We start from the raw sequence: 144,179 nt of genomic DNA, 5'->3' as shown, positions 1-144,179 counted from the left end.
GGTAAAGTGGATAAACTTTGTCAGGCCTATTTCCCTACTTTCTAAATTCCTTTCCTCATTCAGCACCTGCCTACGCCTTAGTCCATCTTTCTATAGATTAACTAATGAATCCTTGCCTAGAGGCAGATTGGAAGGTGGTTTTTTCTGTTACCCTTCCCGGAAAGCTGTATTTTCAACTGTACTCTTTTTTTTTTAACCAGTCAGAAGTGTTTTATTTTTAAAAAACAGAGTGAAACAAACAAAGAAAAAACCTTTTAATCAGAAAGTCTGATTAAATTCAGTATTAACTCAAGCTCTCAAAAACCGATTAGGGAAAGCCAACAGGTGCATGAGAGAAAAGCAGGCAGCAGTTGACAGTTCTTTGATGGAAAAGCAAGTTGCATACTTACATAAGCTGCCTTAATGATTATCAAGCCCAAGTTTTGTTTTTCAAAAATAGGTTTTGAGACTCAAAGAATAATTAACTTTAATGTGGAATGACAGGGGATACTTTGATATTTGTGGGGAAGGGTCCCTGATTAGCACTCCTTCAGAGCTGACCTAGACAAATCCTAGAGAAGAGACTGCCAGTTCAAGTGGCTCGTCTTATAGGGAATATCTGATGCTGCTTAACTCCCCATGCCTCCTTGAAATCAAATCTTTAAGATAATCAATCTTTAAGATATGCCAAATATTGAAAAGGAAAGAATTTTCCCCCAAAGAATATTGGTTGGCAACTTCACCCTTGCTTGCTCTGGACAGGAGTGATGTGGAAGGTAGGGACATTGTTGAGCTCTCAGTGAGTCAAGGGATAAACAGGTGGAGTTAGATTGGATTAGACAGAATTGTTCCAATTAATCACGCTGAATTTAGAGACAAAAGATGTTAGGTTCTGTTCCAGGTTTGGCCATTTACGTTCTATGTGACTTTGGGCAAGCTATTTCACAACTTTAGTTTGTCTCTTCACAAATGAAATGAAACAACGGGACAAAATGATCTCTGTGTTTCCTTCTGATTCTAAAAACTGTGTCCAAAATTGTTTCAGGTGAGCTTGAAAAATAGATAGTTTTTAAGCTGCTGGTTTTTACACTGGCTGGTCATCAAAATCACTTTGGAGAGCTTTTCAAATATACAGATCTTCTACCCTGTTCTGATCATCAGTGTATGCAGCCTTGGAAACTGTTTTCATTAAGTTGTCCAGGTAAAGTCTGTCAATCATATAAGTTTGGGAATCACTTAACCAAGCCACAAGGCGGCGCCTGGGGGATGCTGATTTCCATCTCAAAGATTTTAAACTATTTTGAATATTAAAATGCAAGTAAAATTGATTTTCCATTTCTGTATCTAATTTTACTTCATATAATTTGAAATGAATTTGTAGTTGAAAGCGTCTCTTACTTTTGGTATTTTGGGTGTAGTTTTCTTTTATGTGAGCTAAAGCTATGTTAATATAATACGACTGTAATTTCCAGCATTACAGACATAAAATTAATGTAATCTTTACTATTCAAGTTAAGATTGGAGGTTTAGAGAGTGGCAAACTATCTCCTGATGTGAATGAAGGATAAATGTTCCAAATTTTCTAAGATAATCCCTTGACCCATGGCCCCTACATTTCTTCTGCCCCTTTTTTTTCTTTTGTTTTTTTAAATTGTAGTTGATTTACAATATTGTGTTAGTTCTAGGTGTACAGCAGAGTTATTCAGTTATATATATATGTATTTTTAAAGATCATTTTCCATTATAGGTCATTATAATATATTACATTTCATTCCCTGTGTTATTCAGTAAATCCTTGTTGCTTATTTATTTTATGTATACTAATTTTTATCTGTTAGTCACATACTCCTAATTTGTCCCTACCCATCCCTTTCCTTTTTAGTAACCATAAATTTGTTTTCTATAAATGTGTCTGTTTTTGTTTTGTATGTAGTTTCATTTGTATTATTTTTTAGATTTCACATACAAGTGATATCATACAATATTTGTCTTTCTCTGTCTGACTTACTTCACTTAGTATAATATTCATTAGATCCATCCATGTTGCTGCAAATGGCAGTATTTCATTTTCTATTGGGAAGTAGTATTTAGTTGTATATATACCACATCTTTATCCATTCATCCGTCAGTGGACATCTAGATTGCTTCCATGTCTTGGCTATTATAAATAGTGCTGCTGTGAACACTAGGATGCATGTATCTTTTTGAATTGGCATTTTGTTTTTTCAGATATATACCCAGGAGTGGAATTGCTGGGTCATATGGTAGTTATATGTTTAGTTTTTTGAGAAACCTCCATACTGTTTACATTCCTACCAACAGTGTATATAAGGATTCCCTTTTTTCCACACCCTCTCCAACATTTATTATATGTAGACTTTTTGATGATGGACATTCTGACTGGTGTGAAGTAATACCTCACTGTAGTTTTGCTTTGCATTTCTCTAGTAATTAGCAATGTTGAGCATCTTTTCATATGCTTGTTGGCCATCTTTATGTCTTCTTTGGAAAAATGTCTTTAAATCTTGTGCCCACTTTCTAATTGGGTTAGTTGGTTTTTTGTTATTGAGTTGTATGAGCTATTTGTATATTTTAGAAATTAACCCCTTTTTGGTTGCATTGTTTGCAAATATGTTCTCCTGTTCCATGGGTTGTCTTTTTGTTTTGTTGATAGTTTCCTTTGCTGTGCAAAAACTTTCAAGTTTGATTAAGTCCCATGTGTTTATTTTTCTTTTGTTTCTTTTGCCTTGGGAGACTGAAGTAAGAAAATATTGCTGATTTATGTCCAAAAATGTTTTGCCTGTGTTCTTTTCTGGGAGTTTTATGATGTCATGTCTTATATTTAGGTCTTTAAACCATTTTGACTTTATTTTGTATATGGTGTAAGGGAGTGTTCTAATTTCACTGACTTACATGAGGCTGTCCAGCTTTCCCAACACCACTTGCTGAAGAGACTTTTTTCTCCATTATATATTCTTACATCCTTTGTCTTAGATCAATTGACCATAAGTGTGTGAGTTTATTTCTGGGTTCTCTATTCTGTTCCATTGATCAATATGTCTATTTTTGTGCCAGTACTACTATGTTTTGATTACTATAGCTTTGTAATATTGTCTGAAATCTGGAAGGGTTATGCCTCCAGTTTTGTTCTTTTTCCTCAGGATTGCTTTGGCAATTCTGGGCCTTTTGTGTTTCCATATAAATTTTAGTATTATTTGTTCTAGTTTTGTGAAAAGTGTTCTGGGTAATTTGATACAGATCACATGAAACATGTAGATTGCTTCGGATAGTATGGCCAGTTAACAGTATTAATTCTTCCAGTCCAAAAGCAAGGAATATCTCTCCATTTCTTTGTGTCATCTTCAATTTCCTTTAGCAATGTTTTATAGTTTTCAGCATATAGGTCTTTCACCTCCTTGCTTAGGTTTATTCCTAGGGTTTTTTGTTTTTTTTTTATGTGACTTTAAACAGGATTGTTCTTTTACTTTCTTTTCTGATATTTCATTGTTCATATAAAGACATACAACAGATTTCTGTATAATAATCTTGTATCCTGCTATCTTGCTGAATTCGTTTATCAGCTCTAGTGGTTTTTGTGTGGATTCTTTAGGTTTTTCTATATATAGTATCATGTCATCTGCATACAATGACTGTTTTACCTCTTCCCTTCCAGTTTAGATCCCTTTTATTTCTTTTAATTGTCTGATTGTTGTGGCTAGGACTTCCAACACCATGGTGAATAGAAGTGATGAGAGTGAGCATCCTTGTCTTGTTCCAGAATTTAGCAGGAAGGCTTTCATCTTTTCATCATTGAGAATTATATTGGCTGTGAGTTTGTCATAAATATCTCTTGCCATGTTTTTGGAAGTTTCTAGAATCTGTAGGTTTTGCTTACTCTCTCAAAAACTAAAACTCCATCATTTCCCCTCAAAATATCCCCTCATCTGTAAAATAAATAAGAGAACTCAACCTCATAAGGTTGTTGTGATGATTAAATGAGTTAATATATCTAAAGCATTTAGAGCCGTGCTTTGCATGTAATTAGCAGAAAGAATATGTTAGTTATTCATATTTTTGTTGTATGGTTATCATTACTGTCTATCTTGGCAAGGCTTCCACCACTCAGTTACCCAGTCGCACAACCTGGGTTCCACTCTTCCCTGTCCTTCAGAGAGGCTGAAAATGATAAAGCTAATGGGACAAAATGTTAATGGGTGAATCTGGGTAAAGGATATGCAGCTGATTTATGTACTTTTTTTCAATTGTTGCAACTTTTCTATAAGTTTGAACTAATTTTCAAAACAAAGTTAAACAAACAAAACAAAAACTTCACTGGCTTCCTCAGCATAATGTCCAAAGGCTTTACCTACTTCTTCAGACTCTCCTCCTACTGTGTTTCCCTCTTGATGTTTAAATTTCAGCCACAATAACATGATTTTAGTTCATTACTTTTGTATTTGCTGTTCTCTGAGCTGGAGTGCTATGGTCTTCACCCATTTTCTACCTGGAAAACTCCTATTTATACTTCAATACCTGGTATATAATCCCTCCTGTGTGATACATATGTTATTTGATAGATTTAATCATCTCCTGTGATGGGCTGACTGTGTTTCTCATTTTGACTCCTAAGCCCCTTTCTCATATAGAGTAATTACTGCTAAACTCAGAGTTCTTGGAGAAGAGTCCCTTATGTTTTATCTATTATTGCATCCCAGCATCTGAGATTCTGATTTCTCTCCTCTTGTACTCAGAGAACCAGGCCATGCTGGTTCCTTACCTTTTGCCTTTTGAAGTGGCCATAACGACACTCAGTTTGCTGCTGCCTCTTATTGTTCCTGGCTGAAGCTTGGCTCTGGCCACTCTCCTTGTTTTTCTTCTTTCCTCCATGAGGAGGAAGTGAACCTTTACTGATGAGGAGCTGAAATCTAGTGGTCATCGTTGTTAGTTACAGAAATCTCCCTACCCCAGTGACCTCCTTCCTTTGTTCTGTGTTTAGAATCATTTTACCTCTTGAAAGTCTCAGTTTCCCCATCTATAAAAAGAGTACTTCAGTCCAACATCCCTTATAAGAGAGTTGGGTAAGGGAGGAAAAATAATTTTCCCTCTACCCTTCAGGATTCTTGGCTGAGACTCCTGATGGGGAGCAGAATATGCCACCCCAAAGTATGCCCCTTTGGCATAAGGATTATCTTGAATAGGTTTATTTTTAAGAAACAGCAGACATAGGAGAACCTCTGAAGACTGAGTAGAAGTTACCTTTTTGTAAGAGACATTTACATTTATAAGGGAAATCTTCATTTGTAAGAATGTCTCCTCAGTACCCAGGAACAGAAGGATGAGACTCTAATCTCTAGAAACTCTTTATTAATGCAGAAGGTCCGACTTAAATCTACATAATAAGCAAACCATTGTTTACTATGTTTTCCTGGTAACCTCCCCTAACTGACTTGCCCCACCCCCCAACATCTTTCTTTTGTCCTTAGCTGAAGATGGTTTTCAAAGTGTGTGGAGGGTCTCCTAGAGGATGGAGGGAAATTCTTTTTCCTCCCATACAGCTTTCTGTAATAAAACACAGAGTAACAAGAGAAAAACAAAGTTAACAACATGTATACCTTCTGTATACATGCCAGAGACCCAGGAAGACTGATTAATTCCTCAAAATGGCTCAAGCTACCACCTTAAATACCACCTTCAGCCAATGACAAAAGAAAGATGTTTGGGGTGGGGGTGAAGGTAGGGGAGCCTGTAATGAAATGAAAGGTTACCAGGAAAAGCACTGTAAACAGGGGTAGTTTGTTATGCAGATTTAAATCTGATCTTCTCTGTTGGTAAAGAGTTTCTAGAGATTAGGAGTCTTACCCTTTTCTTCCTGATAACAAAAAGGGAAAAAATCCTTACAAATGGGGATTCCCCTGTACATGTAAATTTCCTTCCCAAAAGGGCAACTTCTACTCTGTTTTCAGAGACTCTCCTGTGTCTGCAACTTCTTGAAAATAATCAGCCCAACATAATCCTTATACCAAAGAGGCATATTTTGGGGTAGCAAATTCTGCTCCCTTTCAGTTCTATGTTATTTTCTATTCCATTTGCTTAGGCTTTCTTTTAGAGTAGGTCATTTCATTTAAAACTTCCTAATTTGTCAAAGTTCATCAAATGTCACTAGAAACTAATAAGGTATTTTTTGAACTTTATTTAAGTCAAAGACCAGTTTGCTCTGGTGAACGTATGTCCCTTTGGATTCTTACGTTTTTATTCTATGGAGATTTTAGGGTACGGCAAGCTTAGCATAGTTTATAGCAATAATTGCCTCTTCTGAAAGTTCCACATTTTCACTGCTTGTTTTTACTGCCATTTAAAACAATATGTTTTGTGGTTAAAAAGTGACCTGACTACTTGAAGAAGAAAAATCTCGAATTGGCAGTAAAACGCATTCACTTTGAAATACCATTGTGAGGACTGAGTAGTTTCTACACTGTTGAAATAGATCATATGCTTAAAATTTGCCATTGGGAGAAGAAGTATGACTCTGGAATGAATGCCTTGTCTTTCTTACTCAACACTCTATTCTGGTGCCTCAGACAGTGCCTGGCTCAACAAACATTTGGTGAATGAATAAAGGAATGAGGTCAGTAAGCCTGTTTGGGGAAATGTCAGAACTTAAAGGGCCTAAATATGTTAGAGCAAGTGACAAAGAAAACCCTGAAAAGAAAAGTTCTTCAAAGTCCAAAATTTGCCATTAAGAAACCATTTGGTGCTTCTGATTGATCTATGATGAAGAAAATCAGCTGCACCTGGTCCAGGACTTTTCATGGTGGATAGTCTTCAAATGTTTCTGAAATTGAAGGTTGTAACAATATTTTTTGGTCCCTTTGTGTTCCTTCTGTTTGTTGCACGCTGTAGTTTTTTGAGCAAGGGTTTTCTGGAGAAGTTTTACTGGAATAAAGGGGTGACTTACTGACAGCCCTTCCCTTCTCATCTGCTCTTTATCAACATTGTACAGTTTCCTGTAGCTGTTAGTAATGGGGAAATGATACAGGGACATTAGTACACGTGAGTAACCCAAAGTTATGTTGTATTACTCTTCCGGCTCACATACTCTAACTTTATTTGTATGTTAAATGATTTGCAGTTATTTTCTTAAAAACACATTTTATTTTCTTGTTGAATTACTGTTTATCTGCTGTCTCAGGTTTTCTGAAGGCTCTTCTCTTTTTGCTGCTCTTCCAGTCTGGAGAATTAGCAAATGACTATATTGGGGCAGTGGGAGAGTGAGTACTCTATAAATCATCAAAATGCGATGTACTGTATATTCTCAGCATGAACTGAGATGGAAAAAAAAATCTGCAAATTGGATTGATTCCTTTGGGCTTAACTTGGATTGGCTGCAACACAGATTCTGCTGTGGGTTGAAGTCATTTTCTACTTTGGCACTACGAAGTCCATGGGGAGTGGTGGAGTCATGATATAGCAGGAAGATTCTGGGAGCAGGCCAGCATCTACATCTGTTCTGAACTGTAAGTGGACTGGAAAAGTGCTTTGAAAAAAGAAAACCAGAGGAGGGAGGTGAAGGAAAACACAAAACCTTTACCCTCAAAAGGCCACGGAAAATGACTTGATCAATTGCAAGGAGATTGGATTTAGAGAAAAATTTTTATAGAAATAAAATATATACAATTCTTTCTATGTCTTTATCCTTTAAGTCTCTCTCTTCTTATAATAAGAGAATCATAATATATAATACAAGAAAATCTTATTAGGAAGGACTAAAGCATCACTTACTGTACTTGGGATGAGTCAGTGATGGAGTGCAAGGCCTTGATAACACCTTCTGACTTTCAACATACTTTTAGTGAATTGCGTAATGGATCTCTTTTCTCCAAATGTTTGACTACACCATCTTGTAGGAATCCTTTATTTTTATTTTTTTATTTTTTTTCTTTAAGTTGTACTCTATCAATTGAATGTCATGAAGACCATGGGTGGGAGAGTGTGGCTGATTTACTGGAAAGAATTCACAAACAGGCTGGCCTGGGTTCAAATCAGACTCTATCATTTCCTGTCCTGTGACTTCATGCAGATTGCTCTCTGGCCCTCAGCTTCTTCACCTGCAGTGGGGGTAGTAGTATCTAATTCACAGGGTTGTTGTGAGGATTAAGTGAGCCCCTTAATGTTTCCCTTCACATGGAAAGCAAGGGATAAAATGTTAGGTTTCTGTCTCTCTATTCTCATGAGTTCCCTTTCCCTTTATCTTATTGTGCTGCAGACACTGTTCAATATCCAGAATCTTGATTTCCAGAGAAGGTAGAAGGTATTTTTGTCTGATTGAAATCAAAGAAACAAACTTGGCTTGTCTAAACTTGAAATTATTTTTTGTAACTAGCTAAAAGTGGCTAGAGAAACCAAGAGAGGAAACAGGCTGCATGGCACGTACACACAGAAAGGGAGATTCTAAGTCTACTTGGAATAAACAAAATGGATTTTGCAAAAAAGCTGGGGCAAGGATCAATTGAGTTGTTTAGCTAACATGCCAGATTCTTTTTAGAAAGACTTTCTGAAAATAGCAGTCAAATTTCAGTAAGAGGCAAATAGAAGCTTCAAAATAATGGAAATCATAGAAATAAGTTCCACATGATTTAGGAGAATTTTTTTTCGTCTCTGAAAAGCACTTTACATTTTCTACTTAGTCCCTGGGATGTATAAAGAGAATAAAATAGCTCTGAGGGGTCCCAGGGCCCTACTCAGCCTCTTTGAGTCACTGTAAAATGAGAGAATTGAAATGAAATTCATTATTTCTAAGGTCCCTTTTAATTTAAAATTCAAAGATTGTGTGCTTTGTTTAAACTGACATTAAAATTATTTTTATACTTTATATATTAAAAACAAATAAGAATGATTTACTGAGAACTTAACTTGGTGTGCTACAAGTTTTTTGCTCCCTATAATTACCCCAGGAAGCAGGTACTATTTTTTTTTTAACATTTTTTATTGAGTTACAGTCATTTTACAATGTTGTGTCAAATTCCGGTGTAGAGCACAATTTTTCAATTATACATGAACATACATATATTCATTGTCACATTTTTTTTTTCTCTGTGAGCTACCACAAGATCTTTTATATATTTCCCTGTGCTATACAGTATAATCTTATTTATCTATTCTGCATATGCCTGTCAGTATCTACAAATTTTGAAATCCCAGGCTGTCCCTTCCCACCCCCCGCCCCCTTGGCAACCACAAGTTTGTATTCTATGTCTATGAGTCTGTTTCTGTTTTGTATTTATGTTCGTTTTTTTTTTTTTTTTTAGATTCCACATATGAGTGATCTCATATGGTATTTTTCTATCTCTTTCTGGCTTACTTCACTTAGAATGACATTCTCCAGGAACATCCATGTTGCTGCAAATGGCATTATGTTGTCATTTTTGTGGCTGAATAGTATTCCGTTGTATAAATATACCACATCTTCTTTATCCAGTCATCTGTTGATGGACATTTAGGATGTTTCCTTGTCTTGGCTATTGTAAATAGTGCTGCTATGAACATTGGGGTGCAGGTGTCTTTTTGAAGTAGGGTTCCTTCTGGATATATACCCAGGAGTGGGATTACTGGGTCATATGGTAGGAAGCAGGTACTATTATTATTCCCCTTTTATAGATGAAGAAACTGAAGCCAAGAGAATATAAGTAATTTTTCCAAGGTTGTCCAGTTAGCAAATGGTAAAACTCAGATTTAACTGGAACTCTGATTCTGTCTCATGCTTTTAACCTACACCTATATTGTCTTGCAGTGTATAGTAAACACATTGCTTACTGACAGTGGGATAAGTAGCTACATTGGCAACAGAAAATTCTACCTTGCTGAAAAACATTCTCTTAAATAAATGATATACTGAATAATTATACATATCAGAACCGGGAAATTTGTCAGTGCTTTGGACTTTGAGTTCTAAGGGTAGGCAAAATGTTTTTTTATTTTGTTTTGTTTTTAACCTTGACTCCTGCTTCCCAGGTACAATAGGCACTGAGTAAATTTTTATTGAATGAAATGTATATTGTATAACTTCATTATAAATCATTATAAAGATTTTGAAGGCTAGAAGCAACTTTATAGCTCATTTAACCTATCTACCCCCCCCCCACTATTTTATAGAAGAAGGAACTGAAATTCAAAGAGGGGAGTAAGGAAAACAAAACTAACACCCCAAGACTCCTAATTCACAATCCAGAGCTCTTTCCACTTTGCTGTTACATGGAATCCTTTGCTTCCTGGTAGTGTATTCACAGGGCTAAATGCCTATTCTCTTCATCGGTTGAGATGCTCAGGTCTCCAGTTTACAGGCTCTACTTTTTTGCCCATTGTCCACCCTTGAAACAAGCAGAGAGCATTGCAGGAAATTCCAGCTGGCATGGAAAAGCACTCCCTTGAGAAAGGACCAATTTTGCCTGGCCTTGGGGAACTTGCTTGCCTTTTTTCAGCTGTGTCTGAACCAATATGGCTGGATTTACAAGAGCCAAGAGGATGTTTCACCATCTGCCTGTTAGTGGGGGAACTGGCCTTTCTGTTCCTCTAACATGGCTCAGGGCCAGTCCACTAAGGCACTCCTCCTTGGATTGATTGCATGTGGCTAAAGGAAAGGAAGCTCGGTGCTGAGCTCCAGAGCCAAGGGTGACAAATGGCTTGCATAAATGTGCAACAACAGCAAGTGTGATCTGAACACAATTGCACACTGTTACAACTTTCTCCTAAATACATGTTGTTATCACATTGGGATAGTAAACTGAGAAAGGCTTGGCTTTAAAGAAAAGAAATTTTTTCCTAATTACAAAAGTACTACAAGTTTTTTGTAGAAAATTTAGGAAGTACCAAAAAATAAGAAAATAAATGTCAACTATTAGATTACCATTCTGGGAGAATCATCAGGAAGTTTTTGTTATATATATTCTTTATAGCTTTTAGAACATATGTATATGGATTTCACATGTGTGTATGTGTTTTTTTCTTAAAATATATCATAAACATTTTTTATACCATTAAATCTTATTTACACTATTTTTTAGCAGCTGCTTAGTATTTCATCATGCCTGTAACCCTATTGCTGGGTATTTAAGTGCTCTTCGGCTTTTTGTTTTTTTAAAGTAATGTGGTGATAGACCTCTTTTTTGTGCAGCTCTGATTGTATTCGTAAGTAAAGTCTTAAAAGCAAAATTGTTAAATCAAAGCTGTGACTAGCGGGAGGCTATAGCTTGGTGGTAGATCACATGCTTAGCATGCACAAGGTCCTGGGTTCAATCCCCAGTACCTCCATTAAAATAAATAAATAAATAAATAAAACCTAATTACCTCCCCCAAAACAAATAGACAAACAAAAAAAGCTGTGACTAGTTTCTAATTTTAAAATTTTAAAGCTTTGATATCTACTGTCAAATTGCCTTCCAGCAAGGTTATGCCAATTTACATTCCCACCAATGGTATATTAGCAAATTGCTCAGTGTCTCAGCTAACATTGGGAGTTGTCTTGTAGAATCTTTGCCAATGTGTTAAGTGAAAAATGTTAGCAGTCCACCTTAACACTTAAATATAGGTGGCTAACCACCACAGGTTGCCTTAATTGAAATGCAGCTGAAGTTACAAAGACTCATACACAGGTAGGTTTGTTCCCAGACAATCATAATTGAGCCATTTCTGCATGTATAATTTTTTTCTAGTTAATTACACAAAAGCAATGATGCCGTCCTAGGCTCAGTTTTTCAGTTTGCAGATGGTAATATTCACCCTAGAGTAGATAAGCCTTTATCTCTCTTTTTTTTTTCTCAGAGAAGAGAGGTGGTCATTGTGTCTTTTACAGTTATGAAAGGAATATTTTCATCAATTGTTTATTTCATGGGTGTCATAAGTTTGCTGCCAGGAAAGTCAAGGTAAATGCTTCTGTGTAGCAATATTTTGATAAGAAGGAAATGTATTGTGTTTTGTGTTTCACACAGTAGAGGTATTGTTGGAGTAGACTTTTTTTCAGTTTCTGGAAAGGAAAACTTGAAACATTTTTGGTGGAGTTCTTTACGGGATGTTAGAGAGGAGCATGTCATTCTGGTTGGATGATTTCAATCATCAGGAGTAAGTATGCCTAGGTGGTTGTGCTCAAGAGAATGACTTACTCGTCTTTGTATTCCTAGTGCCTACAGCTGTGCTAGAAAATATGTTCTATTCAGAATTTAGTATTTCTCATGAAAGTCTGCACTTGCTCTGAGAACAAAACCATCCATGGTAAAGGAGGTGAAAATAAGTTCATTATGTTTCTTATCAAAGAAATGGAGATGATTAGATAAATGTCAATTTTAAGAAATTTGTGTAGTTGTATTTTATTTTGAGTAAACTAGTACAGTGATACCTACTTTTGATTTCTCTAATATTTGCAAAATCACCTTTTATAGAAATACATACACAAAAAATACACTATATTTCTGAAGTATTTATAGTTTACCATTTGGATGAAAAATGTTTGTAATTAATACTTTATTTAATATTGAATGTTTACTCTCAGTATAGCAGAATAGTTTTTCTGTAATTGTAGAAGGGGGAGAAAAATTCTAAGAAAGCTGATTTAATTTCTGTTTTAAGATGTTGGCTTTTCTTATGTTATGGAAGATCTCACTATAATGCAAGTGCTGTAGCTAAACTCTTAGCTCAGTGTACTGTGCTAGAATGGACACAGGAGGTCAGGGTCTATGGATCTAAATTCTGATCCCACAGCTCTGTGACCAATGAGGGAACTTAAGCAGTTTAGCCAGGTAATGCCAAATTTGGCTGATGTTGAATCTAACAAAAGCAAACATCATTTTGTGAAGTATTTCTTTACAGAATAAGTTCCTTTCTCTTCTGTTTTTTTCCCTTCCCTTTTTGGCTGTATGATATTCCTATCACTTAAAACAATTTTTTATCTTTATTTATTTATTTGTTTATTGGGGGAAGTAATTAGGTTTATTTACATATTTATTTATTTTTATTTTTAAAATTTTGTTTGTTTGTTTGTTTTTAATGTAGGTACTGGGGATTGAACCCAGGACCTAATGCCATCACTTCTTATGTTGTACAGGTAGAAATACAGTGTTTCCCCTTTCCTCACATTCCAAAGGATATCATATGCCGAGAGAGGAAATGGAAAAGAAGAAACCTAAATTATTCTACAGAAGCAAGCATAAGGAACTACCTAAGGAAAGAAAGGAATGAGGAGCAAGAGAATTGGGAAGGAAGGCTGGAATGGTGAATGCTTTAAGGAGAATGACTGAAGAAGTTAGAGCAGCTGACATTGGGGAAAAGAAAAGGTAAGTATTTGCTAAGGAAGACATTATAAAGGTTTGCTCTGTGTTGTACAATAAGACCCAGAATTAAGATCTATAAAATTCTTTGTTGCTCTTTGGAGCAGGATCTTTCTTTCTTATAGACATGACAATGTGATGAACCTGGACATGAGACAGTCCTATTGTTTTCAGGTTAGACTTAAGAACTAGAGAGCTATTTCAACTGTAACCATCACTCACAAAATAATGTTAGGAATAAACAGAAAAACAGACCATTTATTATGTGCCAGCCACTTTGCATATATTTTGTCTAATATTTTGAACAATTCAACAATGTAGGGTTTTATTTCCCCCGTATAAAATTCTGCCTCTGGAAAGGTGGGCATTTTTATCTTGAAGCATTGCATGCCTATTTTTAGGAAAGTCTTAATGAATTGTTGAATCAAATCTTCAAAAGTTTGTAAATTTCTGCAATAACCTCAGCCATTGCTATCTGTTCTTTGCTGGGTTAAAAATTAAGTAAGTCTGAATTATATTAATATAACATTGTTAATATTAACTCTAGTTAAATCTTTAAGTATACCATGGATAAAAAAATATGAATATATTCTTTCAAACTAAATATTTGAATGAATATTTAAATGATAGAAATACAAATTTTCATAACAGCAAAGTGAAAGAAATATGAATCCTTCTTACACTGAAAATGGGTAATTAAAAACCAGAGCAAAGCCTCTAACTGTATGTGGAACTTGGTTCCCCCTCTTTCTTTGTATGAAGTTACTCAGGAATTGGTATAGCTGAAAATAGAACCAGGTCTCCTGAACCCTAGGCCTTGTCTGATTTTTGTTGCATGAGCTGCCTCAAACACAAAAGACCATGTTCTCAACTCTCACTCTTTGTCCATTTTGCCAGCAGCCTCTAAAAACAGCCATTCAATTAAAATATTTGGAGTCTGAACTCAGGCTCTTTTGGGTGCTCAAATGATCGGGGCATCATAAAAGGCTTAAAGTTCCACACAAGTGCTGTAGCAACCTATCCCCCGACCCTCCCAGCTCTGATCTCCATTCATATCCACACTGGCTGGGTTATTATTTCAAAGAGGAAGAAACCAAGAGCAGGAGGCAGATGTACTTAATAATAAGTCTTTGGTTCTCTCTGCCTAATAGGCAGTGGTGCCCTCTCCTGGCAGAGCATAGCATAGCACTTCCAAAAAGGAATGGAGACTGGCTGATGGCTTCAGGTGCTTGAATAAATCATTCCATAGCACACACTAAGATCTTCCAACTAGTTTTTATTTATTATGAGCTTTATTTGAGGTAAAGGTAGAAAATAATGTACTTAGATTCGCAATTTAAAATAGTTTACAGTAATTCCTTTTATATATACTTCATATTATCCTTTTAGACATTTTTTAATATATAAGGAATAAAGTTAATCATTTATGAAGTTTAACAATAATCAGAAAATTGTCTTCAAAAGAATTTTCTTAGTGTGCTATTACTATAAATCTCATAATAGCCAAGATATTTATATGAAGGGCACGATCCCAAGTCATTAAATAAAAATAAAAGTACACTTCTTAAAAAGGGGCTAAAGAAGAGAGTACACCAAAAATATGCATATGCATACTTTTCAAAAGGACATAAACTATACTTTTAGCTACTGTCTTCTCTTCAGATTTCCTTTACCGACAATATATGGCAGAACTTTTGATGTCAGGGTGCTGCTGCAGGAAGATCTCTAAGGCAATCGTGTACAGAAAAGTTTGTGTATAATACAGGGAAAATATAAAGATATCATTCCAGAATTAAAGTTTGCAATGATAATTGATACCAGAAAGGACTGGAGTGCCTTCATATAATTATAAAAATGTACATCTATGTATAGTATGCCACTGGAGTTAGGTCTTGAATGTACTTGATGTACAGAATCTCCATCTTTAAGTGACTTAAAATTTACCACACAGGCAGATATTTCACTTCTGTGCTTTTTTTTAAATAGGCTGACTATGTATAGTAAAGTTTATTTGTAAACAGGATGTTTATTTATAATAAATAGCTGATCATTCATGAGTGCTAACTCGTAAGCCCTAGTATAAAATAAATACATTCTAAATATAGGATGTTTAACATACAGATATTGGATTTTAAAAAATGACAATCCTGAAATCCCCCATGTTTCATCATATTGCATAGCTGAAATTCATCTACTTTTATAAAAACATATTCTTTTTATTCACACAGAATTTTGCTCCAATCCCCTTCAATTTCTTTCTATCATACTACATAGTGGAACCACAAGTTTATTCATTAAACCTTTAAGCAGTTCACAGTTTTAACTCTTAATTTTAAAGCAGCATATTCATCATATACAAAAATAGTAAATGGTTGCTGCTGGAAAGGTGAAACTGTCCACATGTGCCTGACTCTTTCCTCTGTTGCCCCATGCAGGGCAGATGCTTTGTTGTGCTTGTTAGGAAGATAATTAACCCCAAAATATAGATCTATTCCTCCAGCTTCTTTTCTTTTCTTTTCTTCTCTTTTCTTTTCTTTTCTTTTCTTTTCTTTTCTTTTCTTTTCTTTTCTTTTCTTATGCATCACATTCTGTTTGTAAATCTGCAGCATTCCCATCAAAGATGTGAACGTTCTTAGGATCTATGTCAATATGCTTTAAAAAGTGATTCCATGTGAAAGAATAGTAGCTTTCAGGATGATTGCTGGGAAATCCTATATGTTCATGCATGTTAGGTGTCTTCACATATTTAAAAGAAAGGTATGACATTCTGTTAGATTTTTTATAAGATACTGTAGGCATTCAGAGCAGGCATCCCCAAGATGCGCCACCTTGGCAGTGATTATTTTGAGCAAAAGGCAACGAAGACTCTGTGAACTGAAGAGAAACTACTGCCCCTCCCTTAGGTATCTAGAGTAGTTTAACTGGGGATTTTTTCTTCCCAGAAAAAGAATTACTACCAGAGATAAATTTTATCTAAGTGGCCCCATCTGTATGGCAGGGCAAACATCTAGTTATCAAACATCTGCTCTTCTTATTCTGTGAATGACCCTACTGTCCTTGGAAGCCCCAGGCCCTTATCCCATTCCTAAGCTCAGGATGGCATACAGACCTCGTTTTACTTTTCTGTCTTAAAACCTCTCATGTTTTTGAGGTCTCTGACTCTCTCGTATATGTACGTACAAAATTAAATTTGATTTTTCTCCTGTTAATCTGTCTCATGTCAATTTAATTCTTAGATCAGCCAGAAGAACCTAGAAGGGTAAAAAGTGTTCTTCCTCCCCAACAATACTAGTGGTGTATATTTGTACACCCAGTGGACTGACAGATTCTTCTGATGCTAGAGCAACAGGAGCTTTTCCAGAGAGAAAAATCACCTGTTTTATCTTAAGTGATTACATACTCAACTATGATGCTTTCATTCTCCTCCCTTGGAAAGAGAGCTGACCACCTACACAACACTAGCTTCTGAACTTGCAGTTATTTACAGAGTAACTCGGGTGATGCTACAATTTTAGGTGCAATGACCCAAACCCCATTCTACACAAAGAAATAGATTCCACTTTCTTTTTTTTTTTTTCATTTAAACTATTCTGTTCTTAATCATGATGATTACCTAGCTCTTTTGTGCTGGTTTAGACATGTATTAGCATCATAGCCAAAGATGATGAGTCATTTGACCATGAACCAGATTTGGGGGGGGCAGTCTGCGTGCCATTTATTACCAGAGTGCAGCAAAATAACGATACTCACTCTGTATTTTCTTTTCATGGTGTTATTGCCAGTAGAGGCCTGATGCGATCCCACAGCCCACCACTAAGGACTACTGCATTTTGAGACATGAAGGATTTGTCACAAGCAGCCTGACATTACTGTGTGGTATGAATTGCTCCCATCTTATTTTTATTTCCTGTACATAGCATGAAACACTTCCTTAAGAAAGGGCTCTCTTTATCTATGGTAAATATTCTAATTCAAGGGCCTACCTGCCACACATAGTAAATGGCCTAGAAAACAAGTTCGGTTTCAAACACTTGGAACTGGGGCAAGCGGGCCTCCTTTTCTCTCTGTTGGCACCCCTACCAACCTTGCTAAAACACTATATTGAATTTCCTTAAAGCAAGGGAAAACAAAAGCCTTTTATATTGCCATGTATTTTTAAACCAATGGCTTCTTTTGCATAGCTCTATTTATTGTGTAATTAAGAAGAAAAAAGACTATTCATGCTGAGATGAAAATTCTTTTTAAAATGTTGTTGCAGCTTTTGGATCTCAGTGTCCTCATTTTCAGATCTTATTGTCCTCCTGGTCCTTCAACCCTCCCCCAAAGCACCTCAATAAAGTAGTTTGACCCCCAAAACATTTTTAATAAACAAACAAACAAAATGTTGCAAACCTTGTAAAACACAGCATATTATGAAAATTTTATTTTCTTTCAATAAAATTTTTTTTTTTTAAGATTAAAGCTTAATATTGACAATCTAGTAATTTTAGGAGTCTATGTAGTAGTAGGTTTCAGTGTAGTAAAAAGTATTCTGCAGTGATGGAAGTATGCCACACTTTATATGTAATTCATGCTCTTTACAAAGAATATGACATCTTCGAAGACAGAACAGATAGAAAATGGAACCATATGTTTAAAAAAATGATCTGAGGCAACTCCAAGCATCACATATGCTGAAACTTGGCTTACCCTGCTCTTGTTAAAGGGCTCAGGCAAATTTAAGCCTTCACAACATTTATATATCTCACATGTTAGAATAAATATTCAAAGACAAATAATAATATTAATAAAAATAAAATGCTCTCTGTCTTAACTTCCTCATTTGAAAAAAATCTCCTTAAAGCTAGACTCATATTATTAAAATTTGCTAGAGGCAATAATATTAAAAATTGTAAGCCCATGTACAAAATTCTTGAGCTTTGCTTAGTAACAACTCAGAACACCTACTGCAAGGAAACTGAAGCTTAGCCTGTCAGGCCTTTTAGAAAATCAGCTTGAAAAATATTTGGTAACCTTACCCATGCTTACTAATGACCTTGTTCACAGAGGGAAGCCCAAGTGGCTTACAGGTCACACCATTATTCCTATGGATCCTATTTCGAGCTGTCGGTTAATTTTACAGCTTGGTTCTTTCTGTTTAGGTAAGGTATGAAGGGACCTGTACCCATTTTAATCTCTATTTTATTTTTTAATATATAAATGACCATGCTGTGAGTAATTTTTAACATCAGGTAAACTTTTAATTTCTACAGTTTTAATTTTGAGTGTATTGTTTCCTACTGAGAAACTTATGAAAAAAGGTAAATAACAAGTTTAAAAGAAATTATATTGAATGTAGTACTTTTCCAAAGTTCTCATTTGTGGTGCTCACTAAATTGGTGGATTGTTGGAGAGTGTCACCTTCTAACTCAGTTCACTAAGCTTATTCTGGGAGGCAAAAAATATCTTTTTCTGAAAAGACTGCACAAAGCTTCACTGTAAGGCTATCGTTTAGATAGTGCTGTAATATTGTTATAATGTGTGACAGTTTATAAAACATTTTCACATTTGTTAATTCATTTATTTCTCTTAACAACCCTAAAATAGTGAAAACAGACACTATTATCCTGTTTTATAAGGTTCCAAGGGTAACATATGCAAGGCTTTAAGAGGTAAAGGCAAGCTTTGAACTCCAAATTTTTGTGATTCCAAATCTCAAGCTCTTTTTACAACCTTAGAGTAAAATTTTCTCAATTCTTTTTTTTTAAATTGAGATATAATTGACATATAACATTATACAACCATTTGTACAACATAATGATTCAATATTTGTATACATTGTGAAATGGTCCCCACAGTAAAAAGTAAGCGCCTTCCAAAAGCAAACTCTTACTGCCACCAGTATTCCTCACTCCTCACCAAACCCAGCTACTGGGCCTAAATGGTGGCCTTCCTGGGTCACAAGGAAAAGAAGGAAAGACAGAGGCGAGTCTAAATTCCTGATGCTCACTGGAATCTTGGCAGCGAGTTATGCGCTGTCACAGTTTTACCCTAAAGGAGTAAACTTTAGTAAAGTTTAAATAGATTAGGACCGTCTGTTATACAATTCCTTCCCATCATCCCATCGCCATAGCAACCCACACTCCAAATAAGCAAAAATATATCAGGAAAACTTAAAAGAAGGTGCCAGCAAATGTAGCCTCCATTCCTGGTTCCAGAGTTATTTCCAGGATCTCAGCTGGTGCTCCGTCTCCTTGCTTCCTAGCATCTTGTGACATTCAGCTCTCACCCACGAGCACTGGAAAAGTCCCAGATGGATTCCCAATACTCCCAACATTTGGCACCAAAGGTCTCACTTGGGTTTTTTCATGACTTTCCCAATATCCAGCCCCCATAGATAAGAACGATACTAACATTGCATAAACACCACTGGTTAAAAAAAAAAAAGGAAAAGATTTCTGTTCTAATAGATTGTACAAATTTCAAAAAGGATTACCATTTATCCCTGAATAGCCCTTATGATAATAATGGAAAACAAAATTTATTGAGCATTTCTTATATACCAGGGAGTGTGCTAAGAAATTAACACGCATTGTATTATTTAATCCTTGAAACCATTTCATGACATGAGTATTATTCCTGTCCCCATTTTACAGATGAGGAAACTGAGTCTCAGAAAGTTAAAATAGCTTACCCATGCTCACTTCATTTGAAAATTAAGGAGCTGAAATTTTCATCAGGGCTCAGAGCAGGATGTTGATTATAAAAGCACTGAGACAAAAGGAAGGACGTATGGGCCAGGGGGTGGTTGAAATAACCAGTGACTTCCTTCCTTAAGCCTAAACCCAGTTTCATTATATAAAGCATCTATGATTTGGCAGGAAACAAGTGAAACTAAAATGAGTCATGAATGGGCTCTAATTCTACTAGGATCTGGATAATTGATCAAATATTTGTTGTGCTGTTGTATAAATGATGTCCTATGAGAAAATCCTTTTCTGCCATGCAAGTCAAATGCAAGAAGCTTGCAGGACAAACACATAGTTAAGACTGGACTACAAAGTAGTTTCTTAGTGCTATAAAAGCAGATAGAGTAAGTGATTTATTATTTTTAAGACATGTTTATCTTTTTGTATTTGTGCTTTAATATAGTAAAGAAGGCCAAGAAACAATTTTCATGGTGGCCTTATTTTGTGTCTAAAATGCTCACAAATACACGTATGTTATTTCTTCATTCATTTCATCCTGACAGTTATGTCAGAGATTTTTCCCATGTGAAGCTACTAAAGGAGAAATAAGTTATTTGTCCTGCAGATACTGGGTAGGCTATGATTCAGAGGGAGAATCTTCCAATCCTGTGAAGAAATTGAAAGAGGAAGAAATGCCTCTCACACACAGGCTTTGATGGATTATCTCTCTCTTTTTTTCCCTCTACTGGAAAGTAGCAAAAACAGTTTTCTGAAGAATAGTAAACGATACTCAACCTGGGAACTTCCTTTTGGGTGCCTGTACTTGGGATTCTTTTTCATAGGAGAAAATAAAAGCAAAGAAACTAACAAACAAAACTACGTAGCTGAATTTCCTGACTTTTCCTTCATATGTCATTTTTAAAATTTAAAATTAGTTTATTAGTATAATCTATTCATTAAGTATACTTTCATTCACAGATTTTTTTTTAGAGTGTAAAATAAACCTTATTTTTAAGAGCAGTTTTGGGTCACAGCCAAATTGAGTGGAATGTACACTTATTTCTGATATATTTTCTGGCCCCTCACATTCATAGTCTACAGCATTATCAACATCCCTGATCAGAGTGGTACATTTGTTACAATTGATGAACCTACACTGATACATCATTATCACTCAAAGTCCATGGTTTATTCTAGGGTTCACTCTTGGTGTTGTGCATTCTACATGTTTGGACATATGTATAATGACACCTATCCACTTTTATTGTATCGTACAAGGCAGTTTCACTGCCATACAGATCCTCTGTGCTCTGCCTCTTCCTCCCTCTCTACCCCTCATCTCATCCTCTGGCAACCACTGATCTTTTATTATCATGGATCCATGGTTTTGCCTTTTCCAGCATGTCATATAGTTGGAGTAACATAGTATGTAGCCTTTTCAGATTGGCCTGTTTCACTTAGTCACATATATTTAAGACTTCCCCACTTTTTATGGCTTGACAACTCATTTCTTTTATCACTGAATAATATTCCATTATTCAGATGTACCACAGTTTTATTTCCAGCCACCTACTGGAGGTTATCTTGGTCGCTTCCAAGTTTTGGTAATTTTAAATAAAGCTGCTACAAACATTAACTGCAGGTTTTTGTGTGGACATATTTTCAACTCCTTGGGTAAATACCAAGGAACACAATTGGACCGTGTGGTAAGAGGACACTTAGTTTTGTAAGAAACCACCAAACTGTCTTCCAAAGTGGCTATACCGTTTGTCATCCCCACCAGCAGTGAAAGAGAGTTCCTGTTGCTCCACACCCTTTCCAGCATGTGGTATTGTCAGTGTTCTGGATTTTGGCCATTCTATGTATGTAGTAGTATCTTGTTTTAGTTTGCATTTCCCTGACAATACATGATGTGGAACATTTTTTTTTCTCATTTGCCATCTGTAAATTGTCTTTGAAGTGTCTATTAATGTCTTTGGGTAATTTTTTTAATTGGGTCATTTATTTTCTTATTGTTGAGTTTTAAGAATTCTTTGCATATTTTGGACAGTAGTCCTTTATCAGATACATACTTTGCAAAGTATCTTCTCTCAGTCTGTGGCTTGTCTTTTCATTGTCTTCATAGAATCTTTCACAGAGCTGTTTTTCATTTAATGAAATCCAGTTTATCAGTTATTTCCTTTATGGATCATGCTTTTGATAGTGTATCTAAAAAGTCATTACTAAATCTATTGTCATCTAGATTTTTCTCCTATATTTATTTCTAGAAGTTTTATAGTTTTGTGTTTTACATTTAGGTCTGTGATCCACTTTGAGTTTATTTTTGTGGAGGGTATAAAGCCCGTATCTAGATTGATTTTTTAAAATTTTTTTTGCATGTGGATATCTAGTTGTTACAGCACCATTAGCTGAAAAGACTGTCGTTGCTTCATTGTATTGCTTTTCCTCCTTTGTCAAAAATCAGTAAACTATATTTACATGGGTTTATTTCTGGGCTCTTTATTCTGATAAAATCCTGGGAGGTTAGGATCTGGTCAAAGAGCCCTTCCTGAAGGTAGATCTTGTTAAAAAGAACAGAACGATCTGGTGTATTTCAGAATGGTTTATTTTCCCCTCTGCCTGCCAGGAGAGACTCTGGTAGAGCTCTAGGAGGTTAAACTTACAAAAGTGTGTGGTCTTCCTGATATCTGAGTCCTCTAGTGTTTTTCTCTCTCAGACTTGTCCCCATTGAACCTCTAGCAATTCATTAATTACAGTTCAGGTTTCTGTACCCTGGCACTGATTCCCGCCGAGGTTTCTGCCTTGGCAATTTATAATTCTCTATATCGACCTATTGGTCTCACCAATTTCAGAGGCAGTGGTTTGCCCTGTGACTTCCTCTAATGAATCTGGGAATTGTTGATTTTTCAGTTTGTTTAGCTTTTTACTTGTTTTTACATTGGAGTGGCAACTTCCAAGTTTCTTATGTGCAGGATCCAAAACCAGAAGTCTCCATACATCTTTTAGGACTGAGAAATACTGAGATTAAAACCTGTTTCCTTTCTTCTTTCTATCTGTAGATTTGTAGCAAAGATTTTATTCACAGAAGAATCTGTATGTATGTAACTTAGTCTTACTACCTAAAAAGAAATACATTTTATGTGTTAGAGGCTATGATTTGAGATATTACAATATCTAGTGAACTGTATGGCTTTTGGAGGCAGATATACTGCGGTTTGAATATTGGCTTTGCCATTTAATGACCTGTATGGTCTTGAGCAGGATATTTAACCTCCCTGAGTTTCAGTTTTGGATCTTTAAAAAAATGGATAATATATAAAAATATTAAAATATATATACTTAAAGTAAATATAGAAATAAAATAGCATATAAAATATAAAATTTGAAAATACAAAACATGTTTTGAAAAGGATAATAATGCTTATAATGCAGAAAAGAGATAAAAGATCATAGCGTAAAAAGACAAAGCAGTCCCTAGATTTCTGTCCCTTGAAAGGCCTGCCTGCAAGCCTAGCCCCTTGGCTGGCACCTGGGAAGCTGCATTTGGGGAGAGTTCCCACCATTTTCTTATAAGAGGAGCTCACTTTGCTTAAACCGTTTATGCAAACAATATGGTTTGTATTGGGCACCTGTTTTCCTTCTGAGTGTCTGGAATTTTAGTATATGCTAAGCAGAGAGTGTCTATGTGTGCAGCCCTCAGTAAAAATCCTGGGAACCGAGTCTCTAATGAGCTTCCCTGGTAGACGTCATCTTACATGTTTTGTCACAACTCATTGCTGGAGTCCTCTGTGACTCTCCTAGGAGAGGACTCATGAAAGCCCATGGTTTCCTCTAAACCTTCACCCTATCTACTTTTTCCCTTTGCTGATTTTTCTTTGTATCTATTTACTGTAATAAATCATAACCATAAATATGACTATGTGCTGAGCCTTGTGACTCCTCCTAGGAAATCACTGAATTTGGGATTGACCTCATGGACCCATCACAAGCCTCCTTTACTAGATTTTCCCAAGTATTAAGTGTAATTACACTTAGCGCAATATAGTAATAAGTAATAATAAATACTAAGAAATGATACTTTGGAGTATTATTTATCTTGTGATAACCTGGTAGATTTGAGTCATATGCTAAAGGATATAGGACAGAAAAATGGCACTAACCAAACTTGAACTTTTCTGAATGCTTTTCAAAGCAAATTCCCTTAAAGTAACCACAAATAAGTACTCAACTTTTATTTATAGTAGAACAATTAGGATGCTATATACTTCTTGGATCCTTCTTCTAGACTTGGGTCAATGACAACTTACACATAACAGCCAGATATATTCTCAGATATCTTTTGTGTGTTGGGGGGAAGGGTGGAGAGGAAGGAGCATAGTACCATTCTGAGCCTTTGAGAAAATAATTTGCCCTAGCCACTTCCTGTGTTTGAAGAATTGTAATGTAAAAAAAAAAAAATTGCTATGTATTAGCATCTGACAAGAGCCCATTTGAGATTAAGAAGTGTAGACAACAGGATGTACTTTTTTCTTGTCAAGGTAGAACTCTCACACCTGGCTAATCAACTAGAAAGTTTGGTTTTTGCATACCTCAGGAAGAAAAAGTCCTAGTGGCTTTGGGGTCATATTCTGCAGTTTTTACTTACTTTGGGTGGGTCCCTACATGCAAATTGAAGTACTTCTGCTGGGTCCCCCAGCTTTCAACTACTTTCATCATCATGTTTATCAAAAACAGATGAAAACTTGAAGCCATATGTATGTTATGGTTACTGCTTCAGCTCATAAGCTCAGTGACATGAAAGACTGCCAGGTGCACGTAGGGCCTTATGCAGGAAAGTGCTCTGCAGTGGGTCCAGGCTGAGATGTGAGTAGCCTTGTCACCTGGGCCGTAGGATCCTGCAGACCCCATGATGTTGGAGGTATCAGTGGTAGGAAAAGATGCAGTATGGATTTTGTGGCAAGCCCCAGCAAGAGAATCACAATTCAGGGCCTTGAGAATTGGCAGCAAGGCCATGATACTGTAGTAGAGAATCATATGCCTTTGAAAAACTACTCCTGCCATGCTTTAAGGGTCTGGTAAAGACAGAAAGCCTGTCAGTGGTCACCAAGTGACCATGCAGTGAAACGTCTCATCATTAGCTGTGGCCAATCAACCAAGTCATAAAATAAGCAATCCATCAAAAAAAAAAAAAAAAAAGTGCTACATCCAGGATTGAGCATAAGCAGGACCAGAGGGCACAAGTAAGCTGCATGAGCAGTAGCCCAGACCACCCCCTGCATGGTACCTCCCATGGTTGCTCCAGTACCCCTCTTCAGCTCACACCCATAGCTGTATGGGGAATTCTGCATGACCAAGTGAAGGAGGAGAAAATAGTCTGAGTTTGTTTTGCAGATGGGTCCAATCTGTATGTGAATGCAAGTTGAAAATGGATGGTAGCTTCCCTGCAGTCCCCTCAGAGGTGGCCTTGAAAGACAGTGGAAATAGAAAATCCTCCCGTGGGTAGTGTTGAGTGGAGCTCTTGGTCATTCATTTTATATGGAAAGAAAAGTAGGCTGAGGTTAGAATATATATGAACTTATGGTCAGTGGCAAATCACATGGCCAGTTTGCTAATGGTCTGGAAGGAAAAAATAAGATTGGACGTTTGCAGACAAGGAGGTCTGGAGCAGGGGCATGTGGAAAGACACAGGAGTAGACATGAAGTACATCAAAGAGAGAATCTACAGAAGAGACACTAAACAACCAAATAGACAAAACAACCTGGCCAGTTGACTGACAGCCAGCCCCTGCCATTGGCTACCCAAGTGCCACCATGATGGATGTATGAATCAAGTGGCTGTGGTAACGGGGATGGAGACCATGCAGGGAACAAGCATTGTTGATTCCTACTTACCAAGATTGCCACTTCTGAATGTCCAGCTGCCAGCAAGAGAGACTGAGGAAGAAGTTGACTCTTTTGGGCCTCTATTATCCTGGAAGTAAGTAGTTCATTCTCAAGAATAGTAGCACATTCTGGGTATGGGTTTGTCTTTTCCTGCATTCTGGGCCTCAGAGAGAACCAATCTCTGAGAGCTTATGAAGTGTTTAACTCACTGGTATGGGATCCCATGTAACTTTGTATCAACCAGGGACTCACTTTACAGCAAAGGAGATGAGGGAGTAGGCCCATGACCATCGTCCTATCACATACCACGCCACCCAGAAGCTGCCACACCGAGGGAGTGTTGGAATAGCCTGCTGAAGGCATAGCTTGACGACCATTTTCGAGGCACTACTCTGTGAGGACAGGCTGTGCTGGGATTCCCCACTGGGACTTGCTCGACACTCAAGCCAGTACCTTTGACACCATCAAGTCTGAGAAATCACATGGCCCAACAGCAAGGCTGCTAGCACCACAGCTGAGATTTGATGCAGAGATTTTTCCTATTCTGGGCCTCACTCAAGGCTGGCAGCCTTTTGCATCACCTAGTACTTGGGCCAAAGCCATACCTCTAGGTGTGGAATGTTGTTGCCTTCTTTATGGTAGGAGATAAGATGCAATAATTAGTCTTTTACATTGGAAGGATATACTGGCATACCCCTTACTATTGGGCCCCTTGACATTTTATAGATATGGCAAGGCCTGAATCGTCACAGGGTTTCTCTGTTACTCTCTGGAGCACATGTACCTTCCTAAGGCTCTGAAATGCTAGCCGTTTCTTGCTCATTCAGTCCAGTTGACATATTGCTACCAGAGTAATGGATCAATGTGATGTTCTGTAGGATGTCCAGATGGTCCAGATCTCTTTGGACTATATTGTGACAGAAGGAAGGAGAGTTAATATATTCCCGAGGGAAAACTGAAAATATATATATTGTTGTCTGTTACATGTGAATTCAAACTGTTTCTGGTTCTTCTTTTCTGACTGAGATAGAAAACAACATAGTTGCAAAATCAAAATCAATTTCTGAATTGCCGTTGTCCCAACTATTGAAAAAGTTCACACAGAAATATTTTCTAAGTGGTTACAAATAGTGACTGTTCTCTGGGATATTTACAGATGGCCTGTACGATGTTTGTACAGGTGGTATACACGATAGCACAAGTTTCATTGCTGGAATATGGCTTTGTAGGGAAAATACAATACTGTCTGGAAACTCAAGAGTTACAGATACTTGGTAACCACAGCCAAAGCTGAAGTAGAATGCGGATAGGAATACAAAAATGATCAAGCAAACAAGCTTGATCCATGCAAAGATATTTTGATATTCTTCCAAACTGGAGGAAGAAAGAGATTTCAGCTGCTGGCTCAGTTACCATTCTGAAGTGGGGTTTTATTGGTTTAGACCTCAAAGGTTGAGACTTGCCTCAGAAGTCAAGCTAGATCATCATCTGTGCTTACGACTGATACTGCTCGGTACTTGTGTCCAACAGAAGTGTCTAACAAATAGTCTGCCGATGGGTCCTCTTCAGTCTATATTCCTGAGGCCATATTAATCTCTATCAAAAATATCACATCTGGCCTGGTGTCTGTGATGCCAGAATCCTACTGGATCCATTTTGCAGGTGGCAGACCAAGGAATTAATGGAGCTATGATAAGAACCACAGGCCCTAAATCCTTTAGATCTTAGGGTGCAATATTGTTTGTTTCTTAATAAGGAGGTATGGGCAACATCTGTAGCCTCAGAAGGTTCAAAGAGATATAGGGAATCAAAACCTTTGAGAGTGTCTGCCCAGATGTCCCAGCCCATGTGTCAGGGTCCCTAGATCCCTAAACAGGGCCCTGATCTTAGCATAACAGAGTTTCCTTGATTAGGCTTTTAATCATCTCTGAAGTCCAACCATTCTATTAAGATCTGGGTTTGGACCTTGACTTTCTCTACTTTGTTGCTGCAGGAGATGAGAACTTCTCTGCAACCAAAGAGGCCCCCTCTTTCACATCTGGCTTTCAGTTCCTTGTATCTTAACCCTCAGCTATTCTCTATCTTTAAGTAGCATATCAGTGGTCCTTAGCAACTCACCATCGGTGGACGTTTATGACAGAGCTTGTGTGCTTCAATGATGGAGTCCTTATCTCCAGTCTGGGCAGTGAGTGATCCAACTCTAAACCCCATCTTACCACATGCTCTTTCAGACCTCTCCCAGTACAGTCCAGGTTTTCTGGAAGCAGATGCTGAGACAGAGTTTAGGTTGCAAGATATTTGTTGGAGATCAACACTTTTATAAAGAATAAGACGCAGAGGGAGAAATTTATCTGTGATGTAGTCCTGACAAAGCTTCCAGCAATGCAGATGGCAACCGTGGAGTGAATTTGCCTATCATAGTTGTCCATCATTGGGCTGAAATGGCTAGGCGTTTATAACCCTTGTCTATTAGTCACCAGGTACAAGCTGCCCCGGGAGCCCATTGGAGGAGGTGGCTTTCTGCAGCTAAGGCAGACCCCGAGGGACTGAGAGTTGGATTGCAAGTCTTGAAGGAAGATCTGGGCAGTGCCTCTCTGTCTGCTACACAGACTCACCTTTCTTCATGCATTGCCCTCCCAACCCCCTCAAGTGTTCAGGCTCCCACTCTCTCTCTCTCTCTCTTCCATTCATCCTTTCTCTTTTCTCCTCTCTTTGTCCTTACCCTGCAAAATCCTAGGCTGCCCCCTACCCTCCCATTCCCCAATCTCCCATTTCCAAGAGCTGAGTGCAAGAGAGTAGTGGGAGAACCATTTCTTTGTTTTATCACTTCCTTCTTTTTAGTGTCCGCCAGGTCTGAGCTGGGTTAAGATTGAATTAGAGGGGAGTAAGTTTTTAAAAATAATTCCTTATATTTGCATAGGATTCACAAAGCCCTTTCAAATACATTTTGAATTTTATTTTTCATAACTGTTCTGTGAAGAAGCTAGCATTATTTCTCATCTTTCAGATGAAGAATCTGAGGTCTCAAGAGATTGTGACTTACTCAATCTAAACAGGTCCTATGGGGTGTCGGACTCAAGTCTTCTGATCCCAAGTCCAGGGCTTTGGCTGCTGTGTCTTAGCTACCATATCTACCTAACAGTGGGAAGACTGAGGAAAAGACAAGCAATGATTTGCATAAAGAAAATAAGAGCTAATAGTATTCTAGTACCAATTCTGGAAACTAGTGAGGGGTGTGGCTTCCTACATAGCACCAAGCAATTTTCAGACATATGACATGTGCGTCCTGCAATTCACCTCAATCCTGACACTATCTACCTAAAGATAGTGTCATATTCCACAGGTTAAGGGCTTAGTCCTACAAGACTGCCCTGCAACCCCCACTTCAGATGCCAATGGCAAGTCCAGTTTATCACCTGGGCTTCTGACTGGCCAGCTATCGACTGGAGGTTCCCACAACCCCCTCCTTAAGTTGGATTAATTTGCTAGAGGGGTTCAGAGAACTCAGAGAAACATTTTATTTACTAGGTTACTAGTTTATTATAAAAAAAGATATTACTCAGGTATAGCCAGATGCATAAGAAAATGTGGGGAAAGGGTGAGAAGCTTCCATGCTCTCCCCGGACTCACTAGTCTCCTTGAATCTCCATATGTTCACCAGTCTGGGAGCTCCCTGAACCCTGTCTGTTTTTATGGAGGTGTTATTACATAGCCATGGTTGATTAAAGAATTGGTCATTGATGATTGATTAAACCTCCAGCCCTTCTCCCTTTCCCCAAGGTCAGGGGGATGGAATTTAAAGTTCCCATCCTCTAATCATGTGGTTGTTTCCCCTGGCAAGCAGTCTTTATCCATAGGTTTGGCCCCAAAGCCACCTCATTAGCATAACAAAGACACTCTCATTACTTAGGAAATTCTAAGGATTTTAGGAACTCTGTGCCAGGAATGGGGACTGAGACCAAATACATATTTCTTATTATAAATTACAACATCACAGCTAATGTTAGGTGGTTAATTGCTGTTTTGTTTCCAGGACCCACCAGCTAGATGTTGGTGACATCCTGGGTAGAATGAACTGGTCTAAAGGATGCAGTTTGATCCCGATAATCTTTGTATCTATGTTCTCTTCCAGGGCCAAAACAATCTCTGGTTACCATGAGGAAATGGAAAATAAGCATTCCCTTTTCTCTTCTCTGCTTTCACGCTCATCCTCCTACTGTCTCTTTTTCCCATAGCAGCTGGAGTGACCCATCATAAACTGTAAGTCAGACCATGATACTGCTCTCCTGAAAACCTTCTGGTTGGCTTCCCATGACTCTTGGAAGACAAATCGAAGTCCCTCCTTTGGCCTCCAAGCCTTTAAGTGGTTTGGCTCCAGGATACCTCCCACCACTCTCTCCCTTACTCACCTCCTTCCAACCACAGTGGCCTCCTAGCTGTTTCTTAAACACATGGAGCACATTCCCTCTTCAGGGCCTTTGCATTTCCTGTTCTGTTTTCCTGGAAAACTCCCCAGATGCTTGCGTGGCTCGCTCCTTCAGTCCATTCTGGCACCTGTTCAAATGTCTCTTTCTCAGCCTTTCCTAACTGCTCTCTGCCAAACAGCCTCCCCATTGCTTTCTTTCTCCTTCCCCTGCTGCGTTTTCCTTTCTGGCACTTACAGTATGACATTATATCATGTAATGGTTTGTTTATTTGTTTATTGCCTCCCTCCCCCACCTCAACAAGACAGCTAGTTCCCCATGGCAAGCACTTTGTCTATTCTGTTATGTCTCCAGCTCCTGGAACGAGGCCTGGCATATAGTGGGAACTCAATATAGATTTGTTGAATAACTGAATGCATCCTCAGTTTTCTTTCTTTTTCTTTGTAAGGAATCATGGACTCTTGTCCTTAATTCACCACTTGGGACTATGGTGAATTATTTATTCTGAAAGGCATTGTTTTAAGTCAAAGTGTTAACCAGAAAAATACATCAAATTCCATCTTCTTCCTTTTTAACTTTAAGTTCCCAGTTGCTTCAGCTACATTTAAAGTAGCCAAGATCCCTTGTGTCAAATAGAAACACATGGGCTGGACCTCCAAAGCTTTTATGGTTGATTCTGCCTATCATTACCAGGTCCAGTTCTCTCCTACTATGACTTAGTTCAGGGATCCTTAACATGGAGTTGGTGAACCTCAATGAAATTAATGGATGGGATTCTGGGGACTCAAGAATCTCCTAAAATTGAGCCAGAATTGTGTGTGCACTTTTCTGGATTCTAAAGGAGACCCAACACCTCCTACCGAGGTTTAGAACTCTTCAAATCATGACAGTTGTCACCATTCACCATGCCTTCATCCACTCTTTTTTTTTCACTTTTAATTAATATTTTTTTTAATTGAAGTACAGGCAGTTACAATGTGCCAGTTTCTGGTATACAGCACACTGTTCCAGTCATGTATATATATATACATATATTCATTTTCATATTTTTTTCATTAAAGGTTATTAGAAGATATTGAGCATAGTTCCTTGTGCTATACAGAAGAAACTTTTTAAAAAATCTCTCTTTTATATATAGTGGCTAACATTTGTAAATCTCAAACTTCCAAATTTATCTTTTCCCACCCTCTTTCCCTGGTAACCACAAGATTGTTTACTATGTCTGTGAGTCTGTTTCTGTTTTGTAGATGAGTTCTTTAGTGTCTTCTTGTTTCTTTTTTTAAATTCCATGTGTTATTGATATATAGTATTTTTCTTCTTCTTTCTGGTTTACTTCACTTAGAATGATGACAAAGGCTTAATTTCCAGAATATATAAATAGCTCATACAACTTAATAACAAAAAAGCAAACAACCCAGTCCAAAAATGGGCAGAAGACCTAAACAAGCAGTTCTCCAGTGAAGACATACAAATGGCCAATAGGCACATGAAAAAATGCTCAATATCACTAATTATCAGAGAAATGCAAATCAAAACTATAGTGAGGTATCATCTGACACTAGTCAAAATGGTCATCATTCAAAAGTCTATCCACTCTTTATTGCCAGCACAGGACTATTGATTGGGCAGAGGCTTGAGGAGTAGTGGATGGCTGAAGTTCTCTCTTTTCTTCCTTAAGAGAGTGTGATAACACACAAAAAATATAGTTAGTGTGAAAGTTGGCTTTAAATACTAAAGGATGAAAACCTAGGATCAATCTAGTAGTCTATCTCTCTTCCCAGTGACCTCCAGTTCTTTGTGGAATGATAAGCCATGCACACATATACGTATTTGTCTGCCTATCCATCCATTCATCTGTCCATTCATGTATCTGTCCATCTACCTATCCATCCAAAAAGTTCCCTACAGCATGTCATTTTCAAAAGAGGAAGACACATTCTGTTTTCTCTTCAGATTCTAACCTCTGTTCTATTTTCAAATACACCTGTTGGTGTGGCTTTCTTCTCTGCTATTTTGAATCCAATTCTGATCTTGGATATTAAGAATAATGCCTCTAAAAAGAGAATAATGCCTCTAGTAACAATTTTATAACATCATTCAACACACTTCTGGAGGTGGTTAATGTTCACCAGTAAAAGTGAAAATGAAAAAGCTCTATTTGCTTCTTCCTGAAATGAAAACTATTTTTCCTGTTTACTGAAGTAATAATTGATATAAAAATTGACACTTCACTAAATATGAAAAAAGTCAGTTGAAATCAGTTCCAGTCTTGTCTAGAGGCCATTGCTAGTGATACTTCGGTGGATTTATTTCCTGACTTTTTTCAGTTCTCATACACACATTTACTTTTATGAAAATGGAATTATACTATGTATGTGATTTTAGAGTTTGCTTTTCCATTTCATATATGATGGGCATCTTTCATTAAATATATATTTGCATTGTTATTTAATGGCTACAGAGAATCTAATGTATTGACAAAATAATTTTTAAAAACAGCATCCCATTGATGGCCATTGAAATCGTTTCCTTTTCTCCCTTATTCTAAACAGTGCTGGGTGAACACTCTTGTACAACACCCGTATGCACTTGTCTGATCATTTTGGTTGGATATAGTCTGGGTCTTGGTCTTTTTTTCTGTAAAACAAGAAGTTGAATTGGCTGATCATTAAGGTTCCTTCTAAGAATCCAAATTCTGAAAGATATCTTAAGTTATAATTTGATTTCTTGCTTTTTTGTAAACATTTCTTAACACATCCTAGATAAAGAAATATTTATGCTATTTTAAAAAGTAAAATAATTAAAATTAACTCAATTAAAGGAAAAGAAGCCCTAGCTTTTAGGGAGTATAAGAGAATCTCTTAGTAATATGTTTTAGTGCTAAATTGTTATAGTCATCAATTATCTTTTTGCCTAGCTTAAACCTTATGTTGGCATGTAAATTTATTTAACTATTTTTATTTACCAGTCAAGCCTCTCTGAACCTTCTCCTGGAGAATAATGCTCTTTATATATACTTTCAGGGTTTAACAGTTAAAATTTCTCTTCTCCTATAAATGTAATTCTAGCTTTTCTTGGATAAAAGAGAGGTTGAATTAATAAAACACTTGGAATTATACTTAAAGAGAGTTACTAATTTTGTGTGTGTGTGTGTGGCTAAATTAAGGAGAGTATACAAAACAACCAGCATATACTCTTCATTGGTCATGTTGTGAAAGACAGAGAAAGGCTAAGGGACTGTTCCAGATTAAGAGGGACTGGAGACACATGACAACCAAATACAATGGATGACCTTAGACTGCATTCTGAACTTCAGATTGGGGGAAATTCTGTAAAGGAGATTGTTGTTGTTGGGCTAATTGTCAAAGTTTGAATACAAACTGTGTATGGTAAAATTTCTGATTTTGATAATTATGTTGTTGTTCTGTAAAAAAAAAAAAAAAAGTCCCTGTTTCCACAAGATATACAATGAAGTAGTTATGGGTAAAAGGGAATGATGCCTGCCATTTATTTTCGAATGGTTTAGAAAGCGTACATAAAAGTGTATAGTCAGAGAGAGGAGCAAATGTGGCAAAGTGCTAACAGTTGATGAGTCTAAGGGAGGGACACTCAGGAGTTCCTACTAATCTTGCAACTCCTGTAAGTTTGAAATGATTTCAAAATGAAAAGCAAAAATCAAAAAACAAAACAAACAAACAAAAAACCTTTAGAGCATCTTTTTTTTTCTTTTCTGAGAAATCTTTTTCACATTCTTATGTGTTGGGCTCCCATTTGTAATCTGGAGTAGTGCAGGGTGGGATGTGACCAAAGTCAGTTATAGCTATAAAATTTCACTCAAATGAGAGATCTGGCCTTTTCCTCCATTTATGTCTGCCACAAAATTTTTTTACACAGAAAGGGAGTCAAGGAAAAGCTAAAAATACAAAAAAAAAAAAAAAAAAAAGTAGACGTTTAAGTGTGGAAGAATGAGTTACTGTTTTCTTCAACAGATTTTCTTTAACTTAGTATGAAAAATTTAAGTCTATAGTAAAACAATTACTGAGATAAACACCTATAAAGTCGTAACCTAGAGTTAACAATTGTTAATATATTGTCACATATGCTTCATTATTATTTTTTGCTAACTTTTAAAAAGATGTTGTGACATTTCATGCCTAATCCTTCAATGGAAAGCTCTAAAAATAAGAAAAATTTTCTTTGTAACTACATCACCATTACCACACCTAATAATATTAACAATAATTCCTTAATGTCATCTAATTTCTAGTCCATATTCAGATTTCCCCATTTGATCCCAAATGTGTCTTTCACTGATTCGTTCAAATCAGAATCCTGTCAAAAACCACACATTACACTTTTTTAAGTCTCTTTTAATCTATAACTATTTCCCTTCTTGCTCTGAGTTGTAATTTTTTCCCTTTTGTGTCTAGCAAATGTAATTTTGGGAGAGGGTTGTAAATAAGGAGTTTGAAAAAGGCTGAGTCTTTGTATACAATATAGGCTAATCATACAAAAGTATTTAATTAAAAACCAGGAGATATTTTTATTTCTTAGAGACAAACTGAATACTGTTTTGAGTAGTTTTTACCATTTCGTTGAACCTCACATTTCTCATCTACATTAACTGGGATGATAATCCTTGTCATGCTTATTCTACAGGTGTGTCACGAGGATCAAACAAGACAGTGTTTGTGAAAGCATCTGTTCAGTGGCATGCAAATGTAAGTCAGCACTGCTATTATTATTCTCTCCAGCAGGATAACTTTTTAACTTGAGGATTAACATGAGACATTAAATCTAAATGCTGCTGCAGGTAGAGGGGAACAAAGGAAGAACAGTCCTGTAATGACCGATTAATCTTTCTGGTCCCTTATCCCTTCAGACTCCAAACCCCAAGCCTAAATCCATGGGATAACTTTTCAAGCCAAAGTTTCAAATACGTAATGTGGGTTCCCCACTGCGCCCCTCCAAACAGCCTGAGCCGTATAAGCGGTTGCCAGACGTGGCCCGGTGCGCGGAAGCGAGGCGCAGCAGAGGAGCCAACAGCCGGCTCTCCCACCCACGCCCTTTCCGCCCTCCGTGCGTCAGCGTCCCGCAGCGCGCCGGGAGCCACGGAGTTGCTGACTGTTATTTCCTGTGTGAATTAAAGTGCAAAAGAATGGAGGGATGACTGGTTGTCCTGTCACACTGGTGACACCTAGGGCCTGGCTTTGGGAAACATCCCTGGTTCACTGCCCTGCCTCGTAAAGCCAGGTGTTCTCAGAGCGACAGTGAGTGGTGTGCTCCCGAGTTTGGGAGACAGGTGCCGCGCCTTTGGCCACACCACGTGGGGGCCTCCCTCTACTGCTTCGCGTTTTAACCTTTTTTGTCTGACCAGGTTGAAACCCTTTAGCTGTTCACACCATACTAAAATTAGGGGCTCATGGGATCTCTGTGCTGGAAGGAACCTCAAGATCATTGATGGCAGCACCCACCCCGTAATAATCAAATGTTCTTCATACTATTGCTTATATATAGTTAGTAAAGCAGTTAAGAGCAAATCTCCCTGGGTTCAAATTTCTGGCACCTACTAGTTGTATATTCTCACACAGATTACTTAGCTGCTCTGTTTTAGTTACCTCATCTGTAAAATGTGGATAATAATAGTATTTATCTCATAGGGTTTTATATGAAGGTTAGCAGAATTTATCTCTATCTCTGTCTCCAAATCCATATCCATATCTATATATCTGTATCCACACCTATATTTATGTCTGTGAAACACACACAGCTGGTCCTTGCCCAGGAAGCATTATATAAGTGTTGCTATTTTAATGTACCTGTGCAGTCCCTGCGTAAACACCTCCAGGGATGCAGAACTCCATAGCTCATGAAGCAAACCATTTAATCTTTGGTCTATTCCATCCATCATATGCAGCTCCTTATATTGTTGGGGGAGGAAGGGAAAGAAAGGTAGTGCCAAAAATAGACTGGGCCCTGTGGCAGATTTTTTGCATGTACTGTGTTGCAACTCTGTGAAATTATCCTCATTTTATTGATTTACATGTGACCAAACTGAAGCACAGAGGATTTGGGAACTTTGCCCGGAGTTGAATAACGATTAAATGTTCCTGTTAGAATTTGAACTTGGGCCTCTTAGGCTCTAATATCTTTAATTATTGGAAGATAACTGTCTTTTTCACACTGAGACTTGGGGTTTTTTCACACTGGTTGGCACATAGTAAGTTCTCAAATGGCAGGAAGTATTATTGTTAATTTCCATTAATACTTTATATGTTCTAACCACTCTTTCCCTCTTCTTTTTTCTTGCTGAGGCAGGCTACTTACAACAGTCTCCTTTACTTGATTTTACCTGTTTAAAATATTAGTAGTATAGTCTTGCCTCTGGTCACCTGTGTCCACAGAGACAGTGACTCACCAGGTAGAGAAACATTTGACAAGAATCTTTTTGAAGTTAGTTCCTTCTGTCCTACAGAAAGTTTTAAAGTCAGAAGTCAGTTCTTCAGTGGTCCTGAGAGGAACTTCTCTTTCTGCATTTTCACTGGAACCATTTTTCTTCCTGAAGACTCAGATAGAATAATTAAATGTAAATAGGCATTTATTCTAACCCTCTATCAGCTTCTTAGCTGTGAGCTTTTCTTACACATGGCCGGGATGGAGTGCTCCTGAGGCAGCCTGTTCATTTTGGATAAACCCTTATTATTTACTTTATTTATTATTTACTTACTCAACAAATGTTTATTGAGAGCTGAGAGCTGTTGCCAAGCACCAAGCTAGGGACTAGGGATACAAGGAAAGTAAAAATAGCGAGTTTTTCATAAGACTGAACCAGATTCTGCATCCCTTGATTTTCTACCTATTGATATCCCTTCTGCCTTCTGGAGCAACACAACAAAGTTAATTTCTGGTCCTCACAATAACCCTTCATAATTTGAAGATGGTTTTCCAGTTGCCTCTGTAACTAAGATTTTTTTTCCTTCAAGCTTTCCTTCTAAAAGATACTACTTTCTTTAATATTGGCAAGTGACCTAAAGGTGATGAAAAAAGTGGGTCTTACATACTTTCTCTGAATGTCAGTTTCCTTATTTGTGAAATGAAGATAATTATACATAATAGGTGACTGAAATTTTGAGGAATTATGTTACTTGTCTGAAATAGAGTGTGTGTGTGTGAATTAGTGTGTATTATTAGCATTAAATAACTCTAACTGCATATATGTACCAGGTACTCTTCTAAATGATTCACATCTATTAACTCCCTTACTGTCATAACAATTCTGTAGTGAGTATGTGATTATTGCCATTTTACAGATAAAGAAACAGGCACAGAGAGCTTAAGTAACTTGTCCAAAGTCAAACAGCTAGTAAGTGGAATTGCTGAAGATCTGAAACACTGTGGCTCCAGACCCTTGTTTAAGGGTCCCTGCTTGGTAGCCATTTTTATATTAGGAGAGGCTGAGAGAGGGATGAGAGTTGAATGGTTCTGAAGGTGAAGGGGAGCTGAGGTTGAACTTGGAGGCTGACCAAAAGGTGATATCTACTGTTTTAAATAATTGCCTACATTTTGAAATTCAGTCTCTCGGGTTGTCAGTCTAGTCTCAAAGGAGGCTTCCTTCTTCCCTAGTTGCAGCACCCTGTCCATTCAGCCCCCTACTCACGTGTGCTGGTTTCCCCTGTACCTCACAGTATGGTTTTTGGCAGCAAATAGTACCTTTCTTTCCACAATACATTATTTATTAGTTTCTTATGCTTGTTCAAATTGTGGCTTACAAACATGTTTTTGCACTTGAGTATGGTTTTCTTGTATGGTATAGTATGGTTTCTAGCTATTTACCACTCTAAATCAGCCTGAGAAATGGGGAAACCATAGTTTCAACTCAAATTACAAACAAAAGGATAATTTCCTTAATGCATATAGAACTTTTACAAATTAATGAGAATAAGAAAAACAGCCAAGTAGTACAATGAGCAAAAGATATGAACAGACAAGTCACAGAAAAGGAGCTACAAATGGCTCTTGTATATGTGAATAGACACTAATCCTTGGTTATTAGTAGATAAATGTTAAAGTTGTTTTTTTCCTGTGGCAAAGATTGGTACATATTTCTATGTCTTTATTTATATATCTGATCTTATATACTGCTGGTGAGGTGATAGGAAAATAAGTACTCTCATTCATTGCTCTTTGGAAAATACGTTGGTATAACCTCTATAAAATACTGTTTGACAGTTACCTATCAAAATCATAAATGTGTATATCTTTTGTTTAGGTCAGAGTTTCTCAACTGGGCATAATTGACATTTTGGGCCAGATAATTCTTTATCCTGTACATTGCAGGATGTTTAGCAGCAGGCCTGGCCTCTGTCCCCTAGATGCCCATAGTACCCCTCCCTCCAATGTGACACCCAAATTGCTTCCAGACATTGCCAAATATCCTATGGGGGACAAAATCCCCCTCAGTCAAGAACCACTGATTGAGATTTTTAATTATTGCATAACAAAAGCTCAGTGGCTTAAAATAACAACTATTTGATTTGCTCAAGATTCTGAAATCTGGATTGGGCTCAGCTGGGCAGTTCCTCCGCTGTTTTTGCCAGTGTTCGCCCATATGGCTGCATTTATTTAGTGAGGCACGTGGGGCTGACCTCAGCGGGGATTCTGAGACGGCTGGGTCTTCTCGCTCTTTCGTATTATCTCTGGTCTTCTCTCCTCACACATGGTCTGTCTGTATAATGAGAAAGTGAACGTACAACACTCTCTCCGTGTAATTTCTCCAGTAGGGTAGCCAGATTTTTACATGGCAGCTCAGGGATTCCAAAGACACAAAAGTGAAAGCTGCCAGACTGTCTTCAAACTGTTGCTTATGTTCAACTAAGCAATTTTCTACATTTCTACATAAAGCGAAGCATCTGTCCAGAAAATTCTTTGACCTTTATGACTTCTTTGGATTTATTTGGTATCTGGAGAAGACAAGTCCAAGCAGAAATTGGGCAAAAAGTTTGCAATTGGTCTCTCCTGGGTCCATAACATTCCAAGCCTAGATTATCTGGTCCTCAGGGCTAAACCTACTCTGGTCTTTTCTTTTTCACCATCATAACTCATCCTCCTCCTGAAATTTCTTCTCTTAGGGTTAACATCCTTTAGATCTTAGCTTAACTGTCACTTGCTGTGTTAAGTTGACCCTTTAACAACTTGGGGGTTAGGGGGCACTGACCCTACGTGCAGTTGAAAATCCTGGTATTAACTTTGCGGTTAACCCTCAGTATCCTGAGGTTCCATATCGGTAGATTCAACCAACCTTGGATCACGAAGTACTGTAGCATGTACTTATTGAAAAAAAATCTGCTTATGTAAATCTGCAGAGTTCAAACCTGTGTTGCTCTAGGGTTCACTGTATTCTGTGACCACATTATCTTAAATTCCTCTTCCCCCACCCTACCCCCAACAACTAGTGCAAGGGCTTTTGAAGCTTCTACTTACTTCATTCTTCCATTGTTGCATTGGCCAAAGCAAGTCACATGGCCAAGTTCAGAGTCATCGTGGGAGGGGATCTTATAAGAACATGAATACTTGTGTTCATTTCTTTAGAGAAGTTGTAAAAATGTCACAAAAGGGATTTGTGGAATTCATTTGGACTTAGGGTAGTTTCTGGCAAGTTGTTAACTCTGGATTTTCAAATCACTGATGATCCCAAGTTTCCTGAAGAGCACTTCTGTCATCCAGGTGGTCCTGAGTCTACAAGGATTTATTTTTTCTTGTACTTTATTTAGTCTTTAATAATAACTATGGAAAATGCAGAGAGCTTTTGATATAGTATATTTTTTAAGCTATAAATTTATGCAGGTAAGTTGCTTCTAATCTTGCTTTTCCTTTCTAATTATGCTCCTTTGAAGAGTTCACAGAATTTTAATCTTTCAAAGTAGAGTGAGTTTATGCTCCTTTGCTGGCTGCCAGGAAGGGAGGAACAGGAAAGAAGGGATAAAACCTGAGAGATAATGCATGATTTCAGGATATTGGTATTATTTCAAATTAAAATCTATATCCATAGCCAGCTTTCTCAATTCTTATACAAATTCATTACTTAAAGTCTATCAGGATACATCTGTATGTGAATATAATGAAAAGATGCCACATTTCTCGTGTATTTTTTCAGTTTACATGTATCATGCAGTCCTCATACAGCAAACAAAGGGTAGTGGTGGTAACACCGCATATATCTTAGGCATTGTATAAGAAAATCTTAATCCAAAATAATAGTAGCAACTCTTACAGTAGCAGCTTCATTCTAGCTGGGTGACCTCAGGCTATTCACTTCCTTTCTTAGGAACAGTGTCCTCAGTTGTGAAATGTCCTCAGTTGGGGAAATGTCCTTTCTGGTTCTTGGGTTTGGGTGCCAGCATCAAAGAAAAAAATCACTTATATAAAGATAGCTGTAAAAGCCCTTAAAATAGAAAAATACCAAAGGTATCTAACTTTTTAGGGTTTTGTGCAAATTTTGAAGCTGTTGGATAGGAATCAGGATGGGATCTCACTTTTTTCAGAGTAAAGGTCATATTTTTTAATAAGGGAAACAAAAGATGATTAATTCCTACTTAGAATTAGAGGCTTAAAGTAAAATAAATAATTTTTTCCTTTCTTTGAAATGACTGTCAGAGTTTTAGCTATATCAGAATTGCTTACGTCATACTTTAAAGCAAGTATCTAGAGAGTTGAACTGAAAATATATACAGTCCTCATAACAAGCTGATGAAGTGTGAGAATGAGGTTAGCTGGATGGAAGGACATAAAGAAAAGATGGTTTTGTTGACACTCAGCTGTACCACAGCAGAGAACGTTCACACTAACATTCTTTAATGTTATTGCGCTGGGTCACTGGGGAAAAGTTCTTCTAAGACTTTTAATTAATGTGAGGATGGCAAACAGCTCATCAACACCTTCCTAGTGAAGCATTAGTCACCTGTAACCAGGAAGAAGTATGAATAGAAAAACATGATTTAAAAATGACCTGCTCCCACCCTCATAGAATGAAACACTGTTGGTAGGAATCAGTTTCTCCAGCCTGGGCTAAAACAGAAAGGAAAAGAGTAGGTGATAGTCAAGCAAGGTTCTATCTTAAAGGGTTTGGAGCTGGAAAATGCAAAACAAGCAGAGGTTCTAAGTGCTGAACACAGAGGTGCACAAACTCTTTCCAAATCATGATATTTGGTCCTCTACCCTCTCTTAAAGGGCTTTTCGAACTGCTTGTCACCTGCTCAGCAATCAGTGTCACTCAACTACTGTGCTAGGCCCTGAGGATTTAAAAATGAAGTTCCATCTTGAATCTTGGCATTCTCAGGTCCCCGGTCTGCCAGCTGTGAGGGAGTGGGCAAGATGGGAATGGCTGGGGCTAAGATTTGTTTTATTAATCACAGTGCAATGTGGTAAGAGCTGTAGCAGATGTGTGCAGAGCCATCGGAGCTGAGGGGAGGCCCTGACTGGTGACCGTAGAATGTGCACAGAGAGGGTGACATTTGAAACAGTTCTCAGGAGATGCAAAGGACAGTGATAAGTGTGGTAAAGGGTTGGGCCAGCCAGGGGACAGAATGGGAGAACTGACATTTCAGAGAGATAGGGAAAGGGAAGCACACACAGAACCAGAGAGGTTTGTGAAATAAGACGTGTGGGGAGTCCAGCTGCAGTTTCTCACCATTAAAAAGAAAGTTCTCATTTCCTTTAGGTAATGCTCATTGTATGTATCTCATGGCCTTCACCCCCAACCTGGATCCTAAGAGCACTCAGTTTCCTATCCCACCAAAAAAGTTATTGTGAGTGTAACCTGATAAAATATTCCAATTTAGTGAATCATGGAGGGCTAAAGACATGACCAGAGGCACCAGTAATACAATTTGCTGAGCACTTATGAGGTGTGCAGCTAAGCCCCTTAGAGCATAACCATATTTCTCATAATGACTCTCTGGGCTAGGTACGATTATTATTTCTATTTTTAAATTAAGAAGCAGGCATTGAGGCATCTTGTTCAAAGTTATACAGCAAGTGAGCTATGCACTCTGACTCTAACCAAGGCAATCTGACCAAAGTGCCTCATGTCTTAGCCAGTGTACTATCCTGCCTCAAGACTGTGAGCACTGCCACCACTAGGAATCAAAAAACACCATCTGAGCATTCCACTCATCCTGGGGCTTTCCCTCACAGGGAAAGGACAGGTGAGGGTGTTATATACTGTGTGAGTGGGTAACATGGAGTTTGCCAGCCAAATCTGTCTTCAAGGGAGGACATGCTGCCCAGCTGAGTGCTATTGACAGCTGGCCCTCTCATGGACTGCTTCAGCTGGTGAGTCATCTTGCCAAGGTTGTTGCACTTCCCAGGATCCTCCACATTCAATGACTAGTTCAGGAGGAGGCTATTTAAAGTCCCAGGCATCTAGGCCCAATATCTCTGATGGGTCATGCTAGCTGCAAGGCCTCTAGGGGAGAGTGGCCGAGCCTGTTGCTGGGTTCACATTGAAGCTCAGATACTTCCTGTTCCATCCTGCTTCCTGTCCCTCCCTCCACAGGTGTCGACCCCATGGGCATTCCTTAATGAACATCCCACCACTCTGTCTCAGAGCCTGCTTCCCTGGGAACCCAATCGGTGATGATATCAGTTCCATTCTGTGACTTCTCACTTTGTTCTGTATCTTTTGTAACTTCCTTTCATGTTAGTTTCAAAACTATTTGCCTTTTTGCTTTAAGGACCTTTGGTTTTTCATGTTCCAGATAAATATCTAAGAACAAAAATTTATTAAATTCACAAAAAAAAAAGCAGATGGTACAGAGAGTTCCCCTATATACCCTGCCCTCCCCCCACATGCACAGCCTCCTCTACTATCAATATCCATTTTCCTTGGTTTTGGCAATAGATACAGGTTATAGAAGTAAGACCTCTTTAAAACCAAAACTTTCATTAAAATAGCTTATGTGAATTTTTAATTGTTATTTTTGATGCTTGAGTTATTGGCAGACTTTATTCCAATATACTCTTGCTGTGTGAACTTGGTAGTCTCCTTAAACTGTCTAAGTCCTAGTGTCCTCATTTCTAATTGGAATAGTAATTATTGAGAGGATTAAATGAGCTGGTGCAACTCTAAACAAAGTGTCTGGCATGTAATAAAGATTCAGAAAATGAGCATTTTTATGTAAAGTTGGCACTGCACAGGCCACAGGGTATATTTCTTTCCTGTGGTTGCTGTAACACATTACCACAAATTTGGTGACTTAAGACAACAGGAATTTATTCTCTCAGGGTCTTGGAGGACAGAAGTCTGAAATCAATGTGTGAGCAGCACTGCTCTCCCTCTGGAGGCTCTAAGGGGACCCCTTCCTTGCCTCTTCCAGCTTCTGCTGGCTGCTGGCATTCCTTGACTTGTGGCTACATCACTCCAGTCCCTGCCTTCATGGTCACATTGCCTTTTCCTCCCTGCCTTCATTTTATAAGGATACATGTGATTGCAGGTAGGGCCACCCTGATAACCCAGGATAATCTGTTCAACTCAAGATCCCTAATTAAAGCTGCAGAGGCCCTGTTTCCATATAAAGGGACATTTCCAGGTTCTAAGTTCCTGTTCTGTTCTTACAAGGCATAGTCCTGACCATTTCACATTCAGACTACTAAAACAGTCATTTGTTCCCTCCAGTTTGTCATCATCTGGCTTATTTTAAGAACCTTCATCTCTCAAAAGAGACAGTGGCTTCCAGAGTCCCAGGGTGGTTTCTTTAAGGTCTCAGCACAGTACTAGACTGTGGTGCTTTTTTAGAGGCCTCTTTGCAAGGTTTTATTTAATTCCAGGATGCACTCTAGCACTGTTCTTCAAACCTGCATATTCCTGGCATCTCTAATTCAGTGGGTGGTGTTAGATCTGGGAATCCAAAATTTTCAAAGTGCCCCAGGGGAATTTTATCAGCCAAGATTTAGAAACATTGATTCCAACAAAGTACTGAACCAAAACCCTCGAAATAGGGAATTCCCTTTCCTGCCTGCTGGGTGTGTCATCGTTACATGACAGAGTTTTTATTAAAAGGATGAAGGGGGAAAAAAAAAGAGCAGTTCTGAAAACTGAACAGTCCTATCTGTACAGTATTCACTGAAAGAGTTCCACAGCGGGAAAACTTCCAATTCCGAATTTAGTGGCGGATGACGGCAGCCCAGATTTGGCAGTTCTGCTGCTGTCACTAGCCCGGGACCTCGTGGGTCTGACTGATCAATCCCGGGCCGCACCCTCAGCGGGAGCCAAGGCTTTCCTCTGTTGAGAGCAGCTCCAACACTGGTGGTGGCGTGGTGGCGGCGAGGCTGCTCCGGTTACGCTGGAGTGCAGGAGCGTTGGGATGGGCCGGGGAGTGGCTTTCAGCGCCACTCCTGCAAGTGGTAGCCACTCCAGAGTGCCGTAGGCAGGGGGTGTGGGGAGACGTAGGTATATTTATTCTGGCGTGACAGCGGGTTGCTGGGACCGCTCTGTGCTGCAGGAGGAGCTGTCCTGAGTCTGGGAGCAGGCTGTCCTTCGGAAAAGGCTAAGAAACCAGCACCAAGGATTGGCCAGGTGGGGGCGCCCGTGGTGCGGTGGCCAGAATCACAGGAAATTCTCGGGAGTTGTGGACGTCTCTTTGGGGACGCTGGGGCGCAAAGTCTGGTTCAGCTGGGAGCGATGAAGGGGCAATGTCCAACTCAGCTGTGAGATGCTGGGGCGCGAAGTCAGGCTCATCTGGAAGGTGATGGAGGTGTAATGTCTAGCTCAGCCTTGGAGTGATGGGGGTGTGGTGTCAGGCTCTGCTGGGGGTTTTGGGGCTGCAGTGCCGGGCTCAGCAGCGAGGTGATGGAGGCGCGGGCTCAGGGTCAGCCAGGTGTGCTCGGCGCCGCACTAGTAGGAGTTTGCAGCCGCATCCGGGGTGCATGTGCGTGTGTGTGTGTGTGTGTAGAGGGGGCGGGGCGCTGCCCCGGCGGCCGTGCAGTCGAGCGCTGTTCCTTGCCGCAGCGGCGAGAGGCGCTGAATGCTGGCGTCCGCAGCTCTCGGGGAGCCCAGGCGGCGGGAGGAGCCCTGAGCGTCCACCGCCTCCTCCAGTCGTAGGCTCCTCCTCTCCTCCGCCTTCTTCGTCTCGTTCACCCGCTCGCCCGCCCAATTCGCAGCCCTCGGCCCTGCAGAGCCGGGCCGCTTGTCTGGCCGGCGGAGGCTGAGCGCGACCCTAGCGAGCCGCGGCGCCCGCCGACCAGGGACAAGCGCGACTCCTGGCGCCCCGCTCTGCCCAGTGCTGCCGCCTTCTTCCCACTGTTTCGGGGACGCTCCGACCGGCGCCTCCCGGGCCGCGATTCTCCTCCACTTCCTCCCGGAGGGGAAGGAGCCGAGAAAGAGGAGCGGCTGCTCGGGAGAGAGCGAGCCGAGGCCCCTGCCCCCGAGGCTCAGGGCTGGAAGAGGAGGAGGCGGAGGCGAAGGGAAGTGCGCGTCACTCCCGGGAGGAGAGTGTTTCACCTCCAGGCATAAGCTGTGGCTGCCAGTTGCGTAAAAGCAGCAGCGGCGGCGGCGGCAGCGGCGGCGGCGGGCGCTGAGGCTCGAAGGGCTCCCTGGCCATGGAGGTAAGATCCGGACCCGGGGACGCCAGGAGTTCGGCTCTTTCTCTTTGGACCGCTGTGTAGGCACCTGAATTAGCCGACGCTAACCTGGGAGGGGAAGGTAAGAAGCGACGGGGGTCACCCGCCCCCCGCCCCGCCCCCCTTGCTGCCTGCTGGGGGCCACTGCGAGGACGCGGACCCTCGCACCTTCCTAGCTCCCCGCAGTCAGGAATTTGGCCATTTTTACTGAAATGGAAAACATCCTCCCGCTCCCCCCACGCTCCGAAGCACCCTCCCGCCCTCCCCCCGCGTGCCGCCTTTCCCCTCTTTGGATTAGGAGTAACAAGACTCCCCCGGAGTTCTTTACATAAGTCCTCTCTGTAAGAAAGGGTAGTTGGGAACCATGTCTTTATTTCTTTCTCTCCCTCTCACTTTTCATTACTTTTACGGGAAAGGAAACAATGGACCTTTGAAAGTCGGTGTGAACAGCCTTAAACTTTCTGGAGAGGGCTGGTATGGGGGAATAAACCCCACAGGAAGCCGACTACAGTGAAAGGTTGGTGGAATGTGCATTGCAGAGTTTCGGCTTAAGTGCGCGCGCCTACGCGTTTGGAGTGACCTTTGCCTCTTTATTTGCCTGAGGTCGTGGGTCCCCCGCCTGTCTCCCCAATTTCTGTTAGTTAAGGCGACGCTTTAAAATCTCGTGCAGCTTTCTTTAAAGCTGGGGAAAGACCCATCACTTCCATCTTTCCTCTGCAGAGTTGGGAGGTCTTGGCATAAGAAGGGGGTCCTGCTCTGTGAGGAACGCTAACCGCTGCAGTTAATGCTGGTTGCTACACCCCTTGCAGTAAAACCAAGGTTCTGATGTCCCTGGATGCTCTCTGCTGAGGGTTGATGTGTGCTACCACATCTTGCCTTGAGCGGAAACCTCTCTCTTAAAGTCTCTGCATTAGGTTAGAAAACAGACTCTGATGTATGTCTCCTTTCATCAACAGTAGGGGTTAAGGATAGAGGATTTAATAATTTTAAGAACTTTTATTCCGTACAGGAGCCACTGGCTGTGTTCCCTCTCCTTGTTTCAATGTGACAATGTGATGCGATGTTGCATAATTTCACGTGTTAAGCGTGTGCAGATATTTTCATGAGCTGTTCCCAGTACAAAGTGAGAAGAATTTAAAGGAAGGTGGGGAAGGGGCGATTTCACCTGAGCTGAGGGAGACCTGAATCAAAGCAGCCAGACATACCTGTTGGAAATGACTTTGTTTCAAAAACAAATGCATTTAAAACGTTGTTTTATGGTTCTTTGGTTGGCTAGAATGAAGCTATTAATGTTTGTTTCACCTTGAAGAAAACTTGCTATTTTCAGAATTGGTCTGGGCATCATACTTTGGTTGTGTGCCTTTGATTAGCTATTCAAAAAACTCTTTTGAGTTTGCATTTCTGGGCAAAGCAGAAGATAGTGCATTTCCTCTGCTTAATAAACATTGGGTAGCACCTTCTGGTGCTTTATTCTTTACATTAAAATCACTTCTCTCAGCTTTCTATTTACCTGCACTACAGGATGTGTGTGTGTGTGTGTGTGTGTGTGTGTGTGTGTGTGTGTGTGTGTGTGTAACCGGGAGTCTTGTCCATGGTTTTCAGTTCAGTTCACCTGATGTTTTATCTGAATGTGTTTACAGGCACAGAAAAGTAAGGTTAGAAATGAATTCAGAGCCATCACCAGTCCCACTTTAACAGTCTATGAATGAGACAAACAAGCTAAAGACCGGGCACTCTGTAGACAGGGGAATTGAATGAGTGAATTCTCACATAGTGCTTATTTAGATTTCCTTTGTCACAGATAATTGTATGAGTAGTCTTTTTTTTTTTTTTTTTTAAATAGGGTCCTTTATTTGTCTGTTGTGGAGTAGGTAATTAGGTCGGTTGGTCGGTGGGTCGGTCTGTCTGTCTATCTATCTTTCTATCTATCTAATTTATTTTAATGGAAGTACTGGGTATTGAATCCAGGACCTTGTGCATGCTAAGCATGCACTCTACCACTAAGCTATACCCTTTCCCACTCCTTTCTTGATCTGGCCTGAAACCCACAAATTTTCAAGTCTCAGATTTCACAATAGGAAATCTGAATAGGACACTTCATGTTCTAATAGACATAATCAAGCCTGTTCTCAACCATCTATCTTGGAAATGAAGAGAAAGCAAAGCAAGAGAGTACAGTGGTTTTATGGGCCATTTCTGAAGTTGAAAAGTTGCTACTTAATTAGCTATGTGCCTCTGGGCGAGTTTCTGAAATTGAGAATTATGAATCACATGTTAGAAGGAAAAAATTTAAATGATCGTTATCAAATTCAGTTTAGACTCATATGGGACACTGTATGTAAATGTGTACCTTGTAAAGTACTGTAAAATGTGAGTATTGCATCATCCACCTACCCACCATCCATTTAGCCTACAATTATTAATCACTTACTGTGTGCCAGGCTCTCTGAAAGCAATCTGATTGCCCACTCTCTTTGCGGAGTGTTCTTTTTGGAACAGAGAGGGAGTTGGATGGAGTAGTTAAAATTTGGGAGGTCACAGGGAGTGAAGATAATCTGTGTGGTGGCTTCTACCTATAAAGAAAACAATCTCTGTTGTTGAAGAAGTAAGTCTATCCAGGGAGAAAAGGAAATAAACAATTAGAAGTCCCAGTAAAGTGTGTGCTTGGAGAATTATGCATAGAATGCTTTGAGAACCCAGAGCAGAATTAAATTGAGCAATGGGGATGGTGGTGGGGGAGGAAGCCATTTAGTGAAAAATAAAATTTACTAAATCAGACAAAACAGTAGGGACTGAAAACTGATGTCATAGGTACCATTTTGAAATGTAAAGATTAGGGGACTTGAAGTCAGAATGGAGTTTAAAACAAGGCTCAGACAATTGCTAACAATTTGCAATTGGGCAAATCCCCTAATTCTTCACACACTGTTTCTTTATCTGTAAAATGACTTTACAGAATTCTTGAGGATTAACTTCAATTTAATTTGCTGTGTAATATGATAAAGTACCATACAAGCTAGTGTGTTTTGGTACTTTAAAAATATGTTCTTTTTAAAAACTATAAATAGATACAAGTCATAACTTAGTCTAATTTGGTCTCAGTCACAGATTTCAATTTCACTGGCCATTTCCAGAGTGTTCTGAATCCCACCTTGAGTGCAAGTCTTCAGACTTTAAGTTAGCTATTATCATATGGTATACGTCACTTGTTCAGGCATCTTCATCTCAGCAACAGGAAGTCTTTCCATTACTTTGGGATTGTGAGCACTAATTAGAAGGATGAGCTGTCTAGTACAGTACATCAGTTGAGAGGGGCTTGTCTGGGTCTGTACTGTAACGTCTCCCTGCCTGTACTTTTCTCCCTGCCTCCCAAGTCAGGATAGCCCTTCTCCTTTCCTCTATCCTAACAAGATGAATATAGGGGGGAAAAAAGAGAAAGGACAAAAAAAGCTATGCATCTGCATTTTTGAGAGCGTGAAAATCACCCTTAGTAATTTTCTCCATTTGTAAAGAGGTGTAATTTTCAACTACACTGTTAAAGAGAGGCTGTGCTCTCAATAGCAACAGCTGCTGTCTAGGTGAAACTTGAATCTGTAAGCAATACTTGCTTTAATATACTTGCCTTAATTCTCTGCTTGAAATGGATTTAAGCTCATCTGACATTTTAATAGATTGCCTTTGATAGCAATTCATTCTCAGATATTTAAAACCGCCATGTTAAATGTCACTTTTGGGGGAAGGGCAGTAGGACTATAAATCACTTTTCAGGACAGTTACACATGCTGAATCTTAGCATGCAGTTTGAATGGGCCTCAAAAATAATATTAAAATGAGGAAGTTGAGACCCAGAGAGGCTAACTAATTAGGTAAGGTCATGTAGTAAATTAATGGCTGAGCGGAGACAAGAACTCCTTTGTCCCTATTTCCAGCCAGCATTTTTTTCCCCTCCAGTATACTCTGATTTGCTCCTGTTTGGTTTTGTTAGCAATTTAGTTATTTTAATGTTTTAATAGTGAAATAATTTGCATTTTGGCTTAGAAACCCATTGCGCCCAAGTATAAGGCAAACACTTTACCTTTTTCATTTGGGAGAATCTACACAGAGTGGGGTGAAGCTACTTGTAATAAATTGTCAAATAAGAAACTAAGTATAAAAATAAAGTTAGCTTTACTTGCATTTTCTATAAATAGTATAGCAATTTAAAATATTGTTGAAGTACACTTTTTTTTTTAAAAGAAACAAATTCCTGGAAACGTTACAGATTTGTGTTGTGAATCATAGGATAAAAGCATATTAAAAATAGGTTTTCATGTTCTTTTGCTTTCCTTGTACTTGCTTTGGGAAACCTTTAATGCTAGTTGTCAGAAAGTATGTTCAGCAAATATTTTATTGCATTCCTAAGATGTACAAGGCACTGTGCAAGTTGCTGTGAATAATACAAAGATGTATGAAGCATAGGGTCTATTAAAATGTCTGTTTACAAAAAGTGAAACAGACTCAAAGCTGTGTATGACTTATAGAATTGCTATCTCCCAACAAATCAGTCCTTTGATCTAGTGGGCAAATCTACTCTGAAATTGTTATTATTAGACTAACCAGACTTGTAACAAGATATTTATTTTCATTACATGATGACAAGTGATAAACATTTATTTTATCGGGACTCCATCTTAGTTTGGAATTTAAGTAAAAGTTTGGCAACATTTGATGAGATTTTATATTATGAGAAGTTTGCCTAGGAGAGCTTGTGGTAGTCTTAGCTTTAATTTATTTTAAAAAATGACTTTAGCATTGCACAGAAATGTGACTGGAACATTGTTGCCTGAAAGCATTGCAATTTAAAACAATCCATGTTGAGCCACCCAGAAAAGAATTGTCCTTAATGACTTTAAGTTCGATACAAGTATCTTAAAACATATGTATATTCATCACAAAGTCTATGTCCTCGTCATGTCTGATTACTAAGTCTCTCCGGAGTGAAACTGTTATTGGTTTGGGGGCTCTTGCCTAGTTATTGGCTTGTACTTGGAGACACCACTAATGGTGACTCACTTCCCTGAAGAATTAAATTTTTTTTTTGCTTTTTTACATACAATGAGGTTGGAAAATTAATTATTAACATTTTAGGGATCGGAAAGATTAAGTTTAGCACAAGGACAAGTACCTGATTCCTGTTTCAGAAGGAATGAGAAAAATGAGACATTTTTTAAAAAATTGTGGATAAAAAAACCACACATAACATTGTTTTTAATACCACCAGTGCCACTGCTATAAAATCAACTTTATATAAAGATTTAAAAATATTATACTTCATTAATGCAAAAGATGTCACTTTAATTGTTCAATAGGTACTTGGTGATAGCCATTCTCCAGCCATCCAATGGCAGATGCAGACAGGATGAAGTGCTAGTAATTTGGTAAAAAGTAGACTGTGTATGAAGGTATAGCTAAAAAGGCCAAATGAGAGATAAATTGTCTTATCTGCATGGTTAATGACATCTTTTGATGAAACTTAATTGCTACTTTCCCAAGTGCCTGTGCTGATTTAGACACTGCCTGTCTTTACCATATGGCTACCCTTTACAATTTATGGTCAGCTCCTGGATAACTTCCCAGCTGCTTGGTTACCATGTTGTCCGATCTTGGCGTTAGCCTCAAAGTATTTCTTCTTGCTCCCTGTTTGTGCTTGTGGCTTAGCTCCTTTTTGCCTGTCCTGCTGCTGCTGGCGGTGTTCTGTCCGTGTTCAGCCATGCAAAGACCAACCTCTGCTCCGGTGCTGAGTAATTTCTCATTCCCTGGGGGTCCTGCCTTTCGACACTCTGGTATCCTTGAGTTTGATGGATGTCGAGGAGGTTGTGGAGGAGGTATATTATGGTCCCTTTGGTAGGCTTAGTCTTCACAAGCCCGAGGAGGACAGGGACGGTGGTTCTTTTGTATTTTGGCCAGGAACTTATCTACAGGTGACACCCACCAGCCAGCCTTCCAGAGAATAAGAAAGATATCATGAGTCTGTTGGTTTTTCCCCATATTGGTTATTGCTGGACGATGTGCTGTCATTTTAGGGGCAGAGTTCAGTGGTAGATTTTTGTTCACATGTACAAAGGAAGTTATCAGTAGTAGTCTGATGGTATATTTGGATAGGTAAGTTTGGGATTTAGTAAACTCAGACTGTCACCTCTTCAGACATACCAGCCCAGTGTCTGTGCCCTAACATGCATTGTCATTACTTGTTCACCCATGTCATCTCTTGACCCCCCAGCACTAGGCCATGAGCTCTTTGAAGGCAGAGATGTAGAGATCATGTATACATTTTGCATTAACTGGGTTCCCATCCTCTAGCAAAATCTATGTCTCATAAGGGATGTCCAAGCCTGAATGTGTTTCCTGTTTGGTAAGGCTTTTCTCTCAGTAGTTAAAGTTGTATTGAAAATAGACTGTGTGTTGTGGGTAAAAGAAATAGGACATTTGGATTCTGATCCTGGCCCTGCCATTAATAGAAACTTTGCTTTGATGGTGGATCGAGTAGCCCTGGATCACTTCAGTCTGAGCATCTCATTATTCATCTTGAACATTTCATAGTTGGAAAGGCATGTCAGAATATACTTGTTACATGTTTCCTACTGTCTTTGCTTCTTGATGTCTGTGTATCACTAGATCATAAACTTTCTGTACATCTATGCTTATTTATCAGACATGTATCTGTTGTCTTTTCTTTATCCCCACCTTTCAACATTCTACCAACATAACTTTCTTGGATTCTCCTTCTTGAGAAGTATTTTAAAGCTTTATCTCCGGCGCTCAGCAGAGAATGCAGCCCACAGGCAGCTCTGCCCTGTGCTATAACCTTAATTAAATCAGCCCCCCTCAGGTCAGACTTAGGCTTTGGTTCTTTCGAAGGCCAGCTGCAAGGCTGATGACATGCCTGCGTCTGCCATTGTGTGCTTCTGCACAGCCATCCGTCACTGTCAGCAGGTTGGAAGTCTCTCTGCTGTGTCCTCCCAGCCGGTGGGGGATGGGAGGTGGGGGACCGAGGGCGAAGGGGGATGGTCTAAGGGGCCTTGGGAGGGAGGGGAGAAAAGAGAACAGCTTTTCAATAGAAAGAATTAAGGAGAAAAAGGAATCCGAGGAATAATAATCAGAAGAAAGGAAACAGAAGTGAAGAGCAGAGGACTGGTAGGTAAAGTGACCCTCTCCTTCTCTCTCCAGTTTTGCAAGTTGAACAACAATCATTCTTCAGTTTTGTTTATCCTTTAGTTCTTTACTTCCACCCAAAGGCCTATGTACTTTGCTCTTTTTTAAACTTTTATTTTTGACTGGGTGAGGAGTGTTAGATAGTCTTCATTGTCACCCTTTCGCTCACCTTGGTTGACAAATCTGTGTTTTTACTCCTTTTGCTTTTCTTTTGTTGCCTGTGATAACGTTCTCCAGCCTTTTCACTCCATCATCCATCTTGGCTTTAGGGTCAAGCATTGCTTTTCATGGCCATGCTAGCAGATTTGAAAAAAGACAGGATTAATGAGTATATTTGGTGGCAGGAAAGTCAGACATCTGCCTCCTATACCTTGCATAAATGAGAGGAATATAAGAATGAATTAAAAATATTTCTTAAAGATCACTTATTTAATTTTAAAGTGAAAAGTGTTCACTTGTTTTACTTTGGGCATTAGATATTATAAATAAAGACTTTTTGTTTTGAGGGATCCATATTTTAACAGGAGATTCCAGTATAATTTGCTGAGGCTATATCCCCTTTAGTGAAATTGTAGCTACTTTGCTAATCGTAATTCCTTAAATACAGACCCATGAGCATATAGTGTTTTGTTGCTTTCCACATAAGCAAACTCTTGGTATTTTTAGTTAATTTTTGTTTTCCTGACTATAGTTTTCTAGCAAAGAGAATATAGCTTAACTGAAAAGTGAATTTCTAAGAAGGAAAAAAAATGTCTTCTAACTTTAAATTATAATTACTCCAACTCATGGTTAGTGGCAAAAACCATTTCTTAAAGTACATTTAGTGTGTTTAAGACTATACATTGGAAGAATTTTTATAATTTTTCTGCATTGTAGTTTAATAGAATGAGTGTATATTGGGAGAATTATTTCCTTTTGAGAGAGGAGATAATGTGAACAACACATGGTACCAAACTAGAAGTCAGGTGTATACTGGTTTCTATGTAATAGTAGCTTAACTTTTGAGTATAACATTCATCATATGTGTCTAAATTGACCAAGTGGAGAAAGAAGGTAGAATTAAAGTGTCTCGGTCCCTTGTCCTTACTTCATAGGAAACTGTTTATAATTAAGAGTTGGTACATTTCCCCTTTACCTCTGAACATTGGCCTGGGTAGATCAGGTTAGTAAAAATGAACCCGAATCAATGCAGGTAAACTAACTTTGCATTTCCTGGGAATGTGCCAGACATTTGCAGGTGACAATGCCCCATTCTGATTTTAAGAGTTAGAGAGAAACAACAGAAAGACGGGCTGTGATCAGTGCTGGGTAATAATGGAGAATGTGTCTTGTGTGAATGCGGCAGTGTGAAGGCACTGTCCTGTTTAGAAGTCAGGGTATTCTATTCTTTGGGAATCTGTTTACACAAAGCTAAGCAGATCTCTGAATGAAAGTAAACTTAATTTTTCCCCACCATCTGTCTGTTTTCTACCAAATAGCTATAGGAATAGACGTAGCATTTATGCTGAATTCCTTTGTAGTGGTTGTTGTAGAAAAATGTTTTATCTTGTGTGCTCTGGGGATAGAAAATGTAATAAAATATATTCTGCTAAACTATGTATAAGAGAATTCCGCCCCCCCCGAAACTCTGTGTCAACCTTTGTTTTTGAAAATCTTTATGTATTTAAATACATACTCTTCATGAGAATCTTGATCACACTTAAATATGTGACAGTTTGTGAAAGTAAAGGTCCTAAAAGTCAACTTTGCTAATTTTGTTTCTTAGCTGAATAGTTTTGTATGATTGAGGCATTGAGCTCATTGTTTATCACCGACAGATGTGATCTGAATTTAAAACAAAACTAGATGAACATCTTACCCCCTGCTCCTCCCCCCACCCCCCCAAAAGACCCAAACCTGAAAATCACCTTGATGTTATTCACTGTTGTCTTTCTCCTAAAAATAGGAGATTGGAAATTGAAGCCATTAATTGAAAGCTCCAGGCCAACAGAAGACAGTTAAGAATTTTATTAGGTCATGATTACTAGTAATTATAAACATTTATCATTTGTTTTCATGATAGTGCATGAACACCTCTCTTTCCTGGCATGTTTTACTTTTTACTGTGACTGAGCATACCAGTCAATATGTTACAAAGACCTGCCAAGATCTGAATAAAAGGAAAAATTTCCTCAGCTAAGTTTTGGCCAGTTATACTGAAACTCTTGGAAAGTAAAGACCAACTTGTAGAACTGACCTTTAGGTTGGATACTGTTTCAAGAATTATGTCCTTGATCAAGGAAGGGATAGACTTGATGAGATCATGCAGGCCTCTTGACTGTTCCTATAAGCCTGAATTTTCCATTCAAAAATAAGTTTTCATACCAAGCTTAGGCAGGATTTAAAAGAGCTTAAATAAGTCAAAAGTGTTGCATTTTCATTAGATTTTTCACTATGATCAGCCAATATGCATGGCATAGCACTGGGCTGTGGGAGCCCCCTGCATTGGGTTGGAAGGGCCAGATGATTTTGCAGACTGTAGGGCAAGGTCCTCAACTACCGTGCAAGTGATCAACACTTGTGGTAGGCAGTTGGTCTTCTGTATTAGCATCTCGACAATAGAAAGAAAATGGAAACTCAGCTCTTTTAAAGAGCTCATATGAGTTTTGAATTAATTGCTGCTACCTCTATATTGAGAAGAGTTTTCCTTTCATCACAGCATTTATTGGCTCTCAGCATAAAATATAAAGTAGAATGGAACATTTCCTTTTTCCTAAGTACCTACTACATTTTATAGTGTGTGGTTAAAACTTATAAAATATTGTGAAAGGTTGAGCTTGGCTAGATGGTTTGCTGTCCTTTATCTTTAGAATTCCTACTTGTGGTTGTTAATAATACCTTTTAGTCACCCACTGGATTTATATTAGGATTGCATTTGGTAAAAATTAATGTGTTGACTTTTTTACCTGAAGTGGTAAATATTCTCAATTTTTCCCAAGTTAGAGCAACTAAATATAAAGATTAGACAAATTTCCTAGAGCCTCAAGGATGTTGAAGAGGGAGTGAATAGGAAATTCCGATCTCTGTGTGTGCATGTCTGTGTGAGAAAAAGGAATAGAGAAAGAGAGAGGGAGAAGAAGAGAAAGAGAAAGAAAGGAATAGTGTAAGTTCTGAGTACTTTAAGCAAGTACTGAGTACCTGCTATGTGTGAGGTCCTGTGAGAATACCAAGATGAGTAATATGTCGTCCCTGCTTTCAAGAGGCTTCTGGTCAACTGCAGGAGATGGAGAGGTGCGTAACATTAACTACTGAAACATAAGACAGAAAGCAAGGTGATTGAATAAGATTTCTAAAAGAGTACAGGGATGAACAAACAAGGAACTTATTGTGGAATCCTGAGACTTCATGGATGAGGTAGCACAGTGTTTGAAAACTTTATATCCAAATATCTGTTTTCTTAAAATCATACCCCTTTTTAATAGGTTAAAAAAAAAGACACAACTATGATCTCCTTTAATGTTATTGAAATTTCAAAATAAATTACTTTCTGTGATTATTTACTGTAATTTATAACTGAATAATTGAATGATCTTACTAATTGTATAAGCCCCTCCCACAGTTATTGTTTGAGATTATATATTTAAAATAACAGCAAATTTTTAAAGTTTTTTTTTTTTGTGAGGCAGCTGAGAATTGGACAAAAGTACTAGGTTTTAAATGCTTCCCCTTTTTCTGGCATTTGCATTTACATCTTTGATATGATGCTTTCATATTTTTAGTGATTTATTATCAGCTTTTAACTTTTGCCTGAATTCCCTCTGCATATTTTTAATTGCATGATTTAATTTTTCTCATTAATTATTACCAAGCCTTTGGCTACTAGTTTTTTAATCATCCAGGAAATAAATCTCACAAGACAATTTTTTCAAGGAACATCTAAATACCAAAAATTATGCTTCAAAACCTTTGTGGAGTGTATTTCCAGATTCGGTATGAATGACTTGAATTATTCCTCATTTTGGATTATCTGTGTTTAGGAGTTTAGCACAGTTTGTAATAACTCTAAATATGTATCTTCAAATACTGGTGTGTTCTTTGTATACTGTATGCTTTCCACTAGAAATACAGCCCTTTAAAAAATAACTGGTAATATAAACAAATTAACAGTGTATTAAGTAAAATTTGGTCTGTAGGAAAAATTTGAAAATGGTACCTAATGCTCACCTTGAATAAAGTATTGAAAGCCAGAGGAAACACTTCATCCTCTTTCTTCTGTTAGGTTTCTCCTTTGTTCTTATGACCACAGACTCAAACTAATACTACAAGTAATAAATAACAACCTTATTGATTAAATAGCCTGGGAACCTATTATAGTATTTCCTTGGTCAGTTTCACTCTTCTTCAAGCAAGTGATTTAAAATTCAATTTAGGAATTACATTTCTTGGGGATATTATAAATCTTTTGTCTTTATCCCCCGTGGTCCCTACCACAATTCTTTAATGACAGCAAGAGCTCATAATTGCTTATGAAATGAGTGAAATGTCCATTTTTTTACATGAATAATTTAAATCTATAACTAGCAATCAATATATTTTAAAGTAATTGATTCATAATACTAAATTTACCAAATGAGTTAACTCATAAATGTCAAGTGCAATCCTAAAACAATGTATTTGCATCTTATATATTAAAAAATCATAATAAATTTAGAGGGAAGTTTGAATATAATGTGATTATTTTCTTGTAAATTTATCCTAACATTTAGTTGCAATACTATTACTTAGGAAAATAATGAGTGTATTTGCTGCTTATGTATTTACATGTTTTTCAGTAAAATAGAGCTAATTGGCTCAGAATATATAGAAAAAAAATATATAGTTTTGCAGAAGGGTTATAGGGAAAACACAACCATGATTATTTTTGATTTATTGACCATGGTAGTTTGTGGCAGACACCATCTGAATTTTCATGTTAGGATACCATTTTGTGAATGTGAAGAAAGAATTTTTCTCAGTGGGATGGTGACTTCATTTAGCCTCTCAATGCCTTTTATTTTGTTGTGGGTACATCTGGAGACATTATCTCTCACAAAAGGGGCCTCCAGCCGGTTAAGTAATAACAACCTTTCTCACCCTGAAACAATGAAGTATCAGATGATTGCAGCCTCAAACAAAAGATTCCCACTCCCTTTCAGAGGAGATTATAGTCTGATTCCCCTCTCACCCTGGTGAGCCTGACACTCAAGAATATCTGGTTTAGTCCTTTCTTTGTTAATAGACGATCATAAAGGGGTCTTTGTCCTACTCTCTCATTTGTTCCAGCAGGATGTATCCATTATTTCGTTCTGCTGCTTGGCACATGCAGCAGTTTCTTCAATAATACCTTGAACTGTGTTGTTTTTCCTCTGTCATGGAGCTTAAGCTTCATCTAAAGAATTACTTTTGTTCAGAAATCAAACCCCACAAACCAAGTGTTTTTGACAGACACAGTGACTCTGAGAATGTTCTTTGCCCCATATAAAATCAGCATCAATTCCTGATTAGATTCCCTTTCTGTCCCCATTAATTTCCAGGTTGTTTGGATCCTGGGAACACTTATTTGTGGCTTCTTTAATGACCACATTTTGTGTTTAATGGATTTGCTGTAGTTTAGAGCAGTTTGGAGGTACCCTTATTCCTTGTTTTGGCAGAAGATGAGGAGGATTAACTACAAGAGCACTGAGTGAAGTCAGGTGACTCAGATGCTGCAGTTGTTAAGGAAGGGCGATAATAAACATCATGTTTCTTATTTTTCCACAGTTGTTGCAATAAGAACATTAAATGGCACAGCATTTCTTTCATTCTTTCCCTCCCTTTCTTTCTCCTTGCTTTCTTTTTCTTTTTTGCCCTCCCTCCCTGCCTTTCACTTGGCAAAGCACAGAGTAAGGTTTCATTCAGAAGTTATTCTTGTATTCAAACACTTATAAGTACTTACTGTAAAGAGTATAAAAAGTACAAAGGACAGCCCTTTTTTGGTGTGTCAGCTTCTCTTAGATAAGAAAGAATCATATATAGTCTAGTGAACTTCTGCATGAAGAATTCCTGAGAATATTACAGCGCCCTTTCAGACTCAACAGGTTCTAGTTACACCCTTGCAGAACTGATTCTTTGAAATTATTGCCTCTGGATTGTTTTGAAAGACACATTAGTGTAACTGTTAAGAGAATTAACTAGTCAGAACTCGTGGGTTCGAGTTCTGGTTCTCTGTACGTGGGCTAATTAACTTTTCTAGTCCTCAGTTTTTCTCACGTGTAACATGGAGATAACGGCACTTACTCAGATATGTTGCATTCAGTGTATGAGATGAGTTAGCACATATAACGTGTTTAGAACAGAGCCTGGCCATAAGCACTCTATGAACGTTAGCTATTTTTTAAAAATCATCTTAACCATAATATTTCAAAGCCTAGTATTTTTTAAGCAGAATTTGAGGATTTAAAGAGATAATAGACTTTCTCACTAAATGAATTCACAGTCTATAGTTAGGTAGATAACATGGTTAAAAATAGTTAAAGAGGGGAGGGTATAGCTCAAGTGGCAGAGCACATGCTTAGCATGCATGAGGTTCTGGGTTCAATCCCCAGTACCTCCTCCAAGAAGAAATAAATAAACCTAAGTACTACTCCTCACCAAAATTTTTGCTTTACCATAAGATAAATCTAGTGGGGAAATTAAACATCTAAACATGAAAGCTTGCCTATTGGAACTTGTTAGGGCCACCTTGTGATCCTCATATGGCACATGGATTTTAACTTCCATTTGAAAAACTTACAATAATGACACTCAAGTTGTAACTGCCTGATTCAGTGTCACCAGGATATGTTTTAAAAATGTGAAATCCAGGGCCCTCTTTCCACCAACTAAGCCAGAATCACTGGGGTGGAGAGCCCAGGAATCTACATTTTTAACAAGCTTCCCTGGTGATTTTATGCACAGTTGAGGACAGTTGCTATGGAACAGTGGCTCGCAACCTTGATGCCTATTAGAATTACTTGGGGGGCATTTAAAAGATACAGATGCTTGGCTCCTGACTTAATTGTTTGGAGTGTAGCACTGGGCATTAATGTTAGCGAGTGATTACAATGTGCAGGGTGGAGGAGCAGTGCCATTAGAAGACGATTAGTGAAGGTGATTGTTGACATAGTTTATTATATCAGGATGTAAGCTGATTGTATTTTCAAAACATCATTACACTAGGGACTGGGGAGAAGGAGAAATCAAGAATTATTGCTGAATGGCTACAGAATTTGGAATAATGAAAAAGTGTGAAAATGGATGATAGTAATGGTTGTACAACATTGTGACTGTGCTTAATGCCACTGAACTACACACTTTAAAATGGTTTAAATGGTAAGCTTCGTGTTATATGTATTTTACCACAATAAAAAAATACTTAAAAAAATCCATTACAATTCTCACATTTCTGAGCCTTAATTTTTTTCTTTTCACAGTGACAGTGTATCATGCATGCCACTGATTCCAGGGGACACTCCCCTGCTTTCCTGCAACCTCAGAATGGAAACAGCCATCGCTCCTCTGGCTATGTTCCAGGGAAGGTTGTCCCACTGCGCCCCCCTCCTCCTCCAAAGAGCCAAGCTTCAGCCAAATTTACCTCCATCAGACAAGAAGCCCGGGCCACCTTTGCTTTCTCATCTGAGGAACAGCAAGCCCAGAGAGAAAGCCGAAAGCAGAAGAGGCACAAAAATACTTTCATTTGCTTTGCTATTACTAGTTTCTCATTTTTTGTTGCACTTGCAGTCATTTTAGGAATATCCTCAAAATATGCTCCAGATGGTAAGTGTGTATGTGTGCGTGTATAGATGCATGTGTGCATACAGAATATATTCTAGGTGAAGAAAGAAGGGAAGGAAACAGTAGAATAAAATTCTAAAAGCTTTTATGTTATCTTAACTTGGCTCTAGGTAATTAATATATAATAAAATAATATGAAGTGTAACTTCTTATGAATGAGAACAATTGTTAAAGGAATCCCTTGGAAATGATAAAATTAATGGATTGCTCTTTCTTTCCATTTTGCCACTTTGCCCCAGGGCTCAAGATGGTTTTGGAGCATTTCTTTTCCAAATAGTAATTTTAAGAGTCTTTATCGAAATCTTGTGGTAGCACAATTTCATCTTTTGTGCTAGGCATGATTTTCAAACTGCTAAAAATTTTTAGTAATAAAAGTTACTAAATGTAGTGATAAAGTATATTTAATTGAAAAAAAAAGTGAAAGCGATAAGATTTGTGTTCTGCTGTTTGAAACTGGCTGAGGAAACAGTTCCGAAAGAGAAGCTTACAGTATTTTTGAGGAACAATGTAAATCCTTAAACATCCATTAGGAAGTATAAGTTCTGGTACACTTGTCTAAAAATCACTCATTACTTCATGGTTAAACATTATTTAGGGAGATTTTAATTTCTTAAATGGCCTTTGCTTTTCAAGTTGGTAATATGGCAGTACTTTGGATGATTTTGAAAAGTTGATTGTCAGTCAGCCTCAATATAGTACCAACAAAGAATGGCCTCATAATAGATCCCATCCATCTCTCTGAAAATAAGAGGGCTCAGGGCTGTGGAAGAAGTAGATCAGGCCACCTGAATTGGGCACCATATTTGTCTGCATTTTTTTATGGTCTGCAACAGATTTTTGTCGAATTAGTTCCTCCTTAAATGGATGTAATATTTGAGAAGCATTTTACCATTTATAAGACTTAGAAATATTAGTTTATTTACTTTCCATGGGTGACTTAGGGGTCTTATAAACTTTAAGGTTTTGGAAGAGCTACCATCAATATTTCTAAGAAAATAGATCTGAAGTAAGAGAGATGTTCATTCAACTCTGTTGGCCCAGCCAGTAGACCACAAAAGGAACTTGTGACATTGCTTTCCATTGCACTAGCGTTGACTTTCTCTCCCCTTTTCTCCAGCAGAGTAACAAGTTGACTACTGTTGATTCATTCTTTCCAAGTAATCTGCAGTAAAGGGATGCTGGATTATGGAAAATCAGAGCTGAAATAAATCTGTGGCTTTAATTGGTGTTTTCATATTCCAGCTAAGACATTGAATTGCTGATGTGGTTCCTTAAATCAACATTTTTCGTTTTCACATTTTGGTAGTATAAGGGCAGAATATCAGTGGAAACATTTGGTATGCTGAAATATTTCAAGATCAGCCTCACTGTGGTTATTGCTGTTATGTAACCTTGATAATGCATCTACTGGTCAACAAGTGGGGGCTGACTAAGCTATTTTTTGATGCTTTCTGCAGACTGCATATTTTCTCATTAAGTGTAGTTTACAGGAAGGAAACAGATTGGAATTTTTGGTGATGGTTCTAATGAAGCATGCTTTCCTGGGGAATAATTATAAACAATTAAGAGGAATTATATAACTATGTAGTAGGCTCTAGATCTCAAAGACTGGATTTCCTTTTCTGGGTATAGTTCTTGCTACGTGGGGCCTACATTTTCTTGTGATATAACATCATGGAGAATTCCAGATAAATGTTTTATGGGAAGAGAGAGAGAGGTAGGAGGAAAGTTCAAGAAATCCTCAGTATTAAGTCAACAAAGTCAAGAGATTTCTTATTTCTTCGATGGGAAGAAGAGTTAAAGGATTATTTTAGTATAATAGTGATGATCATTGATTTATCAGAATTAAATATCAGTGATTATGAAATTGCTAGGAGAAAAATTAATTCCATGAAATAATTGCCAAGGACTTAACCAGTGGGACTAATTTTAACCGTAGTAGTTACTGTCACCTCAAAGGGAAAATGTAAGCCTAGTGCAACATGAATGCTTAGCAATAGAGGTTTGCATTAGTGCTGTGCAAGTTCAAATGAGGAAGCAAAATTTTCTTTCTATAAAAAAATATTTTGTGATGCACCCAGTATTTCTTTTTCTCATATTCTTCCCCAACATGTACCTTCTACCTTCATATGATTCCCAAGCATATCTTGCCCATTCCTACCACTCTTTAGTTTAAATATACTGAGGCCTGTGTTTAAACTTACTATTCTAACTGAGCGACCAAATGGGCTTGGATAGCAAGGGATACTTGCATCACTAGTATTTTTATCTCCCCTTCATGTTCTTCTTATTTAAATACTAGCCACCCTTTGGGGGTCTAAGTCTAGCGTCACCTGCTCCATTGAAGATGCTAAAGCAGTTATTTCCAGCCTAGCTCCTCCTTTTTCTGAGCTCTTTTGCACCTAAAGTAACTCCAGCATTGTTCAGTATTATTTCGAGCATGGTGGCTTTTTCTTTCAAGCTAGATTATAAGCTCTAGGGGCTGTGAGCTTATTCTAAATTTTATAAATTACACACTTCACAAATTTTGTAGTATCTAGTACAGAGTAGACAAATTGATCCTCAATAACTACTTGGTCATTAGTTGGTCAAAATTTGTGTGAAAATACCCCCCGCCCTCCTTCTTCCAAATTATAGTGGAAACTAAAGGTCTCATGCATTAAATAGCTGTGGCAATGCAGACTACTTTTATGTTTTCATCATCACCTATTCAAGAAGCAAACTTTCATTCTAGTGAAGGAACACTATAGGAAAGTAAACTTCATGTTTTCTTTCCTTTTAGTTGTCTTTATTTCTCTTTAGATTTGGAGGTCATTTAGTACCTTAAGGGGAGAAAGACAGTAACTTTAATTTGAAAATACTTAAATGTCAAAAAAACACCTCACATTTAAAATCAATAAAATAATTATCTTAGGGTAGGACAGAATGGGTAAAAATGCTTCATATGTATTTGTGGGACTAAGGAAATCATCATAAAGAAAAAAATATTTTCTTATATGTCAGGTGTTAGATTTCTAAACCAAAGTCATACTATGTCTTGCAGATGGTAAACCTCATTTCTTAAAGGCAGACATCCTTATCACTCAACTTGTTGAGTAATCTTGGGTTTGACTTCTCTAATCAGCAGTCTCCTCATCTCTGAAAATGACAAGTCATGTCTTTGGCCATTTGCCTCTTGCAGTTTTGTTGAGAAAGTGTGTATCTCTGAAGATAGCGATGTTTATCAGCACCTGGCTCTGGAATGAAAGAAGTGCTGTTGCTGCCTACTTTATGACTCACTGTGCATGGGGAGGAGCTTAGAAAGACCTGATATACATATTGCTTAGCAGTTTCCATTTTTTACTTACCAGTATGTTGTGAACATATTTTCTTTTCTAAAATCACTTTCTAGTGTGGGTCCAAGGACGATTTATTTCCAGAGTAAATGGCTTAGGGATACTCCTCTTTTTTTTTTTTTTTAACCTTGTAGACTTTGACTCAACCTAGGTGATAGCAACTTGGTTTTGTGGTGAAACCTTTTTTATGTGCTGAGGAAGTAAATGATTTGACATATCTCTGCTGGGTGGGATGGGATGAGATTTCTTTCCTTATGACAGGAAATTAAAATACATCAGCCCATTACTTGTAGGTTGCAATAAATGATGATAGTGTTTGGATTTGGCAGAAGATATTTTTGCATATTATTGGGTTAATGGGATAATGTTGCATTGTTTTATAGAGAATTGCCCAGATCAAAACCCCCGACTCAGGAACTGGGATCCAGGACAAGATTCTTCAAAACAAGTTGTTATCAAGGAGGGAGATATATTCCGTCTGACCTCAGATGCCACAGTGAATTCTATAGTCATTCAGGATGGAGGTAAGTAATGTTCCTTGTCTATGAGAACTACAAGGTTGCTCTTTACTATGGGGGAACATTTAATGTTCTTTATTTAAAAGAACTTAGCTTTTAGGATATGGTGTCACTCTACCTACAGAGATAATAAAAGTTCCCAAGGTAGAACGGTAGAATTCAAGAGCTAGAAGGGCCTTAGAAATCATGCAAGACCTCTGATTTATAGAAAAGGAAATAGTTTCAGAAGGTGATCTTTCAGAGCTCAATCTTTGTTACAACTATGGAGAGTGATGAGAGAGTTAACATGGGTTAACATATGTAAAAACCATATAAAAATGAGATTCAGATTTATAGGGTCTTAGGTATTTTTCTAGAAATGATTTATCTTTAAAGTAACTGGATTGAAATTCATACACATGGGCATTTTAGGGTGTTGAAACTCTCCATTTCTTCCTTTACTGTGTTTTGAAAAGGGTTCAATTTTCTAAGCAGAATTTTAGTAAATTCTTTTTCCCAATTTAACTGCTTTTTTTCCCCTCTTAAGATGAAATCTATTTCTCTGTATCTCAGAAAGATGTTTCAGAAGTTGGCTTACTTAGTGTTATTCCCTGCAGGACTGCTTGTATTTGGGGACAGTAAAGATGGATCCAGAAATATTACTTTGAGGACTCGTTACATCCTGATCAAGGATGGTGGGGCGCTTCATATTGGAGCAGAAAAATGCCGCTATAAATCCAAAGCAACAGTTGTCTTGTATGGCAAGTCAGATGAAGGTGAAAGTATGCCAACATTTGGCAAAAAATTTATTGGTGTGGAAGCTGGCGGGACACTGGAATTACATGGGGCACAGAAGGTATCATGGACGTTGTTGGTGAGAACTCTGCATTCTTCAGGCTTGATCTTTGGCTCCTATGCCTTTGAAAAGAATTTTTTAAGGGGCCTCAATGTGAGGGTCATTGACCAAGACACTGCCAAAATTTTGGAAATTGAGAGGTTTGATACCCACGAATACCACAATGAAAGTAGGCGACTTCAGGAATTCCTGAGAGTCCAGGATCCAGGACGGATTGTTGCCATAGCAGTTGGAGATTCAGCAGCCAAAAGCCTCTTACAAGGAACCATACAAATGATCCAGGACCGGTTGGGAAGTAAGCTGATCCAAGGACTAGGCTACAGGTGGGCACACATATCTTTTTCCTTTCCTTGCTGCTATGTAGTAGTGTCTGTGTCTGTGTGAGAGGAGAGGGAGTGTGGAGAAAAAAACACAACATATCATAGTCTGACTTCAGGTGTCAGCATGGTCACTACCCTTTGGAAGTCCAGCTGTCTCTTGCTTGGAAACATGGGACGGGAGGACAGAATAATGGTTACAAAGCTCTTTTCTTGGCTCTGGTTATGAAGCCCTGTGTGAACTTTTGCACTGGGCTTATGAAAAATTAAGAACAGAAATGTGGTACTGGAAAACAATCAGGCAGTTTAAGGAAATTGACTTTCTTCTTTTATTATCTTCTGAAGATCATATGAAACTCAGGCTAGTCAAGGCACCTTATAAGTTGAAAGGTTAGAGTGCATTTCCATGCTGAGTTGTAAAAGTTGTCTTAAAAGCCTAGGGGCTTGGTAAGGGGTGGAACATGCACAATTTTCTTTTTTCTTTCTTTTTTTTGTGGGACGAATCCTGTGCATGCTAATTTGAACCTGCTTGTTTGATTGGCATAGGCCTATGAAGCCTTGGCCCATGTGAGGAAGCACAAGTTGGAAGACTCAGAGGTTCATCCAGATAGTAGGATTCATTTCTATGATTTATTCCTGTGTTCTTGTGCTATATTCTAGTTAATCATGATTTCTGAATGCAGTTCTGGGGAAGTAGCTGGCTCAACATTTAATTAGAAAAAAAAAAAGAAGTTTTTATTCTGCTTACTGTTCATAGTAAAGTTGGGGAATATCTGCAGTGAAACGTAAGAGGACTTCAAAACTCACATGTTGAGATGATCTCATTATTTTTTCCTTTGATGGTTGGTTGATCTAGTTATTAGTTTTTCCTTTGGTCAGTGTTGGAATGGAATATTATTTGTAGAAATTGTAGAGGAAGTTAAGAAGACAAAAATTAGTGAAGAAAGAAAGTCTGTAATGTTCTAAAAATACTTTTTACTCACCCAGGGAATATTTAGGAGTTGCTAAGTGCTGGGTACCCATAGATGCTTAGATGAAAGCACACCGTCTCAGAGCCCTCCTTTAATCTGATGGATAAACAAAGACCTAAATAGACAAGGATCATACAATGAGACACGTGGTGCAGCTACAGGCTGTGATGGGAGTGCAAATAGAAGGAGCCACAAAATCGGCCTTGGGGAATCTGTGGCAGCTTCCCAAAGGTGAGAGACCCGAGGGAAGTTTAGGGGTATGCTATGTAGGCTGTAGAGAAGGAGGACTTTCCAGACAGAGGTAATAGCATGTGCAAAATCTCAGGGTTTTTTTTTTTTTTAATTAAATATTAAACCCATAAAGAAAAGTGCTAAAAACAAGAATGTAGAGTTTAATGACTTCTACCCTGTGATACCGGGTAGCTACCACCGAGGTCAAGAAAGAGAACATTGCCAGTGGCCTGGAAGCCCCTGTCCTGTCCCTCCTATTCACTGATCCCTCCCTCTGCTCACCAAAGGGAGGCACTCTCCTAGGTCTGTGAGATCTTAAATTCAGGTTTGCCTGTCTTTGAACTTCATATAAATGGAAGCAGACAGTATGTCATTTTTTGTGTCTATTTTCTTTGCTCAACCTTGTTATTGAGTGTGATTTGTCAGTGCATGCAGGGCTGGCTCATTTTCATCGCTGTTTATTTGCTATTGTATGACTGTTGCACGGTGTATTTACTGCTAGACATCTGGGGAGTTTAACAGTTCGGACCTCTGTTATTAAAAACTGCTTCTCTGAATATTCTTTTATCCATCTCTTCATGCTCACGTGCACATATTTCTATAACTTTCAGACCTAGGAGTGGAAGTGTGATCTTTTCAAAGTCAGACACCTACTTTGTTTCATTATCCAGTAATGCCAGCACTTACAACTTCTGTTTATGTCATTATTGTTCTAGATTTGTGTGATCACTACCTATGAATATTTTGTTTGACTTTTTTTGGTTTCTCTCCCTACTGCTGTCTAAATTCCCTTTAAAATATTGCTGCTGATTTGATGGAGGAATTAGAGTTATGATCCTTTGCCAACGTTCCATTTCATTGACATTCTCTCCAGTGTGCATAAACATGCCCCTTTGAAGATAATGTTCTGGCACGTTGAAATTTTCCTCAAGTGGAGGAGGGAAGTAGGAGTGTTTTGGAGATAATGTCAATAGAATAGAACATTGTTTTATAGTTGCTGAGGCAGTTCTGGTAAATAAAGGAAGCCTCTGATATTTTTCCTCCCCTTCCCTCTCACATAGGAGATAATAAATTGAGACATTCTTCATTTGATTCTTTCTGCTGTATCAAGGAATATAAATAGAGCCATAAAGCATAGTCAGCCAAAGAGTAGCTAATCCACACAGGGGCGGGTGTGGAATTTGTAAGGATGTAGGCATGCTTTGGTTAACTTTCATCTGTGAATATCCAGCCATCTGTCTAGCATAGATTACATTTGACTTTTTTTCCCCCTATAGTAAGAAGTTGACATTTTTCTTTTCATGTCTTAAACCAAGAATATTGAGGCAAACTTTCTGACTTTTTGTCTTTGTTCTTTCTTTTCTTTTCGGATTGATTTTGGGCACAAGCTTGAGCAAAGTCCCTGGAATGTTGATTACAGTATCACAGAAATAAAATGGTGTTTTTCAGTCATATTGCTTTCAACAAATAGATATAAAGCATGTAAAAATTGAAATCTGTTGAATAGTGATTCTACAGCTTTAATTTAAGAATATTAAAAAACCAGTAACCCAGTGGTTCTCAGCCTTGCTTGTATACCTGAAATCTTAAAAAATTCCATGCCCAGGACCCACCCTAGATCATTTACATCAGGATCTCTGAAAGGTAGACCCACCCTCCCTGCAATTTGTGTAGTCACGGTTGATAACTATTGCTCTAACCTCTGACCTCTAACTCAGGGATCTCAGTGTGGTTCACCATCACCTGGGAATTTATCAGAAATGCAAATTCTACAGCCCTCACCTCAAACAATCAGAGGGTGGGGCCCAGCAGTCTGATTTAATTAGCCCTCTAGGCGATTCCGATGCCTACAAAGTTTGAGAACCACTGCTCTAACTTGGTGGTTCTCCTGGGTGACTGCACAGTCATATCATCTGGAGAACTTTAAAAACATACTAATTCCAGGCCCCACCTGTAAAGAGGATGATTGTATTGGTCTGGACTGAGTCTATAAGCATGGATATATTCTCCCATGATGATTCTGTGATGCAGCTAAATTTGAGAACATTGCAGAGAGGAGAGTGGAAAAGAGAGCAAGTAATAATCAATTAAGAAAAAATGGGTTTGTGCCCAGAATGATATATGAATGAAATGGGTGTGTATTGAGGAAGTCAATGATTAATTGAAGTCTTAGTCAGTGGTGTTTCACCTGTTACAGAGCTGCATAAACAAGGATTTAAAATCCAGGTGCATTTCCTCCTGTGATGTCAGTTATTTCAGTCAAGTTTGGACTTGCAACTTCATATGGAAAAAAGAGGTGGAGGGATTCACAAAAATGAAATAGAGTTAACAGCACCTGTCTTAACATCTGTGTCAGGGATTTGGTCAGCACCATGACAAATGATTAAATGCATATGCTCTTTTTTTCTTCTAGGCAAGCTTGGGCTTTGGTTGGTGTCATTGATGGTGGAAGTACTTCTTGCAATGAATCTGTGAGAAACTATGAAAATCATAGTAGTGGAGGGAAGGCCCTTGCTCAAAGAGAATTTTATACTGTGGATGGTCAGAAGTTCGCTGTTACAGCTTATAGTGAATGGATTGAAGGTAGGCAAGTACAGTTTATACTCTTTAAGACATTGGTAAATATTGCGACAGATTTTTTTTAAAGTAGTAATTGTATTCAAACGACAGTCTGTTTAGATTTCTCAACTGGATGAACATGAAACCTATAGTTTCCCTACTATTCTTGATATTTTAGTCTCAAGAATTCTTTCTGGACTAGAAAATGATCTAACTTGGGCATCCCCTTTGTTCCTCATTCTTGAGTCATATGCTGTGGTTAACTAGTAGAAATGGATTTGTTTCCTGGATTTGGTACCAGTTGAACCAATCTGGATATGATAGGGTGGGGTGTCTTTGGTTATGTTTCATGACAGTGAAATGATCTTGTACTTTGGATCTTCTCCTTATGTAGATGTATTAGTAGATACTACCTTTGAACACATGCTATGTAAACAAACTTTGATTTTCTTAGCATTCATCTAATGTTTATTTTACAGACAAATTGGAAAACAGAAAAGTACAAAGTAAAAATTAATCTTTAACCCTGTCATTCAGACATAATTGGTATTTTTTATCTTTTATACATTCCCTTCCCTAATGTTTATTTTGTTCTAATCTGCTATCCTCTCCTTAAATAACATATTGTAAAGTTATCTTAGGTTTTTCTGTACATTTTTTCTTCAACTTTTTTTTTTACATTTTTCTTCAACATATTTTTTTAAAATTATAATCCACCTTTCAGAAGAACTATCATGTCTAGCACTGATGTTCTGATTTTTTTCTTTTAAGGATGTTCACTGCAGAATTTCTGTAACCACTTTGCTGTTAGATTTTTTGACTCCAAGTGGACTGGTAGCCTCCTGTCTGTGCTTGCCCACCTCCTTTCTTTTCCAACCCAATATTATACCAAAATTAATGTGAGATGAGTAATTAAGAGGTGCTTTATTACCTCTGTAATTACCCAGAAAGGTTTATTTTATACACTGGGTGCATACCTCTGTTTTGAGCAGCACTGTAACAAAGTATTTACTAAAATGAATTTCTGGAGACAGAATGCCTGGGTTCATATCCCAGCTCTTTTACTTACTGTATGATGGTTGGCATATGACTTTAAATTCCTAACCCTCAGTTTCCTCATCTGGAACATGGGGACAGTAATGGAAACTACCACATAGGATTGCTGTGGGTATCAAATGTGAAACATATGAAGCACAGTGCATATATTACCCATTCAGTAAAAGTTAGTCAATGCAAACATGACTTGGGTTATAAAGGTGTATTTTGTTTCCTTGCAATTAAAAAGAGAAAGTCTTTTGCTTTAAAACAAACAGATAAATAGAGTTCCTGGTATGTGACAGGGACTTTCACATATTTCATCTAAGCAGACTTCTGAGTTTAGGGTGGACTCTGTTAAGCGTGAGGAAGCTGGAATCCAGCCTCAGCTTTCTGCCTCCAAGACTGCTGCCCCTTTGACCACATCATGGTTGCCTCTGGCAAAAAGCATAGGTAGATGAGAAGCATTTCCTAGCAGAAATTTGGACCCACACAAATTGTTTATTAGAACTGCTTCCAGTAAGATTCCAGGCAGGGGATAGCTAGTGATAAACTGTGAGTCAACATTTCCTTTGTGGGAAATTTTGTTTTCTTTTCCACATTACTGATAACTATTCATTTCTGAAAGATGGTACATTCTAACTCTCTATCGCAGGATATTATTTGTGTCCCGTGTTCTCAGTGGCTCTTATTTTCTGGAAGAAGTGAACATTTCTCTCCAGGAAACAAGGAGGATGTGCTTATTTCCTTTCATACTTACAGTTTAGTAGTGCTAATAGGAGGTAGCTCAGGCAGGATTTTGTTCTAAAGCCAGAAAAAAGTGAGGAATTATTGAATAATGCAGATTTTCTCCATCTAGCTTTTTTTTTTAAACAGAAACAAATTCTAATGATTTTTTTTTCTTTTGGATAAGTTTTTTTTTTTTTCTTTTTTTTTTTGGTGGGGGATACTGAGGTTTGTTTGTTTGTTTATTTAAGTGCTGGATACTGGGGATTGAATCCAGGACCTTGTGCATGCTAAGCATTCATTCTACCACTGAGCTATACCTTCCCCCTTCTAATGATCTCTTAAGTCAAAACTTAATTATCTAGTTAGCTTTTTTAAAAAAAGAATTATTGAAATTTTACATAAAAAATTAATGTTTCTTAGTTGCCCTTTTTTGTTAATTTTAAGTAAAAATTGAAATTTAGTGTAGTGATTGTTGTTGCTGCCATCAGGTTTTTGATTATCTTTGTTCTTAACCTGCTTATTTTGATTCTGAGAAGGCAGAATAATACGGAGGTTATGAAATTGGACTCTGGAATTAAATTAACATTCATTTGTGAGCTCGATCATTTCTCAGCTGTTATTCAAACTCCCTAACCTTTGCTTTCTTCATCTCTAATGCATGTAATAGTTCCTATTTCTCAGAGTTGTCTTGATGAGAAGTTATTATACATGTGAAGTCCTAACAACTGTTAGCTGTCCTTACTGTTAGTTATTAAGCATTTAGACAAAATTCTATTAATGGCTTTAGTATCTGCATGCAAGAAACATAAAAAAGAAAACAGTTCGTATTTATTAGGTTCCCTTTTGGTGCTTTGTAGAAACAGAAAAGCATGATAGATAGAGTCTAAAGGAACAGAATTGAAGACTTTCTCAGGTTACATTTTATCAGGATAGCTGGCTCAAGACTGTAAGGATATTTGGATTATTCCTTGTGTGAATTTCCCTGTTTTTGATTCCCCTACTCTAAGTAAATGTGTCTTTTTTACTTCTTTCATCAACTTTTAGAGTCAGTATCTTGAAGTAGCCTCAGAAGCGTTTGCCTGTTAGAAGGATAATAGTGAAGTACAGATAGTTAGTAAACAGATCTTTGAAATGTGATGTGTTCCCACATTTCCATATTTTCCATAGCTTCCATCTATTCCATATTCATTTGCATTGAATCAACTTTTAGATGACGACAGATTATATCATGGACATTTTAGAAGCAAGAAACACTTCCACACTTGGTTGCATGTTAAAGAGTGTAAGTTATGGATATAAATTGGACCAACTTTTCAGTTTTCATCTGCCTAATTGGGAACCAACTCTGAATTTCGAAAGGAGGTATTAGGAGAGATCAATAATTAGTAGCCCCTGGATTGCACAGCTGACCTTATCCCAGGAAAGGCGCTGAGCTGGACTGGGGCACTATGATGTGGCCTTTAGGTCACGTTGCAGATCATAGTGGGAACACTCCTCTCTTCAGCAGACATCTATGAGTCTGCACTATGAAACAGAGCAGTGAATATACTGATGGATGTACTTTGCTGCCTTCACTGATGTAGCTTCCAAGGAGGAGAGCTGTCTTCCTGTTGGAATGATATGAATCATACCAGAGAGAATACTAGAAAGAGAATGCTGAAGAGAAAGGTTACTTCCAGCAAGGATGTTGGGGAAGTCCTTAAAGATTCGCCTGAACTTTATAAGATGAATAGTATCTTGGTTGGTAAATTAAGAGTGGAAGGATACTGTAGATAAATACTAAAGGATGAGCAAAGGCCCAGAAATGAGAGATTGCATACGGCAAGCTTTTATTCTTAAGATTGTATATGTGCTAATTCCTACCTGTTGTCCTGTGTGTAGATTAAATTGAAGCACTGAGTCTTATTAAAGACCTATTCTGTGTTTGGCAGCTTCTACCTGAGTGTGATGTGTTCTTATTACATATTAGGATGGTGTGGAAGCAGTATTACAGTTTTAGCTCTGAGTTGAAGTACAGCAAGAGATTTGGGGATTGGGAGCCTTCTTCAAAATTATAAAGTAATATTCTATTGAATTGACACCTTATATTCTGTCATTGTTAGGGGTGCATGGAGCTTTCTCCCTGGAGGGCAGGGATTTATATTTTCATCTTTTTATCATTAGTATCTGTAGAATGACTGACACATGGTTTGCATTAGTAAAAATTAGCTGATTTGTGTTTATCTGAACTTTTGATTTGTGAATCAGTGAGGGGCTTAATTTAAGAGAAAAAAAACAACTCTTTTTTTCTTGCTTTTTGGTCTAGGTGTTTCTCTTTCAGGTTTCTGGGTAGAGGTCGTGGATGGAGTAAAGCTTCACCTGCTGGATGATGTTAGTAGCTGGAAACCCGGAGACCAGATTGTGGTTGCAAGTACAGACTACTCCATGTACCAAGCAGAGGAGTTCACTCTTCTCCCCTGTCCCGAGTGCAGCCGCTTCCAGGTCAAAGTCAAAGGTATCATCAGACTGCTTAGGATGCTTCTTGGGAAACACTCTTCTTGAGATTTGATTCCTGGAATTATTTTTTTTCCCTTCAGTCATCACCACCACCACCATCATTATCATCATCAATACTGAAGGTCTTAGCAGTGGGGTGCTTTGAACACTAGAATCTCAGAGGATGTTAGATTCAAGTAGTCATTGAGCAGTAATGTTGCTACTAGTGATATGTAGAAGACAAATCAGTGTTTTTGTGCCTGTTTCTATGCTTAAAAAGAAAAGATGTAGACTAGATGGATTGATTTTTCCAAAATCCTTTCTAACTTCTTTTTTATTAATTCTCCACTATCAAATAATAGTAAACTGGATTTATTTTTTAAATAGAAGTGTTTCTTTTTTTTAAATCAGAAAATGGAAAATGAAAATCATGGTTTTTGAGTATCTATTTTCTTGGCAAAAAGTAGATCTCACCAATAAATAAAGCTAAAGAGGTATTTTTTATAAAACTACATTTCCCATCATAATCTTGAATAATACATTTTTTGAGAGAGAGCAGTGTACAATGAGATTCTTACTGTAAGCTGTGTTTAGAAAGAATGACTGACATTTACCAGGTACTTGTTTTGAGCCTGGTAATAGGGAAAGCTTCTTCCTCCATTGCCTCAATTATGGAATTCATTGGGCATTTTACTCATTATATTGCTTTCCTTGCTTCTGTAATAAAGATTATACATTTATGACACAAAACAAAAGGATTTATAATAACTTTATTAGGTACTCACTCAATGGGTAATTTAGAGCTTTGAAGTTTGAAGGAAAATTTTTTGATTTAAAAAAAAATAGGATTGGCTCACTTGGCACTTTTTTCCTGCTTCATTCAGTGTTGTACTTTTCTTTCTTGACAATACAAGGTGTAAGTAGACAACAAAAAGCTAAAAAACCATGATACTATCTGACATTAATTTTGTTTGGAAATTCCTACTCTTGTTAACAAGTCTACGTGATAATGAATCTCCATGATCTCAACTCCTTGATTTATTTGTATTTTTCTTTTCTGAGTTTATATCATAAAGACATCATATAAAAACTCACTATTAAAGTGTTCCTAAGCTTCCAATAACAGTGGGAATTTTTTAAATGCATAATAATAAAATAAGAAGTGGGAAAGACAAGATGGTAACTTCTGTACTGTTAGTGTCCAAATGCAGATTGCTTTAACTTTGAAGTAGAAGCAAAAACAACTGGACACTTTGTTATCAGCATCTACAAAACCATTAGTTTTCCTGGATTCAACATGCATTTGGGTCTTCATAGGTCCTCAAGGGAGTAGAACAAGAGCATGTGGATGGGAACCAGAGAGAGAGAGAGCATGGGTTCTTAGATTCCAGGTTATTGGGTGCTGTTCAGAGAAGAGCAAGCTCTCTGTGTATGGGTTTGATAGTTGGTAATGAGGGTTAAAGCCTTGAGTGGGTGATTAGGCTACATAATTTCTTAAAATCTTTCCTTCCTGGGAGTCTGGTTCTGATGTATTGAAGAATGGAAGCAAACAGTAAGTTTTGATAATGTCCTGGAGTTACAGAATAAAGAGAACGTCTTTTTGAGATGAGTTTTATACTTTCTTTTTTCTAATATTCTTTTTCCCTTTCCCTCATCAACCAGAAACCCCTAAGTTCCTGCACATGGGTGAGATTGTAGACGGTGTAGACATGAGAGCTGAGGTTGGAATTCTTACCCGGAATGTTGTAATCCAAGGAGAAATGGAAGACTCATGCTACGGTGAAAACCAGTGCCAATTCTTTGATTATGATACCTTTGGGGGACATGTCATGGTAGGCAAAAGGATTTAATGAACTCTTTGAAACCCTGGTTGCTAAGTACATGTTTGAAAAAACTTTCAAATTTAGGAATGAGATCTGTATGGCTATTGAAATCATACTTTATTTCTCTATCTATAACAGTGAGATTTTAGATAATTAAAAGATAAAGTTGTATCTTCATTTAATTGATTTGGACCCATGGTTAAACCATTTAAGAATTGTCCCACAAAGAATTAAATCAGTTTACATTGGGAAGAACCAATTATATGAACTAAAAAACCCAGTAATCTTGGTATCATGCATCTCTGAAAGAATCAATTGGGTTTTTAAAATTTTTTTTATCAAAATTATTTTTTGCCTTTTTAAAATTGAAGTATAGTCAGTTTACAATATTGTATTAATTTCTGGTGTACAGCATAGTGATTCAGTTATATACATTATATATATATATATATATATTCCTTTTCATATTTTCATTATAGCCTGTTACAAGATATTGAATATAGTTCCCTGTGCTATACAGTAGGACCTTGTTGTTTATGTATTTTATATTTAGTAGTTAGTATCTGCAAATCCCAAACTCACAATGTATCCGTCCACTCCATACCCCTTTTGCCCTGGTAACCGTAAGTTTGTTGTCTGTGTCTGTGAGTCTGTTTCTGTTTTGCAATTAAGTTCATTTGTGTCATTTTTTTCAGATTCCACATAAAAGTAATATCATATGGAATTTTTCTTTTCATTTATGGCTTACTTCACTTAGTAAGACAATCTCCATGGTTTTTTTTAAAACGTGATATTATGAAAGGGCAGGCAGTAGTAACGTACACATATAAAATATGTTTCTGTAAAAGTATTTTTTGAATGCAGATTTTTATTCAGTATTGAGTATTGCTCTATGTACTAATCTATTGGACTCCTGGGCTGCATTTTTGCGACATGTGTCTTAAAATCACCTTTTGTGCATTGAGTAGGCTATTATTGTTAGCATCATTTCTGTTACACTCATTTCTGAAATGTTGGTCAGTATTATTTCTTTGTTTTTAGTAGTAGGATTGAAAATCCAGTGTTTATAAATATTGAGTGCTAAAGTTGTGGATCAAAGAAGCATTTTTAAAAAGAATGAAGTAAACAACATTATGTGCTAACTAAAACATTGAGGGAGGATTTAGAAATAATCATTTATCAAACTATGGTGGCAATTATAGAAATGAAAGAACAAGATGAGATTGGAAATGACTAAAATGTTTGAACAAATCCAGACATATATACAGAAATCATTTCTGTATCTTTCCTGGTTGCATTTCCTTTTATTCCTAATAGGAGGCTATTTTTATTACTCTTAAAATACTCACTTATGTATAGAAGCATTTGCTAAATTATAAACTGGGGATCCAGCTAAACAGTATGTGAAAGAAAAATGCCTTAGTGCCTAATCTCCTTCAGATATTTTCTATTAAAACAATATTTTTTGCTACTTTGCTTAAGCTACTTTACTTATATATTAGTGTGATTTTGGTTGTCTTGTCTTATAGATAAAGAAAAATTTTACTTCAGTCCATCTTTCTCATGTGGAATTGAAACACATGGGTCAGCAGCACCTGGGGCGGTATCCTGTTCATTTTCACCTGTGTGGAGACGTGGATTATAAGGGAGGGTACAGACACGCAACATTCGTGGACGGCCTATCTATTCATCACAGCTTCTCAAGGTGCATCACTGTGCATGGGACAAATGGCTTGCTGGTAAGTAGCCTTATGTTATGTTGATGCGTATTATTGAAACAGTTCTCTCTTCTTCATTCTCATGACTTCTTAATTTTATATAAGTAAGGTATTATACCACATGTCTTACTCCATTCTCCTTTTACTGAAAATTGTGCTGTTTTTTTTCTGTTCGCTTAAGAGATCAGTAAACACTGACATTTGACTTTCCCCCATCAGCAAAGATTAAAACTTCTTTTTTGTTTTTGTACTGAGCATGCCTCATGAATAGCAGTTGTCACTTAAACCACAGTCTTGTTACCAATGACATTATACACTTCTATTTCTGCAGATAAAAGACACCATCGGGTTTGACACACTAGGTCATTGTTTCTTTTTGGAAGATGGTATTGAACAGAGAAACACTTTGTTCCACAATCTGGGACTCCTCACCAAACCAGGCACCCTCCTTCCCACTGATAGGAATAACTCCATGTGCACCACCATGCGGGAAAAAGTGTTTGGAAATTACGTCCCTGTGCCTGCCACTGACTGTATGTGAGTAATTGGTGGAGTAAAAAACTCACATGTGATGGTCAAGGCCTGCTGGCTTTTGCAGAAGACATTTTGGGGAGAGGTTTTTAATAGGTGGGATTTTTCCTGACGAATGTTTCAATCACCTTAAAAAATGCCTTTCAGGGCTGTTTCAACTTTCTGGATTGCTCATCCCAACAATAATCTGATTAACAATGCAGCGGCAGGCTCACAGGTAAATGATATTAAAGTGCTTTCAGTTTTTTTGTATTCCTGTTTGTAAGTATTCTGGTTTATATATATGCAGTGTAGTATGTGGTAATCTGACTCAAGCACGACCTTGATTTCTGGTACTGCTTATTTCGTTGAGAGCAAGCTATGGTTGAGATGGTTCTTCTGTTTCTTCTAAATCATTTGTGCCAGTTACTGTTAATGAGTGTAGTAAGACAGATGCCAAGTGGAGGAAAAGAGGTGAGCTAATAAATAGGGGTACCCTGTCATCTTCAGAGTGCTTTTAGTGTATTATGTACAATCTTTCTGGCTCCTTCTAGTTCAGTCATATTAATGAGCAAAGAAAGCCTTATGGGAATGGATTATTCTGTAGAATATTATGACAATGGTCATTCTGGTCAAAGGGGCACGTCCTTTTGTTAAATGCAAGGATTGTGTAAACTTAAGGATTTCATCTCCTTGGTAAAGCAGCTAAACTCAACTGTGTGCCTTAAATTAACTGTGTGCCTTAATTGTTTCACATACACAGGGATGACTTAGAATAAATGAACTACTTTTGGGTGACAGAAATGACTCCAGGGTTAGCTTGAAGAAATTTGCATTTATAATTGAGTATATTTCAAACTGCTAATCTATAATGTAAAAATGAATCTTTAAGACAATCCTGTGGAGTTATATCTGTATTGAAAACAGCAGTACAGAAATATGAGCTTTGCAGCAAAACCTGTATATTCACATGTATACATTAAAGGCTATTAAAATTTTGAAAAGGGAAGAAACACCTAGCATTGTTTTACAGGATGAAGTAAAAAATTGGTTGAAGGGAGTATCTCTTAAAGATAACCAAAAAAACAGGTATCACTAGGTAAGGATGGAATTCACATCCATGATTTTTCTTAAAAACATAAAACATAAAATTCTTATTTGACAGGATAGAGACCTGGACATTTAATCATTTCAGGCTTCTATTCATTTATTTTTCATCAAATATTTGTTGAGCCCATATGGGATTTGTGTCGAGAGTTTCTTACTGGAAGGTGAGATTTTGGGTAAAGATGACCGAGAATTTGATGTGCAGTCTTACTCCAGGATCATCTTCTGATCTATGTTACATTACAAATGAACAGCCAGAGCAGAGATTCCTTTCAGCTATTTTCAGAAGTCATGGGTTTAAGATCAAAGCAAATTGCAAATAGTCCATGAAAAATATAAGGTGAGGTTGCCAGAAATCCTTACTGGGACTCATGTGAGAAAAGGAGAAAGCAGGTCACTCTCTTTTCCATCTCATATATGTTCTTCTTCCTTTTCATTGTGTGAGTTCTTTCTTTTTCTCTCTAGAAAAACTGTTCTGGTAAAGCTCATGTTTTGGCAAGGACTTTGCTCCCAAAGTAGATCAAACCCCTTCTTGTACCTTTCCACTGCCTTTTTACAAAGCTCCCTTCACCTGTTTTGACACCACAGTGCTGCTACCTCCTTACCCCTCTTCTTCCATCCCCAATTCCAAATTCCATTGCATCCTGGGAGGGTTCACTCTGCCCTCAGCTTACAGGGCTATGGTATGGAGCCTTCTTCACAGCCTTCTAGCTCTGCTTTGTGCCCAAAAGAGTAGTGCCAAACACATTGTTCAGAGTAGTTTTTTTTATTAAGACCCATCTGGAAAATTTTATCACGGAACAATGCTAAATATTGCATTCATTTTGGTGTGTAGGTATATATGCTTTCCACAATTTGCCTCTCTGTGCTCCTAAAGGACTTTGTTACAACTAATATGGAACTTATTACATATATTATATTTTAGTTCACTCTGTATTTCCCATTAGACTATGAATTCTTTGAGAACAGTCTTTATTGTACACCTGGCATATACTGGGCAATAAATAAATGTTGGCTAAATTTGAATCAATACCTTTGGACTGTATATTTGAGTTGTACAACAACCTGTTTAATTAAACAGTGTGAAGTCCTTCACATTAGGCTGGTTTTTAATTAAATTGTAAATTAAAAAATTAGGAATATTTCATTTCAATTTTTATATCTCATTGAGTGTCAGAAATGTTCTGGTTAAGGTAAATTACACTGAAATTGAACAGGCAGGACCCAGACTGAGACAGCATCCTGATTCATGCATGTGGTGGTTTTTTCTCTTTGGCAAAAACTTGCCTTGGGACAGGAAGTGTATTGGAGTTGTTTGAAAGAAGTCAGTGAGCTCTACATGCTGGTGGATAGTTGTTTAATAGGTATGACTCATCTATTGATCAGGTTTGAAGGTAAACAGAAAAAACACCGTATTGCTAAAAGGCTGTGCTGTCCTGGTCACATGGAAGGAAGGGAGGCTTGTTTGGTTCTAATTCTGCATAACTTTTTAAAGTAGGTAATGATGGGAAAGTTATTTTGAAAGTAAATTTTGGTGTCAGCCAATTATTTCTGTCTTTGGTCCCATCTTACAAGCAAAATTAAAATTTGTTTCTTTTTTTTTAAAGCCTAAGATGCTGCTCTGAGGGTGCTGGATTAGTGCACAATTTTATAGAGTTGATTCTGAACTTGAAGCAATGAATAATTAGTATTAAAAAGATTAAACTTGTTTGTGAAGTGCTTAGTTTATGTGAAGGTGTTTCACAGAGTGGTTTTATAAAGAAGGCTTTTACTGATTTTGCCCTTTTTTTTTTTCTGATTTTGCCATTTTAATTATAGGATGCTGGAATATGGTATTTATTTCACAAGGAACCCACAGGGGAATCCAGTGGATTACAGCTCTTAGCGAAACCAGAACTCACTCCATTGGGAATATTTTATAACAATAGGGTCCATTCAAATTTTAAGGTAGGTTCCTAAGTTTTTAACAATCAGTACATATGATTTACAGTGTAAAGGATAGACTACTGTGATTACAACTGAGAAATACCAGTTTTAGGTAGAATGTGTCATCAGAGAAAATAATTCGTGAATGAAAAAGCAGCTTCCTAACACTGCCATGTTCAGAGTGTATAGACAGATTTCTGCTTATACACACAGAGGAATATATGCTAGTGCACACGTGCATATGCAATCTGAATAATTGTAGTATTGGACTTGACCTGTGAGTCCTCATCCTCTTCCTTCCTTCCCCTTACCTTCTTAGAAGTCTTTAATATCATCATTACATGTTTCTAAGAACGTACGCATTAGATAATATGCTTCTAGGGGTTAAAAAGCATATTTTCTCTCTTCTCTCAGTGCTGATAGGATGTCCTTTGGACATTTAATACTAATTATGTAAATGGTGAAATCTAGTTTAAGAATATTTGACCTAATTTAAAATGATACAGGTCAAGTAAACTAAAGGCCATTTAGGAACTCTAATTTCCATGACATTTGGCATTCATTCCTACCTCCCTGGTGATAAATACATCTGGTTCATTTTATGCTTATAAGGCATCTTGATATTTTCATTATACGATAGATTCAGTGCCCAGATTCTTTGATCCACATCAAAATTCAATTAATACTTTCCATTTACGATATTCAGAGGATCCTTTAAAAACCTAAGTGTCATATAATTTGAAGAACTTAGAATCATTTGATGAAGACTTGAGGGAGGGAAAAACTTTATACAGAATTATGGTTTTTGTGAGCTGAATAGTTGATTATGGCTAATAATGATTGAAAGCAACACTTTAAAATGGAAATTCTTAAAATTTTCTAATTATAAGTGGTATTACAAAAAACACCTTATTCTAATCAATTTTTTAAATGTCATATACCATGAGGACATGTAGTAATCTACTCTATTAATTTTTAAAATATTAGATCTAAGCAATGAGTGGATGATTATGTTTAAATTAAATCCAGAACAATATCTGTCTGACTGCCTGCTGAGTACCATTTAGATGTCTCAGGGACACATAAATAAAATGTGTTCAACAGGAAAATCCTTATCTTCATCCACAGACTCATTTCTGTATCTCTGTTTCAGTGAATGAAGCCTCTAGCCACCTAATTGCCCAAATTAGAAATACATGAACCTTTATTGCTCGCCCTTAGACATTTTGTTAATTACTAAATGGTATCAGTTCTACCTAGTAAAGAGTTCCCACTCTATTTTTCCTGTTACTACTGCCACAAGTCTAGGTCATCTTTATTTCTCTTCTGGATTACTGTAGTCATCTCCTATTTTTCCTCTTAGCTCTTCTTTTGTCCCTTTCTAATCCATCATCCATCGTGTAGTTACAGTATTCTTTCTTAAAATGCACTTGACTACATTGCTATTATTCAAAGTCCCTTTGTCTTGACTCTTCAGTGTATCAGCTGTGCATCATCTGGCATTTGCTTCTCTTTGTTCTTCTTTCTTAACTTTCCTCCCTCCTTACATTTCCTATATGGGATGTTTTTTCCCTCAGATGTGCCATGCTTTCTTTCATCTCTAGACTTTTTGTTCAAATGATTCCCTTGAGTACTTTCCTCTGGGTTCTTCAGCTGTTTCCCACCTACTCCCTGACCTTCATCCCTGACCTGTTCTTTCGTGTGGTTAATTCCTCCCCATCCTTCAAATTTCAGCTTTAGAACATCACTTCTTTTAGGAGACATTCCTTGAATTCTCTCTCTCCCACCTTCACAAAAAGTCTCATCTTGGTGTCTTTCTTATGTGCTGCCAAAGCATCATCTCCTGCCTTTGATGTATATTTGTCCTATTGGATTATAATTGTTTATTTGAGTGCATGTCTTCCTGATGGTTTATGTGTCAGTAACAGCAAAGACCATGGTTTTCTGGTTGATATATAATGCTTAGTGCGTACTTTAAGGTGGGCACTAAATAAATGTTTAATGAATGACCAAATAAATAAAATTATAAAAATATACAGTAAAGTAGATGTTTTTGCAATACCTTTGTTTTGCTGTTTATACCTCCTCCCTCCTCTTTTGGTAGATGTGATGACCTGAAACTGATTTTCATGAATCATTATATATGTATATAACTTGGGATTCATATTCATTTCAGTCCATTATTATATTTTCCAGGCTGGCTTATTTATTGACAAAGGTGTCAAAACAACCAATGCTAGTGCTGCTGACCCAAGAGAGTACCTCTGTTTGGATAACAGTGCAAGGTAGAACCAGTCCTTTTAAATCATACTCAAACCATATCTTGCCAAAGGAAAATTTTCTGAGTTAAGCCATTGTGCTCTTTTCTCCAGTAACACATTTAAAATGAAGCTTTCAAAGTTTGTAGGAGAGTTTTGTAAAAACATTTATTTTGCTGTTCTAGGTCCTGTGGCTGGGCTATTTTATCTTTTTGAGATGCCAAAGAAACTGCTGCTTTTTCTCTTTTTGACAGTTGTAAATTGATGTTACAATTGTAGAAAGAGAAAGAAAAAGAAGAGAGATATGTTGAAAAAGGGTCCAAATTTGGCCTAAAGTAGAATATGATTCACTGAAAAACAAGTTGAGCTAAGATGTTTTAATATAATCTCTGAAAACCAAGGCATATGTAATTTATTGTTAGTGGTCAAAATGGAATGTTGCATTAAATCTATTTCAAAGGGAAAAGTCTCAAACTTGATGACCAAGCTAGTTCTGGGTCGGTTGTTTGTAGTCTCAGATTCACATCATAGCTGGGCTCTATGTTACTCTCCTTTATAACCACAAATGTGGTTGGGATATGGATCAGCATTTTAACAGAGGTTTTTTGTTTTTTGTTTTCTGTTTTTTGTTTTTGTTTTTAAACATGCTATAAATGAGCCAAAATAAATAAAATGTCTCCAGTGGAAACAAAATTTTCTGGGAAAGATGGCAGCTTAAGGTCATATTCAGTAGAAACCGTGTGCGTGTAATTTCCTATACTTCAAGTTGATTGACCAACTAAAGGATTTGAAAAGGTGCTAGATTTAATAGGTTCCGTTGGCAGTCATTTAAGAAAAGAATGCCAAGCGCTGTTGTTCACAAGGGAATCAAGTAAGAGCCACACTGTAGGTCGGTGAAGCAGGATCCTTGAGACAGAGTAATAAGACGTGAGGTCAGGAGAAAACTGAGGAAATAAGTTAGTAAAATTGCTCATCATTAAAGGTCAAGTTGAGCCTGAAATATTTTAAAGCAATGATTGGAGAGCATTTGAGAAATGGAGAAATTGTGGGCATTGGTTAAATAAAACACAAGGCTCTGGACACCTAATAGCTGACATGGAAAAAGAGGAGATAAATTTAAAATGAAAAAGGAGCATATAGGTAACAACAAATTATGAACCAAGAAGAGAATATTAACTAACAAAACAAAGAAATCTTTGCTAGGAGATTGCTGCTGCTTTTCAAAAGAGTTTAGTATAACTGGTAGAACTAGTAATGTGTGCTTTGCTAAGTTAGTACTAACAGAAAAATCTTTAAAACACAACACAATTGACTCTCTTACCTGCCGTAAAAAATTATGTGTGTGTATATGAATGCATGGATAAGAAAATACATTTCAGAATCTACTGATATTTTAATTATACTTGACAATAAAACAATTTATTCATAATGGCTTAAGTTCTTTACTGGGTGTGTGCATGAATTATGATAATGGTAATCTTTGCTCTGCTCTCCATTACTTTTCTTATTAGTTTATAAATGTATACACATTGGTAAGAAATTAGACTCCATTTGGAAGTTGTTAGTGAAAAGAACTGATTATAGAAGGAAAGTAACAAGACATTTGGCAGCTAGTAAAGATATTTAATTTTGTATAAACTAATGTATAAAATATGCCCACATGCATTCATACAGTCCAGACATGAGTGAAAATGATAAAACTCAAACACAAATGAGTAATGAGCCAGCCCATGAATTAAACATCAGGTTCATGGGACCCAGAAGATATTTAGTCTTTTCATCAAAGGGGAAGTTGACTCAATAGTTAATCAGATGAGCCTTTGTGTCTTCAAGATGTGAAATTACAGGAATCCAAAGATAGGATATTTTAGCCCCAGAAAGCTCTCAATTTAAGATTGGGAGATTTCATCTGAAAGTAAAAGAACATGAGAACTAACTTGTACATTTAAAGCAGAGGACAATTAAGGGAGGATTGGAAAGTGTGCTGAAAACTCATAAATGAAGATGATGGAAAATTAGGACAATTAACTGCATTTTCTACATACCATGTGGAAAAGAGGATGAAAATAAAAGGTATCCACGCAAGTGGTCAACGATTGATTTATATGGATAGGAATTTCAGTAAAAGTGAGATGGCTACAGCAAATATCAGATGTTGCTGTATTGTACTTTTTTTTTTTGGCTTTCTTTTAGAACATTGTGTAGTTTCCTTTCCAGAACTTTTCCATCTGCTTGATATTATGTAACGACTGCAAAGCTGTTTGGCAGCAACTACAATGCCAGAAGAGTGGGTGATGGCTCAGAGTCAGACTTTTTACCTCTTGGGTCAGAGCTATTTAGTGTAAGGGGTCACACTCACAGTCTAAGGGTGGATGTAATGCTTTCCAGGTTGGTCTCCTTACAGTCCATTCTCTATAATCCTTTCACCAAGTAGCGGTGAGATCTGGTTCTATCACTTCCCTGATTTCATGTTTCTGATGACTTTGTATTACACTTAGTTATTTACCCACCTACTTTACTGAGGTATGACTGAAATGTAAGAAGCTGTGTATGTGTGATGTATAGAACACGGTAAGTTTGGAGATTAAGTACACACCCATGAAACCATCAAGACCATAGGCATATCCATCACCTTCCAAAGTTTCCTTCTACCTCCTTTATGGTCATCATTTTAAAAAACTGTTTTTTAATTTAATTTTATTTGCAGTAAGAACACTTACCATAAGATCTACTCTCTTAGCAAGTTTTAAGTACCCAATACAGTATTTTTAGGTATAGGTACTATGCTGTAGAGGAGATCTCTAGAATTTATTTATCATATATATAACTAAAGCTTTGGTACCCTTTGACTATCACCTCCCCATTTCCTCCTCCCTCCAGCCCCTGCAACCACCATTCTTCTTTTCCCATTGCATTTAGGATAAAGACCCGCATCCTCACCTAGCACATGCCCTCCTCTCTGTCCTCTTCCTCTTGCTTCTTACCAGCCAACCTGCTTTCTGTCCCTTGAACACACCGAGCTCACTTGTGCCTAAGCACCTTGCACTTGCTGTTTTCCATGTGTAGCTGCTTCTCCCATCGTACATACTTGGTGAGCATCTACTATGAGCCAGCAAATTTCATAGTAGCATTTGTACAAGTGATATTTCACGATCATATGACTGAAAATCTCAACCTGCTGAATTGGTTTTTGTAAAGCTGTCTATTCTCTGCCCCCTCACCCAGCTTTGTAAGATTAAGATGGAAATGATCTTTTTTTTTAAATTAGGTGGCCTTATAGAATTATTTGAGTTGTTATAGTTAAGAGTTTTTGACATCGATTTTTGTGGCCTTTCCATTAGGATCTTTGTTTTAGAAGGAAGTGAAAGAAAAAGTAAAGTTCAGTCTTTATAGTTAATAAGTCAATTAAATACAACCTATTTTTTTTTTTAAAAGTGCTGATACTATTTTTTATTGAAGTATAGTTGATTTACAACATTATGTTAATTTTGGGTATACAACACAGTGATTTAATATTTTTATATTGTACTCCATTTAAAATTATTATAAAATAATGGCTATATTTCCCTGTGCTGAACAATATATCCTTGTTGCTTATTTATTTCATACATAGTAGTTTGTATCTCTTAATCCCACACCCCATCTTACCCCTCCCCCTTCCTCTCCTCACTAGTTTGTTCTCTATACCTGTGTGTCTCTTTCTATTTTGTTGTATTCATTTGTTTGTTCTGTTTTTTAGATTTTTAGATTCCACATATAAATGATAACATACAGTTTTTGTCTTTCTCTGTCAGTGAGATGTTCACTAACCATAATACCCCCTAGGTCCATCCAGTTGCAGATGGCTGAATTTCACTTTTTTTTTATGGCTGAATAACATTCCATAAATATAGTCTATTTTAAATTTAGGTATTTTAAAGATATTGAACCCAGTTTTATCTCTATATCTAAAACATTTTACCAGCACACAACTCAAATAATACTCTGGTTCAGATATATGTATGTTGAAATATGTGATTAATTTGTTTAATAAGTTTATATTAATGTCATGTAGCTGAAGAATTTGTGAAAACATGCCATATTTCCTGATCTGAGGTCTTTGTTTATTTTTGAAATGGTTTCAGTGTTCAGAATGTTTTGCAGTGTCCATTCTGTAAGTTGATTTTTTAAAAAACTATGAAATATGAAAGCAGTTCTTTGGAAACTTATAATTTTTTTCAATATTTAAAATATAAGTAAGTTCTATCTTAAGATTTGTTTTTGTTTTGTTTTAGTCAAATTTAAGTCCTGCTTTTTGAAACTTAAGCTTACAATCGTAAATAGCTGATTTCCATTGCCTTTTCATTACTTTTAAAAAATGTCCTTTTTTCCCCCCAATCCCAAGGTTTCGGCCTCATCAGGATGCAGACCCTGAAAAACCACGTGTTGCTGCTTTAATTGACAGGCTTATTGCTTTTAAAAATAATGACCACGGAGCTTGGGTCAGAGGGGGAGACATCGTCGTTCAGAATTCAGCGTGGGTATTCTCTATGAAGTTATTATCTGATGACACTGATGTATTTATTTTTAAGGCTATTTTTAAAAACCCAGTAGACTGAAAGTACCATGGTGGTTTCTGGAATCATAGTATCATTACTAATAGACAGGACAGGCTCTGAGGAAGTATGCTAGTGTTAACTGACTGCAAATGTTTGGAATTGTCTCATTCTGCTGCTTTTATTGGAACTGAACTTGTCTGGTGACATGAGAGCTTTTTGATGAGATTGAACAGAAACTGGGAATTTAACTTTATGTAACAAACATGGTCTATGTCAGAAAGCTAAATAAAGATTTTGAAACTACCTAGATTTTTTTCCTTCTTCTTGGAAACTCAGAGTTTCCTGATGCTCTTCTTTCACCGCCATTCAAAACAAAAGTTTTGAATTCCACCTTAATAAGTCTGTTGACTTATGTCTTAACATGGACTTGAGGCAGTAAGCATCTCACTTCTTTTCCATTTGTATAATTTTAGGAGAAGTCTGATATATCTTGAGCTAATATTTGATGTTTAAGAGTACAGAAAAACATTGTTTTTTCCTGGCTGGCACTGACATTAGCTTCTTGGCATTTTTACCATCATCTCTGACTTTTCTTGTGCAAAAAAATGGATATTGTATAAAATCTATAGAAATGGCTTGGGTATTAATGTTGAAAAGTTTTGAAGAAGATACCATGATCTAATTGTTGTTAAAAATAGCTGTTCCTTGGTTTTTGTCGGGGATTGGTTCCAGGACCCACCATGGGTACCAAAATCCTGATGCTCAAGTTCCTTATGTAAAATGATGTATTATTTGCATGTAACCTACACACTTCCTCCTGTGTACTTTAAATCATCTCTATATTACTTATAGTACGTAAGACAATGTAAATACTATACAAATAGTTGTAAATACAGTGTAAATGCTGTGTATATAGTTGAGAGCACTGGAAAAATTTAAGTTTGGCTTTTTGGAACTTTCTGGAATTTTTTTCTGAATATTTTTGATCTGCAGTTGGTTGAATCTGTAGATGCCAAGCCCACAGATATGGGGGCCAGCTATAATGATAAAAATTATAATTACAGCTAATACCTTATATGCTGCTTACTCCATGACAGCGTTCTAAATGGTTGAAACTAATTAGTATTTTAATGCTTTCAAGTATTCTATGAGAAAGCTTATATTATTATTTCAATTTATAGGTAAGAAAATTAAGGGACAGACAGGTTGAGTAACTTGCCCAAGTTCACACAGCCAGTAATTGGCAAAGCCACGGTTCAAATCAGGTGCCTTTACTGAGGAGCCTTGTGCTTTTTAGTTATTAGAAAGTGAAACTTGTTTTGTGGCCTTGGAGAGTAACATTGGCAATTCCTGGATTTTATGACAATTAAATATTGAGAGAATTACCTCTTATTACATGATGTGATAAATTGTTTCCTAATTATCTTTTTCTCTTACAGATTTGCAGATAATGGAATAGGACTGACCTTTGCCAGGTTTGTAATTACTTTAAAAATACTTACCTGATTTTTTTCAAACTGTAAGGTAAAAAACCCTTGTTTTTTTTGTTTGTTTGTTTTTTTTTGTTTGTGTTTTTGATAACCCATGGGAACGTTGTATCATTTATTAGCATTAAAAAAATGAGCTCTCACTTCCTGGTGCCACTAGAGGGCCAAAAATACATTTTTACTGAATTCATACCGAAGTAGTAGGTTAATCTACCTGAAATTACATAGAAGGGTAGGTTCATTATATTTTTTGCTTAGGAGAAAACACTTGAGCTTTAGATTAAAGATCTTAAAAAGTAGGCGAATAAAGAGGAAGGAAGTAAAACCTGGGAGCAGATTAAATATTTTCTTTCTTAGAAGCTGTTCTGATTTCACAATGTTCTTTAAGAACTGAGCTTTTTATATAGTATCTTTATCTCCAGATAATAATAAGAAGTATGTTCATAATTTGGAAGCACTTTTTGATGACTTGCTAATATGTATTAGAAAAAGCTACCCGCTACTTTGAAAATTTTAAACTTTTTAAAGTTATAGCTTGCCTTCATTTGAGGGTCAATTTTAATTTCCTAGAGATGAGTGGTTAATGATTATTCTCATTTTAACAGTGATGGAAGCTTCCCAAGTGATGAGGGTTCCAGCCAAGAGGTATCTGAATCTCTCTTTGTTGGGGAGAGCAGGAATTACGGCTTTCCAGGTGGTCAAAATAAGTATGTAGGCACTGGAGGAATAGACCAGAAGCCTCGGACGTTACCCAGGAACAGGTAAGTGTTGCTTCATCAGAGGAGTGTTAGATTTAACAACAGATGAAAGCCTAACTCTTACAGAAGGTTCTGTGATGACCCTTCATGGGTTGGTTCCCACCGTGACACTTTCCCCACCTTATTATTATTAAAGTGGTTATTATTACTGTTACTATTGTGTATATTCGCTGGAATTCTGGAGCATTAGGTATTAAATACTTTATAGATTTCATTATCAATTTTATAATGAAGGAACCTATCTTGTTTCTTTGTTTTTCTGTTTTTCTTTCCTTGTATAAGACCTTATATAAGCTGGTTATCTTTTTTTTTTTTTTTTCTTTCTTGAGCCATAGAAAGTTGCCAAACCATAAACTGTGGACATTGGTTTGGTTTTCCCTCAATATGTGATGTTAGTTTTCAGAAATAGCCACTGGAAAAAGGAAATTGCCTATTGAAAAAAGTCCTAGAAAATGAGTTGATAGACGCCAAAGCTGACTCAAAACCTAACCACAGCTGTATAATTGTGATGTTTCAGAAGTTGAAGGGGTACTGGGGTAGACTTTTGGCATGTTTTCTGTCAAAATAATCACAGACTCATTATAATAGTACTTAGCACTGGAAAGATTCTTCAGAGCTTTTAGGGAACTATTACCTAATCTATACCTCAGTTTTGAGACACAGTTTGGAGTTGTTCTCATTTTACTTGTAAGAAAACCAGGTAGAGAAGAACTAGTGTTCTAAAAGCCTTACATCAGAGCTGATGTCAGAGTTCATCAAGCATCAGTTTCCTTAAAGCTCTACACTGTGTCTGGATATTGGGCTAGGACAGGTCACGGGGGGTGGTCAAAAAGACTGCTGGCTTTGGGGGACAGATGGTGAGGGTTGGCAGAAGGGCTTAACTAGCTTCTCTCAAAGGGCGACCAATGCTTTGCTCCTCTCCCCTGTGCTTGTTGTTGGGAAATATTGAACATCATTACTGTGTGCTACACTATGTGTAGAACTCCTGTTAGTCAGTTCCTAGGAAAATAACTTCTTAGACTTTCAATAGCTAACATTTATTAAATGCTTTTGATGTATTGGGCCCAGTTCTAAATACTTTACTATTTTTTTTTCTAAATACTTTACTGTTTAGTTAATCCTTGCAAAGCCCAGTGAGGTAGGTACTGTCATCATCCTGCTTTCTAAATGAGTAACTTACTAAAAGTAGCAAAGATGGGACTCAAACCCTGTTAGTTTGGCTTCAGTGCTCTGCTGTTTACAATTAGGCTATAGCTGCCTCTTCCAATATGTAGATTAAGGAAACAAAGTTGTATTAGTTGGGATATGGATTGCAGCATGATGGTGGCCAATTGAATACCATTGTTTTTATTTTACACTTGCCTCCAGATTTATTTCAAAATGCTTATTGCTTTTTTGCTAAGGAGGATTTTCCAAAATGAAGATTCCTCATTGGTTAATGGATTCAGTTTTTATTCTACTGTATCTTTACAACCTTCTATGGGAGAGGACCATTTGGGGATATATCCTTAGAAATATGTCGAGCCATAGATTTTTAACCGGGCTGTTTGATTTTATTGTCAACATACATGCTTTTATTGTACAACACTGCCAAGTTGTAAACTGATTAGTTGCTGTAGAAATCCTCTACAGTGTCATTAAAGAACTTTATAAGGGAGAAATCTTAAGAGATCCAGAGTGTTACAAGTTTTGTACATTAATTATAGTTAATGATAAAGGAGGAAAATGAATAAAATGGATTTCTCATCCTAGCCATCTACTTTGACATAGTAAGTCTTGAGGATTTACACTTTTATACTTTTAAGTATATCATTTCTCCTTATTACTATCATTCAGTGGCACAGAGAGAGTCTTTTGTTCTCATGCTAGAGATTTTGAAACCAAAACTATAGTATGTTACCAAATGAAAGATCTTAACTGGGTTGATTCAAGGAAGCAAAAGTCACCTCTTCACAGAGGCCTCCATTCTGTTCAAAATGACATCTCTTTCCTACCTGGTCCATTGTATTACTATGTCTTTAACTTCTCCAAGCACTTATTATCTGAAATGGTTCATTGTTTTCCTGTTTGCCTTTCTCACTGCAGTATGTATTTCATTTGATTGGCGATCTTGCTTGGTTACCACTATATCCTAGAATTGTGTGTGTGGGATATTCAACAGTATTTATAAAACAACTGTGTAAGTGAAGTGCTGTTAAATTTATGGGCCCATATGCATTAAATAAAGTCTTATATTTCAACAGGACATTTCCAATTAGAGGCTTTCAGATTTATGATGGACCCATTCACCTCACCAGGTGCACTTTCAAAAAATTTGTGCCAACTCCAGATAGGTATACCAGTGCTGTTGGCTTCCTCATGAAAAATTCCTGGCAGATAACCCCCAGGAACAACATCTCCCTCGTGAAGTTTGGTCCACATGTAAGTATGTTCACATGGTTCCCACACAGTGACTATGGTGGAAAGAGGAGGGATGACACATTTCTAAAGACGGAAACACAAACAAAGGATTTGTACTGAGTTTTTATGACTGGGAGGTGAAATCTATGCAAGAGAAAACTAATTCCGCATACTCTGTCCCACTGAGTTCAAGGTGAGAACTGAAGTCCCATGGGACCTGGTGTATTTTTGATATTCCAGTGATATCTTCAAAGGGAAAATGGCTTAAAGTGATGACAGAGGGATGGGAAGTGAGAAATTTTGTAGGAATCAGGACATATAATTTTGGGAAATTCTGTATAACAATCCATGAAGAGATTTGGGTTCTACCTGGTATTTTACTTGTCTGGGGCCTATTCTTCTGGGAACTAGAGGATAAAAAATTGCTAAAGAAGAATACTGAGGTGGTACGAAACAAACTGGGTTATTTCTGATATAAACTGTTGGAAGGTTTTTATGAAGATTGCGAAGACGACTTAGAAATAATTGTTTACAATGCAGTAGCCCACAGAAACAGTTTTCTTAGTAGTTTCCTCATTACTACCCCTTTACCATTAGTGCACAGGACAATCTGGTTATATACCCCCAGCCTCCCTGCATCTTGCCACTTCTAGGATGACAGTAGCATAGAGATTACGTCTCAGACGGTCTTGCTTTCTGCTCCCACAGGCAGTCAGGACTGGAAAGTGGCTGATAGGTCTCTCATCCATGACCACAGGCAAACTCTGTGGTTGCCCAGTTTAAAACAGAACTTGGGATAATTTACCAGTCTCTATCTAGTTTTCTTGAGTAGCTGAGGCATGGAACAGGCGTGCAGGTGCTCCAGAGAAAGAGGAAGAGCTACACGAGTGGCTAGGGCCCCACATAAACAAATAGGGCTTGTCTTGGATTACCTCTTCGGTATAGAGGTTGGCTGTTCGCTTACTGCCCTCCCCACGCATAAAGTTTAGTGACCACTGACGTGGTACTACTGAAAAAACAGTTTTTAGATGTTGCATTTCTTGCAAAGCTCTAGAGTTCTAACAGTCTAAGAGAATCCATGCTAGTCACGCAAGTCTAGTGTTTCATCAGCCTGGAATTCTGTAAGGTGGCAATGTCTGGAACCATTCTTAGAGGGAATGGTCTGCCAAATTTGTTCGGCCTAAAAAGGTGGACTATATACCCTAGACTTTTCTTAGATTTAATCATAGGAGGTATAAGGAAAAACAGAAGAGCCTAGAACAAAGAACTCAGAACCACTTGTCCCACACATCGCTGATTTTCCATTGAGTTGCTTATTTAGATGTTCACTTGATTGTAAAACTTCCCAGGACAGTGAGTACATTTTAGAGATGTACCTGCATGGCTTGAATAACATTAGTAATTTACAAAAGAAGCAGCTAATAGACGATGAAGCATGTCACCTGCAGATTGCTTTGCAGCTGTGTACTATGTGTTCGATAAAGGCATTGAACTAATGTTACCTGACATGAAAATTACTGAGCTGGGCTTGGTCTGTGTTGAGGAGAGAGAAAATAACACAGACTTTTCAACAGCTTCTAGTGAGTTCAGTGGTCTCCCAGCCATACCAATGCAGCACTTAGACTGTGTTCCAGTTTGGAACTGTACTTTTTTGGTGGGAGACATAATCAGCAAGTAACTAAAGCATTTGATGTGAAATAAAATGATTAGTTCAGGAGATAGAACTTTTAATAGATCTTTATATAACTGAGGTATATAATTTGCATAGAGGGAAATGCAGAGATCTTAAGTGTAAAGTTTGTAAGTTTTAACAGGTATGTGTGACTACATAGTTCCTCTTCTCACAACTGTTCTAGTTTCTCTTACCAGTTTTGTCTGGGAAACAAATAATAGTTTTTAAGTTGAAAAGGGAAGACACCAAAGATGAAGTTGAACATTTGATGTTTGAACTTTACAAGGCTTTGGGAATTTTTTTCCCCATGCATGTCATAATTAATCAAAAACTTTGGTTGATAAGTATGAACGGTGACTCAGAACTGCTTTAATGTTAAAGAAATTGTGATGGCTATGAAGTTGGGTCCTTGCAGGGGATGCTGGCTAAAATGGCAGGAGTCCTCATTGTGTAATGTCCTTGTTTTTCACTGCTGTCAGGTCTTCCTCAATGTCTTCTTTGGAAAGCCTGGCCCCTGGTTTGAAGATTGTGAGCTGGATGGTGACAAGAACTCCATATTCCACGACATTGATGGCTCTGTGACAGGATACAAGGATGCTTATGTGGGAAGAATTGACAACTACCTGATCCGCCACCCAAGCTGTGTAAATGTTACCAAGTGGAATGCAGTGGTGTGCAGTGGGAACTATGCCCAGGTAGACAGAACACTTTGTGATGCCTGATTCCCTTCCAGCTCCGGACAGCACTGCTTCTGGGAGGAGTACTCTTCCATTTCTTCCAGATGATTGATACTTTACACAGCATGATTTTTTTTTAAGGAAAAAAATGAAAGAAGGGTAAAATTTTTAGGAATCATAGACTCATAGAATAGTATTTAAAGTTCCCATACTCCAAGTCATTTTAAAGGGGAAAAGTGAGCCAAAGAGAAGATGATTTGCCCTTGGTGAAATGTGGCTGGGATATAGTTGGGGTGAGAACCCATATTTCCTGAAACTTAGGACAGATTTTCTTGCCATGTTACAGCAGTACCTCCTGAGAGGGCACCTCATTCTTTGCTTTCAGGATTATTATCTCTATTTTATCTCTAAATGAGGAAATCTGACTTGTGAGGCAGAATATCAATAGGTCACATGGAAAGTGAGATGTTCTCAGAAACAGAGCTGGGAATTGGAAATGAGTGGGCAAAGAAGGAATCCAAGGAAATTCTTCAAATTATGGTATGGTATAATATCTGTGAAAATATGAAGGGGATGATATAGACTGGGAAGTACTTCTTTGAAAACATTAAGCTAGTGTACACTTATTAACTGGATGCCCAGTATAAGAAGATGGACTAATTTGGGAGGTAGTATGTTAAGAGCACAGACACTCAAGCCAGACTTCATGGGTTTGAATCCTGGCTTTGTTATTTCCTTAAATATGAGCTGGGTAAGTTAATTAACTACTCTGTGCCTGTGAGCAATGAGGGTAATATTAGATCCTCTCATAAGTGGCTGTTGTGAAGGTAGAATACATGAGTATTTGTAAAATGTTTCACCCATGACCTGGCACAAGTGAAGTGCTTGCCGCCATTAGTATTATTTGAGGAGCAAGGCTCTGAGTTGCAAAGATGATTTTAATAGTGATATTTGGATGGCTGGAAGATTGCAGAACAGAGGTACCAGTTGCCCAGAATTTTGAAGAGAACTGAATTTTATTTCTGTATTTTAGACGATTAAATGGTAGTATTTAATAATAGATGTCAAAGGAGCTAAAAGAATAAAGGAAAAGGATAATTGGAATATGGAGAGGAGAATTAGGGAAGAGCAAAGTATCTTCCCAGGGGTGTTGGGCTCTGACAGTCTCAAAGGCAGGAAGGAAGCCTCCCTTGATGTGCGGCTAAGTGCTCTTATTTGCAGGGTATGTTCTTCCTGGGGGAGGACCAGTTCTGTGATGTAGCCCCTTTGCTGAGCTTTGGCTACTTTGCCTGCTAAGGGTGCATTCAGGGCTCTTGCTTTTCAACTTCTTGAGCCCCCTGAGCTGTATGTGAATTTCTACCATCTAAGCCTTCTATAGTGGGAGCTTCTTGGAGCAGAATTCTTTATTATTCTTCAGACTTTGAATCATGACTGTTAAAGAATGCTGTAGTTCTTAAATTAAAAAAAAAAAAAAAACCCTTTAAAAAGAGTCACATCTGTAGACAAGACAAAGGTCTTAAGAGGGATAAAGATTAGAGAGATTTTTCTGGTTTATTTTAATGGAGTATTCTTTGTTGTGGGATTTCTCATTCCCATGGGGGCGGGGGGAGTCATACTTGCCTAAGTTCTGGGAAGGACAAGAAAAGGATGGAGAATTAATTACAGTAAAATAAAGAAGAAAAGAAAGTGGTTGAAAATGTGATTTCTTTTTCCATTCATTTTATTCTTAACCAGAGTTGCCCTGTAAAATTAATTTGACCCATTAATACTTAAGAAGATATAGAAATCCTAGAATTAGAATAGAACAAAAATAAAAAGCTTTTAATTCTTTTGTAGCTACAGTTTTAGTTAAATTTCTAGCTGTGCTAGCCATGTATATTCAAAGGAACATGTATCAGTCTGTCTTAAAGTGGTATGTTCTCACTAATGAAAACTTTATATTTTGTTATAAACGTGTCTGTAAACTCTGTGGCATTCTAATGTATTTGAGAATGTGAACCTGATATTTCTATCTTACAAAGCAGAGTAGTAATTATATTTTTATTTGAAGGTGAAGAAAGAAATAAGTTGTCTAATACTTCTCAGAAGGCTCTGGGAATGGTAGGACAGAAGTTTTCTCCTGAGAATTTGGAATTTGGGCTGGGAGCCCAGGTCTGCAGCCATTTTTGTTCCTTGAATGATGTATAATACTATACATTTTTAGGCAACAGACAGAAGCAATTGGATCTCAGGATAGAACGATCATTATTTAGCTATTTGGAATGATATTTTAATGGAATGTCTGCTCTTTGCTGACCCAAGGGATAAAGGTGCTCAGGAAGAGCGGTGGAAACATAAGGAGAATGTGCCACTTCATATCCTTCTTGCATTTGGAGGAAGGCAGGATATATCTCTGTGTGTGTGCATGTATATATATACTTTGTATTATATGTAACCTTTAATTTTTGTAACCTATTATACAGTGAAATATAGGTTAAATATAAACAAATAATAAATATAATATATTAACATACATATTAAACATATATATTTAAGTGAAGATAATCAGTAGTCTCAAAACATATTTCCTGTCCCTTTATTTTAATCTTTAAGTGGTGTCAGAGAGAAGAGTCTTCTATTGAAGTAGTCAAACATGAGTGAGAGTTCAGATTTTCTGTCTCAATGGATTTATAATTGAGGAATTAATATGCACAAAACTGTAGAAGTGACAGAAAAAGAAAAAATAGAGAAGTAGTGTGGATTAAATGCAGTATTCTACAAATGTTTTTATACTTCTGGGGATTTCTGTTATAGGATACTGGTTTGTTTTAAGAAGTTGTTCTGAGGTCTGTTCTTTGGAGGGTGCATTTTGGGAAGATTTTGTTTTGGCACAACATGGGGTTCAGATGCCACTGGAATAAATTCAGGACATGCAAATTTGCCTCAGTTTAATATGTTTTTCCAGTTTTTGCAGAATGCTTTATAACTTTTTTTAAGGGGTGAAAAATGACTTCTTGGGCTGATGTAGGTCATGGAAAATTGAAAACCCAAAGCTCTAAGATATTTAAAATTTCCATCTCTTGTTTCAGGGGAAAGTCTTTCAGATTTGACTAGAGGGTATCAGATTTCACATTGATTTACTAATTTTTTATGTGTGTACTCAGATTGGGGGCTTTCTTTGACAAGCTGTGTAAACCACCAAGGTTTTATATTCTGATGAATCAGCTGGCCTGTTGTGAAAGAGATGATGAAGATCTTGGCTAGCAGAGTGCATGATCTGTTTTTACCATTTTTGTTTAAGCAGGCTTCGTTGTAAGTGGAGCTTAGGATGAAGTTGGCTACAACTCATTTAGTCTGGCACAGGTCGTAGAATCTCTCTTTTGAAAGTACAGATGCTTAACTTTGCGCTAGAAGTGTTTTCTTTAGCTACTTAAATTTTTATTCTCTTCCCTTTAATTCTTAATTATTTTTTTGAAGGTATATGTGCAGACATGGAGCACTCAGAATCTGACTATGACCATTGCACGAGATGAGTATCCTGCCTACCCTATGGTGCTCCGGGGAATTAACCAGAAGGCCACCTTTCCACAGTACCAGCCTGTCATCATGCTGGAGAAGGGCTACACCATCCACTGGAATGGGCCGGCCCCGAGGACTGCTTTCCTATACCTCATAAACTTCAATAAGTATGCTTCTAGTACCATTAGTTCAAATAGCTGAGCAAGTAGTACTTTTGTGGAGATTAATAATAACCTGTCTCCTCTGTAGCAAGTATACTATGGCAGCTTCATGTCCTTTGTTCCTCCTGTGGGGAGGCTATATATATTATGTTGATGGAATTAAGAGATTATACAAATTGAATCCCGTCCCTTTAAAAGCATGTCTTTTTTGCTACTGTGGTCGATGTATTGTGTGCAGAAAGCCGTTTACAATAGGTTTTAATACAGTCTGCTGAATACTTTAATTCCCCATAGCTGGGATGGGAAGAAATTTTATCTGGTGTTCCAACTGAGCGCTTGGTTACCTGGAAAATAAAAAGATTTTCAAGGCCAAGTTTAGACTTGACAAAAGAGAGTGGTATGATTTGATTAGTAATGTCAGCAGTGGGCAAGAGGTGGAAGAATTGTGGCATGAATGTCAGATATTTGCCACCCCTGCCTGAATATGGAAACATCTTTTCATCTCTTTTTGATTTCTCAGTTGTCTGCCCTAATAATATTACCTTCAATCAAGGACTCTGTTTTTATGTTAATTTGTTCAGGTGCTTACTGTGTGCCACTTGATATAAAGATGACTGAGAGAGGTGCTTGCCCTTCAGTAGCTCACAGTATACAGGTAGAGCAAAATTTAAGTGACTTGATAAACCAGTACTAATTTTTAGTGGACAAGGGATAAAAGCAATATATCTGCCTGATGGAGCTGGGCCAGTCTGCACTGAGGAAGTGATACTAAGTCATCTGTTTTGTTATAAAAGCAATAGATTTGGGAAAGGGTTAGTTCTGCTCAGGGACTGATGGATTGGGTATGATAGAAGCATAGGGTGTACATCAGGGGAAGGGACAGAAAATGAGACTAGAAACAAGAGCTGGGCGTATTTTGAAAGGCAGAGGCAAACCAGTCTAGATATGTATGATGGTTAACCCACGTGACTCCATGAGACTGCTCAGATACGTACTTGAAAGACTGGAATGGTTTGTTCACCTAAATGATCATAAAGCTTGGCTTATCAGAGCTCTCTTAAAACAGCCAGTTGAAATGAACAGAGATTGATGCAGAACGTGTAGGAATTCAGCTCCACATTGGTCACTTTCAAGGAAGCCTGAACATCATGGTGGATGCTCTTATTCTGAGATGTTAGGCCTCTGTCTGGCACATGCTCTAAACTGAACCATTACTGTTTTCCTATAGCATTTGCTGCTGCTTCTCTATGCCCTTGATGGAGAATCATAACCTACCTACTGAGTCAGCTAAGCCCAGGAATCCCAGGACTCATCCTTGATTCTTCCTCATCTCTCTGCCCCTTCATTAACCAAACCCTATTGGTTCTATCTCCTTAATGTTCAGATCTCTCCACTTCTTTATACCCTCACTGCTCGCAACTAGTTCAGGCCATTATCATTTCTTGCCTGGATCCCTGCAGCAGCCTCCTCCCCACACCCCACCCCACCCCAACTGTTAGTTCACATTGTGTCCAGGGTGAGTTTTCTAAAAGCCAACCTGATATTACCACACCCATCATTGAGCTGCATAGAAGTCAGTGAAAGAACAAATGATTGTCAGACAGGATAGAGGAGATATGTCCAGTGATCAGCAATCCAAAAAGTTGTATCTGGCAGGTTATGAATCTCAGGCAAGATATTGCAATCAAATGGTACACAGGGTTCTGTACATACCAGGCATAACTTCTGAATAAATACTGAGCAAGTAAAAACATTTTAAAGTGAAAAAAAAGGCTGAGCCCAGAAGTTTAAAAAAATCCACATGGGCTTGAAATTCAGTCAAACTTCACTCATTTAATTATCTACAAGTTTGTAGAAATTATATCATGGATAGAGGCAAGAGGAAAAGAGGGATACTTTTTTCCCCCAAATTTAATACAATTATAGAGAGGTCATGCATTTTGTCATAGTGGCACTTTTGAAAATAACAATTTAAAAGTTATAAAAGCTGCACTTATTCACTAAATAAAAATAAGGAAAATACAGAAAAACATAAAGAAAATTGCAATAACCTATAATTTGTCTATTCAAGGTGAGGCATTTTGAACATTTATAGGGTTCTCTTCCCTCTCCACCTTCAGGTATTCTCTGAGCATGTAAATATACTGAAATTTATTTAACTACTCCATTCTCACATGAACATTTAGATTGTTTTTCTCTGCCTCTTTTCCCCTTTTGCTATTATAAATGATACTGCACAAAACATCTTTGCTTGTACATTTTTAGTCTGTATTTCTAATTCTGTAGTGGGATTCCTGGGTGAAATCTGTTTGAACCATTTTAAGGCCTGGTTACATATTGTTTGAAAATCCTTTAGCATGATTAAAAAGTTCTGGAAATGGACAGTGGTGATGGTTGTACAATTTTGTGAATGTACTTGATGCCACTAACCTGTAAAGCTAAAAATGGCTAAAATGGTAAATTTTATATGTTACTGCATTGTATTTATTACCACAGCTTAAAGAATGGCAAAGAAAGCAAGTGAAAAGGAAGGGGAAAATATTTTTAATGGTTTTCAAAAAGTATTAATTGTATATCTGAGGACATTAGGTAAGAAAAAACACTATGGTGTTTTGGTAATATGCATCAAAGACCTTAAAAATGCATATACCTTTATGTCTACCAGTTTTACCACTAGGAATTTATCCTAATGTAATTATAAAGATAAAAATATATTTATGAACAGAAAATTCTTTGGGGAGATTTTACCAGTGTACACTTCCACCATCAGGCTATTAGTGTTTCTTCTGTTATAGTACAACTGTACCCAACCACCTCTCTTGATTTTATTATCTGTTTGCAATACCTAAGAACATTTTATCCAACTTCTATTTACGTTCCTTTGAAACCAAGACTTTTTTGTAAGCCATATTATTGTTGTAAATATCTTGATGAGAAGAATTTAGGGAACATACAAAAGTAGATGATCCGTTAGTGTGTTAGGGTTCAGGACTTTAATTGTTAGTGGCTTAACACAGCAGAAATTTAAGGAGGAGACAATCATGGCTAAAATTTGCAGAAGCTGTAAAACTCAAAAGATCCTGGCTCACATGTGAATTCATGTTTTTATTGTCTCTCCTTTATAGGAATGACTGGATTCGAGTTGGCCTCTGCTATCCGTCAAACACAAGTTTTCAGGTTACCTTTGGCTTTTTACAGCGGCATAATGGCTCGTTATCCAAAATGGAAGAATATGAGCCTGTGCATTCGCTGGAAGAATTGCAAAGGAAGCCGTCTGAGAGGAAATTCTATTTTGACTCCAGCACGGGGTAATTCTGGGCAACCAGTGAATGAGAATTATTGCTTTTTTTCTTTAATGGTGAAATTACCAGTTCTTCAGTGTAACTAAGAATAGGCTGTGATGTGATGGCTATTTGGAAAAGCAGCTGATGTGGGTAATTCTCTGCTCATCACTATTAGAGGTTTAGAGGAGAACTAGAATGACTCGTAATTATAGTTGGCAGTAGGAATCGAGTGAAGATGTTTGCCGTATACCTATTAAGGCAATTTAGAGAGAGAAATTATCCTTGTCTATAAAGAACCAGTAGGCCCAATTGAAAATTAAAATAATTTTTTCCATAACAAACTGTTAAGATGATTATTTCCATATGATATAGTTCATATTTTAGTGAAAGCTCATTTTTCTCTTCCTTTAAGGCTATCTCTCAGATTGACCTTGGGTTTTAAAAAAAATCACTGTGTAACCGTGGCATATTTGCTTTCAACTTTCTCTAGGCTGCATCTTTCCACTTTTTAATTCTAATCCTGTTCACCTGGGGTCCTGTTGGCTTTGTCTGCTTTTATCCAGTTACAGTCTCTCAGCCTTTGGGTTATGGTAGGCTCGATCTCCTGTACTCTTCCAGAAAGTAGCATGCTCCTTCAATATCCATTCCTTAAGCTGACATTTCTACTCTATGCCATTCATTGTCCAGGTACTATAACGATTTCCTAATGTAAATAAGATACATTTCTTCTGCAGATTCACAGTCCATTGGAGGATGTGAGCATGTAAAGCAATAACTAGAGGGTGAAAGTTTTAAATGTTACAAGTTGTATAGTGAGATATTTAGTATGCCCTTTGAGGTAACCCAGAAGTTTAGCCTTGCGGGGCCAGTGACATCCCGAGGGTCACACTGGGGCAAACTCTTGAGGAATGAGTTGGAGGAGATGGATAGGGTTCCAAGAACAGTATGGATAAATGCATGGAGGCATGAGGAACATGGCATGGCATGTTTGGGGTAAGACGAAAGTTTAGACTGGAGAGAAGGGTGGCAAGATTGACTGTAGGGGAAGGAGCTTGGGTTCAGTCAAGTGCTTTGTTAGCTTTTGAATAAGATGCAATTTATTTGCCCCCCAGGGCCCATCCAGCAGCCAGTGTGATCAGCTTAGATCTTTTCTTATCGTAATTGTCTCTGATTTTCAATTTCTAATTAGACTTAAACCACCTAGTTGGGCTTTTATTCTATAGATGACAGAACTTCCACATTCCCAGTTGATTTTCCACAAAAATAAATGGAACATCCAAATTTGTAAGGACAGTCTGGTGATCCCAAATTAATGATTAAATTTGTGAAAATATTGGAAGTATTTCTTAATCTGGTATTGCTATAATCCTTCAGCCTTTGAGGTTCAAATTCTTCTAAATTCTATTCATTTTGATGATTTTAATTATATATCAAAGGGCATATGCCTAATCAGTTCCCTGTCATTCCTTTTGTATATATGTTAAAATTACTGGATGTTGGAACAATGGCTGATTTTTGTCTCATAATCACAACTTTGTGATGTTCGCTGACTATTAAAATGTGAACTCTTAATCTCTAGTAATCAATCACATTTTATCAAGTCTCTTTTAGAATCTTGACTTCCTTTGGTTTAAAAGGACTAGGTTTGCTGACAATGCTGGACTGCTGCCTGGAAGTTACTTTTCCATTCATCTTGGCAGTAGAGGAGAATTCAGAATGGTTGGGATTGTTCATTTCACTTGATTTTGGCCGAAGTACAGAGAGAAGGACCCCTGGCCCTTCTGCTCTTAGTAACATTGCAGGAATTGATTTGAGACCATATCTTAGCCTTAACCAAATAAGTCCCACAGTTGCTGTTTTTATTATTCCAGTTTTGTGCCTTAAACCAAAATGATTTATAAACCAAAATTAAAAAAAAAAAAAGAATAAACCACACTAATTTGCCAAATCCTATACTCAACACAAGTATAAAGTTTTCCAAGGAATTTTTGAGCCAAGCCAAATTCCATCCTCCCAAATTACCTTCTGAACTAATTCAAACCAGAAATCAACTTTGAAACTGTCCATAACAACTGAATTAGGTTATCAAAATATTTTCTAAAGTGGTATTGCCTTTGACTTAGAACCCTAGGAGGATAGAAAGGAGAGAGAAGCTAATTTATTAGTTTTGTAATTTATTTTTCTTTTAAAGAAAAGTTACTTTATTGGAGGGATATCCCTTTTGGCTATGAGTTAATTTGAGGAATTTTGTAAGTTTTTGAAAGTCTGTCTAACACCCAGTGGATTGGTTTGTTTTGTGCAGGTTGCTGTTTTTGTATCTCAAAGCCAAAAGCCACAGAGATGGTCACAGTTACTGTTCATCTCAGGGATGTGAAAGAGTCAAGATCCAGGCAGCAACAGACTCAAAAGACATCAGTAACTGCATGGCCAAAGCATATCCCCGGTATTACAGGAAGCCATCAGCACTCAAGCCAATGCCGTCCATGCTCAAGGGACTCTGTCAAGGCTGCGGGACCCGTCAGGTAAGCAAGGAAGAAAAGTAGGCTGTAGCCTGAGAGGAAAAGTCAAAAGGTTTCTTTGTAATAGATGTATTTGTCTTTGAAACATGGTGCTGACAATTTATAAATATTGCATGGTTTCTTCGGAATTTTGGCCCTTTCTAGAATGTGATGCTCATAAGAGGCAAAGCAGTCTAAATTTATAATAAAAATACCTTCCCCCCCCATGATACATCAGTTTACCCTAGATGATTGTGGATTTATTGGTTGTCATCTTTTCTTTCTCAGATATGATTCTGTTACAATATTGCAATTGGGTTTACATGTCAATGATGTTGAAAATATTTTGTTTTCTTGGCAGTGTGAAATTTCTCATCAGAAAAGGCACTCAGGAAAATTGTTTCCTTGAAGATGGAAAGCCACTCTTTGGGCAAATTTTTATGTATTTATTTATTTAGGGGGGAGTGAGGTCTAAGCATGTGCTCTACTATATGAGCTATACCTTCCCTCTGGAAAGCCATTCTTAATTTTGAAGCATGTACTATTATGTGTACCTGTAACTAGAAGTACAACTACTTTGGCTAGAAGTGAAGTGCTTCTTGTGACATATTCTTAATGAGGTGGTCTCCTTCTAGATCTTGAGAAAACATGGCAATGAAAGTAAACCCAAAGTATGAGCTCAAGTCAGGCATGGGGTTTCGGGAGGAAGACCAATTCCAAGTGAAAAAGAAATACAGAGTTAATATTGCCCTAATGAATATTTAACCTTTATACAAACAAATGTGGGTTAAGGGAAATGGTTCTCAAATTGTGGTCCCCAGACCAGCAGCATCAGCATCACCTGAGAACTTGTGAAAAATTCTAAATCTCAGGTCCCACCCCAGTGCTACTGCATCAGAAACCCCAGGGGTGGGGCCTAGCAGTGTGTGCTTGAACAAGTGCTGCAGGTGATCCCGATACACGTTCATGTTTGACTTTCATGGGCCTAGAAAAGTTTTTTAAAAGTCCTTATTGCTGCAGAAGTGCACACTGCCTATTAATAATGGAGAAAACCTCTAAATCTTTCTTTTCATTTCTTACCATTCTAAGTGATTTGAGAAAACAAAAGCTCTCCCATTGCACAAGTTCTTTGTTTCTAATTTTTCTTGTTTCTGTCCACTGGTGGCAGTAAGAGCAGAGAAAGGAAGAGGGATTTATGTTTCCTATTATGATATAAATATTTTTTCGATGGCAACTCACTGTCACAGTCTTGGTCTCTCATACCTTTGAACCACATCTATTCTCCAATTCAACTAAACCAACCAACCAACCAACCAACCAACCAACAAAGCAGGAACATGAAGAAGTTGTATGAATCCTTACCTGTCCCATGTAATGTTTTGTCTGTTAAAGTGAAATTTTCAGATAGTCTTTGTGGGGAAGTAAATTTTGCAGCCTAATATTCCAGCTGAATTTTTTGAGGAAGTCCTTCATTACTGAAAAGGCTTTAAATAAATTATAATTATTATAAGAAATACTATAATTAATAAAATAATCTAATCATCTTTGAAACTTTTCTAAGCCTATCTTGTTCAGTGGTTCCATGCAGTGATGTTTAGCCTTCTTTGTTCTTTGGGCTTGGAATATTGACCAGAATTCATTCATTCTTAAAAAGGTATTAACTACTGATTTAGCAGTTTACAAAGTATTTGAAGCATCTAGGGACATCACTTGTACTTGGAAATTTGAGGGGAATTTTGTTTTGAATATCAAAAACACATGTGTAATAGCAATAAGTAGGAAAATTCACATGAATTTTTGACTTTAGACCTGAAATGTCAAAAAAATGTCCAGCTCCTGGATGCTTGGTATCACAATGGTTTGCTCTTGTCATGAAATTGTTGGTATCGATTTGTGAGGACATATAAATTCAAGTGCTAAATTGTGTGAAGAGGTTAGAGTGCTTTTGAATGAGAAGAGAGCCTTTAGGGAGGAAGTAGGTGGTGGGATGTGGAGATTGGGGATAATTTCACGTAAAAGGAGAAAGGGTTTTCTTAGGGGAGGGAATAGCATCTTCAAAAGCAGGGTAGCAGAAGAGGAGGTGAAGCACTTGTGGGAAAGTAAGGGAACTGCCTGGCATGTTGAATGTGATAGAATAGTGGGAAATACGGGCTTGTGTATAAAATGTGAAACATTTTACTTATTTGTGAAACATTTTGCAGGTCAGGTGGAGGAGTTTAGACCTATTGATGCACAGGCCCCTAAAAGTTTAAACATGGTAGTTCTTGTCATCCACACTTCTGTCCTCGGTCCTTTAAAAAGATTTATGACTTTTTGCATGAAATATTTAGAAAGATTTAGATGTAAAACATGTTTATGTAGTCACTTGTAGAACTGATTTTATTAACAGGATTACAATGATTTGAAACTGGGATTGTTCCAGAAAATGAAGGGCAAACACTTTTCCTATTAAGTCTGTATCAAAAGATGGAATTCCAGGTCATGAAACAGTACAAAAAATTCAGGCAAAAAATCCCACTCACTGGCTTTGATACAATTGAGTTTATTTTTATCTTTTTGGAGATACAAAAAACAATGCAGTTGACACATAAAAAACTTCTTCCCTGTGTAGGTGGTGTTTACTAGTGATCCTCATAAAAGCTACCTCCCTGTGCAATTCCGGTCACCCAGTCAAGCAGAGACTCGGCGTGGAGACCTGCCTGTTATTTCTGTAAGTGCTATCTGGTGTGTAGACTGCCTCAGCTTCTTGCTTTTACATTCCATCCTAGTGATGATGAACTATCTCTGGCAACATTCGTTTGTAATAACATTTTGATTTTTGGTGGAGAGCAATACAATAGAGGTGTAAATACCTCCTAAACACATGGCGTTTTTAAATAAATTAAATGAATTAAAATTTTTTTCAATTGATTATACTTATGGATTACTTTTGGGTGAATGTTAAAATTGTTTGTATTACTTTTCACTTACTAATAGTGTTTCAGGTGATCCAGTTTTCTTTTCTACAGGAGAAAAGGCATTTTTGGTTACAAAAAAATTGCCATAGGTAATTAATATGTAGAAAACTGTTTATCGTTGGTTTTTGAAACTTAAAAGAAGCTCCCCAGTTATTTCTTTAAAATATGGAAAGTGAAGGTTTTAAAATCTCCTCAGCCGTTTATTTTGAGGCTGCCTGGCTCATTTTTTTCCAGACAAGGAAACTGAAGATGCAAAGTATTAGTCATCTTTCCTAAGCAGGTTAATGGAAGTATAGGCCTGAGCCTCAATGTCAACACTAGAATTTGAGCTAAGAGCCAAGTTAGCTAGCAGTAACCAGCTCTGGGCATGTGGTCTGTCTAAAATCACGTTGATCTGAGTGCATCCATATTAGGGCTCTGTAAGTAGCAGGCATCTCGCCATTTCACTGAGATCCAGCCAGGGCCTGGGCCCAGTCTCATGCGGTCTCTTTAGGAGCTCGCTTTTTTTTTTAAAGTGGTGGACATCACATTTACAAATCCACATACATATGGACAAAAATAAATCTTTCTCTTTTTTTTTTCTTTCCCTATCTCTTTTATTGTGTTAAAATACACATAACATAAAAGTTACCATCCTGATGATTTTTAAGTGTATATAATTCAGTAGTATGAAGTACATTCATATTATTGTGCAACCATCACCACCATCCATCCCCAGAACTTAACAACTCTGAATTAAGAACTTTTTAACAACTCTGAATTTAAAATATTCCTATTTTAAGGCAGAAGGATGAAATGGGGAGTTATTAATCAACAGTCATAAAGTGTCAGTTGAGCCAATACGTAAACTCTCAAGATCTGCTGTACAACGTTGTCCCTGTAGTCAACAATAATATATTGTACACTTAAAATATTTGAGGATGGATCTCATGTTAGTATTCTTACCACAATAAGAAAGAAAGAGAAATAAAGAAAGATCCCTACTTAAAAGTAATTCAAAGATTTCTCACGTATGTATTAATACCTGTGGCCCTACGTTAGCATTTCTTCCTTTGTAGAATGAATGTGCTATGCGTTCATGATGTAATTTTATTGGTATGCATTTTATTAGTTCAACATCTTAATGCAGTCAGCTGCAGGAAGAACCTGATTCCAGTTAGCTAGCGTGGAACTTGGTGGGTGTCAGTTGCAAAGGGAAGCAAGTGGATGCTGAGTCTCTCTGCTCTACTAGAGAATTAAAGAAGATAGTGTTTTGCCCAACAGTCTCAGGTAGGGCATTCTCCTGGGTCTGAAGGCATTGTTTGACTCCATTGTTGCACACTGGGTGCCCGGGACTCTAGAAAAAGTCGCAGAGGACTGTGTTTTGTCCTATTTACCTCTAATGCTTTTCACACGCATTATCTGAAGAGTCTTTGCTGGACATGGCCTTGCATTAGTTTTCATGGAAAGTTTTGTTTCCTTAAGCAACATGTTTTGGAGGCTACTTTTCAAGAGGACAGTTTGGGTATATTAAGGATCATTATATATATTTTTTATCAAATGTGTCTTAGTTTTTAGTATTCAGTTTTTAAAAATAAGAGAATCACTCTGTCTTTTTAAATATAAAATGGCACTTTCCTCAAGCACTCTACAACTGAGCAATTTAAATACAAGCAAAAAGCCACTTTGAATTCCTGTGAGATCATTAGCGATTAGAAGTAAAATTTAAATATAACTTCTCCAAGCAAAGACAGGTATAGTGATGAGAGCATCTCTCCTCTGTTAGCTTTTAATGTAGTTTATAATTTTACACATTTTAAACAGAAATAGTGCCTATGGCTTAAATTAGTGTTAAGTCATTTTTCAGTCTAGTAAGTTTTTTTTGCTTGCTTTTTGGTTGAGGAATTAATGATATTTGGATGTGTCTGGAATTCCTTTTTCTTGTAAAGGTCTCAAACCATTAATTTAAAGGGGATGACTGGAAATTTCAGTTCACAGTAATTTTGAACAAGATATAATAATACTCTGTGGCTTAAATCCTGGTAAAATTATCATTTTTCCATTTTGATTTTAAAGAAGAGCTATATGGGACTAAGGAAATGAAGCAGTCTGGCTCCTTTGATGTCCCAAACCTAGACTCTAATGGGGAGTTTATGTGAGTTAAGGCCTGATTATCTATCTATCTATCTATCTATCTATCTACGAGATATCTAATGAGGTATCTGGATACACACATACATACATACACACATACATAACATACATACATACATACACACACATATGTTTGGTTTTTTTCCTGAGCAAATGTGACAGTAAGTGAGCTATCTGAGCTGCAGTATAGAGGCTGCCACCTGATCACTGAGTTAGAAAGCTCTGACTCCAGTGAGAGAGTATGTGTATAAGAACGAAGGCCCTGAACCTGCAGAGAGTTACCCGGCTTAGCTGAGTTTGGACTGCCATACTTTGCTTGGAGCATCTTATTTAGTCCGTAAAGACCAGTCAAGGCAAAAATCAATGAGAACGTAGGCTTAATTTCAAATGTTGGCAGAGGAAGAGTAAATAGAATATGCAATTAGAATATTGGAATTATTTGATTCATGGGTTTAGAAGGCAGAGGCAAGGGGCTAGAAAGATGAGTCATCTTGGAGATACTGAAATGGTGATGACAGCAGACACTTTTGTATTCTCAGATCAACGGCACCGACTTTACCTTCCGAAGTGAGGGCATCCTCCTCCTGATCGTGGATGCCTGCAGTGTTCCCTTCCGGTTGACAGAGAAAAAGGTTTTCTCTCTTGCTGATGTCAGTCGTTTGGAAGAATATTTAAAAAGAGGCATCCCTCCAAGGTAGGTGAAGCTTGCTCTCTAAGAGGGATAAGATACCTTAAAGATGACACCTGAGCTTTGGTTTGTCTACCTGCCCTTTTACTCTGGGCATTTAGGCTCTTGAAAACTAGTCATTCCTTCCCAGTCTCAGGTTGAGGCATGCCTGTGTGAGCTAAGCTGCTTATTATTGATAAGCAAGGACTTGGATGTTAGAAGAGTTTGCAAATAATGAGAAGGCTCTTGGAAGGAGAAAAGCTCAAAATTTTGAAACATTATTCTCCCACTTTTTAGTGTTAAGTTGATCTACATTGCACCCAACTCACTCAGAAGGCTCATTACCATTTTAAGACAATTTTATGACAATTTTACTGTTGCTGCCATCTGTCCCACTGGTGAACCCTCAGACAACACTGTGCTGTGACAGTAGTACAGGCAGTCATCACCTGGGTCCGTTGGAGATGACTAGACAGGAGTAAATTGATTTTTAAGTTGGTGAGTGTGTGGTCTCTCTTCTAAGAGCTCTAGATTGGTTCATTTTTCTTTGTTAGTCTCTGAACAAAAATGCCTAGGAGAGAAACCTTTCTTTCTTTATGTTAGGCAGACCCTGCCTGGAGGCAAGAAGATTCAGTCTCCTTTCTGCCCCCTTGGCTTTGCTGCAGACACTGATTTATTCATTTAGTGAAGCCGCTAAGGGGGACATAGGCTTCCCAGGGAGCAAAGGCCTGTCTAGCTTTTGGATTATCATCATTTGATCTGATCAATTATGCTCTTTATACTTTACAGAACCAGATCTCATAAAGTCATTGGATCATTTGAATATAACATTCTATGAGTATGTGTAGCTCTGTTTTCTGGTTCAAGACACTTGTGGGGAATTCCTTTCTAAGATCTCAGTTTTCTTTATGGATTTAAAGATTTCTCTTAATGTTAAAAATACGTGCCCTTACTCACTCCACCTAAAGTAATCAAAGACGTAAATCTCACCACAAATGTTGAGGACAGCACAGTAGCCCTGCAAGTCACCCTGTAGATTTAAGAGTTAAAACTAACGTATTAAAAAGTCACAAGGTTGTTTCCAGAAAGAGGACATAGTATTTTGAGATACTGATAGTGCTCTGTTTATTGATCTGGGTGCTGGTTATATACAAGGGTGTCTAGTTTGCAAAAAGTTAATGTGCTGTGCACTTAGGAATACTATTCTATATGTATGTTGTATCTTAACAAAGTGTTAACTTATGGCGCAACTGGCAGTGACTTCCAGGGAGGCTGGGTACATGTTGGGGTAGGTGTAGGTGATGGGGGACCTGTAAATGATCTCATGGAACTAGCCTGAGTAATTTGGACCCATTGTAAAAGGTCAGGCCTGCAGGGTTGCTATGGTCAGATGTCTGGTCTGACTCTGAATTGAATCACCACTGCTTTAGAAAGACTTCAGCAAAAAACCCATACCAACATATAGCTCAGTGGTAGAGGGTATGCTTAGCATGCATGAGGTCCTGGGTTCAATACTCAGTACCTCCATTAAAAAAGAAAGAAGGAAAGAAAAGAATTGTAAAGAAATGTCAAGACCCACATTAAGAAAAGAAATACTTTACTAAAGGATATACAACAAGAGTTGAATAAAAGGAGAGACTCTCCCTGTTTCTGGATGGAAGAATTAATACTGTAAAGATGTCATTCAATCTAAATTAAAATACAAATTTAACACATTTCCACTGGTCTCAAAGTAGGTTACTTTTCTGTTGCATTTGGCAGTTGATAATGAAGTTCATCTGGAAGAATAAATGTGGGAGTAATAAAATATTTTTAAACAAATTACAGTAATACAAGGGGCTTATTTTATCAGATATAAAATAAACCATGAAGCCATAGTAATTAAGCTGGTTTAGTTGTGGTAGAGGAGAGAGAGATCAGAAGACAGAATCCACAAACAGATCTGAATATATGTGTTGATATCCTTGTAATACAGATGGCAATTTAAACCAAACCTTGGGGAACAGATTTTATTTTATTGTTTTTTAGAATTGGTTTTATCCATTTACTTAATAAACAGATAATAGAACAAAGGTAAATAAATAGAACACCTGAGACAAACAAAACCAAACCCCTCCGTTAAAATAGTTTCGTCCATGAAAGAGCTGTGTTCCAAGCCACCCACTAGGTCAGCTGACCTAAATGACTTATTTTCCCGACATTTAGAGAGCCCTTGTAATAGCAACATAAGTTCTAGTTGGGGCATTGAAACAGACACTTGTAATAGCAAGGATGAAAAGGCATGTGAGGTGTCTTTTGTTTGTTTTTTTGACTTCTGCTTTTATCTGGTATTTCTATACTGTATTGAGTTCAGAAGGGTACTCAATAAATACATGCTGAATTATTGAAATTTGCTCTGATCTTCTAACTTTTATAGGTCAATTGTCCTGTTGAGCACAAGAGGAAAGATAAAGCAGTTGAATATTTCAGATTCATTAGTACCTCTGGGATTAGCCAAACCAGCCCATCTTTATAACAACGGTTTGTATTTGTATTCTTCTGTGAAGTTCTTAGGAGGAAAGCAACATAGGCACTTTTATAGTGGAGTGTAGCTACCAGACTATCTTCATGAGCTTGTTTGGCTGAGGCGAGTATCATGAAGATAATTTCTAAATCAGGAGACAGTATTAGAGGAAGTGTGTTGGGATGTGGTTTGTTATTTGGAACAAAAGGTGGGTAGTAAGAGTTCATTCTCTGACGTAAGGAAGTATAGTATTTTTGTTGTTGTTCTTTGTTTCATAGCTGTCTTTGTTTTGTTCACCTCCATCTCACCTCCCACATTATCTTGTCTGAAACTAGTAGAGGCACCAACTTTTTTTTTTTTTTTTTTTTTTTAAATAGGGAATACTGTATTTCTGGGATTCAGTGGAAACTTTAAACCATCATGGACTAAGCTATTTACCAGTCCTGCTGAAGAGGGCCTTGGGCTGCTTGAACAATTCATCCCTTTGCAGCTGGACGAATATGGTTGTCACAGAGCCGGCACTGTCCGCCGAAGAGACCTGGAACTGTTAAGGCAAACTTCAAAAGCACATTAGAGACTAACTGTAACTTAAGTACTGGGGGGAAAAATGTGAACTAACTTATTTAATTTATGGCATTTAAAAATGACACTGTTAACCCAACAGAACCATTTTCCTGTTTGATACAGAAAGGAGAGAAAAGAGTTTAAAGTGATTGCTTGAATACCAGCTCACGCACCTTCTAGTTGTACAAAATGTTAAAGAATTTATTTGTATTTGTTAGGCTGGTATATTTCAGAGAGCGGTTCTCTTACTCCCCACCTCCCACCCCCGTGTTTTGTAGTGACCATAGGCAGTGCTTTACCTTTGGCATAGTGGGATGACGTGGGGTGGGGTGGGGGCTTCTGAGAGTCAGCCGCAGTCCTTGAGGGGACCAGCTCTTGTAGCACCTTGGATACTTGAAGTCTAATGCTCTGTTGTGTCGTTGACGTTGGGTCAGCAGTTGACCTGGGTGGCTGGCATGGCTTGGGCCCTGGTTCTGGGCAGCCTTTGAGGATTTTATATGATACTGAATGATAGAGTTTTAAGTGGCAACTCAGGCCCAGCTCATGCCCTTTTTTCCCTGGACATGTGCTATTTTTATTCATTTGTATATTGATTCCTTCTAAGGGTTCAACTTTCAAAAGGAAGTATATTAGGACAAAAGGGCTTTTAGGGGTTAGACTCTCTTTAATCTGTGACCATTGGGCAAAATTTTGGCTTGCACCAGGGTCTGAGGTTGGTGGGACCATTTTTGCAGCTTTAATCTTTAGCCTGTTTTGACTGTATATTTGTATTTAAAATGAAGAGCTGAGCTAAATTTTTTTTTTTTTTAAGAAGCAGGCCATTTTCCTGAACTATAAACCTGTATCATTTCAACTTGCACAAAGGAAGTCTGTTCTTGGAGTTGCTTCTGCACCCAGTTTTTTTGTTGTTTTTGTGTGTGGGTTTTTTTTTTTTTTTTAAGCTTTTCTACTCACCAACCTGGCAGGAAGATTGCAAAAAGCTTAACGATACCCCAAAATATTGTACTCAGGGGGAGGAAAAAGGGAGAGCCTTTTAAGGGCCAGAATCATGGAGGGAATATTCAGAAGCAAACCTCTTATAGCCTTAGAGGAATCCCTCACTCTTAAATTGTTAGAGCCAATTTTTAAAGGCATCATGATACCCCATTTTCCTTTCCACTGGGTGCATGCATCTTCTGCCAGTGAGGATTGCATGTAGCAAAAGGAGATTGGTACCGCAGCCTGAGATGTCACCACACCAAGAGGAAAGAAGCATTGAAATACCTTTACTTTTTCCTCAACCTACAATGCATGAAGTGTAGTGGAGGGATGGCCACGGTGAGACGGGAGGGAGTATGTTCAGGTTGACTTTGGCAGTGAGTACAATTTCACTTTTCTCTACTAAGAGCAATGGCTGGTGGCTGGTCCTTTTGTATCCAAGAGAAACTTCAGAGCAGCTCTGTGTGACTTCCATTACTTTACAAATATGCTACCTCAAAGTGATACCGATAAACCTTTCTAACTATAAGTGCTCTTGCGAAGGGCACGTGTCTTAATCAAAATTTAGGTTTTTTTGGTTTCTTTTTTTGTATTTTGATGAATGAGATCTTACCTATTAAATATATTATCGGATCATGGTTCCTCAAGGTGATTAAAGTTTGTGTGTGTGTTTTTTACAACAAATATCTTTTATGTGTGTGTTTTTTTGAGTTTGGCTCTTTAAAGATTTGGAGGATATGTAAGTTCTAAGGCACTTAGTTTTTCTGATTTATATGCTAATGATCAGGGCCTAAGTTAAATAAATAAAAATATGTGTGCATGTATTTTTTATATATGTGTGTGACTCTATCTGTCTTAACAGTCAGTCAATCATTTTTTTTGTTCCATATTCCAGCTGTAAAGAAGCTATTGGCAGAACTGAGGAAGGGAAACTGTGGTCCACTAAGTAGATTTTGTAAGACTAAGCAAGCTTCAGAAGACCAGGGGTCATGTACTCCAGTGCAGAGGCTCTCTTGACTGCATGTTGGAGTCACCTGGGGAGCCTTAAAACTATGAAGGCCTGGGCCCCACCCCTCAACTCCTGCATTCAGATTTAATTGGTATGGAGTGCAGCCTAGGCATTAGAATATTTTTTAAAGCTCTCTGTGTGATGCTAATAAGATGTAGCCAGGTTTAGGATCCACTGCACTAGTATAATGGGCCCACTGTTTAACTTCAGTCTATAACTTTTTTTGTGTGATGAAAACAAAATTACAATTATCTATTATTTTTATTTTTGATTCCTATATTATTTATAGAACTCCCAGCCCTAAACAAGGCATTTCGCTGTTATCTCCTTTCAATAGAACTTTCAAATACAGTTTTTAGTCCTTTACAGTTTTAATTGTCTCAAATTGTTAAATTGGTTATTGAAGCTGATATAGACATCTCAGGCAATTGGAAGCTAGCAATCTGTTTTATTTCTACTGAGAAAATATATTCAAAGGTGATTTATAAGTTCATAAGCATTTTCCATCAGGTGAGGCAGTTGGTTGAGCTCCAGAATTGTGGTTGTCCACAAATCAGCCAGCTGATGAGAAACACAGGGCCTTCTCATATGTCGACAGACTTGGGTTCTAAATCTCTCCTGTGAGATTTCTGCCTCTCCATCTGAGTCAGCATGCCATATATTATCTTCAGAGGCTGGGGGAGAGAGTGCTTGTGAGAAGATGAAAGGTAGACTTATGGCCTTGTAGAATATGACTCCAAGGCAGCCGCTAAGCTGATGTGTAGCCCTGGGGGTGGGGAGGAGGTATTTATGACTCCTCTGTTCTCTGGCTCCATCAGAAGAGAACATATTCTCATGCCATTAAATGGATTATTTCGCCTAGAGGAGGGGTGGGCAATGAGGTGATGGATAGAGGCTTAAATGCCACAGATAACGAGGTTTTCATTCATCAAGGGATGAGGTAATGTTTGGATAAGTCCAGTTGAAAGGCATTTCAATAAGCAGGAATGTGCTTAATTTTTTTTTTCAGTTGGTCCTAATTGGTAAGTACTTAGATTCCATTGTGACAATGTTTGTTGATTTCATAATGCAGGGTCGGATTTTACCCTCCAAAATTCTTGTTTGGCTTTCAAATACTTATGAAATCATGTTTAATAACTTGAGAAATTCCCCGAGAAGTGAAGACTGTGAATGGGAGTACTTGGGTAACAGTTTTGTGTCATTACAGGTAGTCTTCACTTGGTAATAACCCAGTCTTTTAGAAAGGAGAGCACTCTGGACTGAAGCTCATTTACAACAAAAGGTCAGGGAGGAAAAAAATCAAGAAATGGCATCTCCAGTCCCTCGCTCACAAATAACAAAATACTGTTCACATCTTGGCTGGACTTAGCATCATTTGGAAGATTGAGGGTGTTTTACCCATATTTATCTTTAATATGAGAGAGAAGCTGAAAAAAGGATGCTAATTAGGCCCTGGTGTGAGGAAGGGCACACACCACTTTGTTCTGATAAAATTAGAGAATGGCTGAATCCTGAAGATTTCTAAATGAGAAACTATGCCCCAGAGGGCATCCAAAAGTACCAGCTATAGCAAGATGTGAAAATGTTTTATCTAAAAATTCAATGAATAGTGGGTCACATTTGTTAAAAAAAAGCAAGAACAAAACTTCTTAGATTGGTTTTTTTAAGTGTTTCTAAGATAGACAATATGATTAGTCTGGATATGAAAAACAATAACATTTAAAGTTCATCCTCAGAAAAGGCTTAGACTTTATAATCAAAATTGATTCATCAGAGGTTGGCAAACTGACCTGCAGGACAAACCTGTCCCCATGATTGGTTTTATACTAATTTTGAGCTAAGAATGCTCTCACATCTTTAAATGACATGTTGGAAAAAGTCAAAAGAAGAGTAACATTTTATGATGTGAAAATGACGTAAAATTTAAATTTCAGTCTCCATAAATTAAGTCTTAACTGGAAGACAGCTGTGCTTATTTGCTTACATATTGACTAAGGTTTGGATAGGGCAGTGGCAGGTTTGAGTAGTTGCCACAGAAACTATATGACCTGCAAAGCTGGAAATATTCACAGGCATACCTTGTTTTACTGTGCTTCGCTTTATTGCGTTCCCTGGTTGTGGCATTTTTTCTAAATTGAAGGTTGGTAGCAGTTCTGGGTAGAGCAAGTCTATTGGTACCATTTTCCCAGTAACATTTCCTCACTTTGTGTCTCACATTTTGGTAATTCTTCTAGTATTTCTATCTTTTTCATTATTATTGTATTTGTTATTGTGATCTGTGATCAGTGATCTTTGATGTTACCATTGCAAAAAGATTATGACTCACTGACGGTTCAGATACTGTTGAGCATTTTTTATCGATAAAGCATTTTAAAATTAAGGAATGTATATTGTTTTTTCAGACATAATGCTATGGCACATTTAATAGACTACAGTATAGTGTAAACATAATTTTTATGCACTGAGAAACCAAAAACTGTGTGACTTGCTTTATTGTGGTACTTGCTTTATGACTGTGGTCTGAAAGCAAACCTACAATGTCTCTGAAGTATGCCTGAACTGTGTTCCTTTACTGAAAGTCTGGTGACCCTTGATCTTGGTGAAGGGTATATTGGTGTTCACTGAGCTGTTCTCAGAACTTTCCTAAGGCTTGAGAATTTTTAAAATGGAAAGTTAAGGGGAAAACCTGCATCAGAATCACCTGAAGTGCTTGATGAAAATGCAGAATCCCAAGCCCTAACTCAGAGCAGAGAATTGGATCTCTGGGAATTGCAGCTGAGAATATAATTTTATAACAAGCTCCCCAGTGTTTCTTATGAACACTAAAGTTTGAGAACCCCATAGCATGTAGTGAGCCCCTGTTATTTCTCTTCCTCTTTTCTTCAGTAGAAAATACATCTGAACAGATCTGAATGCTATAGTTTTTTGACTCTGGTTGTTCCATCTACGCTGTCTTCTCCACAATTTTTTGTGACTAATGCAGGGCAGATTTGATGTACAACACAGTATGTAGCCGTTTCTGGGGCAAAGGTTTGGAGCCCGTGGTAAAGTCTTCTCTCCACTGTCTAAAATTCTGTTAGAATTATTCCTTTGGCTACAGTTATTCCTACAATGAAATCCCAGCCATCATTGCAAGTTCTTTTTATTATTTTAAGCAGTTTAAAGGAAAATGTACATTAAGCCACAATGAGGCTGTACAGACTAAAAAAAAGAGGTTTGGTTGCTTTCAAATGGAACTGTATTCACCTTAGTTATTTTACATTTATGGAAGCACTGATTGGCAATTACAGATTTTTTTTTTAAGGTAGAATGAATTATTTCATATAAGCAATTTGCTTTGTAAGCAAAAGCCTTTTCATACATGAACTTTATAGAGGGGGTGGGTGGTGGTTGGGTGGACTTGAGGGGGATAATGAAGTTGGTCCTTGCCAGGAAAGAGGTTGGGACACACCCTAGGGAAGCATGGCAGGTTTATCTTTTTCCACCTTCTCCCACCAGCTTATATTGATCATAACAGCCAGTTCCTGAGGGAGGGAGGCTTAGGTCCAAGAGGTTTCTGATGTGGGAGAACGTAGGATCTACGAACTCAGTAGGCAAGGAGCATCATTAGCTCCAACATGGGTGGGATGAGGAGGGAATTCTGACAGGGCAAACAAAGACCTGCCAGAATTTGTTGGCTCCTTCAAAAATGTGCATGCGAACAGTCTTCTAAGGAAAATGGCTCAGTGAGGAGTTAGTGCATTTGAGACAGAGTGAAGTGCCTGATACAGTTCATGGCTGTAGGTATTGTGGTCCACAACAGGGTGACTGGACGGTAACATGGTGATGCACAGGTTGGTAAAAGAATTTACCAGACATAAAGTATGAGAATAGGAAAGGCATTTATTAGGGGTATGCTGCCATAGACAACAGTGGGCCACACAGGCAAGGGGTGCCTGTGTGTGTGCAGAGGGCCAGTCGTTGGGGTCTTTTATAAGGTCGGGTCACAAGGTGCCTTATCAGCTTGTGCGTGAGTCTCTGGTTGCAGGTGAGGTAAGAAGTTTAGGGTGCATGAAAGGTTGGTGAGGTTTCTGACTCTGATAAGGTGGGCTTAAAGAAGCCAGCCTGAGCTATTGTGAGATTAGGCATTACCTAGGGCTATTAGTTTGTTAGGGCAAACACCCAATAAAGAATGTACTTTATCTGTTGAGGGATCACAGGCAGACATATGAGAGCCCAAAAATGGGGGTTGTTGGGCTTTGAAGGACATCAGTGGACCCGACAGGTATGGTGAGTGTTTTGGTGACCAACCTAGGTCTTATGCCAGCTAAGGCTCTTTACTAGCAGTATTTCCTAGTTTTTGAGCAGTTTCCTACTCCCAATCCTGAGCTTTCTCATCTATAAAATGGGACTACTGTTGCTGAAAAACCAGCCTCTGTACCCCAATAGCTGAACTGATTTTTTTCGTTTTTGTGGGGGGAGGGGTAATAGAGTTTGTTTGACGGAGCTACTGGGGATTGAACCCAGGACCTCCTGCATGCTAAGCATTCACTCTACCACTGAGCTATACTCTCCTCCGCCTCAGCCCCGCCTCCACCCCCTAGCCAAATTGAGACTCAGAGGCAAAGTTTTGGGAGAACTACAAAAGAACAGCTTTATGGCTTTGCCGGGCAAAGGGAGTCACAGCAGGCTCATGCCTTAAAGACTGTGAGCCCATCTTGGGGCAAGGGTCCTCAGGTTTTATAGGAAAATGGGAACAGGAGAGTTGATAACAATCAGGGTGCGAGCAGGGGCTACATTCCTTTTATCTTGATAAGAACTTGCTGTTTTTATGGAGGAATTTAGGAGGGTCTGCCAATTTTCTTCAGGTCAAAGGTAAGTTATTCTAAGAAAAGACTGCCCAGGGAGGGGAGCGTAAAACCAGATTAGCTAGAAGTACAGGCCTGAACAACTCGGTAGCCATTTTGTCAGTTTTCTACTCTTTCACTAATAATACTTTTGTAAAATAATGAAGGGGATTAAGTGAGAATAGCCAACAATACATGGGTGCTTTGTTTAAAAAAAAATCGGATTTCCAGACAGTTTGTTACCCCAAAACTGAGTTCACCTTTTGGTGGGTGTTGAGCCAAAGATCAGGAGAAGGAAGATTTATTACTTGCAGCAAGTAAAGAGAACATTGGGGATCTTTCCCAAAGCAGTGTCTCAAACAGCAAAATTGGGGAAGGTTTAAGCTAAGGGCACGTGCATATTCATGAAGGGGCTTGGGCTGTCCAAGGGTCCAAGCTTTAGTTGATTGAAGTCACAGGGGTCAGAAAAGGTCAACATCATCTCTTATATAGTTTATGTAGTGGTTGAGCATCCGAAGTGGGTTTAAACTCTGCAAAGCAGCTCAAGAAAGTGCTTCAGGGTAGCCTTTATCTTTGAAACAGAACTGGGAGTCTTTAAAACTGATTTGTTATCTTTGCTATTGTTACTTATCTTCCTTGATAACAGTTTGTTCTTTTGTTCCCTTAAGATCATTGTTACTGAGATCCATTCAAGGACAAGCATTGTGGCCAGGCTTAGATCACAAAAGGGCTTAGGTCAAAATGGCTTCTCTTATGTCAAGAAAGTCACATGTGGTTTATCTTTCTCCCAAGATTCCCTACCTTATCTGCTTACACCATGAATTCTGAGTAGATTTTTGAGGGCTAAGGATTAGGGAGTCTGTATTTCTTAAACAAACTTTGGAGATAACGCCAGATTTGGGAACCATTGAGAACACCCTGTGAAAGCCCCTGTGTTAGTTTTAACACACTTCCCTGCTCAGTTGCTTTTATCCAGAAAACAGTCCCTCAGGCCAGTCATTGCTTGTTTAGTGAACTGGTTTGAACATCCACACGAGGTTTGCATTTACATCCTTACTTGCACTAGCGCAGTAACTCAGCAAACCAGCTGTGTACGGACTAGAGCTATGAAATGTGGAAAGACAGCTAGGAAGTAAAACCATGTGGCTGCACCCTGTTCTGCAACTGGTGTGTGCAGTTTCGTGCTCTCCACTCCTGGGAGGGAAAACTGCTGTTAATGGTTTGCCTCTTCCAGTCCCTTTTATTGTAAACTAACATGGAACACAAACAACTTATTTCTGATTATCTCTTAGTACTTTAACCACCCACATTTTCACTCCTCCTTCTTATCAAGTAGGAAACATGCTAACACAGTGAAATGGTTCAGGCTGAAGGTTTATATGAGCAGCTGAAGCTGAGTTAGAGGACTTGGAAAATGAGTGCCTCTGGCAACAAAGCTTCCCGTGTGGTTTTTTCCTGGTCACAGCTCCACCTCCTCCTCGCTGGCAGGGTCCACTGCTGTGGAAAGATCCTGTTCCCAGATCTCTTTTTACCTTTCATTCCCCGTCATTGCTCACATGTTCCAAGTCCAACCCTCAATCTCCTTAGGCCTTGGGAAATGAATTCAAATTCAGGTTGGTCCTCATATCTAAAATAAATCTCTCCTAGGCAACAAGGCCATTTTAATATCTGCCCACAGTGCCTATCACCCTAAAAGTAGTATGTTGCTGGAAGTTTTGTTTATCTGATTTGGTTGTTTTTTTAAGGCAATGTTGCCCTCCTGCATACTTTACCTACATGTGGGGCTGATGCCATGGAAGCCTAGAGGAAGTCACAAATCTGGAAAAGCCATAAACTGAATAATCAGTCACAGGATAATGGAGTCAATACCATCTACAGGATATGAATACTTGGATTTGAATGGAGTCCCTTCTGACTATCTTCAGGATGGTTATGGATAATACTGTGATTTATGGATAATACTCCTGCTTAAGTGATGTTCTCAGAACATGGAGACTAGATGATTAACCCTACCTGGCTCTGAAACATATAATCCATTTGGATTCCAGGCCCGGAGTCTTGGCCACAAGAAAATGTATTTATTCCAATGTCTTCCTGGAAGTTGTGCTCTGTGAGCACTGGAAAATCCCCTTTGTTTATGATGTCCTGCATTTCTGTAAATCACCTTATTTCAATAGCCGAAAGGAAGAGGTTTGGTAATTATAGCTTTCCTTTGTTGCAGCTTTATATTGAAAACATACGCCAGCAAGGTTAAGTAAGAATCCAAGTGGATAGATGATATATAAACAAGATTAGGAATCACAAGGATTAGGAGCTTCCTGTGCAGTTTTATCCAGAAGAAAAAGATCGATTACAAACCCTAAAATTATCTTTTTTTTTTTTTGCTGGAGGGAGTATGATTTTATTATAATGATGATCTGTATTTTCTGTCTCGTTTCCAGTTCCTTGAAATGAGTTAACTTGTTGATTTCCGTTATAAGTTTTTAATGTAATATCTAAAATATTACATTTAAAATCTACTGACAAGTATTATTGTTGTGTATTTTGGATAGTCATCTTTTAACTTATCAGCTTAATACCTATGTTGCTGCTACCTATTTGATTGAAATAACATGAGCGTTTCTTTACATTTTATTTGGTCCTTTATTTTATCTGTTCAACGAAGATAAATGATTAATACGAAGCATAAAAGTAACCAATGAAAGACTTAAAGAATAGTAACATTGGAAGTAAAAGGTGAAGAGAAAGAAGAAAGACTCGCTCCTGGTTTTATTAAACTTTTTCTAGTAACTATTTCTACATTTAAGTTAGCAAGTCACAGCCAGTAGAATCGAATTAGTCATTGAATGTCTGAGTTCACTTAGTGAGGTACTATTTTTAAAAAAATCCTGCCTCCTTAGTGTGTGTGTTGCTTTCATATATCTGAGTGTTTATTCATTGTACCAACATCGTTATTTTGGTGAGGGCTACAAAGAAGGTATTATACTGGTATGTGTGGTGTTAAAGAAAAAAATATTCAGGACACTTGTTAAAGAAGATAAGGCAGACTTTATTCAAGGGGGCTATTATAGTGGAGTTTTGTAGTGGAGGAGAGATGGAGTTCAACTCTAAATACAACAAGGACAAGTGAAGAGTTACAGCCAAGGAGCACAGTGGGAGCTGTTGGATGTAAAGTGATGAAGAGAAAGCAACAAGGGTAGGGGATTCTGGCTAGGCAGGATTTTTGCTGAAGGTGGGCTAGGGAGTGGAGGTTGGGGAGAGTGAAGAATTTCATTAGATATCAAAGATGGGGAGTTTTCACTAAACTGAGTCAGCAAGATTTTTGCTAAAACTGGATTTAAAAGGCCAAAGATGGAGACCAAGGTTTGGGGTCCAGTCAGAAAGAGGACCCAGAGGAGCCTGACTCCATTTGGTTAAGGAGAGAGTCTTTGTCAGTGATTCAAGTGTGAAGGTAAGTCTTCTATTAATTACCATGGGGAGTTTGCTATTTAGATGTACTCACCTGCTTGGCATTGAGTTTAGAGGAAAAGAAGTCTTACTTAGCCTTTCTCTCTGATAAGATTTCTGTGAGTCAAATTGCCTTAAAATGGGCTTTTTAATTGTGAATGTTAAGATTTCAGATACCACATGGGAAAAGAACAAGTTATAAAGAGGGAGGAATCCCTGTTATGGATTCTGCCATTCTCTGGGTTTTCCAAAGCCCAGGATTATCCTTATTAAAGTGCAGTTTATGAGCCATTTCCTTCAGAACCATAGGATTTACTGTTAAAACTGGATTCATGGGTTCCATTCTAGATGGATTGAATTAGAATTTTTGGTTGCAGCCCAGAAGTCTGTATTTAAATAAGCGACCAAACCAGTGGAATGAATCACAGAACCCAGAATTAGACCTGTAACAAAGATGGCATTGCAATCAGGGTAAAGGATAAACTATTCAACAAATAATGTGAGAAAAATTGATTTTCCATGTGGAAAAAAATGCAGTTAGATCCCTACCTCATACCATGAAGAAAAGATAAACTCCATTAGGTTAAATATTTAAGTGTGAAAGTAGTACTATTAAAACTTTTAGAGAAAATATAGAAGAGTATAATTTTGACATTGAAATAAAGGATACCTTACATTTAAAAAAAATCGTAAAAAGAAAGGAGAATTCTACTAGGTTAATAATTTAATAATTTTGTGCAATGAAAGAGACCATAAGCAATGTTAAAGAGACATGCCACAAAGTTGGATAGGATATTTGTAACAAGTATAACCAACAAAAGAATTAGTATTGAAAACATATAAAGAACTTCTCTAAATCATTAAGAAAAATAAAAGCAAACAAGGGGAAAATGGGCAATTTTTAATCTTATCCAACTCATAGAACAGGAAAACTGAGAGGCAAATACATATATGAAAAGATGTCTAACTATATTATTATTTAGGGGAAATTCAATTAAAAAGTGAAATACCATTCAAAGGGTTCATGAATATGCAGAGAAAAAAACTTTGGACACACTGTTGGCTGAAAAGTAAACAGGTACAAACACTATGGAGATCAAACTGGCAGTATGTAACAGCTTTATATGTATGCTACCCTAATTTTATATATATATATATATATATACACACACACACACACATATATATATGTATATATACATATATACACACACACATATATATGCCTATGAATTTCTTGCTCGTGTGTGCAAGGAAACTTGCGGAGATATTTATTGCTGTATTTATATGGGTAAAAAATTGGGAAGAACATGAATGTTCATCATTGAGGGACTGCATAAATACATTATAGTATACTCATGTATTGGACTACTGTACTCCAGTTAAAATGAATGAATTATGTCCAAGTCTATCAATATAGATGCACCTAGAAAAGGTAATGCTAGCTAGACAAGGCACAAGTGGATACTTATGAAATGATGACATAATATTTATGGATACAAACATATTCTTGAAGTTGCATGATACAATTTCCTATCTCTAATGAGATTTTTTTCTCTTCTTGCTAACCTTGGAGATTCATTATTTTACATTTAGATATCAGAATGTTGAGGCTAAAATTACCTTATCATTCATATTTTATCTTCTCATCCAGTCTTTTCCTTTTTTGTTTTGTTTTTAAAAAATCTTTTAAAATGAACTTTTAATTTTACAATGATTTTAGATTTATAGAAAAATTATGAAGAGAGTTCCCATATACCCCACATCTAGTTTCCCCTATTATTAACATCTTAAATTATTAGTATGGTATATCTGCTGTAATTAATGAACTAATATGTTAAGTTTATATTTTATTCAGATTATCTTAGTTTTTAACTAATGTTTTTTATCTATTCTAGAATCTTATCTAGGATACTATGTTAAATTGATTAGTCATGTCTAATTAGGCTCCTCCAAGTTGTAACAGTTTCTCAGACTTTTTTTTTTTTTTTTTTTTTTTTTTGGATAACTTTGACAGTTTTGAGTTGTACTATCAGGTATTTTGTAGAATGTCCCTCATTGGAGTCTGATGTTTTTCTCATGATTGGACTGGGTTTTGAAGAAGACCGTAGAGGTAAAGTACCATTCTCATCACATTGTATTGAGTGCCTGTTATTAAAATTACTCATCACCTTTGACGTTAACCTTGATCACCTGGTAGAAGTAGTGTTTGTCAGGTTTCTCAACTGTAAAGTTATTCTTTTTTCCCCTCTCCATTTGTACTCTTTGGAAGGAAGTCACTATGTGTATCCCATATCAGTTTTTTTTTTCAAAAGAGAAATTGTAGCTCAGAATGATAAAGTAATTTGTCCTAGGTCATGTGGATAATTATACCTAGTCCAATGTATGATTTGGGCCATAGTAAGAGGATTACTTTATGTATAGTAATTTAATTTTATTTTAAAAATTAATCAATGCAATTCAATTAATTTTATTTCACTTAAATTTTACATTTAATTTACATGTAAAATTAAGGTTAAGGGAGTATACTTAGCATGTGCAAAATCCAGTGTCCCCTCACCCCCAACAGTCCTTCTACTCAAAAATAGATTTATTAAATAACATATTCTTCATATTAACACACATACACACACACACAGAGCTGAGCTCAGAATGAATAGAGGAAAATATACATGTTGGAAACTAGAAAGGAACTAGTATCAAAGAGCAGGAGCTAAAGTTCCATGGGGTCCATAAACCTATACTAGAAGCCTCCCCCTAACATCTAGGTAGGAAATTCTAGGGTCCTGAATGTTTGGAACATGGTCTGGAAGAATACAAGAGGTACATGCTCAGGTGGGTATGTGTTCTTGGGCTCCTGGAGTCCTTAGCTCTTAAAGACGGCCACTGTGGATGGAGGGTCAGAAGGACCTTTTAATGTGTTAGGTCACACATCAGGACCTGATACCCAGGTCTGAAGGTGGTACTCTACATAGCCATGGGGACTATACTTCAGGAAAAAGAAAAATAATTGCAGAGTGAAGCTAAGGGGTACAAGAAGTGATGATGAACAAAGAAAGTAGTAAAATATAGAATATAATTCTAAAAAGTAATTTCCGTTAATAAAAGCAAAACAGTATTTCTTTTGTATTTGAAAATAGACTAGAAATAAAATGCTACATAATAAGTTATAAGGCAGAGGAAGTTACTATATGCTAAGGTCCTTTTTCAGTAAATACTAATTAACTTTGACTTGGTCATCATATTATAAATGTATGCTTTTAAAAAAGCACAAAATGCATAACTTCCAAACTGGAAAGTGAAAAGAAGTTTAAAAAATTGATCTATTTAATGAAAGACAGCAAAAAGAAGAAAAAACAGTAAAAAAATAAATGGGAAAAAATATAAAGTAAGATGGTAGAAATCCAAATATATTAATAATCACAAAAATAGCTTCAGATAAAACTCATTTTTCTAATATTGGATTAAAAAATTGGTTTGGTTTAAAAAATAAAATATAAGCTGTTTACAGGCATACCTTTAAACAAAATAATATGGAATGATTAAAAGCGAAAGGCAAAAATTTTATACTAACCAAAAAAGTTGATACAGTACTAATATTGAATAATATCAATAGAATACTAATAAAATATTAAGCAAGAAAATGCATAGAGAGAAAAAGAAACATGTAATGACAGGATGTAGCATTAAGGAATAAAGAGAAATACCCCTCTTATAAAAATTGACAGATCAATGAAGCCAAATTAAGGAACCAGTCCCTCTACTGAACCATGAAAATAGGAAAAAGGCATTCTCTTGGTTTCCAATTCAGGAACTACGGTTCAGTCTTCAATTTGCTTTACAGCATATGCTACATATTTCCCCCATATTTCTTAAATACGTATTTTCAGTTCTCCAAACTCACCACGTGTTCTCTTCTTAAGCTTCATGCATACTTTTCTCTCTACCCAGATCTTTCTCCTCCCCACTCCTTTTCTTGGCTAACTGCCCCTGACCTCATGTTAACTGTCCTATCCTCTGGGAAACTGTCACTGTGCCAGGGGATCCCACAGCACCTGATAATTCTTCTACAGTGGCATCTGTAACTCTGTATCATAATTGCCTGTTACTTCTCTTTCTCCCCCACTTCACAATACGCGTTCCTGGACTGGAGCTATGCTTTTTTCTCCTATTGCAGCACAGTGCCTGGCATATGATTTGCTTCTTGAGTAAATACATCAATGAAGGAATGAGGTAAGGAGAAATGAAATGTGACTGCAGGTGGAGGGATTAATTCTATCTAAGTAGATAGCTTCAAAGTGGAAGGGACCTTTAAGAAAAAAGTTGGAGAATGAATGAAGGCAAAGGTTTTTCCAGGTAAAGGGAACAGTGTGAACAAAGGCCTGGAGGCTACAGAAAGCAGGTATGGCAGGGAATTTTAAGTGGTCAAATTCAGTGTAGCTGGAGCATATGTGGCAGTGAAGGAGGAAGAAATGAAGCTGAAAACTGAGATTGGGATCGCACAGAGCCTCAAATGCTATGCTAAGGAGTGTAAACTTTACTCTGCAGGTGAGATAGATCTATTAAAAATATTTAAACAGTAGAATGATTATGGTAGTTACTCCAGCTATTCACCGAATATTTTCAGTTCTGACTTCTTAGCCTCTATTAGGATTGTACTTCCCTGCCTGTCTTTGAAGGTAGGCATGGCCACATAACTTAGTTTGACCAATGCTAATATATGCTACATCTGTGCAGAAACTTTAAGAGACATAATCTGATTTGCTGTTGAGCCTTTTCCTGCCTTAGCTATTGCAGAAGCAGGAGCCTTGGTCCTTGAGTGAGAATGACATAACAAAGACCCTCAGGTATTTGTCACAGACACGAATAAGACACAAAACTTTGTTGTTAAAAGACACTGAAATACAGTGGGTATTGCAGCAGAACCTTGACTGTTTTGACTATTATGGGTTTTATTTTTGTTGTTGTTTTGGATCTGACAGAGTCAGTTAGACTTGAGGCTAGGAGAAAAATTAGGGGCCCATTCCAACAGAACATTGGTAGCAAGGAAGATAAGAAATGGACTGAGAGCCTAAGGACAGGAACTACATTGAGTTTACTCATTATGGATTACTATTGCCTGGCACAAGTCCAGGAATAAAAGAGAGGTAGAGGAAGAATCCTTGTTCTCATGCTTTCACAGAGATTGCTTAGTATTCCTTCAAAAGATCTGTTCAAATCTTAACCCCCAGTACCTGTGAATGTGACCTTATTTGGAAATAGGGCCTTTGCAGATATAATTAAATTAAGGATCTTGGGATAACGGTATCCTAGATTTTGGATACTCTATGAATCCAATGACTAGTATCCCTCTAAGAGAAAGGGGAGGGAGATTTAGCAGAGATACAGGGGGAAGCCATGAAAAGATGGAGGTAGAGACTAGAGTTAGTCAATTACAGGTCAAGGAATGCCAAGGATTGCCGTCACCCATCAAAAAAATAGAAAGGAGGTAAGGATTTTCTCTCAGAGCCTCCGTAAGATATCAATGCTGCTGACACCTTGATTTTAGACTTCTGGCCTCTAGAAATGTTAGGGTACATTTCTGCTTTTGTTTGCTTGTTTGTTTAAGAAATTGTAAGTTTATTCAATGGGGGGCTCTGAGTCCAGACTCCTGGTTGCCAGAGTCACCCTCGTCCTCCTGGAAGCAGCCGGGCCCGACCTCGGTTGGCCTCGCAGGTCTTGGAGCAGCAGCGCTGCTGGTGTACGAGGTCTGCGCCTCCTTCTGCGCCTGCGCCGGCGCCTGGGCTGTCGGAGCTCCCGCGCGCCCGCCCACGGCCTGGGCGCCTCAGCGCTGCCGTGCTCCGGTCCACCTTGGCCCCAGGACCTGCTTCGGGGTGGTTCCTGTGTGTTCTGGGTCCTCGTCTTTGCTCTCTTTCCACTTCCTGCACATCAAGGGGCGTCCACGAAGGCTGGTGAGAAGGAGTTGGGCTGTGAGGAGGGAGGTGTCGCACCGAGGGTGGTCCTGAGGTGGGGTTCGAAACCGAAGCTTCGAGGGCAGCTCCTTGCCCCGGGGCTCGCCACCAGGCAGTGTGTGGAGAATGGAGACACGCACATTCCTGTCTCTTAGATGTTGAAGTGCCGCATTTTGGTCAGGAACTCAAGGAGCTCCTTGAAGTAGTCGCCCTAATAGGTGTTGTGCGCAAAGATGGCGGCCTCCCAGTGGTACACGTCGCCCCGTCAGCGGGGTCGCCTGCAAGCCCTCCTCCTCCGCCTCCACCCACAGCTCCTTAAGCTCCAGCAGCAGCGCCTTCTGCCTGCTGGACACCAGCTGCCAGGCGTTAGTGTGGCGGAGGGCCCCGGGTCCGGGCAGGCGTCGCCCTGGGGCCTTGCGGAGCTGAAGCTGGGCCTGGGCTTCTCCTCGCTACGCTCCAGGCTGGAGTGCTCCGCCTGCTCTGGCGCTGCCGCCACTTGCTTGCCTCCACCCGGCCCACACTGCCAAATTTCTGTTGTTTTAAGCCACTAAATTAGTGGTAATTTTTAATAGTAGCCCTAGAAAATTAATACCAGACTTGTGTTCCACTTCTCAAGAGGGAACAGCGTTAGAGTAATTTTTCCAGTTACATCTTTTTTTTTTTTTTTTTTTTTTTTTAACCGTTGCTTCCCCCTCTGCACAGGGGTAAGAGTGATTTATTTGATTTCTGAGATTGGGGCATTCACTTGCAGCACCTAATGCTCTTCTGGGCTGTCTTTTAGGCTGCCTGTGGGATGGTTATGTTCCCTTGCTCATCCCTTTTACGTAAGCAAACCTGACTGATGACCCTGAACCTGTTTTCTAGAAGCTCTCTAGGCTTGCGGCATGAAAGGCAATACGCAATTTCCCATGCCCAGGTGGTTGGGCATATATATGCTTTGCAGACTGTTCCTTCAGAAGGATTGCAAGATTGGACATGTGTATATTATGACTGAGGGTTTGAGGGTCTGGAGGTCTAGAAGAAGAGGAAGGTTCCGTGTGTGTCACAAGTATAATACCACATGTTACTTCAAACTTACCAAGATTTAATTGATACTCAGCCATGATGAAAAAGGTCTATTTCATCAACTCTTAAGTTTCCGTTGATTGCAAGACTCATCATTATTTTATGTACTGCTAGGAAAGAAATAGAAGAAACAACTCCATATTAATCAGCCCAGAAGCCAGTTGTTGCTTTGAAGTGTCTCTCAGGTTTTCTGAGGTCTGGCAATTTTTCCTGCCTCTAGTGGCATTCACTGGCTTGTGATAGGTAGTCCTTTGCACATGTCTCAGTAATGAAATATAGCATTACCTACTTGCAAACATTTTTTTCTTAGTTTCTATAAAGCACTTAGTTATTCCGGTCAGGCATTCTTTACTGTCTATTTCACATTCCCAAGAACAAACCTTCTCCCCTGTCTCTGCATTCTTCTCGTTATTAGTCACACCTACCTCTTGTCACTTCATTTTGCTTTACTTTGTTTTTGTCCCTTGTTGGGTCAAGTTCGGTTTGTTCTGTAGAAATAGCTAATGCCTTATTTCCCACTCTTTAGAATTCTGGGGTGAATTAAATTTACAGATGTTTATGAGTGATGACAATCATCATTGGTGGATGTGGTAGCAGTACATTTATTTGGGAACTGGCTACACTGAATGATGCCAGCTGAGAGGGAATCCCAGCAATTTTCATGTAGATCACACATTTGAACCCAGTGAAGAATGGCCCCCACTTTTTCTAGCTCTTATAAAGCCTAGATTCTGCTTCTGCAATCTGATGACATTTTTTGCTTCTATCTCTTATGGCTGGGGGTAGGGGAGTGAAAGTCAGTTGTTCAAAAGGAGGCCCTTTGTTAATCCTGATTCCCAAATCTGTTTCATAGGAAAATTTCCAAAGGAATTTTAGGAAGAGAAACAAATGGCTTAGGAAGAGAGCATTTGCTCTATTATACATTCCAGTGGCTGGGTCTGTGGCCAGCAGGGCAGCCAAACCTAAGGCATTTCGAAGAGCACAGCTCTTTTTAAAATTCGAGTTCAATGTCTGGACACAATGCTAATTGTTTCACATCAGTAACTTGGTATACAGTGCTATGGGGACGTCAGTGTTTTCTTTTGTCAGAAACAGCCTAACTCCTAGTGTTTATTCAGAAAGGTTACAGTTAGAAAAGATTGTGGAACAGAGCTTGACAGAATAATCATGGGCACCAATCTCTCGTTCCACTACAAATTTCTTCCTCTTCCCTGCTATTGTAGTTGTCAGATGCTAAATGCTTGAATCATCTTGGATTCTCTTTTCCTAGGGAAGGACAGATACTGAATGCTGTAGCCTAAACAACTAGCCTGGGAACAGGCATGGATGTGGAGGCTGTTGGTGATTTGAACAAAGCCCAAACATGCCTGAGATTAACTTGACTTAAAGGAATCAACAGAATCTGAAAAAGAACTAAGCTCTGAAGCCTTTGTTTGCAAAGTTTTGTAGCCTAGCCAGATCTAAATAAAGCTTTTCCATCAGGATTTTAAAACAAAACAATGAAAGAAACAAAGCTTTCCTTGCTACTGGCCAGGTTTTGAGTTCAGAGGACTAGCATGTTGGATATGGAAAAAGATACAATCAGTTTCTTTGAACAATTCAAGAATCTATCCCGTCTTGGAACATATAGCACTGCAGGGTTGGATTTATTTCCATTGCCTAAGGCAAAAGCTAGTTAGTTAATATTTCATGGGTTTTTTTTTTTTTTTTATGGTTCAGTAGTTGCAGAACTTACACTGTAAGATGAGGCAATGTCAAGTTGACACAGGATGTATAAGTGACTTAGAAATGATATACTGAGGGTGTGCCCATGTACTTAACATTCCTGGATGCCATATCTGGCTCAGCCATGAAAAGAGGTTTTCAGTATCCTCTTCTGTGCAATGATGATGCAAAAAAAAGGTCACCAATTTAAAAAAAGTTCAAGTGAAAAACCATACATACAGGTAAACTGTGAGGGGTCTAGGACGTGGTACAGTGTCTGTGCCCTAAACACTGGTCTCCCCCTACACACAGATTCTTCTGTTCTTGTGTCCAACAATATTTATGGACCCAGAACATACATAGGAGGCACTCAGTTAGTATTTGTTGAATGAAAGAATGTTTTGTGGCAAAGTATCATCATTTTCCTCTATAGCAGGGGTTGGAAAACTCTAGCCACAGGCCTCTTTTCCTAAATAAAGTTTTATCAGATACAGCTACACTCAGTGTTGACTGTGGCTGCTTTTTTGCTACTACAGCAGAAGTGAGTGGTTATGACAGAGACCATCTAGCCTGCAAACTCCCAAGTGTTTACTATCTAGCCTTTTATGGAGAAAATTTGCTGATCCCCACTCTACCCTAAAATTCATAACCTTCCCTTAAACAATGTGTCCATGAATGTTCCTAGAACAGTATCTCTCAAAGTGTGTTTCAGGGAACACTCATTCTATGAGCTGCTCCTTCCTAGTTTAGGAAGTTCAGAAAATAGAAAAAAATTTTTTTTTAATCTCTCTGGGTTAGGGTTCCAGAAAATAGAAATTTATAATATATATTGTAAAGTCTGACAATTAAAAAATCATATAATTTTCATTCAGTACTTTCAAATTCATTTGACCTTATTATTTTTTCTCCACCAATTAGTGTTTTATAGAAGGAAGTTGCCACAGAAACACCTTAGGAAATGTTGGTGAACAGAATTCATTTTGCATGGTAACTCTAACTCCAGTAAATTGAGAGTGACTGCCCAGTGCATTGCACTTAGAAGGGTCATGAGGTATTGCCAAGGCCAGTCGGGAAGAATACAGCAACTCATTACCTAAATCAACCATGGTATGTGTGCTGAGCATTTGCTGACACTGTTTACACCTTACTCAAACTACTTTACAATTATGGACTTTATGGTCTCTACATTGGCCCCTGTTACATATAAGATGTAACTTCAGAGATGCTTTTCTTGTGTGGTTGTAACTGAGTTATGAAGAAATTTCACAAAAAATTACTGTGAGAATACTTGTCTTATCTTCAAAGGGAACTGCTTAGAAGATGAAATTTGATTGGTTTAATAGATGCAAACTTTATTACTATATGTTATTTGCTTCCGTTATTCCCCTTACACTTGTGTTACACCTTTTGTACTTATTTCAGTCCTTGGATGTCTTCTTCTTCTTCTTTCTTCTTTCTTCTTTCTTTTTTCTTCTTCTTTCTTCTTCTTTCTTCTTCTTTCTTCCTCTTCTTCCTCTTCTTCCTCTTCCTCCTCCTCCTCCTGTTCCTCCACTTCTTCCTCTTCCCCTTCCCCTCCTCCTCCTTCTCCTCCTCTTCCTCCCCCTTCACCTTCCTCCACTTCTTCCTCCTCTTCCTCCTCCCCCCCTTCCTTCTTCTCCTCCTCCTTCTCCTTTTTTTTTTTTCAGTCTTTGTTCTCTTTGACTTCAGATTTTGAAGTTCCTATTGACATAGGCTTAAGCTTAGAGAGTTTTTCTTCAGTCATGTCCGGTCAACTAGTGAGCTTGTGGAAGGCATTCCTCATTTCTGTTACAGTGTTTCTGATTGCTAGCATTTCTTTTTGATGCTTTCTTAAAATTTCTATCTCTCTGCTTCCATGACTCATCTATTCTTGAATGTTATCAGTTTTTCCATTAGAGTCCTTAGCATATTCATCACAATTTTTAAAAATCCGGGTCTCTTAATAATGGGTCTCATAATAGGTCTCATTCCTGCTATATCTGAATCTGGTTTTGATGTTTGCTATATCCCTTCAAACTGATTTTTCCTCTTGATATGCCCTGTGGGTTTTTGTTGTTGTTGTTATTGAAAGCCTATCATGAAGTATTGGGTAAGAGGAACTCCAGTAAATAGGATTTTTAATGATGTGCTAGGGGAAGGGGAAGTGTTTTATAGTACTGTGATTAAATCTCAATCTTCTTGTGAGTCTGTGCCTCTGGATGGTGAATTTCACCAGTACTTTTCAGTCCCCCAGCTCTCCCCCATAGGTGGGACAGGATGGCCAGAGTGGGTTGGAGTTGTGTATTTCTCTTATTCCAACTTTTTAGGTTCTGATTAAATCCCATCAAAATACTTTCTCTTGAGGTCAGCCTTTGTTAAGAAAAGAAATCTCTACAGGTCAGTCTCCCAAGGCAACAGAAATAAAAGGAAAAATAAACAAATGGGACCTAATTAGTTTATAAGCTTTTGCACAGCAAAGGAAACTATGAACAAAATGGAAGACAACCTACAAACTGGGAGAAAATAGCTTCTAATGATACTACCAACAAGGGCTTAATTTCCAAAATACACAACCAGCTCATACAGCTCAATAACAAAAAACAAACAGCCCAGTCAAAAAATGGGCAGAAGGCCTAAACAGACACTTCTCTAAAGAGGTCATCCAGATAGCCAATAGGCACATGGAAAGATGCTCAACATTGCTAATTATGAGAAATGCAGATCAAAACTAATGAGGTACCACTTCACAGTGGTCAGAATGGCCATCATCAAAATGTCTACAGATTTATTAATGCTGGAGAGAGTGTAGAGTGAAGGGAACCCTCCTACACTGTTGGTGGGAATGTAAATTGGTACAGCCACTGTGGAAAACAGTATGGAGGTTCCTTAAAAAACTAAAAATAGAGTTGCCATATGATCCAGCAATCCCACTCCTGGGCATATATCCAGAGGAAACTCTAATTCAAAAAGATACATGCACCCCAATGTACATAGGAGCACTATTTACAGTAGCCAAGACATGAAAGCAACCTAAAAGTCCATCAACAGATGACTGGATAAAGAAGATGTGGTGTGTGTACACACACACACTCACACACACTGGAATACTACTCAGCCATTAAAAAATGAAATAATGCCATTTGTAGCAACATGGACAGACCTAGAAGTTACCATACTCAGTGAAGTAAGTCAGTGAGAGAAAGACAAATATATGATATCACTTATATGTGGAATCTGAAATATGACACAAATGAACTTATTTACAAAACAGAAACAGACTCACAGACGTAGAAAACAAACTTATGGTTACTGTCGACTGAAATAAATGTGCAGCCTAAAAGTTGAGAGTTATGTTTTATTTGGCGGGAGGACTCCAGCTAGGATGACAGCCTCTCAGATTGCTCTGAGGGCCTGCTCTGAAGATGTAGGGGAGGAGCTAGGATATATAGGAGCTTTACAACAAAGACCAGGTAGTTGGAACAATAAAAAATTACTTGTTATCTAAAGAAAACCAGGCATCTCAAGTTAAAGAATTTAGTGCCTTTTTATGTATGAGAGGAAGCAAACATTTGGGCCCATTGAATTCATTCCTTTGACAAGCATCTAGCTATCTAAGGGCCAGCATCCTGTCCTTTATTATTCTGAGTCCCCTCAGAGTGCACCATTGTGAGTGGCTGCAGAGTCTGGGCTGCAGGCTTGTCTTCACTGGGGGGTGGTGGCAGCGGCTGATGAATTGATGGCTTCAGCATTCTTTGTTTACTGATACAGTTTGCAGTATTTTTCGTTCACATTACCAAAGGGGAAAGGGGGTAGGGGAAGAGATAAATTAGGAATTTGGGATTAACAGATGCACACTATTAAATATGAAATAGTTAAACAGCAAGGTCCTATTGTATAGCACAATGAACTATATTCAGTATTCTGTAATAAACCATAATGGAAAAGAATCTGAAAAAGAATAAAATTATATATCTATATCTATATCTGTATCTATGTCTATATCTATATCTGAATCACTTTGCAGTACACCAGAAACTAATACAATATTGTAAATCAACTACACTACAATTGAAAAAAAAAAAAGAGCTCTATAGTATTTCAGAATGGTTCCCTTTCCCCTCCCTGGAAGCAGGAAAGAATTTTCCTCTAATACTCACTGTGAGAACCTGGTAGTAGAGCTCACAGAAATGTAAGACCCTCCTGCTGACTGTGTCCCCCTGGAGTATTTAACTCTCAGACTTGTCCACACTGACCCTCAAGCAATTTTTCAATTATGGTTTAGGTTTTCCTATCCCAGTATTGGTTCCTGTGGAGGTTTTTGCTCTGGTAAGCTGTGATTCATTTTATCCACCTGACTGGCTCTCCAGTTTGGGGGCAGCAGTTTGCCCTGTGACCCCACTTCTCTGGTAAACTTAAGAATTGTTGATTTTCAGTTTGTTCAGCATTTTGCTTGTTGTTAGGATAGTATGGCAACTTTCACACTCTTTACATGCTGGACCAGAAATTGGAAGGCCGCATCATTCTGTATACTTTCTGGGTTCTAAAAAGTAACAAAGTAGATTTTTTGCCAGACCTTGTGTTTCAAGGAGTCATTGTAAATTTACTTTTTGAAGCCCCACCTTTGATTGAAACATATAGCAGTTCAAAAAGAGAAAATGAAAGTAATAGATATATTAATAAAAAAGAACAGCATTTCTCTATACCAGAAACACAACAGAACAAGAAAGCTACAGTTGGGGGTTAGTGCTGGACCATGCTGAGCTGTATGTGTGAAAGCAGGCAGAAGCTTCTCGAAACTAGGGCCTTGAGTGGTGCTCTCCTGGTTAAGAAAGGAGACTGGAAAGCTCCTTAGAGCTGTCACTTCTATGAACTTTGTACCCAGGGAAGAAAGATACTGTAAACGTTCACAACCTGAAAATGAGACAGGCCCCACATAGTGGTATGTCTTTAATATCTGCAGTACTGTCAAGGGCATGGGGGAAGAGAGGCAGTTACAGGTTGCCAGTAGACCTGGGAAACTGTCTGGAAAGGAAGAGAGAAAAAAAAGACATTTTACTAAAATGAGCTTAAACTACAGACTCTAAAACATATGAAGAAATCTAGTCTGAGAAGGCTAGCCAAAAATTTGAGATAAATTCACTTCAGTTACAATTAAAATAATAGATTAATATGAAAAATTCTTTAAATACATGTGTTTAGGATCCTCAGAGTGGTAAATGAAAAACTTTCATATGAAATAAAAATCTTGTACATGAAAAACATAGGTAGTGGAATAAGACACAGAGTATATTGGATCAATTCTAGGCTGACAAAGTTGAAGAAAAAAATAGTACTCTGGATAGTTGTATTAGAAGTTCCCTGAGAATTTTCAGCACAAAGGGAAAGAGAAAAAATATGGAAAAGCAGGGAAGAGACAAGGAAAATAAAGATGGAGAAACTTCAGCATACATCCAACAGGAAGTTCAATAGAAAAAAGGGATAGTGAAAAAGATACTCAAAGAATGAGTGACTGAAGACATTCAGAGTTAAAGAAATTCACAAATCACATTTTACAGAGCCCAAAGAATAAAGAAAATGAAAAATAGAAATAAATGCAGATGTAGACCTAAGATGGTAATATTGCAGAACTCCGAGCATAAAGAGAAAAGTCTTAAAAGCCACAAGAGAGAAAAACAGAATTCCTGTTAATGAATACCCATAGATGAACAACAGACTTCTCATCTGCAACAGATGCCAGAGTACAACAGAGCAATATTTGCAAGGTGCTGACAGCAAATAATTGCAAACGTTGAATTCTAAGTCCAAATAAAATATGACTCAAGAATAAGGACCCTATAAAGACAGTTTCAAACATCATTAGAAAAATTTACCACCTAAGATCTTCAGTGGAAGAACCACTAACACATATTCAAGGATCAAGATGTGAAAAACAAGAGAAACTGATATTCTTAAAGTGCTCTTGTGTTTAACCATTGACACTGTTTACACACACACACACACGCACGCACACACACACACTCACACACTCCTCTCAAAACTCTAGATAAGAATATGAAGGGAGAAGGTGGAGGCAGAAGTGGGAGTCAAGTTCTTTTCACTGAGTAGGAAGAGAAAACTTCAGTTGTTTAGGAGGTAGATAGGGATGCTAAGTAATTCTAGGCCAGTGTTTCTCCAACTTTGGCATCTATCAGAATCGCTTGGAGCACACAGGTTATGGGTTCCATCCCCAGAGTTTCTGATTCATTAGGTCTGTGGTGGGACCTGAGAATTTGCATTTCTAACAATTACTAGGTGATGCCGATGCTGCTGGCCTGGGGTCAGCACTTTGAGAACCAGTCCTCCAGATTTTATTAGAAAAATATTGTAGCTGACTCTGTAGATCAAAAACTAAGGGTGAGCATTAAAAGAATAATTTTAAAACCACAGGGAAAAATTAATGTATATAAAAATGTAAAGACAATGGAAGGCAAGAAAGGAGAAAACATAAGAGAATAAGGAGAAAAAAGTGAATGGTAAACACAAGTTAAAATGGTAGAACAAAATCCATAGACTGACAGTCTTTACAACACATAAAACTGAAAAAGAATTTACATTCAGACTATATCAAGCATTTTTACAAACCTCTAAAGAAGACAAAACATGAGAAAATTTGCAAAGGATTGCAAATTCACACACAAAGACAATTCACACACACAAAAAAACAGAAACCAAAAAATAACATGTCCAGTAAGCATATAGAAAGTGTTTAGTCTCACCAGTAACCAGGGAAATACAAATTAAGACATGGATTCATAACAAACAGGTAGGTGAAAACTTAAAAGTCTGATAATTCTATATATGAGTGGGAATGTGAAGAAACAAGAAAGAAGTCTTGCACACAGGTGGTGAAAGAATGTACTGCTACAGCTCCTTAGAGAACAATTTTTACATTATGTACTAAGGATATAATCCTCATGTCATATCAAAGTAAAGGTGTGCAGTCTCTGTGACCCAGCTGTTCTGCTTATGAGGAAACCAGAGAAACTCTTGCATGTGTGCACGGAAGTGTGTGCATGACTGTTCTGGCAGCTTGGCTTGAGATAATGAAAAACTGGAAATAACCTAATTCTTTCACCAGGGAGTGGATGAAAATGTAGGATCTTCATAAAATGGAATACTACGAAGAATTAAAATGAATTGATGCCGTGAAGAGATAAATTCTACCTATAGACTTTTAATATTATATATTATACAACATTATTAACCTCAAATACTTTGAATCAGCCTCAGTTAATATAGCTGAAACTATGAACTGCATGTTTCAGTGATAAATAAGAAACTTCAATGAAGTATATTGACATAAGTGCTTTTGAGAATCCAAAAGACTGGGTTAGCCATTATTCTTTGTTTAGATTAGAAAGATATCCCAGAAGGTTGAATAATACTTACATTCCAATAATCATATTTTGAAATGAATCTACACCTCTTTTGTATTTTGTTTATCATTGAATTATCTCTGCATAAGTCTGTTTGCTTAAAAGAGCAAAGAACTTTCCTGTAATATAGAGAAGCTTGTTTAATAGTTTTTGTTCAAAGACTGTTGACTTATAAACTTGAGACAATGTTTGTTTTAAGAAACTACATTTTTTCAAATATTTGTAATAGAGAATTATATTTATTACTGAAAGAAATGTATGTATGTAACAGTCATTCTGTTCTTGTTTTAATTAATACAATCAGTATATAAAAACTGCTCATTTAAACTAGGAAAGTGTAATTAAAACTTTCCTAAAAACAAACAAAAACTTTCCTCCCTGCAAAAATATTTTTTCAAGCAAAATAAATTAGTGCTTCTAACATTAATTTAAAATTATAATACTAAATCTAATTTTCCATTTGCATATATTAGCATGGTAAACCTCAAAAACAACAAAAAAAAAGAAAATTGTTAAGTATATACAGTAAGATGACACTTATTTAAACAAAACTTTCAAAACAATGCTGTATGTGTTCCATATGATGTTGTTTTACCAGAAACCATGGTATCAAGTAAATATCCATATTGCTTATGTTATAATATACTATGGTGATAAATTATGAAAACATGGAGAGCATTCAAAGAATCTAGTGGTTTCTGGGGACGGAGGAAGGGAGAGGTACCAGGACGTTTCAGTGATATCTGTCATGTTTCTTTCTTTTTTTTTTTTTTTTTTACCTTTATTTAGATACAGTTGATATATGACATTGTATAAGTTTAAAGTGTACATGGGTTGATATGATACACTTATATTTTGTAAAATGATTACCACCTTAGCATTAGCTAACACCTGCATTCTGTCATATAATTACCTTTTTTGTGTGGTGAAGACATTTAAGATCTCTTCTTTTAGCAACTTTCAAGTATGTAATACAGTATTATTAGCTATACTCACTATGCTGTACATTAGATCCTCAGAACTTGTCAGTCTTACAATTGGAAGCTTTTAGCTTTTGACCAGTATCTCCCTATTTCCTCCACTTTCCAGCCTCTGGTAACTACCACCTTATGTTTATTTCTTAAAACAAATGGTGAAAATACAGCAAAAATAACTTTTTTTTTTTTTAATATGGGTGGTGGGTACTTGGATATTTGGATACTTGGATTTTAAAAGGGTAATAATCCATCGTGTATGTTTATTTAGGCTATGGAACATGAGTGAAAAATAAGTGAAAAAAATATATTCTTTTCCTCATATACAGAATTCTTATAAACCAGCTACATACAGACGATTCTTCTCCTTTCCTCCAAACTCCAGAGTCACCTCTTTTGTTCCTGCAAAGGCTATGCAAACACGCAGATCTCCAACAACAGGAGCCCCATAGAGGTAGTAGTCAGCTGGTAGCAGCATAGAGCCAGCAGTATCTTTCACATTGCTCCAGTAATCTTTCTGTACATTTCCAGTTAGCAAACTCTGGCTTGTCCAAAATCACTACCCAAACCTTCACCAGTCTCCTAACATTTCCTCAACAGCACTGCAAAGTCTTAGCAGATGACACTATCCAGCATTTAATCAGAAAAATAGAGGCCAGTAGGCATTCCTTCCTGAACTTCTCCCCATCTTTCTCCTGACCTTCAGATCTGAGTCTGAAGCCTTTATTCTCTCCATTCCCCTTAGTTTCTGTGAGAACAATGGACTTCCTTCTATGTCAATTCATCCTTTCCTTTTACTTTCTCACAATATCACTTTATCAGTGGTGCCCCTGGCTCCTGCGTCTTTATTCTCTCCCTATGTGTTTTTGTTTCTCTTTGGTATGTAATTATGCTTAACTATCTTATAACTTGAAAAAAAAAAAAATCCCCCTTGACCCTCCCATTTCCACAACACCCATTCTTCCCTTAACAACTTTAATTCATTTTTGAAAACTTCATTGCTAAATGAAGAGACATTATGGTCAAAAACTTTTCCTGTCAGACTTCTTGAAAGAGAAATCTACTCCTTTCTCCCACTTCCATGGTTGTTTAGTTACTGCCTTTCTTAGTCTTCTAAGTTCTCTTGCCAAGAATTTGCCAACTGACCATCTTGTATGTAAGTACAATGTTTTGAGTTGGCTTCTTGGAAGTAGTTCATAGAATTGAGTAGTTCCTCTTATTTGAATGTCTTTCTGCCCTTGACTTCAGTTTTGTTGAACAAGCATTTATTAACGGACCAGACACAGTGTGCCAGAAGCCACTCTGGATGCTAGAGATGTGAAGATGAGTAAGATGTGGACCTACCCTTAAGAGCTTTAGAGGCTGGAACATGGATTGTGGGGAGACAGCTAAATGCTACTTCAATAGAATGACATGCAGGTTGGGCTATGACTCAGCTTAGGAGCACAAAGGAAAAGCAGTTAGTGTGGTGAGGTGGGGAGAGACCAAGAGAAGGCTTTTCTGGAGAGGGTGGTACCTGAACTGAGTCTTAAATTTCTGTCTCTTAGGGTTTTTCCTTTCACCTCTCTTCTTTTTTGGGTTTGTGTTCCCCAGTCCTCCTTCCTTGACCCTTGATTCTCTTCTCATTCTACTCACTCTTTGCATGTTTGTGGCCTTGACAACCAGCTGTATCCTGCCTAGATCTGTCTCTTAAACTTTAAGTTAGATACACTCTCCCCCCGCCCCAGCTTTATTGAGATATCATTGACATATAACATTGGGAAGTTTAAGGTGTACAATAGGATGATCTGATACACATATATATTGAGAAATATTACTGTACCATTCTTAAACACTTCTGTCTGGGCTGGAAATTTTACAGGCAACTCAAGGTAAGATATTTAAAATGGATAATTTTTTAACTCCTTAAATATGTCTGTCCTCTTATGCTTCCTATCAGTGGATGCCACTATAATCTGTCTAGATACCTAAGCCAAGCATTTAAGAATCATCCTACTATGTCTGTTTGGTCACCAAGAGTTACTGATTTTGCTGCTTCCTGTCTGTTACAGCTGTCTACTTCTCTGAATTCCATTGCTGTTGCCTTAGCTTAGACCCTTCTCATTCTCTGCTCATTGCATCACCTGCTAACTGGTTTCTCCATCTTCAGGCTTTCTTTTTAAGTCTTTTCCATATCACTACTACATTGACCTCTCAAAGCACAAATCTAGTATCTTCACTCCTATGATTAAGGTCCTTTGATCACTCCCCGTGGACATCAGGATGCAATATAAACTGATTGACCTGGCTCATGAGGCATCACCTGTGGAATTTCCACTCATTGATCCTAATTTCCAGCAAATCAAAAGGCATATGGTTCCCTGAGCAGACCAGTCTCATGTTTTGGTGCTTACGCATATGCTGTCCCCTCTGCCTAGAACTTCTTTGTCCCCTTTCTTAACTGACTATACCTCAGTCACTCAGTTATTACTTCAAAACTACAAAAATTCTTCCCTGTTTCCTCCTTTCCCAGTTTCGCTTACTCTGACCCACAGACTCTGCAGCATTGTAGAGTTCTTGTATCTAGCACTTATCATACCATATATTTATTCCCTGTTGACCTGTCTGGATCTCTCCGTAGTCTATGGGGTCCTTGTTTTGTTCTCTGTGGCCTCAGATCCTAGGGTAGTTCCTGGCACATAGACATAAGACATGTGCTCAACAGATGTGTATGGAATGAATACATGGATCCAGCCTTCCCAAAGAACTCTCCCTGTGGCCATCATGGTGGTAGTTTCTTCTCAATCTTCATTATAAAAATAAAGGAAAGAGGGAAATAATAGAAATAAGATAAAAAGATTTCTCAAAAAAACTAGAAATAAATGTTGAACAAATGAATCTTGAATAAGATTTTTAAAACAGTCAAAACTGACACGTAAAGCAAAGATACATAGAAAAATTCCTACTATGCAAAATGGCATAAAGGATCACAAAGTTTTTTTTTTAACGTAAATTAGAAAGTAGCAACGTATTGAAACAAGTCCTGAAATAAGAGTTTGAGATTTACTTAGGGCACGTGTTTTAAGAAAGTCATACATGAAGCTTTGCAAAGACTGGAAAGATATCCTTAATTATGAGATGCTACACTTAATAATTTTAGCTAATATGAAATCTATATAATTACTATGCCCAGGATACTGGTAAGAAAACTAAGGCCTTTTTATAAGCCAGATCTGTTGGATCAGTACCTAGTGCTTTCTGCCTTCTAAGGTTTATTGCCTCTAGGGACAGAGCTTGGGTCTCTAGGTAATGCACAGACAGGGCTTGTCCTTCACAGGACCACACCAGCCAAGACACATTTCCGTCTTGTCCTCTTTGTTGCCTTTTGCAGATTTTTCTATTTGGGAGTCTTTGAGGAAAGGGATTCACAAGGTTACATATAATAATGGACCAGAGGCTACGGAGGGAGGTGAACATTTTTACATAATCCCACCTACCATGGAAAGTTTCCCTGTGAGGTCTGTGGGTGTGAGTGCCGAGAATGAACTTCCTCTCCAAATGAGGAAGTGGTAGGGACAAGAGCCAGACTAATTTGTCCGAAGTCCCCAAGGAATTCAGGACTAAATAGGACGCTGAGTTTCTACCACGGGGCAGGTGGCTTAAACTGGATATGTATGTGTATGAGAAAGAGGGCCCAAGAGAAGGAAATGCAACCAAACCTCTGAGTTATATAGAGACTGAGTGCAGAAGCCTGCCTTCAGTTGTTGTGAGGCTTCTCAAAACCTGC

At 37.8% G+C, this 144,179-nt stretch overlaps 1 protein-coding gene across 6 annotated transcripts; it reads left to right on the top strand.

Annotated features, from left to right (window-relative positions):
• The first annotated feature begins 44,314 nt into the window (after nt 1-44,314).
• Nucleotides 44,315-114,856, top strand: CEMIP2 (cell migration inducing hyaluronidase 2). Of its 6 annotated transcripts, XM_074361690.1 has the most exons (25): nt 45,068-45,964; nt 60,289-60,441; nt 60,543-60,885; nt 64,622-64,762; nt 65,353-65,914; nt 69,524-69,693; nt 73,739-73,927; nt 75,571-75,740; nt 77,261-77,470; nt 77,781-77,986; nt 78,128-78,197; nt 80,885-81,013; nt 83,189-83,277; nt 87,635-87,766; nt 89,228-89,263; nt 89,881-90,036; nt 92,277-92,454; nt 94,585-94,800; nt 98,239-98,447; nt 101,567-101,749; nt 104,028-104,247; nt 106,835-106,933; nt 109,853-110,007; nt 112,397-112,500; nt 112,861-114,856. In XM_074361690.1, exons 3-25 carry the CDS (start codon nt 60,555-60,557, stop codon nt 113,055-113,057), a joined length of 4,152 nt encoding a protein of 1,383 aa, XP_074217791.1. In that variant the 5' UTR covers nt 45,068-45,964; nt 60,289-60,441; nt 60,543-60,554; the 3' UTR covers nt 113,058-114,856. The 6 variants fall into 6 exon arrangements, with proteins under 6 accessions (XP_074217793.1, XP_074217794.1, XP_074217791.1 ...); XM_074361692.1 differs by lacking the exons at nt 45,068-45,964; nt 60,289-60,441 and adding an exon at nt 44,315-44,839; XM_074361693.1 differs by lacking the exons at nt 45,068-45,964; nt 60,289-60,441 and adding an exon at nt 44,884-45,008.
• The last annotated feature ends 29,323 nt before the right edge of the window (nt 114,857-144,179 follow it).

This window comes from Camelus bactrianus, chromosome 4, assembly GCF_048773025.1.
Source record: "Camelus bactrianus isolate YW-2024 breed Bactrian camel chromosome 4, ASM4877302v1, whole genome shotgun sequence".
In the NCBI taxonomy this organism is placed as follows: domain Eukaryota; kingdom Metazoa; phylum Chordata; class Mammalia; order Artiodactyla; family Camelidae; genus Camelus; species Camelus bactrianus.
The sequence above is the reverse complement of the archived record's forward strand: the minus strand, read 5'-3'. Positions and strand labels throughout refer to the sequence as shown.

Coding starts and splice junctions, on each gene's coding strand:
- CEMIP2 (XM_074361692.1), top strand. CDS start 60,555: ATGCATGCCACTGATTCCAGGGGACACTCCCCTGCTTTCCTGCAACCT. Junction 60,886..64,621: donor CTCAAAATATGCTCCAGATG/GTAAGTGTGTAT, acceptor ATTGTTTTATAG/AGAATTGCCCAGATCAAAAC. Junction 78,198..80,884: donor ATGCAGCGGCAGGCTCACAG/GTAAATGATATT, acceptor TTTTAATTATAG/GATGCTGGAATATGGTATTT.